Here is a 142,994-nt window from a genome sequence, read left to right as displayed (position 1 = left end):
CTTGTGTGCATCAGCACTGCACATGGGCCAGCTCCACACGGGTCAAGGAAGCCCGGGGTTTGAACCGCGGACCTCCTGTGTGGTAGATGGACGCCCTACCCATTGGACCAAGTCCGCTTCCCCAAGCCAGCCCTCTGCATCTTGCAACTGAAGGTCCATGGCCTCCATCTGGCCTCTTTCCCACCTTCTCTGTCTCCAGACACTGGGGACAACTTAAGGTCACTCTCAGGATTCAGCAACACTCCAGTGGCATCGACAGTGGAAGTAAGAAGCCCTTAGTTCACACTTTTGTGCCTGGTCCCCCTGCTAATTTGTCCTTTGAGGCAGTGCTATTGGCCAAAATCGGCCCCCAGGAGCAGGACAAGGTGAGACAGGCCTTCCGATGCTGACAGCCCTCCCTGTCCCACCTTCCACTGCCAGGGCCATGGGCAGGGGCCAAAGCCACAAGCCCACTGTTCATGCTTTGGCTCCTTGTGTCTCCACCACTTCCTGTCTCTCCAGACCTCCCACACTCATTCCCCTGAGACGAGCTCAATGGACAGAGGCCCCTGCCTGGCTTGGGCCAAGATGTTGCTGGAGCAGCAGGAAGGAATGTGTTGCTGAGGAAGCAGGCCCCCCCCCCCAAAAAAAAAGAAGACATGCATGTTTGCGTGTGTGTGAGTATATGTACAAGAGACATGACCTTGTGCAACAGCATGGAAAGGAAGGCAGACGTGAGGGTGCCAGCCCCTGGCAGCTCCCCAGCCACACGCCCCTCCTTGTCTGTGGGTGTGGCTGCACATAAAGACGGGGAGCAAGAGACGAGAGCCATCGTGTACCCTGCTCTTAAATCCGACCAGGGCAGGTGAGGGAGCTGCCAGCTACTGGCCAGCCCCTGGGAGGGCGGGGGGGGCCCCTCCAGTTCCTCTCCAGTGGAGCCATGGCCAGTGGAGGGGCCATGGCCAGACCTCAGCAGGCCCCGCGGCTCCTTCTGGCCATCCTGGTGACCCTGGTGGCCTTTTCCTATGAAGCAAGGAAAAAATCCTTTATCATGGTCTATGAAGTGTCTGCAGTGGACACCTACGCGGCAGATACTATAGAGTTTACGATCAACAAGTTCAACAAGGAAAGTAACGACGAATACAATTTTCGGGTCGTCCGAGTCCTGAAGCTCCTGAAGCAGGTCAGTGCACAGCTTTCCCCCTCATTCCTCACAGTGTCCACAGCAGGGGACCGTTGGCACCCTCAGGGAAACCCCACCCAAGTGGACTCCAATTTCATTCTGTTTAAAGTGGGCATTTGGAGAGAAACACAAAGTCACCAGTGTGGATCGAGTTGTCGCTTCAATGACACCCAAGATCAGGGGTCAGCAAATTACAACCCAAATCTACCTGCTGCCTTCTCTTCTTTCATAAGCATCCGACCACTGGCATCCATGTACATATTGTCACAGCTGTGCTCGCGCTAAAGGCAGAGTTGAGTAATTGCAACAGAAACTGTGTGACCTGCAAAGACTAAAATACCATCTGGCCTTTTGCAGAAAAAGTTGACTGGCTGTTTCAGCTTGCTAGGGCTACCATAACAGGGGACCACAACAAGGGGGACTTAAAATAACAGAAATGTATTAGCTCACAGTTCTGGAGACCAGAAGTCTAAGCTGTCAGCAGGGCCACATTTCCTCTGAAGTCTGTAGGTTTTGGAGGTGGCTGGCAATCCATGGCATTCTCTATCCATAAGACTGACCCCTGCCCAAAATAACTAATGTCATTTGTATTCTCCAAGGGGTAGCCTTGCCCATTGAGAAAGGACCATATTTCTGTGGTTTCCGGTGACTTCTCAAGTGACAAAAGACAGGGAGTCAGAGGGGAAGGGGAGAGAGGAGCCCACTGACCCATACAGGACTTGGGTCTCTTGCCCTTAAGTAAAGAAGTAAAGGAACCCTGTAACTGAAAGCTACAGAAAAGGGAGAGAAGTCCATTTTAAACTCCATGTCACTTGCTTCCCATAGGTCACGGATCATATGGAGTTTATAATGGATCTTGAAATGCGGCGGACCAAGTGTCTCAAGAAAGAGTCCCACAACTGTCCCTTTCAGGAAGGGAATCTTTACAAGGTATTGGACGAAAGCACATTAACTTAGAAACAACTCATTTTTTCATTGGGGTTTTCTGTGGTTGTAGGATGAGGTGGGGGAGAATCACCTGGGATTTTTTAAAGCTTGGCTTAAAAGGAATGCACAGATAAATACACCTTACTCTCAAAGAGGAAAAGTAAAGGAGAGAGTGAAGTGAAGTAAGGTCCTTCTCCACAACATAGTTCCTTTGTTGCTGGAAGGATGTCACTGAATGGAGTGGCTGAGCCACGGAGGGATGCTCTAGGGCAAAAGGAAATGGCTATTAATACTATTTCATCAGCCAGCAGGAAGGCACTGTTGTGCCAGGATGAATCTCTCGAATGTGCACTCAACCTGTATGGGCAATGAGAAAGAAGAGGTAAGAAAGTGAGATCAGAAATAACTCAGCTGGGGTGGGGAGGCAAACCTGCAGCATGTGAGCTGCTGGGGAGTCCCCACCTGTAGGCTAGTCCCCGTCATGCCTCATACCCACCCAAGTGTCACCACACCTGAAGGAGGCTGAGTGGCCCATCGTCCCACCAGTGCAGATGTCAGGGTAGGTCCAACATATGGAGTGGGCCTGTGGAAGAACGCAAGCCCTAGCAGCCCTGCTAATCAATTCACTCTAGTCAAGTGATTTGTGCCTAGCTTCATGTAATCCCTGTGAGCATTCTCTTTTGCTTACAATGTGCCCTGGTTTGGTTTATATATTATATGGTCATCCTGGTCATAAGAGCCTGGATGTTCCCAACACAGAAATGTGGTCATCCATAGGCTCCCTGCTCACTTTCTACATGGATAATTCTTCAAACTATGGAAGGTGGACATTTTGATTCCTCCCTAGAGAAGATTCTGAAATCTCTGGAAAAAAATAATTGAAGGTCACAGTAAAGTAAAATTAAAGGAATTTTATTGATGAGGGAGACTGATTGGTGGAGTTAGAGATCTGTTTTTATTTCAAGAGAAATGTAAATGTTTAGGCTTCCCACCCCCCACTCTGAGGTTTCAAATGAAAAACAGGGCAACAAAATCAGAAAAATAAATGTTAGTCACTAATATTCAAAATATGTTTAAAATATTTATTTTTAACTATGAGAGAAAAGGGCAGTGAGAATAAAAAGGGAAATCTCAAGGGAGAATAGAGATGAGGATAAAAGAGAAAGAATGCAATAAATGGGTGGATGGATGAAAAGAAAGAAAGGAGGAAGGGAGGGAGGGAAGAAGGAAGGAGGAAAGAATTTGATAACAGGAAGGTGGATGGAAGGAAGGATAAATGGATGAATGAATATAAAAATGGAAATGGAGAATTGGATGAATGATGGGTGGATGGGTAGATGGAAGGATGAATGGAAGGAAGGTGGATGAGTGGATGGATGAATTTATAGAAGGTGGATGGGATGGGTGGATGGGTGGAGCTACTAGAGACAGATTAAGAAAAGGTGTGAAGTAAAGTACATGAGTAACGACAAAGAGGGAGAAAAGAATTAATAGCTCCCATGGTGAACATGGGCACTTAATTCATATTTTCCAAATCTGACTACAAACAGAAAGTTCTGTGGTAACAGAAATCAAAATAAAATCAAGTCTGATCTGGACTGAAAGGATGGCAAGATGTTGGTGATGTTTCCCCATCCTCTTGTATGATAGCCTCTAGTTTCCCCTTTTAAATTTTCACCACTCATGTTGCTCTTCTTTAAATATTGAGGTTTTTTTTCTTTTGTTTTGTTTTTAGCAAATCAGGTGCAGTTTCACAGTGTTTACTATTCCTTGGTTTGAAAAATACAAAATTCTGAAGAAAAACTGCACCGATGTCTAGATTTCCTGGAACAAACATCTATAGTCACTGTACTTGAGAATGTCGTTCAATAAACAATAATTTTCAATATAGACAATAAATATTTGTCAACCCATTCTCTTAATACTCTTGATGTGTGTGACTCCACCCTTTTTTCTTTTCAAATACATTAGCTCATAGCAATAAAATTGAAAGATCTTCTGGGCCAGGGCAGTTTTATAGTCCTAATGGGGTGACATGAATAATTCTTGGACTTATAGCCTATACCTCCATAATAGCAGAATGTCAGCCCTGTCCTCATATCAAGTAGTATTCTTTAGATACTAAAATAAAATGAAAAGGTAGAGAAAGAAATTAAAGAAGAAGGAAGAAACACAAAGTAACTGAACAGCCAAGAAATATTTGCAAGAATGCTATATGGTGGCACCTCTGAGAAGCCTAATAAAGAGTAGTATCCCCTTCCTTGCTTCAAGTGGGAAACCAACGGAAATAATACAGAGAATTAAGTAAGATGAAGGCCTTTGTTATATATAAAGATTAGGCTGGGAGAGGTGGCTTTTTTTGTAGGCAAGTGTGCTTTCTAATACTGAAGCCCCAAATTAGACTTCCACCCACACGCACATTCTCTGGATCAGAGAAGGTCCTTGGAGGGATTCAGTTACAGGAGGAGCCAAGGAAAATATTTGCCCCCTGCAGGTAAAAGAAGGACCTGGAATAAAATGCCCAGTTTATTCTTCCCAAATACATTAATCAGATTAATTCCTCCAGGAGAGGAAAGTTTGAGTCTGGGGGGAGGCCAGGAATGGCATATTAAAGGGGCTTCCCAAAGATGTACTTACCAAATCCAATGGATGTGTCATGATGATGGGAACGAGTGTTGTTGGGGGGGGAGAGGGGGGGTGGGGGGGTGGGGTTGAATGGGACCTCACATATATATTTTTAATGTAATATTATTACAAAGTCAATAAAAAAAAATTAAAGGGGCTTCCTCCCCCTTTCAATTAGAGGGGGAGTGGACATCATCATACCAGAATCCTCAGGACTGGGGAATAAAATATGGACTTAAGTGGACTTACTGGTATTCTACTACAGACTTATTGTGATTCTAGCAATGGAAGAAATTATATCATTGATGTGGAGACAGTGGCCACTGGACTTGCTGAAGGCAGGGGGAGGAGAAAAGAGGTGTAATGTGGGAGCATTTTCAGAACTTGGAATTATCCTGAATGATATTGCAAAAACAGATACAGGACATTATATATCCTGCCATAACCTACAGAATAGAGCAGGAGAGAGTATAAACTACAGTGTAAACTATAATCCATGCTCTTTGGCAAGGCTCGAAAATGTGTTCATCAATTGCATTGAATATACCACACTAATAAAAGAAGTTATTAATGTGGGGAAAGTGGGAGGTGTGAGGAGTAAGGGTATATGGGAATCCCTTATATTTTTTTATGTAACATTTTATGTATATTTTTAAAGTATAGTTTTTTAAAATAAATAAAAGAAAGGGACTTCCTTTCCATGGATGGAAACATCAGTAGTGGAAAATAAGCATTCCCTCACCCCAACAGCTTGATGCAGGGTCAGAAACAATGTCACCAGGCTCATCTCTCCACTCTACTCCTCCGTGTGGTCTCAAGGTGGCTGGCAGCAATTCTCTGGGTCACATCTACCTTCATTCATATTCAGTAAGAGAGAAGTTCTCATCCTCAAGAACTCAGGCAAAAGTCCTGGGATTTAAACCCACCAGGAAACGCTAGGGACCCTGTAACACACACATAGCATTCATCTACCAGAGGGGAGAGGGTGCTGGACTATTTGTCCACCAGCTCTAATCAGTTACTGGTTGAGGGTGACTCCTAGACAGTATTAATTCCCTGGAAACTCTTGCCTGGCGTGGCTCAAGGGCAGAACATGCAGCCAGAGAAAGCCCCTAACGAAAAGAGATGCAGGTGCTGGCCTTTGTAAGTCAAGTCGCGCCCAGAAAGCATAACACCTGGAAGGACATGGGCATAGCACCAGCAGGATATTCCTTGCCCTCGTGAATTGTAAACTGAGATGCCTCGTGGTCACACCAAAACTCCATCGGTTGGATATAGCAGGGAGACAGCTTTGAAGGAACAATTTTTTTTTGGCTTCTATTCTCCCCTTTAGGGTTCTGCAGTACTCAGGACCCTGTTTCAAGTGGGGTCCCGGTGGGATTCCAGCAATTATCTGGTCATATTCCTCATCTTTAACCGATAAAATAACAGCACCAGCTTCTTGGCAGTAAAAGTTTAATGATAATGCATGAAAATGGCTTTACACAGTGCCCAGTCCAAAGCAGGTGCTCAAATAAATGTCAACTATGAGTAGGAATACTGTCAATAGCATAATTAGTAATGTAATATTAATCAGTATTCAACCCTTTCTGGCATTTTGGCTACTTTGTTCCTAGGGGAGAAATAAAAGGAAAGTAGGTTATTTGTACCTATTAATTTCTTGAATTTATCAGCCCAATGGCTTTCTTTTAAGTTTTCATTTTGAATAATTATACTTTCACAGTTGCAAAGGAGATACAACTGTATCCTTCATCCAGTTTCTCCCAATGGTTACATCTCTTGTAAATATAGAAAAATACAACCAAGAGATTGACTTTGGTACAATATGCATATATATCCTATATCATTTTATCACATGTGCAGATTCATGCAACTACCCTGCAATCAAGATACAGAACTATTCCATCCTACAAAAATCTCCATCATGCTATCCCTTTATATTTGCATGCATCCCCCAACCCACCCCCATCATCTCTAACCTTCAGTTATCACTAATTTGTTCCCCATCTGAATAAGTTTTTCCTTTTTATTGCTCAGTAATAAGCCATGGTATGCAGGTACCATAGTTTACCTTTTTGTAGGACATGTTTTTTTGAGTTTTTTTCTATTACAAATAAAGCTGCTGTGAACAATCTTGTATAGATGTTAGGGTGAACACAAGTTTGTATTTCTCTGGGACAAATACTGAGGCATACAATTGCTGGATCATATGGTAAAGCATATATCTGGTTTATTTTTGAAACTGCCAAACTATTTTGCAGAGTTGCTGTATCATTATGTAATGTCCTTCCCTGTCCCCAGTAATTCTCTTTGTTCTACTTTATCTGATATTAATATATCCACTCCTGCTTTCTTTTGATCAATGTTTGTACAGTATATCTTTTTTATATTTGAAGTTTCTTGTAGACAGCATATAGTCAGATCATTTTCTATTCACTCTGCCTATCTTTATCTTGTAATTGGCTATTCAGACCATTTACAATCTAATTGTTGATATGTTGGGACATAAGGCTGCCATTTTAATATTGTTTTCTGTTTGCTCTGGTTTTCCTTTGTTCTTTTTCTTTATTCTTCTTTCCCATGGGTTACTTGAACATGTTTTTAGAATTTGATTTTTATTTATTGGGAGTGTTTTTAAATATATCTCTTTGAGTAGCTGTTTTATTGGTTGCTCTTGGTATTATATTACGTACACATAAATTATCAGTCTACTGGTGCCAATAGTTTACTAGTTTGAAGTATAGAAATCTTACCTCCACTTTTTTTTTTTTAAAGATTTATTTATTTATTTAATTTCCCCCCCTCCCCTGGTTGTCTGTTCTTGGTGTCTATTTGCTGCGTCTTGTTTCTTTGTCCGCTTCTGTTGTCGTCAGCGGTACGGGAAGTGTGGGCGGCGCCATTCCTGGGCAGGCTGCACTTTCTTTTCACGCTGGGCGGCTTTCCTCACTGGCGCACTCCTTGCGCGTGGGGCTCCCCCACGCGGGGGACACCCTTGCGTGGCTGGCACGGCACTCCTTGCGCGTATCAGCACTGCGCATGGCCAGCTCCACACGGGTCAAGGAGGCCCGGGGTTTGAACCACGGACCTCCCATATGGTAGACGGACGCCCTAACCACTGGGCCAAAGTCCGTTTCCCCTTACCTCCACTTTTATCTGCTCACTTTTATAAGTGTCTTAAATACTTCTTTTACATACATTGAGAAGCACGCTGGACAGTGACAATGCTATAATGTTGCTCCAACCATCAAACATAATTTAGAAACCCAAGAGAAGGAAATCCCATTGAATTTAGACAGTATAATGGATTAATTTTGTCCCTTAAAAAGGTATGTTAAAGTGCTAACCCCTGGCACCAGTGCATGTGGCTATATTTGGAAATAGGTTCTTTGCAGATGCAATCAAGTTGAGATGGTGAATTAAGATGGGCCCTAATCCAATATGACTAGTGTCCTTATAAGAAGAGGAGGAGAGAAACAAGGAGAAGATGACTATGTGATGATGGAGGCAGAGACTGAAATTATGAAGCTACAAACCATGGAATGCTAAGGATTTCTAGTCACCACCAGAAGCTAGGAAGAGGCAAAGAATGATTCCTCACCTTGAGCATGACCATGTCAACACCTTGACTTTGGAGTTCTAGCTTCCAGACCTACGAGAGAATATATTTGTTGTTTTAAGCCATCAGGTTCATGGTACTTTGTTATGGCAGCCCTGGGAAACTACCCATATTTTTAGTTTTTCTGTACTTTCTTCATGTCTGATGTTCCAAGATTCCTTCTTTTATCATTTCATTTCTATTTAGAGAAATTCCTTTATCTGTTTTCTTCTTGAAGGACTGCTGGAGACAAATTCTCCTAGTTTCCTTTCCTCTAAGAATATCATGCTTTTCCCTTCATTCCTGAAGGACATTTTTGCTAGATATATGATTCTGGGTTGACAGGGCTTTCTTTTCAGCATTGAAAAATGTTGTGTTACCTCTGGCTCCATGATCTGTAATGAGATATATCTTGTCATTCAAGTAGTTGTTCTCCTTTAGGTAAGGTGTCATTTCTTTCTCACTGCTTTCAAGATACTTTGTCCTTAGTTTTCAAGAGTTTCATTATGCTATATCTTGATATGGATTTCTTTGGGTATATCTTATCTGGGATTTACTCAGTTTCTTGGATCTGGAGGTTTATGTCTTTTGCCAGACTTGAGAAATTTTTAGCCATAATTTTTTTCAAATGCTTTCTCAGTCCCACCCTCTTTTCTTCTCTTCTTCAGGGACTCTGATAGTATGACTATTGGATCTTTTGTCATACTCACAGACATCTCTGAGCATCTCTTTCTTTTTAATCAGTCTACCCTCTCTGTGTTGTTTAGATTGGGTAATTTCTATTGTTCTGTCTTCCAGCTCACTGATTCTTTTCTCTGTTTTCTCCTTCTGCTGGTGAGTCCATCCATTGAGTTTTTTAGTTCAGGTATTGTATTTTACAATTCTAAAATTTCCATGTTTCTTCTGTACATCTTCTATTTCTTTGTCTCAACAATTTATTGTTTTGCTGAGACTTTCGTTTTTTTTCATTTGTTTTAAGTATGTTTGTATTGCTCATTGAAGTATTTTTATGATGGCTGCTTTAAAATCCTGGTCAAATGATTTTAACATCTGTGTCATCTTCATGTTAGCATGTATTGATTATCTGTTTTTAATCATGTTGAGATTTTCCTAGTTCTTGGTCTGATAAGTAATTTTCTATTAAAATCTAGGCATTTTTTTATTATGTTATGACTCTGGATCTTATTTATATCTTCTGTTTTTAGCAGGCCTCCTCTGACTCTGCTCCAGTGGGAGAAGAGGGGTCCCACTTCATTACTGCCTGGTGAGGGTGGAAACCCAGGTTTTCCACTCAGCCTCCATGACACAGGTGAGTGGGGAAGAGTTCAGGTTCCTCTCTATGCCTCAGCTTATAGCACCTTGACTGGGAGGAGCAGGCATGAGTCATCACCGTTTCCCATATGGCCCTACTGGTACCACAGGGGACCCTGTTATCTTTGGGTGGGGCAAAAGTCCCCAGCTCTCTACCAGGCCTCTTCAGATACCACTTGAAGGGAGAATAATTGGAAATCCAGTCTCTCTCCATGAGGGGTTCTTAACCTTTTTTGTTCCACGGATCCCTTTGCCAGTCAGGTGAAATGAATACTACTGTAATTTATTGCATACATTCATAAGAGAGGGAAATGCTAGATTTCAGTTAGAGGTAGGAAAGTAAAGATAATTTTTTTCAATTCAAGCTCATGGGGTGCAACTCATTCTGGAACATGCCTGCAATCCACACTTTAGATTATGTATACTTATCTCTTTTCTTGTTTGCTAATAAACTCTTTATTCCCTTTAAAAAAATCAAGCTCATGGACCCCCTGAAATCTTTCCACAGACCCCTTGGGATCTGTTAAGAACCCCTGCTCTACATAGTCTCCACTAACACCACAGGAAGGAGAGGTCCTTGTTACCACCAGTGGGGATGAAAGTCCTAGTCCCCTACTTGGCCTTTTCTGACCCCATCCCAGCAGGGTTTGGGGTACTTCATTACAGCCTGGAGCTGAATGTCTAGCCTCCCTATTCATCCTTGCCAGGGCGGGGGTGGGAGGGAGTTGTGGTTTTTGTCTAGAGTTAAGCCATTATTTTCCAAAGGTTCATTGTCTTGCTGGGCTGCCTCTTTCCTGGTCTTTTGGCTAGAGAGAATAGACTTTAGGGGAAGGTGGGGTTGTTTTTTTTTTTTTTGCCTGTGTCTGGTGGTGTGGTCTGGGATATATGATGCAAACTGATAACTCAGCATATTCATTTCCCATCATTTCTGTAACGAATTACCACAAACTTGGAGGCTTAAGCCAATAGAAATTTATTTTCAAACAATTCTGGACTCCTGAAGTAAAAAGTCAAAGTTTCAGGAGGTCTTCACTCCCTCCAGAGATTCTAAGGAGAATCTTTTCCTTTTGCCTTCCAGCTTCCAGCAGCTTCTGGGCTTGCCAGACTTGTGGCTGCATCACTCCAACCTTTGCCTCCGTCTTCACATGGCTTCTCTGTGTGTCTATGACCAATCTCCCTCTGCCTCTCATAAGCACACATGTGATTGCATTTAGGGTCTACCTTGATAATCTAGGATAAGTTCTTCCTCTCAAGATCCTTAAATTAATCATATTTTTTGTCAGATAAATATTCACTCTTTTACCATATAAGGTAATACTCATGGGTTCCAGGGATAAAGAATAATTTATCTTTGGGGGACCATTTTATCAGTCTTTCACACCCAGGGAACTCACCACCAGGTCCAATCCTTGGATTTTGAGATTCCTAGCCAATCTGCCTTCTTCTCTCTACCTTTCAGAGTCTCATTATGTTTGCTTTATATACAATGTCCAGAGATTTTGACTGTAGGAATCAAACTAGGAATAGGAAAATGGATGTCTGTTCCATCTTTCTGGAAGCAAAAGTCTCAGACCAGTGAGTTTTAAGGCACCACTTTCTGCCTTTTCTTGGATACCAATCAGGGCCCTGGCAGGGGACAGAAGTCACCAACTGGGTAATTGTGGTGGGTTTAAAGCTGTATGTACTCCAGAAAAACATGTTCTTAAATTTAATCCATTTCCATGGGTGTGAACCCATTGTAAATTAGACCTTTTGATCAGGCTACTTAAGGCATAACCCACCTCATTCAGGATGGAACTTAATCCTATTATTAGAGTCATTTATAAATAGGATAAATATGAGAGAGAGAAAGGCGTGGAAGTAAGAAGCTGAAGTCAACAAAACCTGAAAGAGAAGGGAGAGAACACTAGATGCCACCATGTGCCTTGCCATGAGACTGAGGAACCAAGGATCACCAACAGCTGTTCATTGGGGAAAAAGTATCACTTGATGATGCATGGATGTGTACATTTTTTTTTTTTTTGGCCTCAAAATTGTAAGTTAATAAATTCCCATTAAGTCAACCCATTTCATGGTATTTGTTGCAGCCTCCTAGGAGGCAAAAACAGTAACTGAGAGTAAATAAAGGGACAATTTACAGGGTATGGGCACAGTATAGGGAAACTACAAGGGAGAGTGCAGTACAAGGGGCTAGCAACATTGAGGAGCTCTTATCACTACTGGACTCAAAAGGGAAAGGGAGGGGAGGTTAACAGAGCCCAGAGAGAGAAAACCTCACCAAGAGGGCCACCAGACAGGAGCTTTTCTAAGGGCCTCTGCCAACTGCCAATGACCCAGCAAGGAAGAAGCTGGGAGAAGGACTACCCCAGCCCAGTGGTATGTTGGTAAGTGTTTAACAAACAGCTTTCCAAAATTTGAATTAATTAATTAACCAAAAAGGAGGAGGGACTAACTTGCAGCCTTTGCTGGTTCCCATGGTATAAAGTCTCCCAACAGCCAACGTGGTATCACTGGATGTAGAGGGAAGAAATGCCCACAGTCGGCTAGGTCCACTCCTTGCCCCCCATCCTCCCATCTCTTGTTGCTGCCTCTACTGCCCAAGCCCAGCCAGAAACCAGAGCAACAAGGAAACCTGTTGCAGTGGGCTGTGCATGCACAGCAGCTCCAGGGGCCCAACATAGATGGTGCAGGTCAGAGAGAGTCTCTGAAGAGGCAAATGAAAACAACCAGCCCCTCTTGTATGCTGATTTTAGATCCTGAGGTTCTCTGGGGGCAAGGGACATCTATACCTTCATCTCATGGTGGGGAATCTGTGATAAGGCTCACAGTCAGGGCCCATCAGCACTCAACAAACTGAAGGAGTCATTCTACCAAAGCTCATTAGACAGGCACACACATGTTCATTCTTTTTATATAGCATATTTCCCATTTTAACCATTTTAAAATGTACACTTCAACGGCAGGTATTAATTCCATTGACAATGCTGGGCTACCATCACTACCCTTGCTGACCAAGACTTTTTCATTACCCAAAAAGAAACTTTTTACCCATTAAGACATTAACTCCCCAATATCCCTTCACCATGTCCCTGGTAACCTGCGATCTACTTTCTGTCTGTATGAATTAGTGTGTTCTAGATATTTCATATAAATGGAATCATACAACGTGTGTCCTTTTTGTCTGGCTTATTTCACTCACCATGTCTTCAGATTTCATCCATGTTGTCACCTGTATCAGCACCGCACTCTTTTTTATGGCTGAATAATACTCCATTGTATGGATATGCCACATTTTGTTTATCCATTTACCAGTTGATGTATATGTTTATTCTTCATAGCAAAAAGCTGGAAACTACCCAAAAGCCTATTATGAGTAGAACAGATAAATAAATTGTGGTATAATTACATGAGGGAATTCTACATAATGATAAACATGAACCACAACCTCACACAACATGAATGTCAGATTCATTGAGTGAATGAAGCAAGAAACACAAGAACATATACTGTAAGATTCCATTTCTAACTTCAACAAATAGGCCACACTAAGATAGGATGTTAGGCTCCAGAGAGAGGTGACCTTCAGAGGGGGAGGAGTGAGGGAGTGGGCCCGAAATGGGTGGGTGACATTCCCTTTCCTGGTCTGAGGGCTGTTGCTCCATTGTGAAAAGTCTTTGAGCTGTACAATCTGCATCTGTGCACTTTCCCACATGCATGTTCAATTTCGACCAAAAGAGCTGGTGGCAAAGCGAACTGAAATGGACAAAGGAAGAGGCGCATCTGGAGGAACATCTTGCTCTATGGTTGGCTCCAGTCTGTTGTCTTCTGTCACAGGACAGGAGGTGGGAGGTCCTGAGGTCAGTATCAGAGGTCTCCAAATGAGGTTGCATCCACCCCTAAAGCTCCAACCTTCCCAAAAGTCTTAAGCATCTTATATCATCAGTGGCCTACTGAGGAGCTGCTGATCCCTTTTCAGCTAAGGCAATTTGAAAATAGACTTGTGATGGTTTGAATTTTATGAATCCCAGGAAAGATTATGCATTTGAACTAATCCATTCCTGTGGGTGTAAGATCTTTTGAGTGCATTCAGTTTGGTTAAGGGACCTTGATAGATCACTTGCTTGGATCAATTTTGACTGGATTACTTCAGTGAGGCATGTCTCAGTTGACTCAAGGAGACTAGGCCCAGGGAAAGATTCCTGATCACCCACAGCTGAGCTCCTGGAGAAAGTCAGAGAAGACTGGCAGACCCACCATCTTGCCTCACCACGTGGCAGGATACCAGGATCACCAGTAGCTGACTTGATGATGCCTTGATTTGGACATTTCATGGCCTTGGAACATAACCTTTTATCCCATATAAACCCCCTTTATAAAAGCCAGCCATTTCTGGTAATTTTGCATTGGTAGCTTTGGCTAAGACAAGGCTGTTTTAATCATTCCCTTCCATTGCTGAGCTTATCATATCAGGGCCTAGTGTATGCAGTAGGGGAAAGTCAGGGTAGAAGAAAAAACAATTAATTCAGTGGCTAACCCTTAGGAATTTCAGCCAGGTTTGAAGCAGCAGAGACCTGAGAGTGTCCCCCATGTGGGACTTTTTAGTGGGAAACTGCTTTTAACAACAGCTTCCAGTTTCATGGTTCAGAGCTGGGGCTTTACTACTGCATGAAGACTGGGTTCGAATCCCCACCCCACCAATTACTAGGGACAGAGGAGTTGGGTCAATTATTTAACTTCCTTAGGCTTCAGACTCTTCTGTAAAATGGAAGCAAAAGCAGCCATTTCACAAGGTTGTCGGGATGATCAGAGGAGATACTAAGGGCAGCAGACTCAGGGCCTAACACATAGAAGCAGTCGGGGCCCCTTACCTGTCCCAAGCATTTGCAACCAGAGAGAGTTGGAAGAGATTAGCAGAACTGTTGCTTCCAGCTTTCCTCTCCTTTGTTCAAGAGCTTCACACTTGCTTTAGTTCCCCTGGCTGCCAAAGCAAATACTATAGGACGGATTGGCTTAAACAACAGGAATTTATTGGCTCATGGTTTTGAGTCTAGGAAAAGTCCAAATTCAAGTCATCAGCAAGGTGATGCTTTCTCCCAGAAGACTATGATGTCCTGGGGCCGGCTTTTGGGGATCTTTGGTCCTTGGCTTTTCTGTCACCTGGCAACACACATGGCGGCCTCCCCTGGCCTCTCCCTTCTCTTCCAGGTTTTGTTTAATTTCAGCTCCTGTCTGCTCCGCCCGTGGCTTTCTCCTTCCATGTCCAAATTTCATTCTACTTATAAAGGACTCCAGGAATAGATTAAGGCCCATTCCAATTCCTTTGTGCCAGACCTTAACTGAGCCACCTCATCAGAAGGTCTTATTTACAATGAGTTCATGCCCAGAGGAACGGAGCCAAGTTTAAGAACATGTTTTTCTGAGGTACATAGCTCCAGACCACCACACCACCTTTTAGCTATTTTGCCTCCCTCCTCCCTTTTCCCTTAGGCCTCTTAGGCAAATTCAAGGTTTATGCTTACGCATTAACTCTTCTCACTTAGAAATCCTCTCTCAAGTTGTCCTTATGGCAGCATTAGAGGTGCTGATCCCTGGGAAGGAGACCAGTGGTCAAGTGTAACCAGGTGCCCTCAGCCCACGCCCTCGCTTCTGGTCTAAAGCTCACCGCCCCCACTTGGCTGTGAGCCGCACACAGGCAGGGGCCCTGGGCCGCTCCACCAGCCATGAGCACACGGGAGGCTCAAGACTCACTGCACAGAAGACACAGACCAGCAGGTCTGCTCCACAGTGCTCAGAAGGGCCCCCTCACGGGGTCGGCCATGTGGGCATCTGGGAACTTGACTGATAAACAGCTCCCTACACTGATATAAAACCTCCCCTGACTGAAAATGGGGTTCCCTGTGCAAAGACTATATGCAAAGTGTAGTGTATGCTCAGCACCTGCTTTCCTTCTGGGAGTCTGGGATTTGGGGACATGCCTGGCAGAGGGCGCCTACACGACCCACCTCCAATTTAAAAAAACCCAGGTGCTGCATCCCTAGCCAGGTTGCCTGGAAGAGAACAATTCACACATGTTGTTACTATTAGATGCTGGTGTCCAGGGTGACTCCCCGAGGAGAGGGCTCAAGGAGGTTTGTTTCTGATTTCCTCTAGGCTTTGTCCTTGTCTCTTTGCTGATCTTGTTTTGTGTCCTTCTGCTGTAATTAATCTTTAGCTGGGAGTGGATGCTAGGGTGAGTCCTATGAGTTGTCCTAGCAAATCACTGGACCTGGGGGTGGTCTTGGCAAACCCCAGCATGCTCACAAACCCTCAGTGTTGCATACATGTGACCAAGGATCAGGGATGTGCCTGAATCCAGGAAAGCCCTCAAGAAAAGGGCTGACGCACAAAAAAATCACAGAGTCCCCTCAAGAGTCAACAGTGAACAATCCTCTGCTCAAATTCCATCAACCCCTAAAGACTTTTGGGCAAGAGATACAGAATGTGTGTGTAGTTCTTAGCTACCCTGCACCTCTAGGCCTAGTTGAAATATCAGGTACACAGGCTCATAAGCATAGTCATCAGTATCAAGGGCCCACCATTGGACCATCCTTCTTCACTGGTCTTTGCCCTTGCACTTGGGGGGTTGTTGCTGTTCCAATGGGGAATGTGACAGAGCTTCCCTGGCTAGGAAACCAGCACTCCCTCAGTTGTTGTTTGTAACTCTACCTACTATGACAATACCCAACGAGTATCAGAACATTTTTACATACCCTATATACATGCCCTGAGGAACTCCCTCCCAACCACTTGTCCCCCATCAATAACACCCCACACCAGTGTTCCTCCCCTGCCATAGTTGAACCCCTCTGTTGTGACTCTAGCAATGGAAGAAATTGTATCATCGGTGTGGAGAAAGTGGCCACATCCCTGAGGGCAGGGAGAAGGAAGAAGAGATGTGGGGCATTTTCAGGACTTGGAGTTGTCCTAAATGATATTGCAGGAACAGATGCTGGACATTATATATCCTGCCATAACCCACTGAATGGACCGGGGAGAGTGTAAACTACAATGTAAACTATAATCTGTACGGTGTAGCAGTGCTCCAAAATTATTCACCAAATGTAATGAATGTGCCACAATGATGAAAGAAGTTGATGTAGGAGGAATGAGGGGTTGGGGTGTTGGGGTATATGGGAACCTCTTACATTTTTTAATGTAACATTTTTTGTAACCTATGTATTTTTTTAAAAAAAAGACAATTAAAAAATTAAAAAAATAATATCAATATCATGACATTAAAAAAAAAGAGAATGTGTGTGTGTATGGAGATTCTAATGAGAGAGCTACGATCTTTTTAGAATTTTATAAGAGAAAACGCACAACAAGCTGCCCGAAGGCTGCAGTTGAGGGTCTTTCCACTAACTCACTTAGACCTCCAGACAGGTATGGTTCCAGAGCTGGTAATAGTTCATCCAGGGCACAGTGTAGATCATAAAATCACAAATCAAATTCTGTGGAAAGAGAAAGAACAGACAATTGTCTTTTGGCCATATCTTTTTTGAAGCCAACAAAACTGTGCTGCCCTCCAGGCCCGGCTCCGGAAACTCTGGAGCCATTGTGCGGCTGTGTGCGCCGATCACGTGGGTGGAGCAGGGTGGGGGGTCCAGCCCATAGCAAGGGTCCCCTAGGTTTCTCCTGCCCAGCAGGATCCCGGAATGCAGGCTGGGCAGGACAGCTAAGGGGCAGCAGCATTGCCTGCCCAAGGCTCCTGCACAGACACCCCAGGCAGAGGTGGAGACACTCCTGGCTTCCAGCTTTTGGGTCGTGGCGAAAGAGGGGGACCGGGAAAAGTAAGAGGGGGCAGGCGGACAAGGAAATCAGGGAGCAAAGTGTCCATTCCTCAGACACCTGGAGAGTGAGCTCGGAGGACCCCAAAGAAAAGTAAAACTACTTCAACCTAAGAGACAGGGGAGGGAGATCGGGTGGGAGAGGGGGTTCCATGCTGGGGTGCCACAGGGGGTCCGGTCACTCAGAGGCTCGTCTGTCCTTCAGATGGTGGAGGGCTAGACCAGGACTGCCCACCTCAAGAGCCTGTTTTCTGCCCCAGAGGTGCTGCGAAGGTGCCAGGCAGCCCGGGAACTGTGCCCTAACCCCACCCCCGTCCAAGAGGCCACAAAAGCTGTTCGGATTCAATGAATGGTTTATCGTTTGTTTTTCGTTTCTAATTTGCCCGTTTCATCATGAGTTCATCCTCTACTAATTTTCACCACCTACCTTTTTTAGCTTGTTCTGGCTTTGAAGGGGACAGGAATGAGTGTCATTGCTGTCTCTCTTGCATTTAGTCCGGCTAATCTTCACCGTGACCAGGTACTCCACTCCTGTCGTCAGCTACTGAGAAGCATTTGTAGTTAGTTTTGACTCCAATTGCCCAATTCCTGACCCTCCCCAGGAAAAGTTCAGACAGTGAACTTTTCCCCCATCAAAGGCGCGGCACCCTCCCCCTCCTGCCTGGGGAGCACAGTGAAGGCCAAGCCCCCTCAACAGGCCCAGGCGTGGGCTCCAAGCGGGGTTGGCTGCTGCAGGCACAAGTCGCTGCCCACCTGTTTCCTTTCCATCCCCAGGACCAGAGGTGGTGCCAAGCCTAGTTGCCTGGCAACCACAAGCCACTCCCAAGTCTGCACACCTGGTCCTCATAATGCACGAAGACAGGGACCCACCCTCAGCCCTTCCAATCCATTCCTTCTCCTCTTCTCTCCCTAATCTCCTTCACAACCAACAGCACAGCTAAAAACAGGAGCTTTGGAATCTCATTGATTTGCAGCCTGGGTTCCCCATTCATTAACTCTGAAAGCTTGAGCTAGCTGCCCAACAACCTCAGCGACATTTACAAAGGTCCAATAGTCATTGTGCCAGCTCATGGAGTTATGATAGGGGTGCAATGAAAGCACACATAAAAGCAATTTAGCAGAGTGTGTGAAGCATTGTTAGAGCACATGAATGTTAGCTGTCAATGCCATTACTATCACTCAGAACTGGCTAAGGAGTTGGAATAATGGCAGAATAGGAGTCAGAAGAATAGTGCTCAAGTTCTAAGTTTATTCCCTGCCAATGCAGTCATCACCTTGGAAAAGTCCCTCTACCTCAATGAGCCTCAGTTTCCTGGTCTAGTGAATGGGGTCAATAATGCAAATGAAGGAAGAAGGTACAGTCAAGCTGCTTGCCAAGGGCTCCCCCTTCAAAGTGATTTCTCTTTTTTGACTCGTCCAAGCCTGAGGCTTGGGTATAAAGAATATGAAAGCCCTTTGAGGACAGAAAGGTCCCACACCCACCAGTGAGATCCAAACAAGGAGTTGTGTCCTTATTGTTCCCTGTTGGAAACTGAACTGGATTCCTTTAGCATATGTGTGGATTAGAGAGTTCTGAGCTGGTGAGGTGAGAAGTTCCTAGAAGCGTCTTGCCTTCTTGTCCAAAAGTGACTGGCCCAACCAAAGGAGATGGGTTAGGACTCTGGGGAGGTGGCAGAGGGAGTGAGCATTGATGCGCTCCACAGAGGAAGGTGCCTTCCGAAGACTTCAACACAGGGCAACAAGGATTTTGAGGCTGAGGGTAGCTGAGATCCTGGTGTCAGCATCAGCAAGAAGGACCCCATGGGGCAGGCACTCCTGTGCTGAGTGTGCTCTTTAATCAGGAAACATTCCGTGCTATGTGGCATCTCAGAGATCATGTGTCCAGCACTACCACACCAAGCATTTTATTTATCTCCAAAGCACCCTGGATGAAACTTAACACTGGTCATAAATTTAACTAATATTTTACATTCCAGTGTGCTTTCTTCTTCACTGTTAGACGTGATTGTTAAATATTAATAGGATCAATCATAATAACAGCCACGTATGTTGGCTCTGTGCTTCACTCTTACTCTGCCCACTTTGCAGATGAGGAAACCGAGGCTTAGAGAGGCTGGAGGACTCTCGACCAAGATTCCACAGTTTGGAGAAGAGGGAGTGATGTGCTGCTTGTCTAGCCCTCCATGAGGTATTAAGACAGTCACAATCATGCTGAAATGGGGGTGGGATGCCCAGAGACCCTTGCCCAAGATTGTCTAGCTACCAAGGTGCAGACCCACTCTGTCCACTCCTCAATTTGAATTACATCAAAGTTTGTTCCTAAACAATTCTTTTACAGTTAACTGTTAATGTTAACAGATTGATGTCACAAGACAGGCCTCCTAGAATTCCCAGACTTATCCTTGGGAAGACTAATCAGAGGGAACAAGCCTTCAAGAGAACTGTTAGGATAGATGGCCGCCCCTTTGTGGCCACTTCGGGCACTGTTCCTGGTCATGATGTTGAACAAGCCTGCCATCTTGTGGCCAGAGTGGATAACTGAGACAGGCACAGGGCATGTCTGCATGATGTGCTGAGGAGTCCACGGTCTTTGTCACGCTATCAGGACCTGCCCCACCCGCCTTCCGATTTCTCCTGCTCCAGTTTTCCTTCTCTCTGGCTGGAGCATTTTTTTACCTAGTCAATATTTTTTTGGAAAATCCAGTAAATCAAACAAAGATGTGTTATCACCTCTGACCTAATTTACATAATTTACTATTTGAACTTAGCAGAAGAGGAAGGGGGCAGACAGGAGAACCAATTAAAGTAGTTTCCAAGTAACTTTTCTTTCCTCTATCACCCCACAATTAATGCATTTCAGAGAAAACTTATACATACAAAGATAAAAGTGGAGGTGATCTCCTTGAAATCTATTCCTCACTCTCCCCACACCCCCAAAAAACCCTGTGTAATTCCAGGTTTCCAAAGAACACAGAAAATCCATCCTTAGATTTTACAAAACTGAAAATTGAAAGAAGTATTTTTTAAGGAGAACCTATGGAGAATTAGCAATGCTTGTGTTTTGCCAAATAAGACCATTAAAGAAGAAAAAACGATCCTCATTTGCTGTCACTGTGCTTCCTTGAAAGGAAGGAGGGCATAATTTCAGAATGAGAGACAGTTCTTCTCAAGGAAGAACAGTGGACAGCCTCCTTGGACATTTTTGCTTCAGATTAGTAGCTGCTAAGCTAGGGTTTCTCTCCAGTCTTTGGACTAGCATCTAGGAAGTGTGGCTAAACCACCTCTCAGGCCTGAATATGCTTGCTCCAAGTTGAGCTGCTCCCTACTTGGTGTTACCATTGACTGGCACTATCTGGTAGCCATATCTGAAGAAATGAGGCACAAACCTGCATCTGAGATCGAAGCAGCTTGTTGATTCGAAATGCGTAGGTATCATTGCTGGCGTTGTTGTAGGCTTGAATGAAGTAGCCGAGGGTCGAGTTCATGTTCTTCTTGCTCATGGGCTTCTCCTGGAAGCCTTGCCACCTTTGCAAGTGGCCCAGTCTGGCCACCAGCACCAGAACAACCAGCAGCAGCAGAGGGTTCCTCATGCAGCCAAACCTCATCTCTGCAGCCTCGCAAACTTGTCCAACTGCACGTTCTAGCACAGAAGGCACCAGGCAACAGCTCACTCACCTGGGGGGCAGCCTTTGCCAATACCGGGTTTCCTAGGAGACCAACCTGCAAAAAAAAAAACAAACTTTAAACCTGACCCTTCTCCTTCCCAGGCTCCCCCTGCCCCCCAAAACATACACACACACATACCTCTGACCCAGACACTAGCTAGCAAAATCTGCCTGCATTGAAGTCAAACCCACCCTCCACTCGTTTCCCACACATTCAAACCCCCATTTGGTTCTTTGGTGATCTGGACAAGCAGAATTTCTCAGTCTCCACCAAGGGGTACAAGACCCCTTCCCCACCTTCATACTTAAGAGGGAAGACAGCCTCCCAGTTAGACCATTCCAGCTCCAGCTGGCTTCGGGGACTGAGGCCCATCATTTGTGGAACTCAGGGAAGGCTTGTGGAGAAGGTAATATTTGAACTGGGATAAAAGGAAAGAAGACATAGCAGAGAGGTGATACATCTATCTGGAATTCCAACTGTCTCATTAAACCATCAACTGTTTCTTGTGCTTCCCCATACTCACCTGCCTCCTACTGGCCACAGATTTCTGTCTGCTGGATCCTGCTGTACCTGCACACTCTAGCGCTTGCTCTTGCCATACTGGTGTGACCCCAGCAGAGCTTTGTGAGGTAACCCCAGCCTCCCTGTGAGGGAGGAATAAGGGGTGAGGCTTACTTAAACAGAGATTAATTCTGCAGCCACCTGGAGGTTAGGGGTCACCTACACCCAGAAATTTATGAGAACTCCCTACTTTTGAAAAATTACTAAGGTGGGAGCCTGGAGGGGCTTCTGCTCTAGAGAAAGAACACTATGGGGATATATTAGCCAAAGGGGTGCTGATGCAAAGTACCAGAAATCTGTTGACTTTTATAAAAGGTATTTATTTGGAGTAAAAGCTCCATTACAAGTCCCTGAAGAGTCCGACTCAAGGTTCCATAAGAGATATTTTCTCACCAAAGTCTGTTGCCACGTGTTGAAGCAAGATGGTTGCCAATCTCTGTGAGGTTCAGCCTTCCTCTTCCTCTTAAGGCTCCATGGACCCAACTTCTTCCAATCTCAGCTGTAGACTGGATGGGCCATTTCTTTCCAGGCTTTCTCAGCTACTCAGGGCTCTGGTCTCTTCAGCTGCAAACTATCAGACAAATGGCTCAGCCTTCCCCAGCTTTAGCTGTTAGAGCCTTCTCCTTTCTGTCACATGGCAGGACCAAAATGATCACGTTCTCTCCTCTTCTGTGTATCTTCTTCTTCTGTGTGTGTGTCTGTTTCTACAGCCTATCAAGGGAGCAGGTTCTCAACCCTGAGTCAAACCCTACTGACATGGTCGTATCAAAGGCCTAACGATTTAATCAAGTAAACATAAAACCCTTGAATTTCATACAATCAAAGGGTATCATGCCCAGAGGAACAGACCAGTTTACAAACATAATATCTTTATTGGAATTCATAAATAATATCAAACTGCTATAGGTTGGAATTCATAAATAATATCAAACTGAGTGGAGTCTGTAACTTAGCTAATAATTGTATTATGCAAATATCGACTTCCTAATTTTGACCATGGTGGTGTGGTTATGTAAGATGTTGACATTTAGGGAAGAAGACTGAAGGGTATATGGAAACATTTGGTGCTATTTTTGTCACTTTTCTGTGAGTCTGAAGTTATTTCAAATTAAAGTGTATAAATGTCCGAAAAGAAATACTATATTGGTCAGTGAGAGGCAGCGTGGTATGCTGGGGGAAGCTTGGCCTTTCAAATCTAATAGTCCTGGTTCAAATACCAGCTCTGCTGCTCACTTCCTGGGTGACTTGGTGAGTTATTTAATCTCCCCAAGCCTTGATTTTCTCATCTACAATATATGAATAGAAACAAATGCTCATTTTTGGGTTGCAGTGGAAGATCTGTGGTCCCACCTTCTTCCAATCTCATCTGTAGACTGTGCTAAGTCTCATCTCTCTCCCAGGCTCCTTTCTCTCTGGGCTCAGCTGCTCTGGTCTCTCCACAAGGCCAGCTGTAAACTATCAGGCTCTCTCTCTTCCCAGGACCTCTGCCACGTGTATGGAGCCATCTCCATTCCTCTGTGTTCTTTTCCTGTGTGTTTACTTCCTGGGGCTCCAACATTAAAACTCCAATGCTCTCTTCTGCTGTACTGTTTTCTCCGTGAGTCCCTACCCGCCAGGGGGCAAGGACCCAATGTCCTATTGACATGGCCAAATCAATGCCTTGATCATAACTTACTCAATTAAAAATGAAACCTCTGAACTTAATAAAATCAAAGGGGAACACACTGAGAGGCGCAGACCAGTTTACAAACATAACCCAATATCTATTTTTGGAATTCATAAATAATACCACACTGCTATACTGGGCTTGATCATATTCATGAATAAGGGTACATATGGAATGGGTCGTGTCCACAGAATTAAGAGAAAATGGGGGCCTGGCTATGTCTATGCATTAAGAAGAAACTTCATCCTGATCATGTCCTGGACTAGCAAAATGTAGAGGGAAAATAGAAGCCCTACATATCCAGGAAGAGGAAGGAAATTGGAGACATGGCCACAGGCATGGCAAGGGAAACAGGGTCCTTAGTTATGACCCTTTGATAGAGGAAAATAGAGTCCCTGGTCGTGTTAATGAAATGGGGAGGAAATCAGGACGCAGTTATATCCATGAAATGAGGGGGAGTAGGGTCCCAGTAAAGTAATGGAATAACAAAAAAATACAGCCTCTGGTCTTGTCTGGTAATAAAGGAAAATAGGAAATCAGGTCATGTCCATGGAGTGGGGTGGGGGAGGAGTTGGGTTAAAACAGGGAGTCTGTCCCTGTCCCTGTCCATGGAATTAGGGGAAAGTAGGAGTCTCTAGATATTCCCATTGAAGGGGGAAAATAGTGGCCCTGGTCTTATTCTTGGAACAAGGAGGAAATAAATGATCCATTTATTTCCATGGAAAAATGGAAACAAACAAGTGGTTATAGCCACAGAATAAGAGGAATAAGCCTGACCATGGAATGGGGGTAAATTAGGCATGCTAATTATAAAGAGAAAATAGAGCCCTGGTTAGACCAAGGAATAATAGGGAATATAGGGGCCTGGTTATATCCACAGAATAAGGGAGGGAGAGAAGGAGAAATTACAAAGGGCATGAGGAAACTTTGGGTGAGTGATAAAAGTGTTCATTCTGTGGGTTGTGGTTTCATGTGTGCATCTATGTCAAAACTCATCAAATCATAATAAAGCTGTGTGAATGGTAGAATGCATGAACAAACAATGGGGGTGTGGCCTTAAGCACAGTGCCTCCTGTGAATGGATCCTTAGCCTGGGGGTTCACTTCCACTCATATGCCCATTTCCCACCCAGTGTCTGGAGCATTTTTGAGGAAGGGGCTGCACTCCCACCTCTCTCACCAAGCTGTGGGGTTTCCCAGGACCGAAGGTGCTCCAACAGAAGGGAGCCAGCTAGGGCATTTCTTCAAACAGCCCATGCAGAGCGCCACCTGGATGGCAAAGGAACCCCAAGGAACCTACCAGAACCCAGGACTGAAGGGGAGTCAGACATGGCCAGGTGGAGGAGGATGACTCCTCTGAGAACCGGAGGTGCAGGGTCTCCACGGAACCCACAGGCTCCAGGTTAGCCACCTCTTGTCCTCACCGAGGTCTCCATGCCAGGAAACAGCATATGAATCTGGAGAGATAGTTCTGGTACCCCTACCCTGTTCCTCTTCCTCACCTGGTTTTGGCAAGGACAGACAGGCTGAAGGAGGAGAAAAGGGTAAGAAGGGACCATTGTTACTGGATTTTATTTAGGTTCTTGGCTATGCTACAGGAAAGAATTTTAAGAGATACCAGGTGAGTTAGGCCAGTAATTTCTTCAGGTAGGGAGAAAAGAGAAATGGGAGAAAATAACAGAGCAGGGGTCCCAGGTAGAGAGGAAGGGGCTGAAAGTAACAAAGAGGGCTGGTTTACAGGCTACAATTTCCCATTATAGGTTATAAATGCCCAGGTTTTACTTGTGTAATGATCCTAGCAGGGGAGAAGGCAGCTGGAGTCCAGGTCTAGAGGCAAGAATGAACTTAGGCCTGGCACTGCTTTTTGAACTATTAATTATCCCACCCCTTTGCTCATAGCAGAGGAGGAGTTCCAGGTGTTCATTGTTTTGATTGCTTATTTCTCCCATCAATTTCCCAGGAGGGCCCAATGATAAAGTCCTTGGGGAATATGCAGGGCTTCTCCTGGCTTCTGGAGGAAGTTTTCTTCTGAGTGGCAGAATCTTGGGGAGGATCTTCCAGCAGCCATCTTGGGGTTATTGCTGTCCATGTGGACTTCTTTGCCAGGTTCCATATTCATCTATTAATTCCCTATCTTACTAGCTGGCTTCACCATGACCTGCCCGCATCTGGCCCCCATGAGCTGCAAGAGGGGAGGCAAGTTTTGGGGTCATGTGATGACCATACCTGCCTGAGCTTTTCAATGCTCCCAAATGTGCAGGACTTTTGACTAAGAGTAACAAAAAAAGCACACAAAAAATGAATGAAGGGGCAAGCCAAGATTTCACCCCAGAGTGGGAAGGAAATTGTTCAGGAAACAAATATAAGGAAGAATGAAAAAAGAATGAGACAGCTTTTTGTTGCTAATTAACCTAGAGGGTTCATTCAGGAAGGTGGGTGGGCTCTTAAAACCTCACTGAGCACACCCAGAGGCACAGGCCAGTTGCTTCCATGTCCACTTGTTCCTTAGGGTGCCACTAACTTAGGGTTTCTTACGTAATGGGTGAAGTGAGTTTTGGTCCTGGTCCCATGAAACCTGGCAAGGCCTTCGGCATAGACAGGAAGGCCAGTCTTCTCTGATTTGGCCAGATTCCATGGAACATTCCTGCCATGCATACATTCAAATTGCCTGAGGTTCCTGGGGGTCATGTCGGTTGCCACAAGGCAGGGTGGTGGATGGTGGCTGATTGAGTCATGCACCCCAGAAGAAGCATGTTCTAATCTTGTGTGGGTATGATCCCATCATAAATAAGACCTTTTGGAGATGTTATTTGTGGGTAGGGTGTGGCCCACTGAATCAGGATGGGTCTTGATCCTATTGCTGGAGACCTTATAAAGAGAAGACCACAGGGAAGAGCCAGAAGCAAGAAGTCAACAGAACCCAGAAAAGAGAGGACATCGCCATGTGACGGGAAAGCCAAAGAACCCAAGGATGGTCGGCCAGCCAGAACGCTACTGACCCCAGGAGGAAGCAAGCCTTCCAGTCTCGAAAACCATGAGCCAATAAATTCCCATTGTTTAAGCCAACCCACTATGTGGTGGTTGTTATACCAGCTGGGAAACTATGACACCAAAGGTGGCTAGGAGTAACCAGTGTAGTTAACTGAAACCTGAAACCAAATTCACAGGAAGCTGGACACTCTACCAGGAACATGTGGTTTATCTTAGGCTTTTTTTTTTTAACAAATCAATTTTATTGATACATAGTAATAAAGCATAAATCCATCCAAAGTGTACAATCACATAGTATAATCAGATAGTTGTGTGTGCATCAATTCAATCGTTATTAGAGCAGTTTCATTATTCCAATAATAATAAACAAAAAACAAAACTCATCACCTCTCAATCTCTCTATGCTTCCCCTGCTGTACATAGCTGCTATTCTGTTTCAGCTTCTATAATTTATTTGTATTTATATTTTGTAAAAACAGTCTTATGTGTGGAATATTCTCTATATTCATATTTCACATGAGGTTTTACTATGCTATACAGTCCTATGTTATTTTTTTTTACCTTTCCTTCTAGTAATATGCATGTCCTTAGACTTTCCCTTTCAACCATTACCATACCTATGTAGGTATGACTAGCTCTGCTAGTCACAAACACTATGATGTGCTCTCAAGATTTCCATTCATTTCCAAAGATTTACAAACATCCTTTTTACCAATTCTGCACAGATTAACCCTCAGGTTTCCATTCTCAGGCCTCATTCTATTTTCTGGTGACTTACATTCTAAATATTAACTCTGTTAGTTTACACCGTATATTTAGTTCATAGTAGCACAATCATACAGTGTTTGTCTCTTTGTGTCTGGCTTGCTTCACTCAACATAATGTCCTCCAAATTCATCCATGTTGTCATATGCTTCACAATTTCATTTCTTCTTACAACTGCATAATATTCCATTATGTATATACACCACAGTTTGTTTATCCATTAATCAGTTGATGGATGCCCGGATTGTTTCCATCTTTTGGCAATCATAAATAATGCTCTTATGACCATCGGTGTGCAGATGTCTGTTTCTGTCACTGCTCTCAGTTCTTTGGGGTATAACCCAGTAGTGGTATTACAGGGTCACATGGCAAGTCTACATTCAACTTCTTTAGGAACTGCCAAACAGTCCTTCACAGTAGCCATACCATTGTTTGTTCCCACCAATGGTGAATAAGCTTTCCTTTCTATCCACATTCTCCCCAACACTTGCAGTTTTCCAACTATTTTATATTGGCCATTATATAGGTGTGAAATAATACCTCATTGTAGTTTTGATGTGCATTTCTGAAATTGCTAGTGATATTGAAGATTTTTTCATGTGTTTTTTCTGCATTTGGATTTCTTTGGACAAATGTCTATTAAAGGCTTTGTCCATTTTTCAATTGGGTAGTTTGGTCTTTTTATTGTTGAGTTGTATTTCTTTATATATCATGATGTTAAATGCTTATTGGATATGTGATTGTCAGATATTTTCTCCCATTGAGTTGTCTACCTTTTCACCTTTTTGACAAAAGCCTTTTGGGGTGTGAAAGTGTTTAATTTTGAGGAGGTCCCGTTTATCTACTTTTTCTTTTGTTGCTCATGCTTTGGGTGTAAAGTTTAAGAAACTACTACAGGGGAGCCAATGTGGCTTGAGTAGTTGAGTTCCTGCTTCCCACATGGAAGATCCTGGGTCCAACTCCAGGTGCCTTCTAAAAACAAAACAAAACAAACAACAAACAAAACAAATGAAAAAACTAACTCAAGGGAACTTATGTGGCTGACTTCCCACATGCAAGGCTCCCAGTTCAATCCCTGGCCCCGGTAGGAAGGAAGGGAGGTATGGAGGGAGAAAGAAGGCCTACCACAATATCTTGAAGATGTTTTCCTACATTTTCTCTTTGGAGTTTTATGGTTGTCATTTTTATATTTAGGTCCTTGATCCATTTTGAGTTAATTTTTTTATAAGATGTGAGACAAGGGTCCTCTTTTTCTCTTTTGGATATGGATATCCAGTTCTCCCCAGAACTATTTGTTCAAAGAACTGTTTGGGCCCACTGGGGAAGGCTTGACAGCTTTGTCAAAAATCACTTGACTGTAATGGGACTAATATTTCTGAGTTCTCAGTTCAATTCCATTGGTCAATCTGTCTGTCTTCATGCCAGTACCTTGCTGTTTGTACCACTATAACCAAGTAATATGCTTTAAAGTCAGGAAGTAAGAGTCCTCAAATTTGTTCTTTTTTAGGACATTTTTGGCTATTCAGGGCCCCTTACCCTTCCAAATAAATTTGATAATTGGCTTTTCCATTTCTGTAAAAAAAAGGTTGTTGGGATTTTTACTGGTATTGAATTGTATCTGTAAATCTGTATATTGGTCTGCCAAAGGTGTGCTGATGCAAAGTACCAGACGTCTGTTGGTTTTTTGAAGGGTATTTATTTGGGGTAAAAGCTTGCAGTCCCAAGGTCATGGAAAGCCCAACTCAAGGTACCATAAGAGGTACTTTCTCATCAAAGTCAGCTGCCACATATTGAAGCAAGATGGTGGGTGATCTCTGCCTGGTCTCTCAGGGCTTCCTATATCAGTCTCTGCCATATGGCATTTTTCTTTCTGGGCCTCCTCAGCTGCTCAGCTGCTCTGTTCTTTTCAACTGCAAACTATCAAGTGAATGGCTCATCTCTCCTTGGGGTCCCAGGATCAAACATGACAGAGCTCTCTCTCTTCCCATGTGTCTTCTTGAGTGAGTGTCCATTTATATCAGCCCACAAAGTAAGCAGGGACTCAGCCTGAGTCATTCCCTACTGACATGGTCGAATCAAAAGCCCTAACTTATTTTTATCAACTAAATATAAACCCTTTGAATTTAATATAATCAAAGGCTGTCACACCCAGAGGAATAGGTTAGTTTACAGACATAATTTTTCTCTTTTTTGGGATTCATAAATAATTTCAAACTGCCACAATCAGTTTGGGTAGAATTGATGTCTTAACAGTGTTTAGTCTTCCCGTCCATGAACTCTGAATATCCTTCCATTTATTTAAGTCCTCTTCAGTTTCTTTTAGCAATGTTTTGTATTCTGAATACAGGTCTTTTATATCCTTGGTTAAGTTTATTCCTAAATATTTGATTCTTTTAGCTACTATTATAAGTGGAATTTTTTTTTCTGATTTCCACTTCATAATGCTCATCAGTAGTGTATAAAACGCTATTGATTTTTACATTTAAATCTTGTATTCTGCCAGCTTGCTAAAATCATCTGTTAGTTCCTAGTAGCATTTTTATGGTTTTCAGAATTTTCTAGATATAGGATCACTTCATCAGCAAATAGTGAAAGTTTTACTTCTTCTTTTCCTATTTGGGTGCCTTTTGTACTTTATCTACCCTAACTGCTGTAGCTAGAACTTCTAGCACAGTATTGAATAACAGTGATGACAGCAGGCATCCTTGTCTTGTTCCTGATCTCAGCAGGAGAGCTTTCCGTCTTTCATCATTATGTACAATGCTAGTTGTAGGTTTTTCATAAATGCACTTTCCCATATTGAGAAAGCTTCCTTCTATTCCTATCTTTTGGAGTGTTTTTTATCAAGAAAGGATACATATTTTGTCTAACACCTTTTCTGCATCAATCAAGATGATCATGTGATTTTTCTTCTTCAATTTATTAATGTGATTTATTATGCTGATTGATTTTTCTTTCGTGTTGACCCACCCTTGCATACCTGGGATAAAACCCACTTGATTGTGGTATATAATTCTTTTAATGCGTTTGTACCCAGTTTGCAATTATTTTGTTGAGAATTTTTGCATCTATATTCATTAGACATGTTGGTCTGTAATTTTCTTTTTTCATAGTATTTGTATCTTGTTTTTGTATTGGGGTGATGCTGGCTTCATGGAATGAGTATGGTAGCTTTCTTTCCTGTTCAATTTTTTGGAAGAGCTTGAGAAAGATTGGCATTAGATCGTTTTGATGATTGGTAGAGTTCACCTGTGAAACCATCTGGTCCTGGGCTTTTCACGTTTGAGAGGTTTCTGATGACTGTTTCAATCTCTTCACTTGTGATTGGTTTATTGAGCCTACTATTTTTTCTAGGGTCAGTAGGTGGTTCGTGTGTTTTTTGAAATTTGTCCATCTAGTCTACATTGTCTATTTTTTCAGCATACACTCGTTAATAGTATCCTCTTATGATGTCTCTTATTTCTGTGGGATTAGTGGTAATGTCGGCCGCCAAACACACTGTTTCTGATTTTATTTATTTGCATCTTCTCTCTTTTTTTCTTTGTCAGTCAGCTGTTTGTCGATTTTATTGATCTTCTCAAAGAACCAACTTTTGCTTTTTTTTATTCTATTTTTTGTTTTGTTCTCACTTTCATTTATTTCTGCTCTGATCTTTCCTATTTCTTTTCTTCATCTTGGTTTGGGTTTATTTTGCTAATCTTTTTCTAGTTCCTCCAGGTGTGCTGTTAGAGCTTCCATTTTAGCTCTTTCTTCTTTTTTTATGTGTGCATTGAGGGCTATAAACTTCCCTCTCAGCACTGCCTTTGAGGTGTCCCCTAGGTTTTGATATGTTGTGTTTTCATTTTCATTTGTCTCAAAACATTTACTAATTCTCTGTCGTCCACTTATTATTTAAGAGTGCGTTGTTTAATCTCCATATATAGCTGAATTTTTCCCATTTTCTGTCCATTACTGATTTCCAGCTTCATTCCTTTATGATCATAGAAAGTGTTTTGTATAATTTCAATGTTTTTAAATTTATTTAGTTCTGTCTTGTGCCCCAACATATGGTCTATTCTGGAGAAGGATCCATAAGCACTTGAAAAGAGTGTATAAACTGCTGTTTTGGGGTGTGATGCTCTATAAATCTGTTAGATCTAGTTTAGTTATCATATTATTTAAGCTCTCTGTTTCTTTATTTATCCTCTGTCCAGATGTGCTATCCTATACTGACAGTAGTGTGTTGAAGTCTCCAACTATTATTGTAGAGACATCGATCTCTCCCTTCAGTTTTGCCAGTGTATGTCTCATGTATCTTGAGGCATCAATGTTAAGTGCATAAATATTTTGTATAGTTATTTCTTCTTGGTAAATTGCCCCTTTTATTAAAATATAATGACCATCTTCATCCCTTATAGCAGTTTTGCATTTAAAATCTATTTGTCTGATATTAGTATCACTACTTCAGCTTTTTTTTTTTTTTTTTTGGTTATTATTTGTGTGGAATATCTTTTTCTAACCTTTCACTTTCAACCTGGTTGTAGCCTTATGTCTGAGGTGGGTATCCTGTAGACAGCATATAGATGGCTCATATTTTTTATCCATTTTATCAGTCTGTATCTTTTGATTGGGGAATTCAAGCCATTAGCATTCAATGTTATTACTGAAAAGGCACCACTTATTACATTCATTTTGTCCTTTGGCTTTCTGTTGTCATATCGTACCATTGTCTGTCTTTTTGCCCTTTAATTTACCCTTCCTAATAATCTTCATTTCTCTACTCTTCTCTAAGTCTCTTGCCCTTTCTTTTCTTTCTTTTTTTTTTTTTTTTTTTTCCTTTCAGGCTGCAGAACACCCTTTAGCATCTCTTGTAATTCTGATCTTTGGTTGCTTACTCTCTCCCTTTTTTTTTTGTCTGTGAAGACTTTAAACTCACCCTCACTTTTGAAGGACAGTTTTGCTGGATACAGAATTCTTGGTTGGCAGTCTTTCTTTTTCAAGTACCTTAAATACATCATACCATTTTCTTCTTGCCTCCATGGTTTCTGATGAGAGGTTGGCACTTAACCTTATCTAGGTTTTCTTGTATGTGAAGTTTTGCTTTTCTCTTACTTCTTTCAGAATCCTCTCTTTATCTATGATATTTGTCATTTTGAATAGGAGGTGTCTTGAAGTAGGTCTATTCAGATTTGTTCTGTTTGGAGTGCATTGTCCTTGGATATTGACATTATGTCTTTCATAAGGGTTTGGAAGTTTTTGGTCATTATTTCCTCAAATATTCTTTCTGCCCCTTTTCCATTCTCCTCTCCTTCTGGGACACCAATAACATGTATACTTGTACATTACACTTTGTCATTCATTTCCCTGAGACCCTGTTCCATTTTTTCTATTCTTTTCTCTTTCTGTATTCCTGTCTTTTCCAGTTCAGATGTTCTGTCCTCAAAATCACCAATTCTGTCTTCAAGCAATTCATATCTGCTGTTATGTGCTTCTAATTTATTTTTTTAGGCGGTATTGGGGATTGAACCCAGGGCCTTGTACAAGGGAAGCAGGTGCTTAACCAGTGAGCTACATCTACGCCCCAATGAGAGTTGGTTTTATTGTTTTTTGTTTTGTTTTGTTTTAAGGTGGTACCAGTGGTCAAACTCAGGATCTTGTACATGGGAAGCAGGTGCTCAACAATTTGAGTTATATCCACTCCTCTCTAATGCATTTTTAATCTCATCTATCCTGTCTTTCAGTCCCAGAAACTCTGTTACTTTTCTTTGCAGACTTTCAAACTGTTCTTTTTGTTCACTCAATGTCTTTTTAATATCCTTGTAGCAGTTTGATATGGTTATGAATTCCAAAAATAGATCCTGGATTATGTTTGTAATCTGGTCTGTACCCAGGTATGATTAAGTTATGATTAACTTTGATTGGGCCGCATCATTAGGTGTGGCAAAGGACAGATTTGAGGGTTTTTTTTGTTGTGTTTTTTTTAAGATTTATTTATTTAATTAATTCCCCCCCCCCCCCAGTTGTCTGTTCTCTGTGTCTATTTGCTGCATCTTGTTTCTTTTGTCCACTTCTGTTCTCTTCAGCGGCACGGGAAGTGTGGGCGGCGCCATTCCTGGGCAGGCTGCACTTTCTTTCGCGCTGGGCGGCTCTCCTTACGGGCGCACTCCTTGCGCATGGAGCTCCCCTACGCAGGGGACACCCCTGCGTGGCATGGCACTCCTTGCACACAGCAGCACTGAGCATGGGCCAGCACCACACGGGTCAAGGAGGTCTGGGGTTTGAACCGCGGACCTCCCATGTGGTAGACGGACGCCCTAACCACTGGGCCAAGTCCGTTTCCCCCAAGTTGAGGGTTTTTGATGTTGGGTTTTTGATGTTTGAGTTTGATGCTAAAACCTTAAGCTGGAGCCCCAGGAAGTAAGTTCACAGGGGAAAGAGAAGCCATACCCAGGAAGAGACGATCCCTGAGCCCAGTAAGAAGCAAGCCCTGGGAAGGAAAGAACCTTGAAACCAGAGAGAAGCAAGGCCCTGGAAAGGAGGAACCCAGGAAGCCTGAACCCTCACAGTTGTTGGCAGCCATCTTACTCCAACATGTGAAAATAGGCTTTGGTGAGGGAAGAAACATATGCTTTATGGCCTGGTATCTGTAAGCTCCTATACCAAATAAATACCCTTTATAAAAACCAACCAATTTCTGGTATTTTGCATCAGCACCCCTTTGGCTGACTAGTACAATCCTTTATCTCTTTAGTCATGTTTTCCTTCAATTCTTTGAATTGATTAGGGAGATTTCTGTGGTTATCATTGACTAGTTGTCCTAAATCTTGTATCTTGCCAGGATATTTGGTTTGTTTCTTTGGCTGGGCCATCTCTTCCTGTTTCTTATTATGGCTTGTAACTTTTTGCTGAAATCTAGGAATCTAAATACATTGATGAATTTTCTCTGATGGTCAATTTCTCTCTTGCCTAGTGTTGTTTTTGTTTTTCCACAGCTCTTCTTTTATTTTTTTGGTTCCACTTATTCTAAATCTTTAAAATTGCCCAGCTTAAGTTATCAAAATCAGGCCAGGTACTCACTAATGAGGTGCAGATTTTCTCCCAGAGTAAAGAGCTACCTAAACACAATTTTTCTCCTTGCAATTTCTTGGCTGGCCAGCAGATGGTACTCATGAGTGAACCATTCCACCCGAATGTTTCTTTCAAACTCTGCTTTCCTGTGTTTTTGGTCTGGCCAGAGTCAAGATTCAAAACAGGTTCTGTTCGGCAAATTCACTGAAGAGAACCCCTCCAAATGACACTCCCTCTTACCTTGTAACAGCTGAGAGGGAGGAAGACATCTGTTCCCCTCTCAGTTGACTGCAGTGAGCCAGAGGTTTTATCCTGGCTTAATGTCTTGAAGGTGGGGGATGGGAGCCCTTCCTAGCCACCACGGTGGTTTAGTAACTCTTGTTTGTGGTTTTGGGTTCTTCATCTCTCTGTCCCTTGCCCTCTGGGTAGTTGCATAACACTTTCCTGGTCTGCTAATCCCCAAAGCAGTTCCCTCAGACAGTTTTTGGCTCTTTCTCCATTGTTTTTGTGAGACAGTCTTAGCTTTTAAATGCTGAATATGTATCCTAAGACACTGTTTGCTTTGAAAAGCAAATCAAGGTGTTTACAGGGGACTAAGAAAAATGGAAAACATTTTATTTTGTTTTCAGAACACTGTAGAAGTAAATTACTAGATGAATATATTTCTACATGTAACTTTGGTCTTTCTATACACACTAAATGTATACACTGAATAAGTGTGAACAAATATTATTTGAACACCAGTTTAAGAGCCAAACTAACCCATTGGAGATCCCCAGGGGCCTCTGTTTGTTTTGGAGGATGGGATACAATCTGCACTGCAGTTATTTAAATGAAAATCCTTTCCCAAGAGCCCCAGCCACCCTGCCCTGCCATCTCATCAGAGAGTAAGGTGACAACACCACGCTGACCTAGCCAAAGCAGCAAGTGGGCAAGATGCATCTTAGATCAGCACACAGGCTATGTGGAGTGGGAGTCCAAGAACAGCCCTCTCTAAGTTGCACAACTTCATGGGTTTTCCTGTTACCAACAAGGCTTGGGATTCCATTGCTAGCACTGATTCCCAGTGGCAAAAAGGAGAAAGCAAACAAAAAAGGGTATTTTCTGTGTTGTTACTTTCAGCAGCAAGGCTCTGCTAATACTGAGTTATGGAATCAAAAGGTGTGGGAGTTGGCTGGCTCCAGTTTTTTGATCCAAATCTTTGAACATTATCCTGGTCCTACCCTTGTCATTGTCCCCTACCCTGGGATGCACATCTCCATCTCTTCTGTCCTGGTTCATTTTTTGTGGACCCCAGAAAAGATCATGTTCTTTTTTTTCTTTTTGGATTTTTTTGAAGACACATAGATCACAAAAAAAGGTTACATTAAAAAATATAAGAGGTTCCCATATACCCCACACTGCTCTGCTCCCCACTCCTCCCACATCAACAACCTCTTCATCATTGTGGCACATTCACTACATTTGGTGGATACATTCTGGAGCACTGCTGCACCGCATTGATTATAGTTAACATTGTAGTTTACACTCTCCCCCAGTCCATTCAGTGGGCTATGGCAGGATATATAATGTCCAACATCTGTCCCTGCAGTATCATTTAGGACAACTCCAAGTCCTGAAAATGCCCCCACATCACATCTCTTCTTCCCTCCCTCTGCGCTCAACAACTACCATGGCCACTTTCTCCACACCAATGCTACAATTACTTCCATTACTAGTCACAATAGTTCTATAGTAGAATACCAGTAAATCCACTCTAATCCATATTTTATTCCTCCATCCTGTGGACCCTGGGATGGTGATGTCCACGCCACCTCTATATCGAGAGAGGGCTTAGATCCCACGTGGCTGATGGATGTGATTCTCCTGCTTATAGATGTAGGCACTCTCAGTTCATATTCTTAAACTAATCCATTCCTGTAGGTGGTGGGCCCTTTGATTGCATTAGATTCAGTTAAGGTAAATTTGATTAGATTACTTTTAATTAGACTACTTTAGGGTCTTTGATTGGACCATGCAGTGAGGCATGACCCAGGTTAGGTCTCTGCCATCCTCTAGAGTCATATAAACCAAGAACTGACTGCAGAAACACACAGAAAGACCCCTGACATTTTATCCCATTGTGTGAGAGAGGACTAGAGAAGCCCTGAGAGGCTGAGAGTGGCTAGAGGCTGGAATCAGTGGAGCACAGAGGTGCAGAAAGAGGCCCCCCAGAGGCAAGGACCACAGAGCAGCTCAGAGCTAAAGAGATGAGCTCTGCCATGTACTTGATCACCCACAGCTGAGCTTGGGGATAAAGTGGCCTGGAGAAGAAGGACTCAGATGTAGAGCCACCATTTTGCCTTGCCATGCAGCAGGAGTACAGATCCAGCAGCCAGGCTTTGGGTGAGAAAGCATCTCTGATGAGCCTTGATTTGGACATTTTCACAGCTTCAGAAATGTAAAATTTTCCCTGTAATAAATTCCCTTTACAAAAAACAACCCATTTCTGATGTTTTGCATTGGCAGCCTTAGCACATGAAATTGCCCTATCTGCAGACTTGCTTCTCAGAAGCTCTTTCTGCCCTCTTTGTCCTGGTTCTCTGCCCTGAAACTCTCCACTCCTTCCAACTTTCATTCATGCTCAGTCCCCCACTGCACCCCTAGAAGGGCAGATAACTCCTACTCATCTTTCAGAACTCAGCTTCAAATGTCACCTCCACAGGGAAGCCCTCCCTGACCACTCAAACTTAGTCAGGGCACCCCCTGGGTAACTGGATAGAGCATCCTCTGTCCAACAAGCTCCAAAACCCGGACACCCAGGCCCATTATTCCTGGTGGCATTTGGGGTGTCTGGGTTACTGAGTAGCACAGGGAGCATCAGCAGACCATGTAAGTAGCCTTTCTTTAAAATTGAGATAAAATTTGCCATTTTAATCATTTCAAAGCATACTCGTCACCAGCATTAAATACATTCACAGTGTTATATAACACCACTACCATCTAATTCCAGAGCATTTTCATAACCCCTAAGGGGAACCCCATACCCATTTGCAGTCACTACCCATTCCCCCTTTCCCCAGCCTTTGGCAATTCTAATCTGCTTCCTGTCACTCTAGACTTGCCTGTTCTGGACATTCCATAGAAATGGAAGTGGAAGATGTCTTTTTCACTGGCGCTTGTCCAGTTGCTTTACCTTCTGAGCCTCTATTTCCTCATTTGGAAAATCAATATAATAATAGCAAATATCTCACAGATGACTGTGAAAACTAAATGGTAAAACACACAGGTCCAGGGGCCATGGTGGGGAAGCAAGTACCGCTGCCCTTTGGCCTCCTGCTATTTCTGGGAAGCTCCTCATCTCCTCCTTTCATGTCCACTATCATTGACGTCGATTCTAATTGACTTTCACTAGCAGAAAAGGCATTGGGCAGTACAGCTTCCCATCAGCCTACATCTGATATTCTATGCTTTCTCTTCTCTGTGGGGAATAAGATGTCTTTTTAAACAACAAGACTGATCTCAGTTGTTTTCTTCTCTCTACCCTCTTACAACTGGAGGGATAGGAAAGGTTGTACAATCTGATAAGTCTTCTTTTTCCCCTACATTGGCTACTGGCCTGGATGTAACTCAGGCAGGAAGAAAATTCTCTTTGAGACCCACCATGTGGAACTTCTTGAGCAGTCTCCCAAGTGTGGCTGTAGGGGAGCTTGCCAAAGCTGCCCCCAGCCACCCTCATTGCAGCCCTGAGCCCTGAGCTGCTGCAGGAGGACTTGGCTGACCTCACCTAGAAATGTACTCTGTCCTGGGGAGGAGGAGGCCAGCAGCAGGCATACAGAATGTCAACAACAGCACGGCACTGCAGACAGCTCAGAGTTGGCATCCTCCTAAAATGCCCAGTGTCCATTTTCTCTTTCCCAACTCAGAAACCTAAAAAATGGAGAGGTTCGGAAAGTTGGAAAGGATCAGAGCAGTTCAAAGGGTCCTCAGAAGATCCTCACCTGGGGAATTGAGAGATGGAGTGTTTGTCCCAGACAAATGTCCTCTTCCAGCTTTTGGGCTCAGAATTTTACACAACACAATATTGGTCTGTGGGCTCCCAAACAGGTTACTACATTTACATAGCTGCCAAGTCCAATTAGAAAGCCAATAAAAGACACACGGTTTGGCAGGGCGCTTTTTTTTCCTTCCAGCAATGAGCAGATGTCTGTCCTACCAAAGCAATGAACTGCAAAACCTCAAGAGGACAAAAAGGTTGTACAGAACTTCGAGACTTCAAGTTCAAGTGCCCATTTTTCTAACTGGTTGTTCGTTTTCCACTGATTTGCACCATTTCTTTACCCTTAATTATTCTTTGTGAATATATGTGGTGCAAATATCTTTTTTCTGGGTTGTGGCTTGTCTGTTCATTTTATTTATGATATTTGATGGAAAAAAATTCGTAATCTTAATGTAGAGAATGTATTGATTTTTTTCTTATATGGTTTGCATTATTGATATCTTATTTAAGAAATCAAGGTCATAGAGCTACTTTCCTGTGGTTTCTTCTAAAATTTCTAAAAGTTTTAAAGTTTGGCATTTCACATTTATGTCTATAATTCTTCCAGACTTTTCTGCATGGTGGGTTAGTCAACGTTTGGTTCAGAATTTTTGCATCTATGTGAGTGATGCTGGTTATGATTTTCCTTTCTCTTTCCTTTTTCTGATTTGGGCTTTGAGATTATACAGGACTCATACAATAAGCTGGGATGCACTCAAGACAGGAAATGTTGCTTTAGTTTGCTAAATTGCCAAAAGCAGATACCATAAAATGCATTGGCAGGAAGCAGACTTGGCCCAATGGATAGGGCGTCTGCCTACCACATGGGAGGTCCACAGTTCAAACCCCGGGCCTCCTTGACCCGTGTGGAGCTGGCCCATGAGCAGTGCTGATGCGAACAAGGAGTGCCGTGCCACAGAGGGGTGTCCCCTGCATGGGGGAGCCCCACGCACAAGGAGTGTGCCCTGTAAGGAGAGCCGCCCCGCGGGAAAGAAAGTGTAGCCTGCCCAAGAATGATGCCGCACACATAGAGAGCTGATGCAAAAAAAAAACAAGAACAAAAACACAGATTCCTGGTGCCGCTGATAAGGATAGAAGCGGTCACAGAAAAACACACAGTGAATGGACACAGAGAGCAGACAACTGGGGGGGGGGGGGGGGGAAGAAATAATAAATAAAATGCATTGGCTTTAAAAATGGGAATTTATTAGCTTTCAAGCTTACAGTTCTGAGGCTGTGAAAATGTCCTAACCAAGGCATCATTAGGCAATGCTTTCTTCCCAAAGACCAGCTGACAGCAATTGTGGACTCCTCTGTCACATGGCAAGGCACATAACTGCACCTGCTGATCTCTCCCTTCTCTTGCAGATTTCGTTGCTTTCAGGTTCGGGTTTCCATGGCTTTCTCTTCTTCTCTCTCCATATTCATCTCATTTATAAAGGACTCCAGTAAAAGGATTAAGACCCACCCTGGGCCATACCTTAACTGAAGTAACCTCATCAAAAGACCCTACTTACAATAAGTTTACACCCAGAAGAATGGATTAGCTTTAAGAACATGAGTTTCTGGAATGCATACAGTTCCATACAACTACAGACATTATACAGGATTGTCTACAAGCAGGTATTTACAACAGGGTAGGTATGATGGACTCATGGGGCAAAGTGCTGTCCCTTGAAGCCACTGGCAGCCATGCTAGCACTCCCAGCCTGCAAAGGTGAGAGGAGAGATCTAGAAGGAGAGTTGGGTAGTGTCAACTGACCACTTTGTAGAGAGACCAGCCAACCCCTGGTATCTTTACAGGGAAAAATGAAGGCAATAAATATTCTGACTTCACTATTGGGAGTTGAATCATGTCTCCTCCAAAAGACATGTTCGAGTCTTAATCTGAGTTCCTGTGAGTGTGAACTCATTTATACATAGGACCTTTGAAGATATGATCAGTTAAAAGTATAGACTCATTTTGAATGGAAGCTTCAAAGATCCCATTTAGATGAAGCCAAATGGAACCAAGGTGGGCCTCCATCCATGTGACTACAGTCCTTGGAAGCAAAAGGAATTCAGATGCAGTGAGTCACTAGAAGACAGAAGTCAGTGGAAACCAGAGGAGCAGACACAAAGTGAGAGAGATGGCCATGTGATGGAGGATTGCTGGGATGCTACAGACACTGGAAGGAAAGTTCTGCTAAGACTTTGATGTTGAACTTCTAGCTCCACAAACTATGAGATGACAAATGCCTGTTGCTTAAGCCAACCCACTGCACAGTATTTGTCTTAGCAGCCCTGCCAAACCAAGATACTTGCCATCCACCTCCCACCTCCAGCCTGGGCACCCTATTGGCAGAGGGCAAAGAGCCTCACCTAAGGAGTATCCAAGGGCAGGAAGCAGGAGAGGGAAGGGTAACAAGTGGAACTGGAGGGGCAAACAGAAGCGACCCAGCTCGAGGAGCTTTCCTCTGTTTTAATTTTCTGGAAGAGTTGCTCATTTTTCACTGTTATGCTCATTTGGGGAGGGGGAGAGGAAATTCTATGATTTGGTTTTATTTCATTTTCATTATGCAGATACCCTCCCTGTATATGTTCCATGCCAGTCACTACAAGGCAGAGTGGGGAGGTGATGACTCAGTGCCTTCAGGGCACTGGACCAGCACCATGCCCTAAAAAAGGGTGGCCCAGTGACAGGAAAACTCCTCCTGCTTTTCAGGGCAGACCTGCAAGGTGCTAATGATACCAAATTTGATGCATCCCAAATATGTCACAACATGAAAGTGTTTTGTGAAATTTGGTGTCTTGAACTGGTAGCTATTAACAAATAATTATGAAGACTTTGTGGCAACATAGAAAACTCATGTTTCAAAAACAAACAGTAAAAAACTATAAACAAATATACACCCAAATGATACCTTCACATTTGTAGATTTGATGAATAAAATTTGCTAGGAGCACATAAAAATAAGAAATAAGAACAGCTTCACTGGGTTGGGAAAATTATGGGTGAAATTTTTCTTTCCTAAAATTTCCTTTATGCTATCTTTAACAATAATATGAAAGGAAATCAAGTGTCAGTGAACCATTTTTCCCTTTAAAAAAGTGAGCCGCTATCTCAGAACCATAATTTTGAGAACTATATGGAGTACAGGTAAGAAAAGTTTTAAACTATATTATATAAATAAAAGTTGTGCCATCCTTATATTTATGCCCATTTTTAAAAGCATCAAGTTACTCAAAACTTGGTTGTATAACTTCACATCAACTAATGAAAAGAATAACATTAACTAGTGGCATCGACATGTATTTTCTCATTAGTATTTATTTTAACTCGATTGATCATTTTCTGTGTTTCCTCTAACAGATTTATGTATTTTTAATTTTACCTTTCCTAAATTTTTTATCTAAATTTTAGAAAATAATTTTTAAGGAAATATTAAATATTAGCAAAACTTCATTTGAGAATATTTGTAGCAAATTTGATATGGTATAAGATAAATTAACACCCTCTCCCCAGCATACACAAACTCATATTTTCTGGAGAAAACACTTTTTTTTGGCTTTTACAATGGAAATTTACTAGGTCGAAATCTTACAGTTCTAAGGCTATGAAAATATTCAAATCAAAGATGTTGTCTCTCCAAAGGCTGGCTGCTAGCAGATGCTAGCCTCCTTCCACATGGCAAGGCACTTGTAAGCATCTGCTTCTCTTCTGGATCTGGGTGCTTCAGCTTCTGGCTGCTCAGTCTGTGGCCTCCTTTCTCCAGGGTTCCTCTCTGAGCTCCTGGGATCCTTCTCTCCAACTCTGTGCCTTTTTCTCTGTGTGTCTCTGCTTTCAGTCCTCTGTTTATAGAGACCCAACCTCGATCACGCCTCACTGAAGCAATCCAATCAAAAGCTCCCCTACTGAATCCAGTCCAATCAAAGGGTCCCACCCCCACAGGAATGGATTAGCTCAAAGAACATGATCTTTTCTGGAATCCACAAAAAGCATCAAACTGTCACAGGTGCTCTTGATGAATTGACTCTTTTATCATTGTGAAATGAACCTTTATGACTGGTAATGTATTTTTGCTCTGAAATTCATTGTTGCTGATATTAATATAGCCATTCCAGACTTTATTTGATCAGTGTTAGTGCAGTCTTTTAACCTACTTTTTTTCTTTATATTTGAAGGATATTTCTTGTACTCAGTATATAGTTTGGTCTTGCTTTTATATCCAATTTAACAATTTCCTTTAATTGGGGTATTTAGACCATTTCTATTTAATGTTATTACTTATATAGTTAGGTTTGAGTCTACTAACTTTCTAGTTTTTTCATTTAAAAATTTTATTGAAGTATATCATTTATACATGAACCTACATAAACAATTAGTGTATAGTAAAAACAGTGAACTTACAAAACAAACATGCATATCATCATACAGGGCTCTCTTACATCTCCCAACAACTAACACCTTGCATTGTTATGAAACACTTGTTACAAACTATGAAAAAGCATCATCAAAATATTACTACTAACTATAGCCAATATATTACATTTGGTGTATTTTCCCCCAACCCAACTGATTATAAACACCCTGTATTAGTATTATATATTTGTTAGAGTTCATGAGAGAACATTTTCATATTTGTTCTATTAGCCACAGTCCATCTTCTACCACAGGATTCACTGTTATGCACAAACTCATATTTTTAAAAAAAATTTTTTTAAATTCTTAATAAAAACACATATTCCTGGGCACTGGATGTGGCTCAAGCAGTTGGGCACCCATCTACTACCTGGGAGGTCCCAGGTTCAGTTGCCAGTGCTTTCTAAAGAAAATGAGCAAGACAGCAAGCTGATGCAATGGGCTGGTATGGCGAGCTGATGTAACAAGATGGCATAATGAGATGATGCAATAAAAAGACACAACAAGGAAACACAATGAGAGACACAAGAAGCAGGGAGCGGAGGTGGCTCAAGCAACTGGGCACATCTTTCCCACGTGGAGTTCCCAGATTCAGTTCCTGGTGACTCCTAAAAAGAAGACACAACAAACAGATACAGAGAGCCAATAGCTGGGGGTGGGAAGAAAATAAATCTTTTAAAAAATAACATGTATTCCTCTGAACTTTGCCACTCAATGCTGCTGGATTTGCAAGCCCATGAGGAAAATTAAAAGAACCACTATGAATCAAATAATTAAATTCTATCCTTAAAACTACAAAAAGGGCAGAAGCCCAACCTCATCAACAAAAGTGGAGAACATTTGTTTTCATTCGGGACTTTAATGATTTTGCCTAAAGCTCTTTCAGGAATCCACCACTTTCTTCCCTGCACACTGAGCCTGATTTGGTCTTTGTCAGTGCTTTTAAGACAATCTTAGGGATACAGACCAAGAATCCAGGTGGAGATGTCCTGGGAGAAGGTCAGCCAAAGATGTGGGCAGGGTTTCTTAGGATGTTGTAGGACCATGGCAAAATGAGAGCAGACCAGGGATGTGGGCCTGGTTCACTGTAACCTCACTGGGTTGATATGCAATATCTGCAAATCCTTCAACACTTTCCCACCAAGAGGTGGAATCTAATTCGCCTTGCCATGAATATGCATGGGTCCTGGTGATGGTGATTCATTCAGTAAAGCAGAAGTGATGGCTCACAATTTCAAAGGCTAGTCTTAAAGGGTGATACAGCTCTGTCTGGTTCACTTTCCTTCCACCCTTTCCCCAAACCAACCATGCACTGCCATGTAAGAGACCACACAGAGACAGAAACAGATACTGAGTTCTTCCAGCTGTTTGAATTTTCATAGCCACCAAACATATCAGTGAAGAAGTCTTTGAATTCATTCTAGCTCCATCTGACTGAAAGAATTGTTCAGCTCAGCCCAGCCAACCTCTTGAACCATAAATGATAATGTTAAAAAAATTTATTTTTACACCACTAAGCTGGAAACTGGAATACTGATGATGCAGAGTCATCAATAGGTGAGAATGCCAATTCATGAATTTACAATGAATGATTGTCCAAGTGAACCAGAATATGCCTATAGGTCTTCACTTGCATCTTCACCTGTCTTAGCTTGCATCTTCATAGGGGCAGACCTTGAGATAAGGATTCCAGGGAAAGCAGTTTATTGGGAGGTGAGCCCAGGCAATACCAGTAGGGTTGTGGGGGCAGGGAAGGGAAGGCAGCCAGTAAAGGATGTGGAACAAGCAAGTTTCCACTGTGGGCAACTGGAGCTCAATCCCAATTGGGACCTCTGGGAAAGAATGTAGACTATGCTTCAGAGTTGTAATACCAGAGAGAAAAGAAATCTGGGTGTTTGTCCTCCAGGTTCCTAACAGTCATTGATGGTCAGCTGCTCCCAGGAGGTGAAGAGGCATTACTTCCCCGTTGATGAAGTTAATGAATCCCCCTGCCTCCAGTATTCACACAGAGGCCAATGCGAACCCCCAGGGGAACTGCAGGTGCTGGTAGCTGGCACCAGCATGCATGGCACTATCAAGGGCTAATCACAGAAGTTTCCTACTGACTGTGGAACCAGGGATGGGTCGGGGGATAGATGGCAGAGGCATCCCCGCCCTAAGTGAGCTCAATAAATGGTAGCTGCTTCTGGACCACTGAGTCATGGGCACTGTGGGAGATACTTGTACCTGCTCTGGCCAGTCAGGACACCAGCCCTCGGCAGTCCCAGAGGTGCACTGCCTTAGCACTCTCTGCACACTCCCCCATGACTGACTCCAGGCAGAACCCTCTCCTTGCTGCACCTTCCCCCTTCTATGCACAGATGCTTCTACATACGTCATCTCCTGACCCTGCCTCTCTTAGAGCCTATACTCAAATGGCTTCAGCCCTACCTTTGTGGATCACCTCTTGGGGTAGAGTGAGTAAACACTGGATATTCTAATCTCTTGGGTGCTGATTTGGTCTGAGTGCCTGTGTGTCCACCCTCATCTGCTCACCAGAAAAGGTCAGCAGGTTCTGATTGGTTCCACCTTGTTTAGGGCACAGGGTGCTCCTTTCCTGCTCCATCTTTTCAGAAAGTGTCTGTTATGAGTTGAATCGTGTCCCCCAAAAAGACTTGGTCCAGCCCTAATTTCTGGTCCTGTGACTGTTCCTTATTTGGAAATAAAAGTCTTTGAAGATGTTGATTAGTCAAGATGTCAAACTGGATTAGGTTGGGTCCTAATCCAATGGGACTGGTGTCCTTATAAGAAGAGAAAAATTTGGACACACAGGCAGGAGAGAAAGCCACTTGAAAACAAAGGCAGAGATTAATGTGCTGCAGCTTGCTGCCAGCCAAGGAACACCAGGAATGGCCAATGAACACCAGAAGTTAGAAAAGGCAAGGGAGACTGCTGCCCTACAGGTTTCAGAGGGAGTGTGGCTGTGCCAGCACCTTGATTTCAGAGTTCTAGCCTCCAGAATGGACACAATACGTGTCTGTTGTCCTAGGCAACCTTGTTTGCAGCACTTTGTTATAGCAGCCCTCAGAAACTAGATAGTGTCTTAAGCCTCTTTTCCACTTTACTGACAAATGTCTGAGGATGCTGATAGGCAAGATGTTGTAGGAAACTGGCTTATCTGTTTGTTATTGTAAATGTTACACCCGTTAAATGGAGCAGTTGTTAGATGTTGCAGTTGTTCCCTGTTATTGTAAATGATGTTGCAGTTCAGATAGCAAACAGCTGTTTGGTAGTTTCCCAATAAATGTGATGGGACAACTAGGGTTGGGGCTCTCAGTTCCAGAAGCTGTGAGTCCCCTGGTCCCGGGTTTGTCTCCCCTCTTGTGTCTCTACCTTTATGTCTGCATTGCCTTCCCTCTGAGCCAACCTATTGTGAGCTGAATGTAGCAGCAAGATACGTTGTAGGCCAGCACTGTCCACTAGAACTTTATGTAAGGGTAGAAATATCATATTTGTGCAGTCCAAAATGGTAGCCACAAGCCACATATAGCAATTGAGCACTTGATGCAACCCAATGTGGGTTAAAATATCACTGATGAGGAATGGGATTTGTTACACTGTGAACATTAATTAATTTAAGTGTAAATCTCGATGGCTACGTGTGGAAAGTGGCCACCACACTGGACAGCATAGGTTTAGGCTCTGGGTCCTCTGCATCTACTCTAGGATGGCTTCTCCCCCAAGGCACTTTCACTCCCTCCTGACATGGGCACTTCCTTTTCCTCCTGCTCGCAGGATTCCTCATCTGTCTCTCCAGCCAGTCCTTATTCTGTTTGATTTTTGTCTCTCTGTCCTGCCCTGCCCACTCCACTCACCTGGCCTCTAGGAGAAGCAAGCACAGTCCTCCATAGAGCAATGAAATCTTGGATACATCTCCCCCACTTTGGTATGGACTGGGGGGAAGATGAGAGTGGCCTCAGGTTTCCTGTGAGAAAGAACAGAGAGAGGAAAATATCCAGAAATAACCAAAAATTCCAAGATACAACCCTGCCACTTGAAATTGTGAGTCTAGCTTAGATGGGCCTGTCCATTCTAGCTCCTTTTAAGCTGACAACAGATTTGAGTGGTGGGGCATTATGTACAATTCCTAGAATCTGGGAGAGGAGATCCTGGTACAAAGCTAGCAGCCTAGGGGTCAGTATTTTCCTGAAGTTCCCCGAGAATTTCTGAGGTGAGCCAGGTTTAGTAACTGCACTCATCTACACACCAAAGCATTCAGTAGCTTTTTAGTTGGCCTGTCCACTTTATTCCCACAGATTGCTCAGCTTTTCAAATGCTTATGTCCTGTTTTTCTTTTTTTTTTTAATTTAATTTTTCACTTTACTTTTGCGTTTATTGCCACCTCCAATTTTCTGCTTCCTTCCCCCATGCTGCTCCCAAAGCACATACCTCAAAATTAGGTTTTTGAAGTTCTAATAATACAAGCGGTAATAGTAAATAAGCTCCGCATGAAGATCTGAGATTTCCTCCTGTATGTAGTGTCTTGTGATGTATTGCTTTTTTTTTAACATGTTTTTTTTAAAAAGATTTATTATTTATTTATTTATCCCGCCCTTACCGTTTGCTTTCCTGTCTGCTCTCTGTGTCCATTCGCCGCGTGTTCCTCTCTGTCTGCTTGTCTCCCTTTGTTGGGTCATCTTGCTGTGACAGCTCTATGAGCGTGCGGGCCGTCTGCTCTTCACAGGTGTGGGCCAGCTTGCCTTCACACGGAGGATCTGGGTTCGCTTCACAGGGCCTCCCATACGGCAGACGGGAGCCCAATCAATTGAGTCACATCCGCTTCCCGGAATGTACTGCTAAGTAAAATAAAATGGCTGCCTGCATTGCTCAGGGCAGGGAGGGACCCCTCTCTCAGAAAGGATTTTCCAGAAGACACAAACAATTGACCAGCAGGGACTTTCTAAGAAAATGAAAACAATGCAATGCACCCTATAGAAATGCAGATAGATAAGCAACACTTGGTGATAAACCAATTTCTGTCCAGTACGGTTAGCTTATCAGATGGATAAGCTTACCATACTAACCACTGCTCCCCCACCTCCCAAGTAAAATAGAAACTTACCATCAGTCAATCCAGACATTTCCTCCCTTGCTTCCCCATTTGCCCTAGATCAGCTCCCTTTTTCCACTCCCTGGGTGGAGTGCCTTTCCCTGTGCGGTTGGATGCTTTTGGGTGCTGCCTGATTCATGAATCATAAATTACTCAAATCCCACAATTAATATCATTTTTTATAATATATTTTAAAAATTTTTTAAAGATACTTAGATCACACAAAATGTCACACAAAAAATGCAAGGGATTCCCATATGCCCCACTCCCCACACCTCCCACCACAATATCTTGACTAATTTTTTTTAACGGTATGCTCTCTGCAACACAGGCTTTATCTTTCTTTCTAGGAGTTTTGGTCCTTCTTGCCTTGCTCTTTAAAGACAGGCTTCACTTTCTTAGATAAAGTTTGTGTGCCAGTGCCCAAACTATTAATAAATAGTTTGAAATTGTCAAAAATTCTCATTTGGCAGAGATTTTCATATTTGCTCTCCACCTCTGCTTTAGCATTGCCAAATGTAAACCGTCTAGACATAGAATTAAAAAATAACTCCCTCAGGACCAAGTCTGGAAATCCCTGGCACAGGATTGCAGCAATCTACGGATACTTCCCCTAGGATATTAGAACTTCTCCTCGAAGGCAAGAATTTTGTCCCAGAAGACCTACCTCTTATGGGCAGCATTATGTAAAGGATAAGGGAACTCAGTGTGGCACACAGAATTCAATCAATATAAAGAGTGGATTATACATAGTAAATGACAATTTATAACCAAGGAAGAGAGGACTGAAAGTTGAAGTTTGAGGAGACTTAAAAATAACTCTGAATTTCTGCTGGGGGAAGATGATAAATGCTTAAATATCTTGGAAATAAAAACTGACTCTTTCTGCCAGCTGTTGCCTTTTTGGTGGGCGGATGGGAGCATCACATGGCTGATGGAAGTACTTTCGGTGCCTGCATTAAAAACTGAGATTCTTTGGGGGGGGGGGGGACTTGCATCTCGGTTGGGAGTTCCTATCGGTATCCCCTGATCCTTCTGCCAAGTCTATTGTCAGTCGGCCAGAACCAGTATAATGCTTCACGTTTCAGGTGGTCTTTACTGGAAACTACGGCTCATTTTCCAGAGAAGAGAGTGGTGAAGCCACTACCAGAGGAAATGTAACGTCCAACTCGCAGCACACCCCAAGCACTAAAGTCCACCTAGGCCCAGGATTCCCTCAGCAGGTCACACCCTCCTCCCCAAACCCGAGAGCGGGGTCTGAGAACTTGGATCACCCTGCCCATCTCTGTGGCCTTCTGGGAATTGTAGTTGACCCCTCACGGATCCAGGTCGCCGCGGTAGCGCTACGGACTACAACTCCCGGCAGACCGTGCGAGCAGCGCCTGCGCACCCGGGTAGCGAAGAGGAAGGGTGGCAGTGTGGGGGCGCGTCGCGAGCGGGTTGAGGGAGCTGTGGTGGCGACGGTGGCGGTGGCGACATGGACAACGCCGGGAAGGAGCGTGAGGCGGTGCAGCTGATGGCGGACGCCGAGAAGCGAGTCAAGGCCTCTCACTCTTTCCTCCGAGGGCTGTTTGGGTGAGCCCCAGTTTGCGCAAGCCGCGAGGGGTGACCGTCGCCCTTCCCCTCTGGTCTCCTCCACGCGCGGTCCAGGACCCCCTCGCACTTCAGATACCCCTAGCCTCCATTCGCCCCAAGAGACCCCCTAGACCCTTTCTGAGTCTCCCGGGGCCCTCAGACCCTTACAAGCGCCCCAGGGCTTCCTCGAAGCTTTCTAGGGGCTCTAAGCCTCCATGTACCCCACCGCGAGACTCCTAGGGCCCTTCCGACCCCACTGGGATCCCCAACATCCCCTGTCCCACACCCCCACCCCTCCGGGCCATCGCTGCCCGCGCGTTGGGGTGGGGATCCCTCGGCCCGCTCTGCTACCGGCCCGAGACCGCTGTGCTCCTTGGGCCCGGGGGCTGCAGGAGGCCAGTCCGGGAACCTAGGCGGGCGCCAGGGCGCGCCGGTGGGGGTATCCGGTTCGCTACAGAGGCGGGCTACATTGAGGGGAGAGGGGTCGTGTGCCTGTTGGCCTTGGCACCGAATTGTCACTTAACTAAATATTGGTTGAATAGACGGATGCATTTTCTCAGTATAGTATTTTTCCTTCATTAGAAATTGATTTAATAGCCAGGTCCTGTTGGATGAAGGACAACGCAGCTTATGCTTAAGTCACCTTCTTCCTCGTTGATCTCCTGTAATACTTCTGTAGTCTACTAGGGAAGGTTTAAATTCCGGACCTCTCAAATAAAGCAGAGCCCGCACTGACAGCACTGGGAAGAATTCTGGGCTGTTGAACATCTGAATGATTCAGCTATTTAGGATGAGAGAGGATGAAATTCCATGTGTTTTTCACTCCCTTCCCTTTGAAAGTGAACGTCTCTGTTGACACCAAGAGCAGATTATTTATTCCTGAGAAGAACCAACCATTGAGTTTTTAGACTCAGTTTTATTTCTGTACAAATCCAATTTGGAATCTTATTTCCAAAAGTACATGTGAGGGACTCCTGACTAGTGCCACCTTCATTCTTTTGGCCATAACTTTCCAGTTATTGCTTTACCTCCAGGAGATGCTTGAGTGCACATTTATGCCACGTTCAGTAGTGTGGGATGCAAAGATAGGTAAAGATAGGAGTCCCTGTCCCCAAGTACCCCTCAGTGGGAGGGCATTTAGTCCAGCTGGTTTCTTAGATGTCTCACCTGATAGGTACTTTAAAAACATAAAAGTGAATTAAAATTTTGTTTCCTCTTTAAATGTTATGACAATGCATAGAGAACACTGCCTAAACACTTAATGCTGACACCAAACATAGCTCCTTTCTCTGATTCATAAAACGTTTAAAATTTATTCAGATAAAATTTAATGTCATAGCACCTCATGCCAGGAGGTGATCTTAATGTCACAACATATTTCAGATTAGGATGTGCTTCTCTGGGAGGGAATCTACACTTGGTAAAGGAGAAAAGCTCAGCCTGACGACACTTGATGCCTGTCTCAGGCTGGCACTCCTTTTTGTGAAGAGATGTTTTGTTATTTTTGTGAAACTAGGCCAAATCTTGAGCCAATAATACTAAAAAGGTTTTTGAAAAGCCCTTTTGTTTTAAAGAAACATCTTTTTCTCCACGGACTGTTGATCCTCTGTTTCATAGAGAGGCTGTCCAGGAAGACTTTGATCTTCAGTATTCACGTTAAGTTTGCACTAAAGGTATCACATCATGTATCTAACCTAGATACAAGTTGGGGGTATTAGCTTTGACTTAGGGCATATGGCTTGGCCTCTCTAAGTTTCCTTTGTTGTAAAATGGGAATAATATTAGTATATCTCACAGTTGTGAGGATTCAGTTAGTTTATATATGTAAAATGTTTAGAATTGTACCTGTTGGGGATGATGACTATGAAAATATTCATTATAATAGTTATCAAAATTGCCAGTCTCACTTATTTATCAAAGAAGCAACTGAGTGCCAGACAGATTAAGTGGCTTTTCCAGAATTTCAGAGCCAGAGACCTTTAGGACTAGATAGTTGGTCTTTTATATAAAATAAAACATGTGAAAAAGCTTTGTAACTAGTTAAAATACTATATACATGTTAAACTATGAGGACAGTGTTACTTCCCTTCCATCAATACTTGGCTCCAGGAAATCCTCAGGGAAGAAAAATACTCAATTGATTATTCATGAGAAGAGGGTCAACCACTAAACCTTTGTGTGAGACTCAAGTCCCATGCCTTGTGTGAGTTTAGATAGTATTATACACATGTTTGAAATAAAAAGCCAGCCTAGTTTCTCCATAAATTACTATAGGAAAACAGAAATGTTCCTTGATTCAGGTAGTTAGAATCCTGAAATACATCTGGCATCATCACTCGCCTGCCATCTTTCCCATCTAGGTTACCTCCACTCCCCATTCTCTAGCTGTAAAATTTTCCCATCTTCATTACTAATGATCTATACATTATCTTTTACTCAAACCTCAGTGCATTTCATCTCTATATCAGACTTCTTTATTAAGCAAAACCACACATTTCCTCCTAAAATATGGACACTGAATTTTACTCACGTTCACATTCAAGAACTGACCAGATTGTACTTTATAGGGGACAGGGGATACTCTTTCAAGGATGTGGTCATCATTAAAAGATGTTCAGCATATTGCAGATATTTCTCAGTATCTGAACTGGAGAGTAAAGCTTATCGTGATTTCATCCACTGCTTCCTTCAGTGTTTATCTACCACCTACGCTGGTTTTGTGGCAGTAATGTATTCTTAGTTCTAGTCTATATAGCTCCTTTTTTGTTGCTTTCCGTAAAGTCAGATGAAAGTATGCCATCGCTTATTCATGAGAAGGTGCCAGCCACATATTTCTTGTGCACATGGGCCCTTGTCTGCTTGGTGTGTGAGGTGCCAGGGATCTTCCCGCATTGGTACCTGCAGAAAAAGAGCTTAAGTGGGGAGCAAGCACTACAAGGAACCAACAAGGAACCACTGTGAGCTACTAGTTGGATAAATAGTGATATATCTTTGTATTTGTGGAATTAAATTAAAACTTAGGCTATCTGAAGTATAATAAAACTACTCCTAAAGAGGAGTGTTGTCAAGTACTTTGTGGCCATAAATAATTTATAGAATTTTGTAGTTAATTTCGAATTCTAATTTAGATCTTGATAAACTGCTAGTAGATTTTAAACTGGCTTGGGAATGACATTAGATAGGTTTGAATTGCAAAGGGTTCTCTGACTAGCCTCTCTGTCCTGTCACTAGGAAACCACAGGTTGCAGATCACCTAAAAATGTGCCTCTAAGAAAGTAGCTGCTTGAGAATGGCAGTGAAAGTATGTTTAATGATTAATCCTATCATCCCTTGAAGGCTCATAAGAAAGCCTTAAGTCTGACAGTCTCAGTGTAAATTTAAAGAAGGCCCTAGTGGGTTACCTTGTAATAATTTTGAATCTATGATTTATTAGCTCTGACAATCTGGAATATTCCTTAGGCTGTTAATTGTTTATCAGCATTCTTCACTCAGCTGAGCTTCACTTTGACAAAGATGAAGTGTTTAATTTTTGCCAAAATACAGTGGGGCCATGGGAGATAGTGTTTGTTAAGCATTTAGGTATTCTCCAGCTACACTTGATATTCAAATGCAGATTGAATATTTTAAAAATCATTATGCTCATAGATTACTTACAGAGAAGGTGCTATACTAAAATATGTCTAATATAGTAATAGAAAAAACAGAATGGTGTATGTAGTGTATATTATTTGTGTGTATTATATAATATATTTAATAAGTATAATATGTATGTTAAGACTAAATATGGACTCCAGTTTCTCTCTTTTACTAGTTTGATGACCCTGGCCAAGTAAATCATACTTGGACTCCTGGTTTTTAGCTTTGAAATGGGCAGAGCAACAAAAGCTACTTTTCAGGATTGTTGTAAGGATTGAATGAAATGTCAGAATGCTTATTAAGCTGCACAGCACTTTATTGCCATTAATTATAATGATTTAGTTTTCTAATTTGAGTGTCAAGTTAGTTTGTGTATCAAATGATACATTAGTACCAGATTGATTTTTTCCTGTTAAAAGTTTTGCAGCATTCACATATAACCTCTCATTCTTAGCCCTGTAAGATGTAGTGTTGTTAGAAGAGGTTGAGGACCCTGTGGTCGTGCTTGGCTCTAGAATGGAAGGTCCTTGAGAGCTTATTGACTGTGGCCCAACATCTCACCCAGCTTGTGGTGAGTAGGCACTTGGTGATTACTGCTGGAGAGAATGAATGTGTTATGCTAGTACAAATGCTGACCATTTTTTCTTCTACTCTTGTCTAGTTTTCAAGAGCAAATCCATAGAAACTCAAGGGGAGTTCACATCACTTTCTTCCATATTTTACTTCAATATTTATTATTAAAGCAGTAGAAAAATGTATGGATTACAGGTAGATTTCCGTTGAGAAGTAAAATTCTTCCTGTCTTCCCTTTCCTAAATTTCACTCCCCAGAAGTGATCATTTTTAACTCTTTCTTTTTAGTTCTTCTGATGGTTATCATCGTAATCTAAATATTTTAGAACACTTCTCCTTTTTGATTTATTACTTTTGGACAGTATCCAGTCTATTTCCTAAAAATGATAAGGAATTTAGTATAACTTATATGGCCTTGTCTTTCCCTCTTTATAGATCTTGGTTTACATAGTTACTTCTCAATCTCTAGTAGTTTTAATATGCAAATAACATTTAAACTTGCATTTCTCTGTCTTTCCATAGTTTAAATAATTTATAAATCAGATTTCCAGAAAATAAAATATAATAATTCTTTGTTAATCAAAATAATTAAAGCCTTTGGTTTTTTGAATAGCTCCTTCTTTCTGTGAGTTATACAGTGGCCATGAATATATTGTCCAACTGAGATATTTTTGAGATGCTGTAAAAATGAATGTGAGCCAGGAGTGTCCAGGAAGCCAGGACACAGGCTGTAGAAAACTTTATTTTTATGCTTTCACATTGTGTTTATTTGATTAGATGATACCTTTGAAGAATTTTCAGTGAGTGATACTTAAGAGTTCACAGTAAGGGAACTTAGAAGTAGAAATTCAGAATGTTTAAATTTTTCATTTCTATATTTGGAGCTTATGGTAAGTAATGATTAATTAAAATCTAACAAATTAATAGATCAGTACTTTTTTTGGACTAAAATATATATTTTTCATAGTAATGAAGAATCTGTCAAGTGTGTTTTCATTAAGGATTAGTGTTGTATTTTGAAGACCTTTTCAGTTTTTTTGGAGATAAACAGTGATTTTTCTCCTTAGAGTTATTAACATGTTAATTAGTGGACTTCCTCATTTTGAACTGTCTTTGCATTTCTGAAATAAACTTCTCTGGGTTAGAATATATTGTTTTTCAATGGGCTGTTGGATTCTGTTTTTAAGTATTTTATTTTAAATTCCTTTATTTACAATTTTATGTGTCTAGCCTATCAGGTTGAAATATTAATGTTATATGTGCTTCATAAAAAGACTTTGGAAGTTTTTCTTTTTTTTTTTTTTTTTTTGTGCTTTGATGGTTTAAGTGGAATCTTCTTGTGGTAGAAACCCTTTATGGAGTTTTGGTGACTATTTCCTTGAAAACTTTTTTTGCTCACTCTGGAAATTGAAATGTTTAAATTTTCTATCTATGCTGAGGTCAGTTTTGGTAAATTATGCTTTCTTAGGAAATTATTAATTTCTGTTTTAAATTTTACTTGGAGAAATAATGGGGGAAAAAACAAAAAATTTACATGCAAAAGTGTGCAAAGTAGACTTTCATGACTTAAAAAAATGTTCTGCTTCAGTGGTTATTTTTCCTTGTCACTTTATATATATGTAATTTATTTTTATTTATTTATTTTTTGCAGTTCTAGGGTCTGGGGATTGAAGCCAGGACCTTGTATGTGGGAAGCCAGGGCTCAACCTCTGAGCCACATGAGCTCTGTTTTGCTTAGTTTTTATGTTTTGTTTTTGTTTTTTTTAGAAGACACAGGGAACTCAATCTAGGGCCTCCCGTGTAGGAAGCAGGTTCTCGATTGCTTGAGCCACATCCTGTTCCAGGTGTTTTTTTCTTGATTCATTAGGTTATTTTTCCCCAACTAACCAATGAATTTTGATTCATTCTACTAATTTTGCTTTTTGCCTCATTACTTTCTGTTTTTACCTCTATCTCTTTTTTGCTTTCTTTTGATTTACTTTTTCTCCCATGCTTTTTTTAAGCTTTGGCAATTAATTTACTTATTTTCATGGATCCATATATTTAGGATTATGAATTTTCCTCCAAAACTGCTTTAATTGTATACTTTAGATTCTAATATTGCAGTTTGGGAAGTCTGCTCACAGAACTCACAGAGAGGGGAAGTCTGCTCACAGAACACACACAACTCAGCGAATAGCAAAGCCTTTATTCTCACACAGTTTTATTACAGTGAAAGATACAGTAAAATCAGCATTGGGAAGAGATACAAAGGCCTGGTCCAGGAGGCACCAGGCCCAAGCTACCAATTGTCCCCTCCCAGTGGAGTCACACAGGCAGCAGTTACTTTTCTCAGCAACTCTGGTGACCACATCCATGAAGTACTGTCAGTCAGGGATGTTCACTTGAGTCTTGGCACCCAGGGATTTTACTGGGGCTTGACCATTATAACCATGGCTGATTTCCTGCCTGACTGTTCTTAGTATCATGCCCCTCCAGAGGTCAAGGTGATGTGGCAAGACCCGAGGCCCCAGGTACACAAGGGCATTCCAAAGGCTTAGAGGTTACCTCCCAGGATCTAGGGGCAAGGACCAGACTTTCTTTGGGCAAGGTTAATCCTTTATGGCACAGATACGTAGTGTTTTCATTTTAGTTTTTTTCTCCTTTGGCCCAAGAGTTCTTTATCTCATTTAATGCTTTAAGCCCAAATTCTACCTTGTCTGGTAACTGGGTAGCCATCCCTGCTTTCTTATTGTTTGCATTTGCCTGCTTGAATACTGCTTTATATGAGAAAACCATGCATTCTTTCTGTTGCCATATGACTTGTGCTTCCATCTCTGGGCAGAGTCTACCTCCCCTTGCCACTGAGTCAGTCTTGGCCATGTGCCTGACTTTCAGTTATAAGAGTATGAGTGGAAGTAATACATGAATGATGATCTGAGCAGAAACTGCAGGGGCCATCTCTGCCTTTGCCTTTTTCTCTCTGTCAAAAGAGTACATCCCAGATATGGGTTGCTTCTTCAGCAGCCTGCATTATAGAATAAAGAAAGATGACACATGGAGAAGAGCCACAGTCGACCTGCAGTGAACAAGTAAAATGAGTGAGAGAGAGAAAGAAGCCTGTGGGAGATTTGGGGTTATTTGTTGTAACAGATCTAACAAAGGCTGATTGATATATTTGGTAGATCTTTCACCACCATTTTATTTTAACCCTTTCTGAAAAGCTTTATTTTAGTGTCTCTTGCTGAGCGCAAGTTGGGTTTTCTTTTGTGAGCAAATCTGAAAATCTTTTTCAGCCTATTTACATTCTGGGAATGACTGGTATATGCCTGGTTCTTAATTCTGTCATACTATTGTATGTTATATTTACTGTGTATTATGTGTACTATTGTATGTTGTATTTACTGTGTATTATGTTCTATATGCTGCATTTCTTCATGTGATCTCTTTGCTTTTTATTTATGAAGGTTTATATTTTTGTTCTACTGGGTATCATTATTCTCCTTATCTTTATTAATACCCTTAGCTCATTTCACCTTACATAGACATCTCTTACCTTATGTGTCTGCTTTGGAAAATACCTATTTCCATGTTCCAGTCAGTGAGTGTGTTCTCTTCCCTTTCTCTGTTGTTCTTTTTTGTATGTTTTTTAAGTTATTTCTGCTTTGTCGGAAATTGGGTACTTCCCTTTTATTCTTCCACCCTTGTCCCTACCTTTATTTTCATCTTAGAAAATAAGAAATAGAAAAAGAAAACATAAGCAGTGCCACCACCTGTTTTCTTCCTTCTGCTTCCCTAGTAATCTCTGAGCTGAAAGTCAGTACCGTATTGAGTTGTTACTTGTTTAAAGTGCTTCTATCTATCAGTGCTCCTTTGTGGATGGCATAAGTGGTTATATAATCCTTGGTTCATGTTTGTTTGTTTGTTTTTAACCTTGAGTTTCTTGAAAAATGTTGCTCCACTGTTATCTAGCTTTGCATTTTTCTGTTGAAATCTGATGCTAACCTGGTTTTCTTATTTTTAGAACTTTTTGCCTGGAACCCTAAAGGTATTTCTTTACCTATAAAATATAATACTCTAGGATGAGCTTCAGAATTGGCCACTCTGGGTCAAGTTTCCTGGTACATAGTATGCCCCTTCAATATTTAGATTCAAGTCATTTGTTTCTAGAAAATTTTCTGAAATTGTGGTTTTAAATATTAGTTCTATTCCATGGATTTCCCCTCTCCTCACCTTCCGGGTCTCCAATTACATGGATATTGGCTTTTCTTCTGATGGCTGGTTGCCTTTTCTGTTTATTTAGAATGTCTTGGAGTTTTCTTACCAGCAAAAGCATATGTTTCTTTGACAGGTGATGTGGGGATTGGGCAGCTTGAAGCAGCTTTCTCGGTTTGAATCTTCTCTTGTTGGTACAGCTAATGGCAGGTTCTTTATTGAATGCTGTGTTGCAGGGACGGGTACTGACTTCTGGTGACCTCTAATTCTCTGAGACACCTTTGTTTCCATGAGATTCCTAATTTCATATATTCTTAGTAACATTTATGTAATTAAGTATCTTTTTTAATTCCCCTCCCCCTTGCAGCTTGCTTGCTGTGCATTCTTCTTTGTGTCTGTATTTATTTTTATTTATTCCCCTTTCCCCCCCCCCACCCCTGGCTTGCTTGTTGTCTGCTGTGTCCATTCCCTGTGAGCTCTTCTGTGTTTTTTTTTAACTTGTCTCCCTTTTTTGTTTTTGTTGCGTCACCGTGCTGAGTCGTCTCTCTGTGGTGCTTGTGGGCCGTTGGCACTCCGCAGTGCTTGCGGGCTGGCATCTCTCTGTGGCGTGCCAGCAAGCCTGCCTTCACAAGGAGGCCCTGAGACACGAACCCAGGGCCTCCCATATGGTAAATGGGAGCCCAACTGATTGAGCCACAGCCACTTCCCCTAATCTAAGTATCTTTTAAAAACTAAATAAAAATTTTAAAATGTACTCTGTCAGAATATGTTTAGCACTTATTAAATTTAATCCTAAGCAGTTTAAAAAAAAAAGTTCTTGATTTCTTTCCACCACTTGCTTTCTTTCTGTTTGTTGCCAAGCCTACGTAGGGAAGCGTTCCCCTTAGTTACTTGCCTCCATCTCTCAGAAGCTAGGTCTTCTGGAGGCTTCCCTCTCTGGTCAAGCCCCTTTCTTTCATTTCCTTAATTGCCATGGTCTGATCCTCCAGACTTACCTGTTCTCAGTATGTCCCCACTTAGAGTAGGACCCTGTCTTACTGGGATGTTGCTCTCTTTTGTCCAGACAGGTCCTTCTGACTTCCCATCCCAGCTTGGGCCTTGGTGCTGGCTCTGCTAGCTTTGGATATTTATTTCGCCAATTAGATCTAAATTGAAGTTTGTTGTACTCTGTCTCCTAGTTTTGCTGTGGGCATGGATTATGAGCACTTGTATTTGCTCTTTGTTGATCTGTATGGCTTTTGTAGGATGTGTAGAAAAATTCTTATTTAGGCAGCCACCACTCACTATCCCTTAGGAACCAGAAATCTCATTAATATTTTTAAAAGATTCAAATTCAGTTTAAAGTTGGAATATTTATAAAGATTGAAATTCTCTTTTAAAAATATTCTTGTGTTTGATACTTATTTAAGTAATTAGTGTTTAGCCTATAATTATTGTTCTTAGTTTTCTTACATATTTAGATATCTTAGTTTTGTTTTATTAATGGATCCAATCTGTACATATTTTCCCTCTGTAAAAAAGTCTTGAGACATTGGGACTTACTATTAAAATAAAACCCAACTCGTTTTCTTTGGGATACCTGTTCTCATAAACTTCATTTCTGGAAGTTATGCTTAAGCATAATTTTCTTACACAGTCCTCAAAAAATGCCTCAGATGGTTTCCTGTCTCTGAAAATCTATGATTGTTTTTCTTAAATCAGAAATAAAGTGAAAAGTTCTCAGAAAATCTTGTCATCGACCAAGTGATGGACAGGTTTTGCTAATCCAAGAGTTGGAGGCTGAGCACAGCGTGTGTGAGGGATAAAGGAGACTTCATGGTGCAACTGATGTGGGGCCCTCTATCCCCCCACGAGAAGAAACAAGTGAGAATCGAGCTTGGGCACAGCAGCCTGCTCTGCTCTGCTCCTAGTAAAAGGCAGCAAATAAAAGGCAGCATTCCTCGAGAAACAAGCTTGGGCACAGCAGCCTGTTCTGTTCTGCTCTGCTCTGCTCTAGTAACATGCAGTGAATAAAAGGCAGCCTTCCTTTGTAGGTAGTCAGACTCCAAAATCTATGTCCTTTCCACTACACACTGGGCTTTCTTGTTACTGGTTTGTGAAATAAACAAGGGAATTTCCAAATGCTGCCTCATTCTAGTGGTTACAGTTAAATTGGGTGTAAGAATCAAAGGAGCATTTGACAGGTCTCTCTCTCCTGCCTTTCTCAACAGTGTTCCCTCTGGGGCCTCTCCATCTCCACAAAGCAGGTTGCTTTACTTCTTCTGCATAACAGAAAAAAGTTGTATGTTTATAAATATATTAAACTTAAATATAAAATAACCTTGGAAGGGTTAAGTTTCTTTAGGAAAGCCCCAAGTTTTTAGAATCTGTGGAGATTACAGAAATCATCAGATGAAAATATATTGCTTATAGATGGTAAGAAATGAATATCACAGAATAGTTTTCTGTGGCAGAGTCAGATTTAGAAGTTTCTCACCATTTTTGGATCATTTTTGGATGCTTTCTGTGTTTGCTTCTTGTCCTGTAACATGAGTTGTTTCTTCTCTGCAGACCTTCAGCATCACGGTGGTCACTGAGGCCTGTGTGCCAGGCCCTATGCTGGTTGCCCCCCACACAGACACACAACTCCCCCCTCTGGCATTAGTCCATTGGGCAGGGTGGCATTGCTAGGGAATTGGTGAGCAGAGGGTCTATTCTAGCTGGTGGGTGACCACTAAATACAATCCCTGTTTTCAGTTCTGTGGCATGGCTTAATGTCTCTGTTCTGATAATGGAGCTGAATTTTGTCTCTCTTGTTCAGTCTTCACACCATCACAGCACTGTCATATTATTTTTTAATGATATTTCTACTCTCATATCTTGTGATCTTAGAGGCAGCACTTACCACTTTTCCTTTTGGAGTTCTTTTTTTTTTTTTTAAGATTTTCTTTCTTTCTTTCCCCCCCCCCCCCGTTGTCTGTTCTCTGTGTCTATTTGCTGCGTCTTCTTTGTCTGCTTCTGTTGTTGTCAGTGGCACGGGAATCTGTGTTTCTTTTTGTTGTTGTTGTTGTTGCGGCATCTTGTTGTGTCAGCTCTCTGTGTGTGCGGCACCATTCCTGGGCAGGCTGCACTTTTTTTCACGCTGGGCGGCTCTCCTTACGGGGCACACGCCTTGCGCGTGGGGCTCCCCTATGCGGGGGGCACCCCTGCGTGGCATGGCAGTCCTTGTGCACATCAGCACTGCACATGGGCCAGCTCCACGCAGGTAAAGGAGGCCCAGGGTTTGAACCGCGGACCTCTGATGTGGTAGATGGACGCCCTAACCACTGGGCCAAGTCCGCCACCCCTCCTTTTCGGATTCTACTTCAATGTCTTCTTCCTCCATCCCACTGTTTGTTTAGTATGTAATATAATGCTAGTGTTTTGTAACACCAGTGTTTTCAAGATGGGGGATAAAATCAAGACTTGTGATTAAAAGGTAATAATGCGCTATAATTTCCTGTGTTACTTTTTCCCCCAAAACATCTAAATGACAGCGAAGAGAGGCCAAAGAGAGCCTAGGACTTGCCAGCTAGACTCCTGCCCCCATCCTGCTGTGTACAGGCTCTGTCCAGGTCTTACATCCCACAGCTCCTGGCCACATTTCCTCAGTGGAACATGAGGGGTTGGGTACTCTCTCTCCTACCTTGTCTAACCCTGAAGTTTAATGTTCTTTCCTCAGCATTCTGCTGTCCTCAAAGGCAAGAACTTTTCCTTAGTGTTTTCTGGTACATATCATCTCAATAAATGTTTCCTGAGTCAATGTGGTCAGTAAGAAGGGGGAGTCTGCCTTCCTCTGGAATCAAGGGCATAGGGCTTGGTGGTGGTGGTGATGGCAGTCTGCAGACTGCTCATTGTTCTCGTTCACGATGGAGGAAGCATTTTCTTTAATGGCAGAAGACAGAATACTACCAAAAAATCACTCATTTGGCTGCATTTAGCTTTCTAAGTGTAGGTTCAGTGCTGAGTATTTACATTGTATCACTTTAGCATGTTCTCAAGGAAGTTTATTTGTGTTTTCAAGGATGTGTCTTCCTCTCTATGGGGGCTCTGGATAACAATCAGTTGAATCATTTGAATGTGAATTCTGAATATTTGTCCTTAAAACTAATAAAAATTAAATTTCTTAGATCTAAAACAGTTGACATTTGGAGTAATTTCAGAAGTACATTCTTTCATGACATTTTAAAGTTCTGTTCTGTTTATGACAAGTGAGTTCCTCTAGAGCAAGGGTTCTTAACCTTTTTTGTTCCACGAACTTCTTTGCCAATAAGGTGAAAACCATGGACTCCTTACTAAGTCCACACTATACTATGTATTATTTAGTAAATATATCACATCTTTACCAACACATCCCTGCAAGAATAATGTTTTTATGAATTTCAATTCAAGCTCACAGACTCCTTGTTAAGAACTCCTGCTCTAGAGTGTTTACTAATAACACTGCTTCTGGTGATTTAGGAGAGGTGAGGGTCTGTCTAGCAGGCTCATTCAGTATCTTATAAAGATCACTGAACTGGAAAGCCAGCTATCAGCTTTACCACTGATCTCGGCCAGGTAACCTTAGGCCACACCACTTAATTCTAGATAAAGTTTTCTGTTCTGTAAAATGAAGATACCACCTCATCTTCCATGGTTGTAATAATAAAAACATGTGGAAATACCTAGCATAACACCTGGCATAATGTAGGAGTTCTATTATTCTCAGCTGAATCTAGCTCTGGAAATAATCAGATAAAGTACATTTTAATTAAGCTAGTTTTATTTGGAAACCTTTAATAAGGAAGATTGCACTATAATTACAGCTTAGGGTTCTTGGTATGCTTTAGAAAAACAAGTCACAAGAAAGCCAAGTTTTTTTTAGCTCCAAGGAGCTGTGGTGAAGATTGAAAATTTTTTCATGTTAGAAATACTCCGTTGGGGAAATCTTTTAGCTAATTGTGTGTGTATTTAATATGTAGGTTTGAAGTGGTGAAAAAGGCACCTGGAGGTATGTTGCAGTTTGAGATTATTTTAGGGATCTCAAAAAGGGAAAGATTAGATTTATGAACTATTCTGTTCCTCTGAATGTGATGCCCTTTGATTGCATTAAATTCAGCTTAGGTACCTTTGATTCGATTACTTTTTAAGATCGGTTAAGGACTTCTGATTGGATTTTCTCAGTGGGCCGTGACTCAAATCAAGTCTCTACCCCTTTGCTGGGTCTCTCAAGACAGGAAAAAAGGGAGCTGACATATTTGATTTTGCCATGTGGGAGAGAGAAGATTGTTTAAGCACAAAGTCCCCAATAGCTGGGCCCATGGAGCAGCCCAAGAGGAGACTGGCCCTGCTATATATGCCTGACAGCTTATAACTGAACTTGGGAAGATAGCAGAACACCCAAGACTGATATAGGAGGCCCAGAAAGAAACAAGCCCTATGCCAGGACAAAGAGGACTACAGGATGGCTTAAGCACAAAACCCCAAAAAGATTGGCTCCACAGAGCAACTAAAGAGGAAAGGGTGAGCCTGAGGGGGGACGGCTGAAACCTGGGCAGAGATTGGTGGCCATCTTGCTTTACCACGTGGCAACATGTCAGGGTCAACAGTAGCTGACTTTGGTGAGAAAGCATATCTGTTGATACCTTGTTTTGGCCTTCTTGTAGCCTTGGAACTGTTAGGTTTTACCCCAAATAAATCTTTATACAAGCCAACAGATTTCTGGTACTTTGTATCAGTAGCCCTTTGGCAAACTAAGACAAGGTGTGAGAGAAGGCTTTGCTGACACTTCATGTTTGGTGTAGCTTGTTGCCATCTAATCACTTGCTGTGTGACATAGCCCCCAGAAAGGTTTTAATAGGGTTTTGGGGATTTTTTGGTTTTTTTTGTTTTCAATAAAAACTTTAGTAAGGTACAATTCGCATACATAAGATTTGTCCATTTGAAGTATACAGTTGGTTTTTAGTATAGTCACAGAGTTGTGAATCACCATACTGATATTAGAATACTTCCATCACTCCAAAAAGAAACTCTATACCCTTTAGCAGTCACTCCCTCCATTTTCCCCTAATACCCCCAACCTGAGGCAAGCATAAATCCACTTTCTGTCTATAGATTTGCCTACTCTAGACCATTCAAATAAAGGGAATCAATCATACATTATTGTTTTTTTGTGCCTGGCTTCTTTCACTTAGCATAAAGTTTTCAAGGTTCATCCATGTGGTAGGACGTATTGGTACTTCATTCCTTTTTACTGTTGGACAATATGCTATTTTATGAATATATCACATTTTGTTTATACAACTCTTGATGGAAACTTGAGTTGTTTCCACTTCTGGACTGTTATGAGTAATGCTACTGTGAACATTTGTGTTCAAGTTTTTGTGTAGATACATGTTTTCTTTTCTTGAGTATATACTTAAGATTGAAATCACAGGATTATATGGTGATTCTGTGTTTGACTTTTTGAGTAGCTGCCAGACTGTTTTCCACAGCTCCTGTACCATTTTATATTCCCACTGTCAGTATTTGAGGATTCCAGATTCTTGACATTCTTGCCAACACTTGTTATTTTCTGGTTTTTTGTTGTTGTTGTTTTTAATTTAATTGTTATTATAGCCATCTTTTCGGATATAAAATTGTATCTAACTGTGGCTTCGATTTGCATTTCCTTGACGACTAATGATGTTGAGCATCTGTTCCAGTGCTTAGTGGCCATTTGTCTATCTTCTTTGGAGAAATGTCTAGCAGGTCCTTTGACCTTTTTTTAAGATTTATTTAATTTATTTATTCCCTGCCATTTGCGCTGTCTGCTCTGTGTCCATTCGCTGAGCATTCTTCTGTGTCTGCTTGTCTCCCTTTGTTGTATCATTTTGCTGCGCCAGCTTTCTGTGACGCAGGTCAGCTTGCCTTCACCAGGAGGCCCTGGGAAATGAACCTGGAGCCCAGTCTCTTCAGTCACATCCACTTTCCGCTTTGCCTATTTTTTAGTGGGTTGTTTGCCTTTTTGTTAATGAGTTGTAAGAGTTCTTTATGTATTCTAAACACAAGTTCTTTATCAGACATATAATGTACAAACATTCCTAAGGCTTTTATTCCTTCAACCTAATTATTATAGCCATCCTAATTAAATACCTATTCTGGGTTCAAACCCTGCAGTGGATTGTATCTTTTGATCTTCATAATAACCAAAGATATAGATAATATTATCCTCAACTGTTGATTTATGGATGTGACTGTGGCTGAAACAAGTAGTCTAGGGAAATTGTTAGTTGGAGGACAGTTGGAAGATAATATAGGGAATGTGTAAAATGATTTTGGCAATAGATGAGGATTGTGGTCAGTAATATACATATGGGGGTGTGGGTGTGGCTCAAGCAGTTGAGCATCTGTGATGTGATTAAGCATTTTTTCTTTTTTTTTTCCATTAAGGAGAACTTGACTGTGGGTCATTAAATTAATGTCTGTTCATCTGTGTATCTTTCTGAACACTAGAGGAACAACTGAGTTAGCAGTTGGAATTAGATGAGATAAAGTACCTAGACAGACCTTTTAGGAGTAATGCTTCTGTAACTTGATGAGCTGCCTTTTTCTGTTATTTCACATTTTTAAATTTGAAATAAATTTATTTAAATATATATATATAATCCTCACTTTACATGAGCAAAAATCGAGGCCCAAAGAAGTTAAAGACCCAGTCCAGGTCAAACAGCTGGCAATGACTGCCCAGGATCTGAGTCAGACTTGGCATAACCCTGAATACCCAGCCAACCTCCACTCAGCTCTGGGGCCTGCTCTGGCCCAGAGCTGTCTGGCCTTGTACTGGAGTTTGGGGTTTATTTGATTTGCTGACATGTGTGTGCACCTGTTCTTGTCCATGTTGTGCCCAGTCTCCAGTGGGCAACCTTGACCTCTACTGTCTTTTAGTCCTTATGTATTTACTCCACTATGAGTTTTTATCATGTTTACTGCAGTCAGTCTATTATGTCTTGTTTTCCTTGGCTTATTGTATGCTTATAAATATAAATATGATGAATGGAGATAAATGCCTTTCATTGTGGAGCTTAGCTTAGAAAAACAAGGCTGAATTGGAAAGCTACTCCAGAAATTACAGAGAATTATTTTAGCTGTTGTGCAAGAAGAAATTTCTAAACAGTTAAAAAGCTATGCCTCAGTGGAATCTGCTGTCTGATGAAGAACTTTCCAGAAGTTCTTGTATTCAAGAAGCACTGGAGTGCCATTGTCAGGATGTTGTAAAATGTATTTCCACACAGGATGAGGGATTGGACCACATGATCTTTGAGGGTCTCCTTCCACATCAGAGAAGGACTTGTCCCTGAAAGAACTGACAGATAATACAACCATAGAACAGCAGGACACTTTCTCATTATGCTCCTTAGGAGGTGGAGCTCTGGCTTCAAGTTTTATGTCTGAATAAACATGGTACTAAACTCTTGAGATTTAACAGGTTAAAGAACCTTCAAAATTTAATCTTTGAAAAAGGTACTTCCAGTTTCTCAGATGACATAATACCTCCAGTTTTCATATATGGAGAACAGTATAGTTCTCTGATTAAGGGTAAAGGTTCTGGCATCAGCCTCATCTGTATTTATATCTCAGGTCTGTGGTTCCTTGACAAGAGCATCTCTTTTAAACACACATTAAGATTCTGTAAAGGTTGCCTGGCATGTAGTAAGTATTCATTTTAAATGTTCATTATTTGAGGAAGGGCGCTTTAGGGAGGTGCATGGTTGTTATCATAAAATTTAACCTCATTTAAAAAATTTTTTCAGAGGAAATACAAGATTAGAAGAGGCTTGTGAAATGTATACCAGAGCTGCAAATATGTTCAAGATGGCTAAAAATTGGAGTGGTATGTATAAAGTTTTTGCTCATTTGCTTTTCAGTTGGAAATGTCTATTTGCATTCCCGATAGATTGTAAGCCTGTAAGCATATCTAAAACCACTTTGTTGGCCCCTAGACAAGTGTCAGTGCTGAGAAATTGTGAGGCTGCCATGGGCTACAACTAAAAAGCTTGATGCAAGTGGCTAGACTTGCAAACCTGATTTAAGTTTACAGGGACTGTTATGTTTTAGTTTCTGTAGACTAAATACAGAAGACACTTGGTAATTAAAAAGATTTAACTTGACTTGGAGTAAGGAAGAGTAATGTTTGCGTCTTCCTAATTTTAATGCTCAGGTAGTTCCAGTGCCATCAGGAATGAAAGTTGTAGTCAAACTCACTGCAAACTAGTAATATAAATACACTAATACCTGGTTTCCATTTACCTGAACATTGGTTGAGGATGTCTGGCCATTCCCTGTTCCGACATCAGAGCTCTGTGATCACTGATTGTGATTCCATTGAGAATTGTGACAATAGTGAAGTTATTTATATAAACCCCAGCACACTCACCACTATATGTTTTTTTTCAATAGAGCAGTTGTAGAATATAGAACAATAATGCAGGTACTACAGAGTTCTGTATACCCCCCACCCACACATACATAACACATTTTGCCCTGTTATAACCATTTTGTATGGTATCTTTGATACAATTGATGAAACAGCATTATAATTATAATTGTGATGGAGAGTTCTTTGGGTTTTTTAGTATTTTTATTTTTATTATGTTAATATATATGCAACTGAAAATTTACCATTTATCCACTTCCAATTATACAATTCAGTGGCATTAATTATATTCACACTGTTCTGCCTCCATCATCACCATCCATTATGAAAACTTTCCATCACCCCAAACAAAAACTCCATACCAATATACCAATTAAGAATTTAGTCTCCATTCTCCACCCCCACCCCAGCCCCTGGTAAAACCTGTATTGTAGTTTCTGATTTTATAAATTTGAATATTCCAGTTATTTCCTATAAGAGTTCATACAATATTTGTCCTTTTGAGTCTGGATTATTTTAGTCAACATTGTGTCCTCAAGGTTATGCTGTAACACTCATTAGAAATTCTTTCCTTTTTATTGCTGAATAATAAATCTCCTGTGTGTGTGTGTCTGTACCACATTTTGTTTCTCCATTCCTCTTCCATGTTTTTGCAGTTGTGAATAATGCCACTATAAACATCAGTGTACAAATATCTGTTCAAATCCCTGCTTTCAGTTCTTTAGGGTATATATCTAGAAGTGGGATTGCCAGGTTATGTGGTAGTTTTATATTTAGGTTTCTGAGGAACCGTCATTCTGGTTCCCATCTTACATTCTCACCAACAATGAGTGTACAAGGTTCTTATGGCTCCATATCCTCTCCAACCATTTATTTTCCATTTTTAAAAAATAGTATCCATTCTACTGGGTGGGAGATGTTATTCCTTCATTGTAGTATTGATTTGCATTTCCCTAATGGTTAATGATATTGAGCATCTTTCATGTGCTTGTTGGGCATTTGTATATCTTCTCTGGAGAAATTGTATATTCAAGTCTTTTGCCCATTACTCAGTTGGGTTGTCTTTTTGTGGTTTGGTTGTCAGAGTTCTTTATATGTTCTGGATATTAAACCCTTACTGGATACGTGGTTTCCAAACATTTTTTCTCATTCTGCTGATTGTCTTTTTACTTTGTTGGTAGTTTTTTTGATGCATAAAAATTTTTAATTTTGATGAAGTCCTGTTTATCTAATTTTTCTATTTGTTGCTCATGCTCTTCATTTGTAAAATCTAAGAAACAATTGCCTAATACAAAGTCCTGAAGATGCTTCCATGTGTTTTCTTCTAGGAATTTTATAGTTTTGGTTCTTATATTTAGATCTTTCATTATTTTGAGATAATTTCTGTATATTTTGTGAGGTAAGAGGTCTGCCTTCATTCTTTTGCATATGGATATCCAGTTTTCACAACACCCTTTGTTGAAAAGACTATTCTTACCTCATTGAGTGGATTTGACACCCTTGGCAGAAGTCATTGGCCATAGATGGGAGGGTTTATTTCTGACCTCCCAATCAACTATTTGTCCTTGTGCTAATACCATGCTATTTTGATTATTGTAGCTTTGTATTAAGTTTTTGTTTGTTGTTTGTTTTTGTTTGTTTTTGTAAATGACCGCTTTATTACTTACACAACAAAAAGGGTTCAAAGGAGCAGGGAAAGAGATCCATTCTGTTGGATCTTCTGGGGCCACAGGTTGGTAGACGGAAGCTCCATAAACCCCACTTTGCATCAGAGAAGAGAGACAAGTCTATGCTGTTTGAGCATAGTATTTATCCATTCTAGGGAGAGAGGGCCTCACCACTAAGAATTCCTGTCTTGATTAATATCTGGAACAACGTGTTCCCCATTTCTGTGTTTAAGGCCTTACCCAGGTCCTGCTCCTTTTTTCTTTTTGTCTGTAATAGGTTTTAAATAGTATGGGTCCTCCAAATTTCTTCTTTTTCAAGATGTTTTTGGCTGTGCAAGCAGGGTGCTTACCCTTCCATGTGAATTTGGTGACTTCCATTTCTGCAGAGAAAGCTGTTGAAATTTTGATTGGGATTGTGTTGCATCTGTAAATTACTTTGGGTACAATTGACATCTGAACAACAGTCTTCCTATCCATGAGCAAGGGATGTCTTACCACTTATTTAAGTCTTTAATTTCTTTTAGCAATGTTTTGAGTTGTTTTTTTTTTTTAAGATCCCCCCCCCCGCTGTCTCTGTCCTTTCACTGTGTGATCTTCTGTATCCATTTCTCTTTTTTCGTCTTCTCATCTTTCTCCTTTAGGATTCAGAGGGATTTGATCCTGGGGAACTCTGATGTTGACAGAGATTCCCTGTCAGTTGGGCCACCTCAGTTCCTAGTCTCTGCTGCACTTCACTTTGACTCTCCCTTTCATCTCTCCTTTTGTTGCATCATCATTTTGCTGTGTGATTCACTTGCACAGGCAATGGCTCACCGTGTGGGCACTGGCTCACCACGCAGGCACTATTGTGGGCACTTGGCTCACCACACTGGCACTTGCCTGGGCACTCGGCTCACAGTGTGGGCACTGGCTTACTGCACAAGCACACTTTCTCTTCTTCTTTTTCACCAGGAGGTCCCAGGGATTGAACCTGGGTCCTCCTGTATGATAGGCGGAGGCCTTATCACTTGAGCCACATCTGCTTCTCTGAGTTTTCCATGTACAAGTCCTTCCCATCTTTGGTTAAATCTATTCCTAGATATTTCATTCTTTTAGTTGCTGTTGTAAATGAAATTGTTTTCTTGATTATCTCTTCAGATTATTCATTACTAGTATATAGAAATGCCGCTGATTTTTGTGTGTTTATATTATACCCCACAACTTTGCCGAGTTCATTTATTATCTCCAGTAGCTTTATTGTGGACTTTACAGGATTTTCTAAACATAGAATCACGTCATCTACAGCTTCTTCCTTTCCAATTTGTATGTCATTTATTTATTTTCCTTGCCTAATTGCTCTGGCCAGAACTTCTAGTACCATGTTAAGTAACTGGTGAAAGTAGATGTCCTTGTCTTATTCCTGATTTTAGGGTAAGCTTTCAGTCTTTCACCATTAACTATAATGTTGACTGTGGTTTTGACATAAGACATGTATACGTTTATCCCTAGTTTTTGTCAGGAAGGGGTGCTGGATATTGTCAAATGCCTTCTCTTCATCACTTGAGATGATCATGTGTTTTTCTTCCTTCATTCTATGTATTACAGTAATTGATATGTTGAATCATCCTTGCATATCTGAGATAAATCCCAGTTGATCATAGTATACTTCTTTTAATGTGCTCTTGGATTTTGTTTTTGTTTTTATTTTCCTCAAGATATTTCCTTATTTTCCTTGTGATTTCTTTTTTTTTTTTTTTTTTTTTTTTTAAGATTTATTTATTTCTCTCCCCTTCCCCTCTCACCCCACCCTGGTTTTCTGTTCTCGGTGTCTATTTGCTGCGGCTTCTCTGTCCGCTTCTGTTGTTGTCAGCGGCACAGGAATCTGTGTTTCTTTTTGTTGCGTCATCTTGTTGTGTCAGCTCTCTGTGTGTATGGCACCATTCCTGGGAAGGCTGCACTTTCTTTCGCGCTGGGCGGCTCTCCTTACGGGGTGCACTCCTTGCGCATGGGGCTCCCCTACACGGGGGACACCCCTGTGTGGCATGGCACTCCTTGCATGCATCAGCACTGCTCACGGGCCAGCTCTACACGGGTCAAGGAGGCCAGGGGTTTGAACCGCAGACCTCCAATGTGGTAGACCGACGCCCAAACCACTAGGCCAAGTCCGCCGCCATGATTTCTTTTTTGATCCCTTGTTTGAGTGTGTTGTTTAATTTCCACGTATTTATGAATTTTCCTATTTTTTCTTTTCTTGCTTCATGCCATTGTAGTTGGAAAAGAAACAGTATATTATTTCAATACTTTTAAATCTATTGAGATTTGTTTTGTGACCTAACATATGGTCTATCCAGGAGAATTACCCATGTGCAGTAGAAAAGAGTATGTATTCTGCTGTTGTTGGCTGAAAGTGTTCTGTATATGTCTGTTAGTTCTAGTTGTTTTATAATATTATTCAAGCCTTCTGTTTCCTTATTAATTTTCTGTCTAGATGTTCTATCCATTTTTTAAAGTTATGTATTGAAGTTTCCTACTCGTAATGTACTGTGTATTTCTTCCTTCAAATTTGTCAATACTTGCTTAATTTATTTTGGGACTGTGCTGCTAGGTGCATATATATTTATAATTGTTATATCTTGTTGAAATCACCCCTTTGTCAATATATGGTGTCTTTTTTGTTCCTTGTAAAAAAATTTTTACTTAAAAGTCTATTCTATCTTTTTGTGTGATCTATTTATCTTTTTTTAAAAAGAATAAAAAATAATAAATTTTTTAAAAAGGCTATTCTATCTGATTTTAGTGTCGTTTCTCTCTCTCTCTCAGTTACTGTGTTTGCATGGAATTTTTTTTTCTCCATCCTTTCACTTTTATCCTATTTGTGTCTTTGAATTTAAGGTGAGTCTCTTCTAAACATCCTATGGTTCAGTCATGCTTTTTAAATATATTCTCCCAATTTCTGTCATATACTAGACAATTTAATCAATTTACATTTAAAGTAACTAGCAATAATGTAGGACTTTCTTTAACTCTTTCGCTATTTGGTCTTTTAAGTCTTACATCTTTTTTATCCCTCAATTCTTCCATTATTTCCTACTTGAATATTTTATTTTTTGTAGTAAATTTTGAGCCCCTTTTCATTTTCTTCTCTGTGTATTTTTCAGATATTTTCTGTGTTTACCATGCGCCTTGATTTAACTTCCTAAATCTGTCTGTGACATTCACATTTGATTTGATAATGGCATAAGTTCAATAGCATATATAAACTATGTTGCCACACCCCTCTATCCTCCACCTTTCTGCAATACTTCTTACAAATTATATCTTCATACATTTTATATCCAAAACCATAGATTTATCATTACTTTTTATGGATTTGCATTCTAGAATCTGTTGGAAGTAAAAAGTGGAGTTATATACTAAAAATACAATAAAATAGTGCTGGCATTTATATTTACACATGTCATTGCCCTCAACAGAGATATTTATTTGTTCGTGCAACTTCGATCTCTTATCTGTTGTGTTTTCCTTTCAACCTCTCTTTATCATAACTTGTAGGGCTGCTCTAGAGGTGACAAAATCCCTCAGCTTTTATTTATCTGGGAATGTCTTCATCTGTCCCTTATAAATAATCTTGACAGATATAAAATTCTTGGTTGGCAATTATTTTCTTTCAGCTCTTCAGATATTTCATCCTACTGCCTTGTTGCCCCCATGGTTTGTGATGAGAAATCAGCATTTAAACTTACTAGGGCTCCCTTGTACATAACATATTGCTTTTCTCTAATAGTTTTCGGATCTCTCTCCTTGTCCTTGGCATTCATCAGTTTGACTGCAGTGTGTCTGAGCATGATTCTCTTCAAGTTTATCCTGTTCAGGGGTCATTGCCTTCTTGAATGTGCATATTCATGTTTTTCATTAAAATTGTGAAAATTTCTGCCATTATTTCTTTGACTGTTCCTTCTGCCCCTTTCTCCTGCTTCTGAGATTCCCATAATGTGTATATTGCTACACTTGATTTTGTCCCACTGGTCTGTTAGACACAGTTTACTTTTCTTCATTCTTTTTACATTCTCCTCAGCTGTACAGTTTCAGTTGTCTTATCTTCTAGCTCACTATTTTCTTCTTCTGCCAGCTCCAATCTGCTGTTGAAACCCTCTAGGGAATGTTTCATTTCAATTATTGAGGTCTTCAACTCCAGTATTTCTGTTTTGGTTCCTTTTTATCTCATTCTCTTGATTGAGAGTGTTATGTTAAAGTGTTTGTCTGGTATATCCATAGTCTCCTTTTCTTCTTTGATGATTTCTGAAGTTTTATCTTGTCCATTCTGGTTAGTCCAGACCTTACTAATTTTTGTCTGAATTTGCCATATTTGCAGAGGCCTTTATACTCTCCAGCCTACCCTGCCTGACTCATTTTTCTGAGACACTCTGCCATGTTGCTTTCCCTGAACTCATAGTCTCATGATGAAGTGGGTTCATCTGGGTGTACACTCCCCATGTTGACATTTAAACTCTTTCTATACTGGCCTGATGGCCCCTTCAGCCTTCGATTTCACTGCCTTTCTCATCAGGCAGGATATGTACCTAGTGTGGCTGCCAGTCCCTGCCTTGCTCACCTCTGAGCAGGAGTTCCTTGTTGGTGCCACTCCTTTGCTAGGGATTCCTTTCTACATCTAAAATCTACAGGGCCGTGGTCACTGTGGCATGTCTCAGCAGAATCCTGGGCAGCTTCCAAGCCCATTAGTGATTCTGCAGGAAAGAGGATGGATTTTCACACTAAGTGGGTAAGGACAGATTAATCTCATGTAAATTTCACTCAGGTTTACACAGATTTATGAGAAAATTTTGGATTTTAACACTTTTTTGGGTTTAGAAATTGAGGATCTAATTTTTACTCTTTGAGAAACTTTCTCTATTAATTTCTTTACTTCATTCCCACTCTGTGTAGAGCACTATCTCTATTTTACTTTAAACTATTATTTTCTTCGCTTCAGCAATGACAACTTTTAAGATGGAAAGGAGAGTGAGTTAAGATCCTTGGTCTCCGTCTATTATCTTCCTTTACTTATTTGTGGTTTGAAGCCCCAGTCTGGGTTTATTATATGCTTTCAGAATAGAATTGAGTGGCCCAGGACTTTGCTATTGGTATTTAACAGCCAGGCCAGAAAATGGAGGCTTAGTGCCCAGGGCGCTAGGAAAGCACCTCCCTCAGGAAGAGATGGAGAAGCTTTTATTGCTGTTTTATTTTATTTTAGTTATTTTCCTATGTTGTACACTTACTCTTATTTAGTTTTGCCTTGTACTGGAATGTCACTTTGATGGGAATGCCTTAAGCACTTAAAGCAGGGACTGCTATGTGGGGATGTCTGCTCCTCTGTTTTTATTTATAGTTTCTTCTTTTTCAGCGGCAGGAAATGCATTTTGCCAGGCAGCCAAGCTCCATATGCAGCTACAGAGCAAACATGACTCTGCCACTAGCTTTGTGGATGCTGGGAATGCATACAAAAAGGCAGACCCTCAAGGTAAGATGCACTGTGTACTGTGGCAAACTGGTCCATGTGTCCACTCGTCAGGTATATGCTAGGATGGACCTCAGTGTCCTCCACACATTAAGCTGATGGACTCTTGAGTCCTGTAGAAAGGAATTATTGCACTTGGGAATACAAGAAATTTTAACAATCTCAGGGATTTTTGTTCTTTAATTATTTGGGGCTTTTATGAGGAGGAAATATGTTGCTGTATCCTGGCAGCACCGTTGCATAGACTCCATATATGTTGAATTTTAGAGAACTTTTGGAAATAGACTTCTTAACATCATAATTCTATGAAATGTATGTATTGGTCACAAAAGGAAACTAATATTTTCTTACTCCTCAATATCTAGTGAGTATTATGATCCAGGTAACAGAAGATTGCTTATTTACAAATATTCATCTTTCTTTTAAAAAGTGTTTTTCAAAGTATTTGTTTTAAGAAAAAAAAAAGGTGAAATTGGGTATTTCAAGTGATAATATCTTGTATATGTTACTTCTTTTTTCACTTAGTAGGTGTTACCCTTAGCAGTTAAGAGTATTAACTTCTTTCCTAACCACCCATGTAAGTTAATAGCTTTTGAGTCTCCCTTCTTTATTTTAGCAGTTCCTTTTAGCACAGAAATTCCCACTTTTATGAATATATCATGAAGAAATAAGAATCTTTCAAGGGCTTTTGTGTAAAGATTGATCAATCACAGTTTATTTCCAAAAATGAAAAACTAGAGGCAGCCTAAAGGAACAGTCAGAATAGAATGGTAAGATTATAATACATCAGTATTTTAAAATATCATGCATGCATTAAATCTTAAGTGACCTGGTAAATGTTCACATAATAACTGTTTCAAGAATCACATGCAATGAATCTTGTTTGGTCCGAATTTCAGAAAAAGGTTTGGGTACATAGAAATGTCCTCAGAAAAACTGGAAATTAAATTCCTCAATATGCTGACAGTGGATTTGAACGGGTTCATAGAAAGCTTATTTTTCTCTATATTCTTTTGCATTTCTGAAAGTGTAACAGTGACTCTACAGTTCTTACATAGTTTATTTAAGAAACTAGGAAAAATTGCTCTTAAAAATCATTCTAATGTTAATCTTACCTTTTCTAAATCTTCAACTAGGCTGTTTCATTTTGCTGACTCTTTTAAACCAAAAGCTATAAATAAACTTGGAGCTGTGAACCATATGCCAGCATAGTAAACAAAACCATTTTATGACAGAAATGTGTTCATTAACTGCATTAGAAAATGAATGTAATTTATTAGCATTATCATTTATTGGGATTTTTTTCCTTTCATGGCTATGTTAATAAAACAAAAGTTATCATCTTTTGAACATTCTACATAATGTTGAAGAGTTGTCTGAACAGGCATTTCAAAGTCTTTATTTGGGCTACCATCAATAATAGGCTCTACTCAAGTGACCTTTCTTATAAAGTGGCACTGTCTACTAAAAAAAAGTTATATTGTATTAGTGAAGAATTCAGTTACATGTTTTAGCAGATATATTAGTGTTGATGACACCACCTTTGGTTTTGTTTTCTTTATGAAACAGCCCCTCACCTGGAGTGAGCCCTTACTTTAAGGTTAAGTGCCGATTCATTATCATTCCCAGCTACAGCTCCCTAAGTTACAACGTAGCTGCTGCAGACAAAGCCACGCTAAGAAGCTGAAATTGGGCATGATTTATGTTTGCTTTCTACTAACTAACCTGCCCAACTTCTACCCCAAAATTGAACCCCATTCGCGTTCTAATAACAGTCAAGAAGACAGTCTCACCTGAACCCTGTTTGACTGAATGGATTTTTCATTGTTTTTCTTAAATGCCTTCGCTTCAGAGGCTATCAACTGCTTAAATGCAGCCATCGACATTTACACAGACATGGTAAGACATTGCATTGCTTGAGCGGCTGTGGGGTGGAGTCCTTGAGATGGCAGAGTTGTTTTTTCATTCATCCCCAAACTGATTGGCTTTCAAATAGGTTTTAAAAAAAAAATGAATGACTCGCCTTTGTTCTGCCCCCAGGGAAGGTTTACAATTGCGGCCAAGCACCACATTACTATTGCTGAGATCTATGAGACTGAACTTGTTGACATCGAGAAGGTAAGCAGTTGGTGTGATTTCTCATAAACTTGAAGTGTGCCTGCCTGGTAAATGGACTCAGAGAGCCCTCTCTTCAGGCAGAGTGAGAGTGCAATGTGACCATGGATGACTGCACATGAGGGCCTCAGGGGGGTTTTCCTAGAGTAAGTTTTGTTCTTTTCCTCTAATGTCTAAGACATGACTGTTGGTTTAGATTTACCAAACACCACCAGTTGTTTCCACTTCTTTCTGATTCATGTCAAACATCAAGATTACCAAAAGTACCTTCAGCTCCATCACCAAGGACTCTGAAATCCTGGGAAGAAAGCTTAAGAACGGTAAAGCAAGAGGTCCTGACCTTGAGAAGAAGGGAGGGAATGCCAACTCTGGCACCTTTGTGTTTTGCCATGGGTCTGACTTTCTAAGCTGTGGTTTATGGTAGCAAAAGAGGGGAATGAGGCAACATTTACTGAGCACCTACCATTTCCCAGGTTTTGTACTTAATGACAGTCCATGAATTTTCCTGCATTTCATGTTTAAAACTCTGAGGCCCTTTAGAAGTATGGGGATCAGGGATCAGGAAGATTGCGTTGCCTGGGATCACTCAGGTTGGAACCAGTGGGGCTGACTGCAGAGCTGGCCCCAGCGCTTGGGCTTTCTTCTCTTTCACCTTGTCTCAAGAAGGAGTTGCCAGCAGGGGTGGCATGTACATTTGTTACATTTCATTGTCTCTCTCAACTCATATTTGAGACAAATGTTCATATAAAACTGTACTCCTGAGTAGTATGGATGACAACAGGTATGAATCAGAAAAGGAAACAACAGTAGAAATGACTGAGAATTGTTGTGAGTTCCAAATGCTCACCATGCTCATGAGAGATTAAAATGCCATCTTTTCAGAATTGGTCATGTCATTCCCTGTTTCTCCAGCAGTGTGGGACACAGTTGATCATTCTCTCCTCTTCCTTGTTTCACCCTTCCCTCTGCACCTGGGATGCTACACCCACCTGGTTTCTTCTCACCTCACTGATCACTCTCCTGGCTCCTTTGTTGGTTCCTCTAGTGTGGGGAAGCCCTGAGCTTGGGTCCTTGATCCTCTTTTGCTCTACACTCCCTCAGCATCACAGCTTTAAATGTCATCTATGTGACTTTCAAGTCTAGCTGCAACCCCAGGCTCTCTCCAAACTCCAGATTCCGCTGTCTGCTGACCTGCTGCCATCTCCACTTGCATCCCTGGTTCAGCTCAGACACAGCCTAGGACTGAACCCTGGTCTCCCCTCCTGCCAGGCTTCCCCTCCAGGCCCTCAGGCACCCTTGCCGCCTCTCTTTCTCCACATCTAACCTGTCAGCAATTTCTGTGGGCCCTCAAAAGGGCCCAAATTTCAACTCTTCTCACTGCCTCTCAGCTCACACTTGATCTACTGCTCTCTACCCCAAAAGCAGCAGAGCAGCTGAAATGAACCTTGTAAACAGTATATCAGCTGTTTCTCTTCTCCTTACAGCCTGGCATTGGTTCCCTGCTTCACTCAGGAGCAGCCAGAGCCTTGCATATGGCCTGCAAGGCCCCATCGATCTACTCCTACCTTCCCCTTTGGGCCTCTCATCTTACTCTTCTTCCCTTTTCTACCCTGTTCCAGCCACCCTGGCCTCTTTGCTGCTTGTCACACTTGCCAGATGAGCTCTGGCCTGCAAAGTTCTTCCCTGGATGGCCACATGACTAACTCCCCACATCTCTCAAGTTTATGTGCTTAGCTTCCCCATGTTCTTCAAGTTCCTGCTTAGTTATCACCTTTCTCATGAGGCCTACCGTGACCACATGAAGCCTATCTCCACCCCCTGAGGAACACATTCAGCTCTTTTTTTTCTTTCAGCAGTGCACGTTCATCACCTTCGTCATGCTCTATGATGTGCTTTCTTATTGTTCCTATTCATTTTCTCTCCTTTGCTAGGATGGGAGGCCCAAGACAGCAGAGAACTCTGCCTCTGGTTTCCTGATGTATCCAAGAGCTCAGAAGTCTGGGACATAGTAGGGTTTTAGTAAATATTTGTTGATTAAACAAATGACAGCTCTGGCCTTGCAGTGTGCCTACCACAGCAGAGGGATTCTTTCCATCTTGGTGCTAAGGTTGGACTGACGTTAATGTTCGCCCCTCTGACTTCATGGTTTTGTTTTTTGTTTGTTTTATTTTATTTTTATTTTATTTTATATTTTAATTTTATTTTTTTGAGGTACCAGGGGCCAGGGATTAAACCCAGAACCTTGCATGTAGGAAATCAGTGCTCAACCACTGAGCCATATTGGCTCCCCTGAGTTGGTTTTCTCATTTGTTTGCTGACCCTGGGACCTCCCTAGTGGGAAGCAGTCACTCAACTGCTTGAGCTATATCCATTCCCCTATTTTATTTTTAATATAATAAACTATTTTGAATGAGGTTTTAGGTTTTTAGAAAAGTTGCATTAAAAGTATACGGGATTCTCATATACCCCACTGCTCCCTCTCCCCCTCCCACATCTTCCCCTATTAACATCTTATAATTGTGTGGTACATTGGTTACAATTGATGAGTAACTACTGGAGCATTGCTACTGCTACTAGCTAAGGCTCTAGTTAACATGTGGTTCACACTTAATTCCAGTGCCCTAAAAATGCCATATGTTCCACTTATTATTCCCTCCCCCCCCAAAACCTCTGGTAACCACTATCTTTATATCAATGTTACATGTTCTTCCATTACTACGATATTATTGTTTACTTTGTCCATAGTTGCATTATCACCTTATGTTTGTTCATTCCTCAACCTTGAGGATTTTGGGATGGTGATGCCTGCTCTGCCTTAGATCGAGAGAAGGCTTCGATCTTACGGGGAAGATGGAAGAAACTGTTCTGCTTGTGGTTATAGATATTCTCTGTTTTTGGGGATGGGGGTTGTCCATCATTATCATTTCGTTAGTTGTTCCGGGCAAGTCTGATGACTTGAGAGTAGGTGTTGGCCACAACTCTTCTGAGATTCAGGGTTCAACTGGCATTTGAACAGACTGAAGATTTAAGTCTCTAAAGACATGTATTTAATGGGTATAGTGCTTAATATAGGCTCAAATAAATGGGGTAGAAGAATCATGTGTAGGGAAATTACAAATGTGCACCCCTCTGACTTCAATTTGACCACCACCTTTTGGTTGTACAGCACAAAATTCGCTCAGACTTCTAACATAGAATTCATTTGGCTATTTTTGTCTTAATTGTTAGGTCTTAGCTTCTTGATTAAATTAGGGACCCTGTGCATTGCCAGTGAGCAGCATATCAGCCTTTTCTTTAGAGAGGCTTTTTCTCTAGATCCTGGAGAATGATAGTGAAGCTCCAGAACCTGAGCCTTTCTCTACTCCCTGGCGCAGAATTGGTGATGAATGGGAAGGAGAAGGGGCTGAAGGAACTGGCACGGCTGAACTATTATATGCTCAGGTTTCTGGATAAGCATCTTTATTTAGAGTGGCTGAGTGTCAGGGATAAAGCAGTTATGAGCAGACCATCTTTGCCAGCTGAGGCTTCCTGGGCTAGCATCTCTTTCCACTGTGTGGTCAGAAAAGCACTCTGGGAATCAGGCCTGGGGCACTGTGGCAGTACAGTTACTAGATGTGGCGATTTGAACCTGTTCATGAATTCCAAAAATAGATATTGGATTATGTTTGTAAACTGGTCTGTCCCTTCAGGCATATTAGATTATATTGGATTCAGAGGTTTCACTTTTACTTGATTGATTAATAATTAAGGCTTTGATTGGGCCACTTCAGTAGGATGTTGCATCCATGCCCCCTTGGTGGGTGAGGACTCACAGAGAAAAGATATGGCAGAAAACAGAGTTTGGAGGTTTAATGCTGGGGCCTGGGAAATAAGCTCAGTGGGGAGCAGAGAGAAGGCTCAATTAGTCATGGCATGGGCCCTGGAGAGAGAGATGAGCTCTTTGCCTGATAGTCTACAGCTTGCCTTGTGGAGAAAGCAGAGCAGCTGAGCCCAAAGTAAAACAAGCCCTGGAAAGAAAGGAACCCAGGAAGCCTGAACCCTTGCAGATGTTGGCAACTATCTTGTTCTAACACATGGCAGTAGACTTTGGTGAGGGAAATAACTTATGCATTATGGCCTGGTAACCCATATAAGCTTCTACCCCAAATAAATACCCTTTATAAAAACCAACTGATTTTTAGTATTTTGCATCAGCATCCCTTTTGCTGATATATACACTAGGAGATGATCTCAGCCCTGTCCCTCCCTTCATCCTCAGTGTTGGGGAACAAGGGATACATGATCATTAAAATGGGTGGGAAAGGAATAAAATGTTCTATGGCATATACTTTTTTCCTTCTTTCATCATTGTGAGGGTCCTTTTAAAGGTTTTTTAAGAATATCACTGAACACATACAGACTTAACATGAAGTATTCCTTGATGTTTGGGATCCTATGTTATTTAGAAATGTCTTTTCCCTGGTGAGACTCACTGGATATGGTCAGTTATGTGTGAAGTTTAAGTTTTAAAAATCAGTGACACCAAGATACCTATATCTCATTCATTACAAATGAGTTTCTTCCTTTTTAATACTAACCATTGTCCTCAGATTCATTCATATTTGAGCTAGTAGACAATGAAGCATGAAGTTCCATAAGCTCAGAGATTACTTCTTTTACCTTATAAAGTAAAACATGGAACCAAATGCTAAGTGGGGTCCTCTTTAGATGGCCTTTTCAATGATCCAGACGAACTCTGACTCATTTCTGTTTTCAGCCACTGAAAAACATGATTTAACACTGTCTTGTTACAAAGAAAGATAAGTGCATATGGCAAGTTCATGATACAGCCTGCAGGGGTATCATGCAGAAATGATCCCATTTTGAGACTGTTTCACCTACAAAGCAGATTCTTAAGCTTGGACCCTGAAAATGATATTTGTTATGAAACAAATAGACCTAAAACATAATCATTCAAACACAGTGGAAGTATTTCTTTTTCATAAAACTGTCCAAAGTGAATGATCAGGGTCTCCTCTGCAGTCCATGGCCATTTCACTATTGGCTCCACCACCTTTGATGTGTGGCTTTGGAGGCTTCTGCTGTCTCTGAAACTGCTGTGGCCACCTGCAGGAGGGGAAGGGGGTCGTCTGTCAGCTCCATGTGCCAGTAACAACCACCTAAGTGATTCAGTAGCATTGTCTCCATTGTCATTTCATTTGCTGTTTTCTTGTCCCCATGTCCCTCCCTTAACTCCTTGGTGACTCCCTTCAAATCACTGAAATGATGAGCTTGGTTGGAAAGGCAGCATCTGATTTTCACATAGCAAGAGTTCCCTTGTTCCCATTGGAGTGTTTAATGGGAAACCTTTGTTATTTAAGACTGGGGTCTGCAAACCCACCACCTGTTTCTATGTATCCACAAGCTAAAGTAGATTTTACATTTTTTAATCATTGGAGGAAGCAAAAGAATATTATTTTGTAATGTGTAAAACATATATGAAATTGAAATTTCATTGTTTGTAAATACAATTTTATTGAGACACAGCCATGCTCCTTCATTTATATATTGTCTGTCTATGGCTGCTTTTGTGCTACGAAGCTAAGTAGTTGCTACAGAGACCATATAGCAAGTGGCCCTTTGCAGAAAAAGTTTTTTGACCCCTAGTTTATTCATATTGCCTCTTGTCATTTGGGGTTAAAGGCTTTTCTAATCCTATGAGGACCTTATCGCTGGACTTTGTTTCCTTTCACATCTGCTACATCTGCCTATAAACCCCCTAATTCTTCCCAGAGTTCATCTCTCTCCTAAAACCTTGCTGAAAATAGTGCAAACTAATTAATATCTGGCTCTGCCTAGCTACTCTCCATAGATCTTCTGCCTTCTAAGTCATACCATGCTTGATTTCACTGAGTTTTCTTTCTGCCACTGCCTGACAAGGGTTTCTAGCTTTCCAGCCAATTCCTTTCCACCTGGCTCTTCATTCATTGCCACCATTTTAGATGGAAGGCAGCACTCTCCTTCTGGATGGCACTTACAGTCTTAGTGAGGGTAGTGTGTGCTGCTGGAGCAAGCCATTCCTCTTCCTCATATAACAGGTCAGTGCATTGGGGCCATGGTAGGCACGCAGGCTGGGGTCATAGTCCACCCTTTATGGTCAAGACCAACACAAGTTGTGCCCTCTTTAGCTGTGATTTCCAGTATCACTCTAGATTTGGTCATTGCCATTATAGCTCATGGGAAGGGAAAGACCTGGGGAAGGACTCAGAGTCAGTTTTATGCGCTGTCAGTTTCCCGGCTGCTATGGCAAATCCATGTAATGTGTTGGATTAAATAATGAGAATTTCTTGACTCACAGTTTTGAAGCTAGGAGAAGTCCAAAACTGAGGCATCAGCAAGTCTTTCTACCTGAGGACTGTGGCATTCTAGGCTGGCTGCCAGTGACCCGTGATCCTTGGCTTTTCTGCCACATGGTTATATCTTTTCCTTCTCCAGGGTCTGTTGACTTTCAGCTCCTTTCCCTGTGTTCTTTTCCATAAGACCTTCAGTAATAGGATTAAGACCCAACCTGACTCAGTTGGTCACACCTTACCAAAAAAAAATTTTCAAAAGGTCCTATTTACAGTGTGTTCACACTCACAGGAATGGATTAAGACTTAAGTTCCTGTTTTCCTGGGGTGTTAACTGTAAGCTACCACATGGGCCAAGCCCAGAAGTGGCCCCCAGCATGTGTTTACATTCCATTGGAAAGAACTAGTCCCCTGGCTACCCCTAACTACACTGGAGGCTGGGAAGAATGGTGTAGCTGGGCAGCCATAGGCTTAACCTCCATCCCGCTCTGGGGGAGCGGAAGAGCAGGTGTCGATGCGCAGAGAGCATTCTGCCACCAGGCAGCGCTGCTGGTCCCCCTAAATAAAGTAGGTAAGTTGCAAAAGATGTGATGTTGGAATAGGTCTACTTAAAAATAGTATGCAAGTGTGATTTTAAAAATAAACTCTAAGAAATAATTTGTGAATAAAAATGTATGTTTTCAGGCTATTGCACATTATGAACAATCGGCTGATTATTACAAGGGAGAAGAATCCAACAGGCAAGTTTTTTTCCTAATACAATTAACTGGGTTTTCTTGCATGTGATAAAAACTAAATCTTCATGACGCTCTGTTTGACCGTACCAGATGAAGGTCTATTGGACACAGGCGCACATCATTCATTCACTCATTTATATTTTATTTACAAGCACTGGCATCTTTTCTTTTTCCCCAGCAGATTGTTATTAACTGTACCTCTGGTTCTTGATTTCAGCTCTGCTAACAAGTGTCTGCTGAAGGTGGCGGCATATGCTGCCCAGCTTGAGCAGTACCAGAAAGCCATCGAGATCTATGAGCAGGTGAGGTTGCCATTGTCTGTTCACCTTCAAATTGGGGCCATTCTGAGCCTTTCTTTTTCTAATCTAACTTACAATTTATTTTTATTTTTCTTATTGAGATATAATTCACATACCAGGAAATTCACCCTTTAAGAAGTACAATTCAGTGGGTATTGGTATAGTCCAAAGTTATAAAACTATCAACATTGTCTAATTCTAGAACATTTCCATCACTCCAAAAGGAAACTGCATGGCCATTAATTCCCCACTCTCCCCTCACCCCAGCCCCTGGTAACCACCAGTCCACGTTCTGTCTTTCTGGGTTTACCCAGAGTGCTGGTCCTTTCATGTAAATGGAATCATACAATAAGTGACTTCTTGTGACTGTCTTCTTGTACCTAGCATAATGTTTTCAGGATTCATCCATGTTGAAGCATGTATCATACCTTTTTATAGTTGAAGAATATTCCATTGTATGGATATATCACATTCTATATATCCATTCATCAGTTAATGGGCATTTGGGTTGTTTCCACTTTGTAGCTATTGTGAAAAATGCTGCTATGAACATTCATGTATATATTTGAACAACCTGCTACGTTGTGTGATAACTCTGTTTGTAACTTTTTGAGGAACTGCCAAACTGTTTTTCAAAATTGCTGTACCATTTCCTGTTCCCATCAGAAATTTACAAGGTTTCCAATTTCTCCGCATTCTCACCAACACTTATTTTTTGTTTTCAGTGATGTTTGTTTTTTGTTTTTTAATTATAACGATTTTAGTCAGTATGAATTGGTATCTCATTGTAGTTTTGATTTGCGTTTCCTAAAAGACTAGTGATGTTGAACATCTTTTCATGTGTTTCTTGGCCATTTGTATTATCTTTGGGGAAATGTCTATTCAAGTCCTATTTTGTGATTGGTTATCTTTTTGTGGTTGAGACATTTGGTGTAGAATTCATTGATTTTTTTTTTCCTCTCATTTTTTGTTTCATTTTTATTTATCTATCTTTATTATTTTCTACCTTTTAATTTATTTGGATTAATTTTGCTCTTCTTTTTCCAGGTAATTGAAGGGGAGCTTAGGTGATTGATTGTAGACTTTTTCTCTTTTTTTAATGTATGCATTTTAGTGTTCCACATTTCCCTCTTGGCACTGCTTTACTATGTCAAACAAATTTTATTTTGTGCTTATATTTTCAGTTTAGTTCCATGTATTTTTTTGTGTATCTGAGATTTCCTCGTTGACTCATGAATTAAAGTATTTTGGAGATTTTCCTCTTTTCTTTTTACTACTGATTTCTAGTTTGATTCCATTATGGTTAGAGAACACACTCTATATGATTTTAGTTCTTAGAAATTTTTTGAGGTTTGTTCTATGGCCCAGGATATAGTCTTTATCTTGGCATGTTTTTTGTGGACATTTGAAAAGAATGTATATTCTGTTGCTCTAGGGTGGAGTATTCTGTAAATGTTAACTATTGGTGTTATTGAGATGTTGAGAGAAGAGTATTGAAGTTTCACTGTAATTGTGGAATTCTCTATTTCTCATTTCAATTCTGTCAGTTTTTGCTTCATACATTTTGCAGCTCTGTTGTTTGGTGCATACACATTTAGAATTCCTTTATCTTCTTGGTAGATTGAACCTTTTATCATGATACAAAGTTCATTTCTGTCTGTGGTAATTTTCTTTGCTCTAAAGTCTACTTTTTCTGATATTAATAAAGTCACTTCTAGTTTCCTTTGATTAATGTTTGCATGACACATCTTTTTTCCATCCTTTTATTTTCAGTCTGCCTATATCATAATATTTGAAGTTTCTTGTAGACAGAATATAGTTGAGTCATAATTTTTAATCCACTCTCCCAATCTCTCTTTTTTAATTGGTATGTTTAGACCATGTCTACATAATGCAATTGTTGCTTTGTTGGGGCTTAAGTCTACCATTTTATTATTATTTTTTAATGTTTTTGTTGTTTTTTATTTCTATTTTCTTTTTTCTGACTTCCTGTGGGTACATAAACATGTTAGAATTCCATTTTGATTTATCTGTAAGATTTTTTAGTGCATTTTTTGAATAGCCTTATTAGTGGTTGCTTTAGGTTATATTATTATGCTTATTACCACAGTGTGGTGATAGTGTCATTTTCTGTCCTTTTTCTCTCCCTTGTTCATGACATAATTTCTTTTAAATATTTGCTTTGCATACATTTAGAACCACATCAGTCAGTGCTAGGATTTTTATTTCACTCATTAAACATAATTTAGGAAACTAAAGAGAAGAAGGAAAACCTATTGTATTTACACATTTTTTGTTTACCATGTCCTTTCTTCATTCCTGATGTTCCAAGATCCCTTTTTTCTTTTTCTTTTTTTTCAATCATTTCCTTTCTGAGAAGTTCCCTTAGCCATTCTTTTAGGATAGATCTGTTAGTGACAAAGTCTTTTGCTTTTCCTTCATCTGAGAATGTCTTGAATTCCCTTTTACTCCTGAAGTATATTTATTTTCACTGGATATACAGTTCTGGATTCACTATTCTTTACTTTCATCATATGAAAAATCTAGTGCCACTTCTGGCATCCATGGCTTCTGATAAGAAATCTGCTGTCATTCTAATTGTTTTTCCCTTTTGGATTAGGTGTCCTTACTCCCTGGCTACTCTCTTCAGTTTTCAGAAGTTGAATTATAATATGATGTTTTAGTTTCCTGGCTGTTAAAACAAGTACCATACAGTGGGTTGGCTTAAACAATGAGAATTTATTGGCTCATGGTTTGAAGGCTAGGAGAAGTCCAAAATGCAAGTGCCGGAAAGCAGTGCTTTCCTTCCAAAGACTGAGACATTCTGAGTCTGGCTGCCAGCATTCCTTGATCCTTGACTTTTGTGTTACATGGCAATGCACATGGTTGTGTCTTTTCCTTTTTCTTCCAGGTTCTGTTGATTTTCAGCTTCTGGCTCCTCCTCTTGACTTCTCTCTCTCTCTCTTACTTTTGCTGCACTTATAAAGGACTCCAGTAATCCAAATTAAGGCCCAACTTGATTCAGATGGGCCACATCCTAATTGAATTATCTTAAAGAGATCTTATCTACAATGGGTTTACTCCCACCCAAATGCAGACCAAGACCAAGAACATATCAAAACTGGGGTCCATAATTCAATCTACCATTACTGTATTTATTCCATAACAACATCCCAAAAGCCTTGAGTCATTCCAGCAGCAATGCTAAGTACAGAGACTTAGCAAAATCAGCTGTGCCTGTGGTCTCTCTTGGGGCACAATTCCCCTCTGTGGTCCTGTAAAATCTAGAAAACAAATTATCTGCTTCCAGTATAGAATGGTGGGGGCAAGCATAAGATAGACTCTACCATTCCAGAAGGGAGAACTTGGAAGGAAAACAGGGTTCACAGGCCCCAAAGAAGTCCAGAACCCAGCATGGCAATCTCCATTAGATTTCAAGGTTTAAGAGTCATCCGTGGATGGATTTTTTGTCCTTTGGGTCTTATGGAACAACAACCCCACCCCTTATACATGTGAGTACTTGCACAGTAGCCATGCTCTCCCTGAACCCTGGGGTGAAGACCCCAACCTCTCTGAGTATTAGAGAGGTAACCAGACTGAGGATGCTAGAGTACAGGTCCTACCCACTCTGATTGGTGGCTAGGCTCTCTACAAATGCCAGGGCACATGCCCTATCTCTGCAATCACTGGGGTGGCAGCACCATCCTGAACAATGGGCATAGGTCTCGCCCCTTCCATTCACCATGACAAATGGCCTTCCCCCTCCAAGCATGGGACAGTCGTGCCCTTTCCACTCACCTGGATGGGCCAACTCTCTTGGCCCAAGGAAATAGTCTAGTCCTTTGCTTCTGAGGATCTGCTCTTAAAGTAAATTCTTCCTTCCATTTGTCTCTTCTCTGTCTCTTCAGTCCAGTTTGGGAGTGGTTCTGCTCATGCAAATTTCCCAGAAGCCTTGTAGGGTTTGAGTGCAGTTCCAGGGGTTCCCAGCCATCAGACAATAGAACTTCCCAAAGATTCTTCCTGGATAACTGCATTTCCAATCTTGAATTCCACTGAGGTGACGGATGGACTCCATGTTCAGCCTTACTTTCTTTAGCAAAGGATTGTTCACTTAAACCCTCACATAGAACATTGTTCTCTGGGAGTCACCAAATGCTCAGGGAGGTCCCTGGTAGACATCCGACCCTAGTCTCAGAGCACACTATCTAGATAGGCTGAGAATTTTCAGAGTCATTAATTGCTGGTTCCTTTGTGCTTAGGAGTTTTTTAATTCTCAGCTTATTCCTTTCCTTTCACATTTTATGAGCTGCAAAGAGAAACTAGGCTGCATCTTCCAAACTTGACTTGGAAATCTCCTTACCTAAATATCTAAGTTCATCACTTACTAGTTCCACTTTCAATCCAACATCAGAACACAATTTTGCCAAGTTCTCTGCCACTTTATGACATGGATCTCCTTTCTTCCAATTCCCAGTAACACCTTCATTATTTCCTTCTAAGGTTTCTCATCGCAAGTACCTTTAACATCCATATTTCTACTAACAGTCTCTTCAAGGCTGTCTTGGCTTTTTTCTGTCAAGTGTCTCACAGTTCTTCCATCCTCTACTCATTACCCAGTTACAAAGCCGTTTTCACATTTTTAGGTATTTATAATAGCAGCACCCCCATTTTCCTGTACCAAAAGCCATCTGCTAAAACAAATGCCTATACTGTGGGTTGTATGGTGGTTAGGCTAATATGTCAACTTGGCCAAGTAGCCGTGCCCAATTGTTTGGTCAAGCAAGCACTGGGCTAATTGTAATACAGAGGCATTTCATGGGCTTTAATCAACAGTGAGTTGATTGCATAGATGGCTGATTACATCTAGTCAACTAAGGAGCTTGCCCTTAGCAATGAGTGGCATTTCATCCAATCAGGTGAAAGCCTTAAAGGGGAAATGATTTCAGCATTAAGAGAGAGAATTGCCATCTGCACTTCAGAAAGTCAGCATCTCCTGGGAACTCATCAGGGACCTTCTTCAGAGGCCCTGGTTTGCATTCTGCCCTGCAGAATTTGGACTTCTGCATCCCCATGGTTGCATGAGACAATTTTACAAAATCTCACACTATTTACAGATATCTCCTGTTCTGTTTCTCTAGAGTATCCTGACAAATACAGGTTGACTCAAGCAACAGGAATTGTTTTGAGGCTTAAAGTCCAAAATCGAGGCATTAGGAGGTGATGCTTTCTCCCAGAAGACTGTGGCGTTCTGGAGCTGACTTCTGGCAATCTGTGGTTCCTTGGTTCTTGGCTTTTGTGTCACTTGGTGGCCTCTTCTTTTTCCTCTGGGTTCTTTTGACTTCCAGCTTCTGGCTTCCCTTTCCACGTGACTTTCACTCTATTTATAAAGAACTGCAGGAATCCAGATTAAAGCCCTGCCTGATTCAGTTGGCCCATACTTTACCTGAAGTAACATCTTGAAGAGACCTTATTTACAATGTCTCCACACTCACCAGAATGTGACCTGAGACCAAGAACATGTCCAAACAGTGGTCCATAGTTTAATCCAGCATATATATCTTGGCATGGACTTGTTTGGCCTTATCCTATTTGGATTTCACTAAACTTCTTGAATCCATAGGTTTCTTGCCATATTTGGAGAGTTTTCAGACATTATTTCTTCCAGTATTTTTTCAGCCTCACCCTTTTTGTTTCTTCTCTCCTTGTAGGAATCAAATGACATGAACGTTAGATCTTTTTTTATAGTACTATAGGTCCCTAATCTGCTGTTCCTGTTTTTTTTTTTTTCTTCCCAGTCTGTTCTCTCTGTTGTTCAGATGGGATAATTTCTGTTGTGCTGTTTTTCACTTCATGATTCTTTCTTCTCTCCATTTTTCATTTGTTATTGTATATTTCATTTCTAAAATTTCTGTTTGATTCTTCTCTATATCTTATATACCTTAGCTGTGACTTTCTTTGCTGATGGTTTCTACTCTTTCATTTGCTTCTAGTGTTTTGTAATTGCCTATTAAAGCATTTTTGATATTTCCTTTAAAATCTTTGTCAGGGGAGCAGATGTGGCTCAAGGGGGTGAGCGCCTGCCTCCCACGTGGGAGATACTGGGTTTGATCCTCAGTGCTTCCTAAAAACAAAAAAAAGCAAACAACAAACAAGCAAAGCAAAAACAACTCAGGGGAGCCAACATGGTTCAATGGTTGAGTGCCAGCTTCCCACATACAAGGTCCCAGGTTCAATCCCCGGCCCTGGTACCTCAAAAAAAAATAATCATCAGATATTTCCAACATTTCTGACATCTCTTGATTGTCTTTTTTTCATTCATTTTGAGATCTTCCTTGTTTGGGATTTGACTGGTAATTTTCAATTGAAACCTAGACAATTTTGGTAGCATGTTACGAAACTCTGAATCTTACTTAAACCCTTTCATTTAGCTGATTGTTCTGTTTTGTTTTGGTTTTTGATATTGCTCCAGTAGGGGAAGGCTCCCCCTTGGCCTCACTGACACCTGCGGGGAAAGGCATTCCTTACTTCTGGGCCAGGATGGGTGTTCAATTCCCCTGTGGTCTCCACTGACACCACTGTGGGGTTGTCTCTGCCAGCCACTGGGCAATGGTGAAAGTCCTCTGCTCCTGCCCCAGTGGGAGGTGGAGAGGTGCCTCATTACTGCTGAGTCTGGGTGAAATCCAGGCTCTGTGAGTGGTCTTTCCTAACTCTGGCAGGGGTAGAGGGTGGAGCTCATTACTGGACAGTGAGGATGAGGCTAGGCTCCCTCCCTTTCTTAAACCACCTTGGTGAGGGTGTTGGGCTCTTTGTAACAGCCTCCCAAGGGTGTCTTTTTGGCCTTTGCTAGTGTGGATGGAGATGGGGCCATTCTTTTTCTGTGGTGTTTGGCCAGAATAGAGTGGTGCTTGTTGGCGTTTCTGGATTGTGCTGGCTTCTTTAGCATCACATCAGGGATACATGAAGCTGAAAGAAAACCCATAGACTTATTACCATGCCTTTCCCTCGGTTTTGATGTCCCTATCTGGTCTGCCCCTTTTCTCTACCTTACAGAGTCTTCTTATGCTTTTTTATATATAAAATATTCAGGGTTTTTAGTTGTACTTAGTGGCAGAAAAAGAAAGTAAACATTTCAAATTTATCTCTGTTTTCTGTGCCTAGGTTGGGGCAAACACTATGGATAATCCTTTGTTGAAGTACAGTGCAAAGGATTACTTCTTTAAAGCAGCCCTCTGCCATTTTATAGTAGATGAGTTAAACGCCAAGGTAAGGAGTTCTTCAGGACTGCTTTTCTAATACATTTTACTTGTGAGAATAGTACTCAGTTACTCTGCTTTCTGGATATCATTTTATGTGGGTGTCAATTGCAGTACTAAAATAGGTATATTAAAAATAATAGTCTATGATATGTATCCTGGCTGTAATCTATAACAACTGTTAAAGCTGTGCTCTTAAAATTCTCTGGTAGCCAAGTTTGCTTTAGTAGTTTTGCTTTAAAGAAATTGGTGGGCTAAAAGAAAACAGAAGTAGAATACCCTGTTTTTTAAAACTCTGAAGTCAGAAATTCTTTATTTCCTTCCAAAATAAACCACATCTCTTGGAATTAAATGTTGACTTGAGTAAGAAGACTTTCTCCAAGTCACCCTTCAGTTGTTTACAAAAGACATGGCTTTGATTAGCTTGAGAATACTCGCCTGTAAGTTATGTAGAAATTTTTTTTGAACTAGCCGTGACTGACTTAAAATTCTTGGCAACTTGCTTATTCACTGGCCTCCTCACCAGGCACCTTCTGCCCAGATAGTCAGTTCTCCCCTTGTTGGCCAGAGTGTTGTTTTGGCATCCTGGTGCCTCCCTTCCCTTCTCCATACCCTTCATGGTCTCCCCATTGTACTTGGAGTAAATGACCTCCTTGGCCTGACCTGACCTGGCAGTTGCTCTGCTTCCTTTCGCTCATGTGTGCAGTCACCTGAGCCACCTCTCTGTTTCTCCAGCACACCTAGTTCATTTTTTCATCTCAGCCTTTGCACCTTCACCTTCTAGTTTCCTCAGATTTTCCTGTGTCTTCGTTCCCTCATTTTGGTCAAGTTTCTGCTCAGATTCCATCGTCTCCAACAGGCTTCCTTTCACCCACCCTACTCCTGCACACTCACTGGTTCTTGGGAAAGAGAAAATGCTCAAGTGTTTCCCATTCAGAAGCTGTCATTCATACACACAGTCTCCCCTGCAGTATCCTGTCTTGTTTTCTCCCAGCCCTTGTCAACCTGACATTGAGCTGTGTACGTGTGTGTTTGTTCATCCCCTATGCATTTAGAGTGCAAGGTCTATGAGGGCAGGGCTTGCCTGCTTGGTTACTAAGATACCCCTAGAAAGTGCCTGGAATGTAGTTGGAGCCCAGAACATACTTGCTTAATAAATTAATGAATGCTCTAAAAAAAAAACAATGCTTAAGGGCATGTTTTTCTGAACCTCCCCTCTTAGGCATGTGTTAAGAGGGTGGAGTGCAATCAGATCCTCTCTCTGCATTGTCCCCTTAGACATCCCCCCCCCCCCCCCATGTATCTCCTGGAGTTGGGCAGAGGTTTTTTTGGTTGTTGTTTTGGGGTTTTTTTTTCTGGTTGGTTTGTTTTTTGCTTAAGAGGTTTGGACAGTATCTACTTAGTATACAGACCTTAGCTCTAAATGTTTTCCTGATCAAATGTAGACCATTTAGAACCATACTTGGCAAGAGAATTGGTGTCTTTTGACATAGACCATTAGCATGTGACCAAGGTATTGCATGATAGTCTTGAGTTCTAAGTAAGGGACTATATATATCACAGTTTAGACCACAGCTGAGCACTAGAACAAGGATGTTTCCTGCTTGATGGCATTCACTCTGAATGAGGCAAGTTGTTTTTCCAGCTACTCTCTCCTCATGGGGGTCTTGGGGTGGAATGAAGATTGGGAAGAAGTTGGAAAACAAAAGCTAGGAGATAAGAGGCATACACTTGGGCAGCTTTAATGTTGTCAAGGTCTTTCTAGAGTTGGAAGAGCAGAATTAAAGCCGCTAAGAGAAAAATATTCTTCCTGCCAATCTCTAGGAGTGATATAAATGTAATTTATTTGGAATCTGGACAGTGTAGGAATTCCTTTTCTGTTTTTGGATGAAACAGGACACCTGGTCTGGAAGTGTTTATGAATTAGATTTGGTTTCCATTGTCTTCTCTACTGCTACTTTACAGAGGAAAATTGGTTTAGCAATGATTTCTTAGTTGAAATCTAATATTTAAAATAAATAGGTTTCATGTGTTGATTTGTTGAGTTTAACAGCATGCTTCTTAAACACTTAAATAGGATTCAGGTAAATATTTTTGAAGTTATTAAAATATTGAAACTTGTTTTCCACTTCAGAAAGTCTAACATTAACAACTGTTTGTTTTTTTCTCTTTCAGCTTGCTCTTGAGAAATATGAAGAAATGTTTCCAGCATTTACTGATTCAAGAGAATGTAAATTATTAAAAGTAAGTCATAATAGAACTTTGAAGTTAAAAAAGCCTTTGCTGTCAAATGACAACATCCAGCTGGGATGGGTATTAAGAGAAATTTTAATTCTATGAAGACCACTAATTGAGGGGACCTCATATTTTCTTTTTAATTACATGGACCTTTAGTTGCCATTAGAGATAGGGATATAAGCATTGTGTTCTGGCACAGGCAGTTTAAAAACATTGATAAAAAAGCTGGGTCTCTGGCTTGGGTTAATTCTTGACCTGTATTTGAATATTTCCCCAAGTTATTTGGCAATATCGTTTTGTTTTGTTTTTTTCTCTCCCCTTCCCCCGCCCCAGTTGTCTGTGTCCACCTGCTGCATATTCTTGTTTTTGTCCGCTTCTGTTGTTGTCAGCAGCACGGGAATCTCTGTTTCTTTTTGTTGTGTCATCTTGCTGCGTCAACTCTCCGTGTGGGCAGCGCCATTCCTGGGTAGGCTGCACCTTCTTTCATGCTGAGCGGCTCTTCTTACGGGGCACACTCCTTGCACGTGGGGCTCCCCCACGCGGGGGACACCCCTGTGTGGCACGGCACTCCTTGTGCGCATCAGCACTGCTCATGGGCCAGCTCCACATGGGTCAAGGAAGCCCAGGGTATGAACCGCGGACCTCCCATGTGGTAGGTGGACGCCGTATCCACTGGGTCAAGTCCGCGTCCCAGCAATATCGCTTAATGTGATACCAAGGCAGCTGTTTGTGGATTAAAAGTATCAGTTAACAGATGAGACTTCAGCCTACCAAACTAATTTTTCCATATTTTTATTCTACCAGAAACTACTAGAAGCTCATGAAGAGCAGAACAGTGAAGCTTATACTGAAGCAGTAAGTTGTTTCTTTGGGATATAATACATTCTTTGAAGGTTTATGTTACTGAAACTTATTTTCCTTTTCATTGGGCAAATTATGAACATTTACTTTAACATTATTCCAGCATAAAAAGTTGTATTTTCCAAATGTCATTTTTTTGATATATTCCACAAACCTTTAAAATTAGTCCCATTAGCCATTAAAGTATTCTGAAATCCCAGTTGCATTTAGCACTATTTCTTGGCTTAAGCACAAAACTGTAATTTAACTGTGAGGCTAGTTCAATAGTAAAATATCACACAATGTCATAATTTGTTATTTTAATGTTTTCTTTGGAAAATCTGATCTATAAATAACTGTAAAGTAAAATTAGTTAAAATACAAGTTTACATATAAAAATTAAACAGTGGGATTTTGCTGTGTTCTTAGCATAAAAGATTTCTGTCTTTACACTGTCTTTTTTTGTTTTCCCATGTTTAGCCACCTTACATTTAGAATCAAGCATATTTCTCAGTTTCCTCCATTAATACATTAATCTCTGAAGAGATATCTTTGAAGAGAGTGGAAAGGAATGTTTTACTATTTTACTTTTGCTACCAAACCATGTTCAAATTGAAGTTTCAATTTTTGGTAGTACCTTGAAATGCATTAAGAAAATTCTGCTTCTGCCCTCTTAATTTTGCTATTAAGTTTTTCCATGTTAAATGAATATTAGAGCTCTATTAATTTTCCATGTTCCCTTCTAATTCCTATATAGAAATTCCATGATCTCATCTAATTTCCTTTGTCACATTAAATGCACTCTTCCAGTTATGAAGTTGTTAAGAATTGTTGCCTTGAGCATGTTAGCATACAGAATCACATAAAAAGCACAGGAATTTGTCAGCACCATTAGAATATTCACAAGATAATGAAAAATAAATTCTTTTTAATGAGTAAGATTATAAAGGAAATGAACCATGAAGAAAGTTGGTTGGATTATCTCTATAAATGTTAAACATGTTGGGACACTATTGTTGTTTTTATTATATTTCTGTGGAATAATTCCTGTTCCTCTTCCCTTAAACTAGGTAAAGGAATTTGACTCAATATCTCGCTTGGATCAGTGGCTTACTACCATGTTGCTTCGGATCAAAAAGTCCATCCAAGGGGATGGAGAAGGAGATGGAGACCTAAAATGAAATGTTCATATTTTTGTGGCATGCAGCTAACTCCTCTTTATTTTTGACTTAGGGCCAAGTGATCTTGATGGGATGCCCATTTCATGGCTTACTTTTGTTGCGTATAAACCAGACGACCTCTGTATTGTTAAACACACCGTGTTGGTGTTATGGTTAAATGAATGAGTGGGAGGTGCCTCTTCATGTATGTATAATGGGCTAATTCATACTTGTCAGAATCCCCAGAGTTTTCTCAAACACTTCCTAATCTGTCTCTATTATTTTGATATTGACAGAGCCTGTTTTCAATCTTGCCATATGTTTTTATGTCCTTTTTCTTGGGCTTGAGTACCCAACCCAGTTCCAGTACATGCATTGCATATTCTCTGTACATTAGCATCTGGATGTATTCTTTAAATGTGCGTATTTAGTTTGGAATGATTCTTAGGAATGAGTAGAAGTTTCTCCATTAGAAATTATGTTTTAATTATCCTGTGACTACTTTGATGGTGCTAGTGCAAAGTCCCCATGCTTTTATATGGTTGTATGTGCTAACATGTAAATGGTAACATTTCAGAACAGCCTGGATCTGCTGGCATCACTGACATTGTGTGGGGGGAGCTTCCTGGCAGAGCTTGCTTTTATACCTGGAAGAATGTTGAGATGAATTTGACAGCTTCTTTATGAACACATATTCCTAAAATTTAGGAATCCCTTTCTTTTATATTTACATAAAGGTATTTTAATTGGCACTTACTTATTTTTGATTTTCATGTATTTTCCCACACTGAGGTAGTGTCTAATGTGCCAGAGTCATTTAAATTTTGGCCAGGTGAGTGGATGACCTAAGCTGAAGCTTGAGAGTGAATGTAGTTAATTTTGCCCATTTATTGAACATGCTGGGTGAGGTGGGGTAGGTCTGGCTCAGGGGGTTACCATGTGCCTCATTGGGCAAGAACCTCCAACTTCTAAGGAGACATGCTTTTTCTCTTAGCTGATAGAATTATTTTAGTTTGTGTGTTTGAACTCTGTCCTGATAGCTTTAGTTTAAATAATATATGCTCTCTTGATTCATTAACTTGATATCCTACCCACTGTGTTATGTGCAGATACTGTACTTTAGATATGGTCATTTTTTCTGAATTACCTCTGTACATATTTTCATGCTTAAATATGTTGTGCTTAGTATGCATTTGTTATGAGATATAATCCATGGTTCTTTGAAAATTATGCTGCTGTCATTAATGACAGATAATGAAATTCCCCATTTTATGTCAGATAATAAGTGACAGTATTTGAATGGTGTTTTTATTTTTGGATGGTGATCAGTGAGATTATTGGTAGGATTTTGTTGGGCAGAGGTTGAATGGGTGTGCCCAGGCCAAAGGCAGGAGCAAGGGAAAAGGTTTGGGGAATAGTGGAAGAAAGGAGGGAACAGGAAATGAAGTTGAAAAGGGCTGATTTGAGGCCAGATTGTGGCGGTGAGGATATGTGTGTGTGCAGGGCAGCTGGTGAAGCCAAAAACTCGGTGATGTCATAGCATCAGGTAGGGGTAGAGGGAATAAACCAGAGACATGGATATTCTGGCTGTGGGACCTGGAGCCCGGTAAGGGTATCTTTGGGATTCCTTCCTTACTAAAGGTCTAAGATTCTTAAATGAAAGCTGATTATCACTTAAGGGAAACTCTGGGGTATAGCCCAGTGGGTACTTGTATTAGTCAGGGTTCCCTAGGGAAACAGTCAACAGGAGATATCTATAAATAGTATGAGGTTTTATAAGAGTCTCTCATGTGACCGTCAGGATGTACAAGTCCAGGTTCTGCAGGTAGGCTGCAAACCAGGGGCTCTGGTGAAGTCCAGTGAAGGTCCTTGGTGAGTTTCCGAGAGACATTGGCTGTCCAAAGATGAGCTGGGTAAGTCTCTCTGAATGCTGAAGTCCTTCCCCTTTTAACGCATTCACCTGATTGGATAAAGCGTCACTCGTTGACAGCAGTCTCCCTGGTTGATGTAGATGTAATCAGCCTTCTATGTAGTAAACTCAGTGATGACTAAAACCCCATAAATGTCCTTGTATTACAATTAGCCCAATGCTTCCTTGACAAAACAACTGGGCACAATTACCTGGCCAAGTTGACACATTAGTCTGACCATTACAGTACCGCTTCCCTTCCTCTTAGGATCCGTTAGGAAAAGTCATCAGAGAGAAAAGTATGTTCTTGTTGCTGTTCCTAATATAATCTAAAACCAGCCAAATGCACTTTTGTGAAAATGACACATGGAAAGTGGTTTTGTAATAATAGCTTGTTATCCTCTGGCTTTAAGTATGTTCCATTTGGAGAGCATTAACAGTAGCCAGCCAGTATGCTTGTTTCATAGATAATTTACAAAGTTTATTTCTAATTGTTAAAGAGTCTTCTCATCTCACCACTTAAAAACCAAATGATCCCTTTTTAGACAGTTCTGTTTAGCTTTCACCGTATTCTAAAAGACCTCTCTCTAAAGAGGTAAGACTTTTAAATATATTACTTGTAAAATTTTATCCTGTCCATTACCCTTTCTGTTTGTATTGAAATAAACCCTGGGATTAGTGCCTGCATAAGGAATTAATATATATTTTTAATGATTGACATGAAAAGAATAAAAATAATTACAATGACTCGAACAGACCTGCCAAAAGGGAAAAGGGGGATGAGAGGGAAAAGGGCAGGGAGCAGTATGCCAACATATTTCCTTTGAATGTGTATTGACACAGGTTTTGTTCAAGATGCATATGAGCTAGGTTTTCAGAATTTATAGGACATTATTTATGAACAAAATGTAATGGTTAGGTTACAGATAGCATATTGTAGCAAGTCTGAAGTTGGTTCATAAGTTAAAATTTCTTACAGAAAAGCTTTGCTTTTTGTGGTAACATTTTTATAGTTCATATCCCTTGAGTTCCTTTTTTATTTAACAATATAAAAACAGTATTTTTGCAGTTGTGACCTTGTGTGGTGGTGTCACTATAACAAAGTATATGCAATAGCCTTTGTGCAGTTTGTCCTCCGGTATCATGCATTTTAAACTGTCTGAATGCAAACCTTTGTGACTTTCTTTTGAGGATTTGGCAGCCTAGCATGTCACCTGTAACCTACCCACCTGTGGTATGAACTGCGATTATAGCAGGTTTCCTGCCTTGTGAAATACCAAGATCACTGCTTGGTGTTCACCTCCCTAACTATCCATGTAACACAATAAATGTTTCTTAGCAGAAAGAGTATGTATGTTTTATGTGAACCTGTAACTAAATAAAGTGGACATTATGAGTAATATCTGTACTAGTCTTTCCTAGCTAAATTTACACAACTCCGAGGAACTTCCTTCCCTTTAAGTTGTTCCTTAAGTTTAAGGCAATGTGCATTAATTTTCTGGGCTGTTTGAATACCCATTCAAAAAACAGCTTGACCATATTAAAACTTCAATCTCTTGATAGAAAGCTAGCGCCCTATAATCCTGTACTGCAGGTATTTGGAGCTTACGAAGAAACCGTAGTAACAGTCTTTGATGGAGTCCACTAAATATGCATAACCGCTTTGTTAACCTCACATTCTCACCCCTTCCTGCTGCTCCATTAGGGAACCTTGCTTATATAGGGTCTACAGTCACTTGCAATGTTAAGGCGTGGTTCCTGAATGACTGTTAGATGATGGGCAGGTCAGAAACTCTGAAGCCTGGCACCCCTACCCCCAAGACATTTTGCAGGTTTGTGTAGGGAGGAGGGGGAAGCCTACTGGCCACCTAGTCCTGAAGTTCTGAGAGAGGAAGAGGACCCCAGTGTGGGGGTAGTGCAGGTCACTTTCTCTTGTTACAGAACAGTGATTTAGGGTCCTACAAGTACATTCATGGTGACTTAAAACAGTACAAAGCGAATCTTTTAAAATGAGTAGTAGACTAGGCTATCATATTAGGAATTCTCTAGAGAAGCTGTTGATTACTGAGTTAGTTTATCATTCAGATTTCTCTTCTTGGGATAGTTTCCTAACAGAAATAATGTACCATGGTGGTTTAGACATGATCTTGCCAGCTCTGATAAAAACCCTTTACACATTGGCAGAGTTAAGTGGGTGGCTCAGTTATAAAAGCATAGCTAGGTGATCCTCTGACTCGTGTTCATAACCTGCTCAGTTCCCTCCAGGCCCTAATGGCCCTTCTTAAATCACACCTGTCCTGTCTAGTTCATAGATGCAAATGGTGCCCAACCAAAATGATGTTGGTACTTCCAGGGGACATGAATGAACACTAAGTGGGCAAGCATTCATTTGATTTCAGAAAGAGTTGGAACTCTCTGGTGTGACAACGTTTACCTATTACCAGGTTAGAATTAAATTATAATTTACATTTAAATTAGTTTGGATAATGACCTGCAGCAAAACTACATTTCTGCTAAAATCACGTGGCCATTTTTTTCAAATTGTACAGTAAAAATTTTGGCTAAAACCAAAGGCAGCAGAACTCTTTGTGGAGTTTGGGTTGGGCCAAGAGTATTTCACACAAATGGCTGAAAGTCACCAAGTAGGCTCTTAAACATCCTTTACTGATGCTCTGCTTGCAGTGTACCACCACATGGGGCATCCTAGATGATGCTCTGGGATCACTGCATGCAGTGTGTGACCTCACTTGAAAGCCAGGTAGCTATTTTGGAAAAAGAAATCTTTTTCTTAATAGATCTCCTTTCTTAATAGAGAATTTTCTGCAGGATTTGTGGATTTTTTTTTTATCAGGGGCAGCCATGCATATAAAGGGGTCTGATACATAATACAACATGAAGAAACTGGCAAGGTACCATTAACATTGATATACTCACTAGTATCAAGCTGTACACATTTTTTCTATGTAAGATGTCAGTTTTATTCATCATGGGTCCTTCATGTCTGAAAAATAAATGTGGAATCCATCCATATAGTTAAGAGGAACACATTTTTAAATATATTCATCTTAGGACAATACTAAATAAAGGCTTACAGATCCTGATTTTTAAATTTATTCATTTGTATAACTAAGCAAATTATGCTTCTCTCAATTAAGAATTTTATTTCTCCAGAGCCTAAATCCTAATGGAAACAAACTCAGAACTGCAAAGCTATTTTTAAGAAGCAAACATTTATTAACACATTTGACAGTTTTTTGTATAACTTCTAAAGAAAGAAATTCAAGAAAAAATTATTTTAGTAGGTAACAAAATAATCTATTTAAATTCCTCCTCATCAAGATAACTTTATTTCATGAAATAGTACATCAGCCAGACAGGTTCATTCTTCTTTTATCAAAAGTAAAATACAACGGTTGTGTGACAGTTACTATTTTCTGTTCTGAAAACAACTTACAGGATATAATGACATTTTCATAATTGAATCTGAAAGTAATTTGGGACTACTGTCTTCCAGAGCAGGTGTAAAACATGTTATCAGCACCTGAAACAGCATGTAGTGGCTTTAATATTTACTTTAACATGTCACAAGTTAAAACAAAATATGCTTAGGAAAAATGTCTCCCCTCATTGGTTTCTGGCATAGTACAGCTATGCCTTCATTCTGAATGGATAAAAGACCTTCCTCTTAAAAAGAAACTGCTTTCACAGCAAAGTTAATAAATTAGAAAGTAGGAAACAAAAGCAACTAGTGAGCAAAAGAACTCTAGTCCTTCAAGGTTCTCTTTTTAAATTAAAGTTTAAGGGTTACAAGCAAATCAGAGCACTTCACAAGCATGTGTCAAAATACCAATGTTACAGAAACCAAGAATTAAGCTTAGCAAATACAGCAGAATTATCTTTTCACTGTGAATTCATTTAAGCAAAATTAAGTTCAGCAAGAGACAGCTAAAGGGACATCTGAGACAAAAGTTATTAGTTCTTCACATTCATTCTTAAGGTGCAAAGACCAATGGTCCCTTCTGTCTTGTTTCACACATGCCACTGAGGAAATGTGGCAATTGTCTCAGTCTTTATATATGGACATGAGAAAGTTAAGATTCTGAAAATTACAAAATTAAGTCAGAAAAACCTAGCAAAAATACTAATACTCTGTGCTCCAGACCTGCCATAATCACCTCATTTTGCTACTCATGAATTAAACTACACGGCTTTCAAATGTTCCTAAACCCTCTTGCTTAATTTTTCACACCTCTTTGCAAAAAATACACCCTTGCTGCTAGAATCTTTGGTAGGACAGCCTTTACCTAATGAGATTTTTAGGAATGAAACCAAATTGCCACATCTTATTTCAAAGTTTGATTTGATAGCAACTCTCCTAAGCTGCATATAGACTGTGAGTAGAGGTTATACTGAGCTTTTTTGAAATCTTCAATTTGCCATTTCTTTTTTAGTGCCTAAAACTAATAGAAAAAAGGAATGCAGTAACCTCTCTCTTCAGTCCCATTTGAAGGTCTTTGGAGCAGATCTGATTTGACTCAACGTGACGGAAAAACCTGCAAACACATGACTCCAGTTTCCTTTCAGCTGGGACTCAGACTTGGCAAAAAAGAAATCGAACAAACAGAAAAACCTTAAAAGTATCAGAAATAAATCCACATGGAAGGTTAAGGCAGGGTGAGAGACCAAGGAAACTGTTAACAGCAAGCTGGACCAGTGTTCTGTACTCTATAGTGAAATCAAGCAGTTGTCCAAACTTCATAGACATCAATATAAGCATGAGAATGAAAAATGAATACAACCCACTCCAGAATTAGGTGCAGTTAACTGACTCATTTGTTGATAAAAGGGTAGCTGAGATCATGCACATCAGGATTTTTAAGGGAAAGCTTTAAAAATTCTTTGATAAAGACGTGCAAGTTAACAGAAATTCAGGAAAAGCTGTGGAAACTATTCTTGTCCACATCTTTGCCCACAGATAATTCCTGTTCCTAGTCACTGGCATTACCTTGAATATGGCTATAACACACTCAAAAGACTTGCAGGATGGGATGGAATCTGGTTGGCACATAACTTCCACCTCTTATTCCATGTTGGTCAGAGAGTGAAGTTGGGGTGTCGGGTCTGTCTGTGGTGTCAGTTCACTGAGGTCACCAAGGGTAGTGGCGAGCAGAGTGTCCTGGGGCCCCACAGAGTCATCCGGCTTGCAGGCCCCACTTGCAGAACTGTTCTCTCGCACAGTTGTTATGCTACCTTGAACTGGGGCCAGGCTGTGAAAGTGGCCATTTTCTGCAAAGGACAGCAATTTATCTGGAAGTCTAGGTGATGCATACTCTTCATCAGGCTGTTCAGTCTTGTGGCCCTCTTCATTCTTAGGTGAGCCATCTACAATAACAAGGAAAGACTTCCATGGAGTATTCTTATCATGTATCTACAAATCAAACACAAACAAAAGTCACTCAGTGTGTCAAGGTCATCTTCTCATTCACAGAGACCTATTAACAAGGGCATTTTTTAAACAATAGTAACTTAAATTTGATTTCTACTACTGCACAACCCCTTTCCTTCCCTAATCATTAGATGTTCTCCTTTAACCACCATCACTTAGATAGTATTTACCATGGATTGGGCTTTCCTTGCGACTTGGTTCTTAACTCTCCCTGCAGAGAAAACCTGAGGTGAAAAAGCCTGTTGTCTTCTATAACCACCTTATGGAATGATGGCAGACTCCTTTCTGACTGTTTATGTCTACCCATATCTAAGACTTCCAAAATAAAGCTGACTGCTGCTTACTGAGGTGTGCCGCCGGAGAGTGGACTTGTCTGTGAAGGTCCGCCCACATGCGTTACACATAAATGGCTTCTCGCCTGTATGGATGCGATGGTGGCGCTGGAGGGCATTGAGCTGGGTGAACTGCTTACCACACTGGTCACAACAGTAGGGACGTTCCCCTGAGACAGGAAGAGAAGAAAATTATCTCTTTAGCCTACATAGTTAATTCTGAAAACATCTGGGAATAATGCTATTTGCAAACACTGGCAAAGCTTCCATATTCCACTCTGAGGATGGCTATCGTGAGTATCACTCAAGGGCCAGCGGACAGAGGTTCAAATCTGCTACCCTCTAAGACCAAGAGTCTATGGCCTACTGGAAAGAGGACCAAAAAATACCACTTCTTCCAAAGTAAGGGCATAATTCTTAAAAATTCCAGGTCCCATAATAACTGAGTCTGCATGTGTGTCTGTATACGCTAATGTCTAAATTGTTATCCTTAATTCCAACCTGAAAATGTAAAAAGGTTCACATGATCACTCCATTCAAAATCCCTACCACCTATAAACTGTCCTCCTTAATAAAAATTCCAAGAAGCAAGGGGATTTGGTTGTCTTCCATTGCACACATGAATGATCCTATTTTTCAATTTCTCAGAACCAGAAATTAGAACTTCAAAAGTAATTTTTTTTTTTAAATGCTGTTATACAAAATTTGGCCAAAGTTCTCACCTGAAGTTTAATTCCAAATAATTTTCTAATAAATTTAAAACCTTTGGTATGATTTTTTCCCTGGCAACCTGAACTCCCTTCTCTGGTGATATTCCAGTCTTACCTGTGTGGACTTTAATATGCTGGTAAAGAGAGTTCCGCTGGGCAAAAGTCCTGAAACAAACTTCACATTTAAAGGGTTTGGATCCGGTATGGATTCTATTGTGATGTTTTAAATATTCCTTAGAAGCAAAACTCTTGCCACATGTTTCACACATAAAAGGTCTTTCACCTACATGAAAAAACAACATAAAAAGTTAGAAACAATACAGGCACCAAAAACAAGGGAAGAACAGGTTCACACTCCTAAAACACCCTACACGGATTCCTCCAAAGTGCCCTGGTGGACGGTAGATTACAGCTTCTGGGTAAAACTATCATAAAATCCATATTCCTATAAGCTGTTTGCTATTTGCTTAAAGTCAGTATAAAATCTCCTCGGAAATCTCAAGAAACAAAGATGCCATTGGAGTAAAAGAGGTCTTGTTAGTCAGCTTTGCCATTTTGGAAATTTAATCATTCCAAACAAGAAAATCATCTTACTTCTGTTCGGAGGAACTGCTGGATTATCTACAAAGAAGCTCTTCGGTGGATGTTTATGAGAATAAAAACCCCTCTTGAAAGGAGAGGCAGTTTACAAATGTCTATATATGTTTATCTCTTCTAGAGTAGCAACCAGTCAGCTTGACTGGATTGTAAGACAAGAAGAAATTTTAATAGCATCTCACTTTTTGTAGTGTGAGCCCTTCAGTCCCACAAATCAGTCTCATTTAATTTTCAGATATGCCACTGATATCAGAAACATCAAAATAATCAAATCTGAATGCATTAATATTCTCAGCAAATGACCAATTCTGTTATAAACTTCACTGTGACCTCTGCTTACCCCAACCCTCAAGCTTCCAGGAAACATCATCTCTGCTCATTTTGCAGTCAAGTAATTCAGGTCAACAGATACCTGATTTATCTCCACTGCATTGGAACTTAATGTTCATATGCTTAGGAGTAAAAACAAAGAAGCAAGCAAAGGAGGAGGAACTGAATTAGAATAATCATTGGAGTACTCAACAGTGTGGTAACAGGAGGTTCTGGACCTCAGGGTTACTGTGTTCACTCAGAATAGAGCCAACTTAATTTTTCCCTCACATAATAAAATCATACCACAAGAATTTTGGAAAAGAGAAATGAGATAATCCCACCACCTTAATACATCATATAACTATTTTCGAGACGTACCTGAAGATTTTTTAATATAATTGGGATAACTGTATGCATAATTGTACATTTTTCAATTTCATATCCTACAAAGGTGTTTTCTTACAGTTCAAAATCATTACTCCAAATGGCCGGGTTATAAACCAAGAGGGGCAGATTTACCCAGAATTTACAGAACCACTTCAAGCTTGGACAATTAAGTTGTTTCCAACTCTTTGTAATTAAAAATAACAAGAAGATAAATAATAGCATGTAGCTTTTCCCATATTTTTGAAAATTTCTTTAGGACAGATTCCTAAAAGGAACTTTTGGCTAATCTGTAGGAACTCTTTCAGGCCTCTTGATACATAAGACCTACAAAATAACTTTCCATAGGGTCTCTAATTCATACTGCCCCTAATTACTTGCCAGGAGCCCACTGGCAGGCACTGGGCACAGGGGGCATGGTTTTTGTTTTCCTCATTTAATAGATGGAAAAGCTGCATCATAGTTTTAACCTGCACCACTTCTGTAGATGCCAATTTGTAAATTAATAAATTGCAGTTTCCTACAGCTAGGAAAGACATTCAATCACAACAGCATGAGTATTTACCTGTGTGACACCTTTTATGATAAATCAGCATGTGGTTCTGAGTGAATCTTGCACCACATTCATCACAGACAAAAGGTTTTTCCCCTGTATGAATTCTGAAAGTACAACATTCAGATGGTAACTTAGGATGTATTTCAAACCTTGCTTTGCAATACAATTTCCACTCTAGCCAGCAACAATAGTTTACTCTGGAGAACTAATGAGAAGGACTGACGTGAAAGATGAAGAGGCCCACAATACAGAGCAAAGTCCAGTTCTGCACAAGGCCAGCATGGCAAGCTTCCCCTGGCCCAATGACCTGTGGACCTGCACCTGCTCATATGCCTTACTGTTTCTGCTGTGAGACATTTGCAGGTGGAGACCACGCCGTCACATATCTCATAAAAGATGAAAGCACCATCTAATGTCTGCAAAGCTTTCTTGTTCAGAATCATCAGCCACACAAACACCTTATGAACTACAGCTGACAAAATACCATATGATCAAAATTCCGACTATTTGCTAATACTTCGTAACCAATCTAGAGAGAACTGCCCTCAAACGCTGAAGAAAATTTGTTTCTGAGAATTACATTTAATTTCATAACTATTGTAAAGTAGCAGCCATCCAGGATTCACTGAACACTTCCTAAGTCAATTATTTTAAGTTTAGTATATGTAATAGAAGACAGTGGACATCTTGCTACCACCCCAAAGACCAACTCAGGTTTGAGGGCAAATCTAGACTAGAGTATTTGAAAACTGCTTTTCTGAATTTCAGACACAAATACTATGAAGTGTCATGACACGTACTTAAAACCAGACCACCACTCTCCTACAGTTCCAAAACAAATCAACAAATAGAAAACACTGTCTGTACTAATTCTGGAGGTTAGACTCACACTTTCTGGCACACTTTCAAGCCTTGAGAACTGAAAGACGAGAAATGGTTCCTGAAGCCTAAAATATGATGTCATTGAGGTCTTTAATGGGCTTGGGGGACCCAGATGGTCACAGAACTCGAGTTCTAAGGGAAGAGTGAGGAAAAGTGAAATCAAGGTAATCAGCCAACTCTTCCTCAAGTGTGGACGGCACTGTATGCTCCACGGGCTACTCCTGTCTCAAGACAAGACCCCTAGGGTCTGAGGGTTTCCATGCCCTCTGCAGATGCAGAGATGCTCTATGCTATCTGCAGGATTTTGCTCTACTCCCACATGAAGAAGGTGGAAGGGGTGTCCCCTGAGGCCTGAGGCCCGCAGGAACACTGCAATGTTTCTGAAAAGCTCAAGAACCACCTCTCACAGCCTCTTTACCCAGAAAGAGAATTCAAAGATGTCTCAAAATCAGCCTTCCAACCTCTGGAGGGGAACAAGTTAAGATGTGAAAAAATCTAGACCACACTGGCCTGAATCCTAGCACAACCTCCATTTACCAACCCGTTTCAGGAAAAGAAAATCCCAGTAAGCAGATAAGGCACCTTCTGAAAAGAACCAAATGTTGCATGGGTCTCCACCAACCCCCAGCCCACTCCAGTGAGCCAACAGCCAGCCATACCTCATGTGGGTCTTGAGGGCTGAGGGCTGAGAGAACCGGGCCTCGCACTCGGTGCAGCCGTATGGCTTGTCCCCAGTGTGCGTGCGCTCGTGGAGCCGCAACGCCGTCTTGGAGCTCAGGCCCTTGCCGCACTGCTGGCACTGGTGCCGCTCCCCGCCCCCCTCGTGCACCTGCAGCACATGCCGCTTCACGTCCTTCTTCCTCTTGAACTTCTTCCCGCACAGCTCACATGGGAAGTGACGCTCACTGCTGTGCACATGGCGCTGGTGGCCCTTGAGGTTGCAGCGGTTGGCGAAGGTCTGGCCACAGGTGTCACAGCGGTAGACCACCTCGGCAGCCACACCATGGCGGTGCTGGATGTGCTTCAGGAAGCTCTTCTCATATAAAAACGCTTTCTCGCAAGTCGTGCACTGGAAGTTGCTCTTCTTCTTATCCCCCTCCTCGTCCTCCTCTTCGTCTTCTTCCTCCTCCTCCCCTGCCTTTTGCAGCACTTTGTCCAACCCAATACCGGCAGTGCCTTCCTCATTTTTGGGATTTGCATTTTTCGTAACTGGCTCCACCTCTGTTCCTGCATTGTCTGGGCCTGCATCTTGGGGACACTTGTATTCCCCCACATCAACCTCAGCACTCTTCTGCTGCTCTCGGAGTCTTCTTGTATATTTCTTTTTAGGGATTTCCACAAACACCTTTCTTCCAGCCAGCCTTCCACTGGCTCGCCTGATTTTAGGGTAGAGAGGCTTAACTACATCTTTTTTCTTGTCAGGTTTCTCCTTGGACTTCCTCGGCAGAGTTGGCAACATGCCATTGCTGATTCTCTCTACTGGGTAATCTGAAGGATCCAAAAGGCCATTGGAATGAGGCCCATCCGTGGCTGGGCTGGCCCTTAAGTCAGGAACAATGCTGACTTGGGAGCCACTGTTTCCTTCTGCCTCCTGAGACTCTGAGAAATTCTGCAATTCCAAAAGGACCGATTCTAACATTTGTTTCTTTAATTGGAAACAAGTCTCCGATAGGTCCAAACATTTTAGCTTTTCGGCCATTTCCAACATTCGTTGCACCCGGTCTTCTTCCACCTGTACCTTGGCTGTATAGACAAACTCAAGAAAAGAAGCAAAGTCGACAACTTGCACTTCATTTAAGTAGACGTTAGTCCTGGTGCCATCCACAGTTTTCTCATTAAGGAACATTTCCTTGAAGAACTTGCTCGTGGCTGCCAGCACAGCTTTATGGGCCACAAATTCTTCCCGGACTCCCTGATATTCCACGCTGACAGTCACATCACACAGGTGACCAAGAAGGCGGAGCTGATGCATTTCATTCAAAAGGTTCAATGGTGAGGATTTGGATTCCAGCAGAACAGCACCACTTTCCATCTTTCTGCTTTCTAGAAACAGCTTTGAAAGAAACACAAGAATTAATGTATGAGCAACACCTGAAGTAAAAGGACTAAAAATTATGAGGATTATTTCAGTTCTTCAGAGAATACAAATTAACAACCTGACATTCCTCATGAAAAAATTCAAATTTCATTTCACTTCCTAGGACAGCTTTCTGAAGAGAAACCCTGGATACACATTTATAAGATAATGTTTGCATGATCAAATAGAATATTACTAAGATTTCCCCCAAATGATATACACAAATGTTAAGTGAATTATGATTAACGAAATACATTAAAGCAGTAATTTGCTTATCAAAGTAATTTTTCTAGTATGCTTCAGACATAGATCCCCAAAACTGTTAACAGACTTGACGGCAACAATATGTGGTTCTCTGGTCTGAAAACCAGATATTCCCAATAAAACACTTGTCCACCACTGTCTAGCAGCAAACCTTAGAGAATCTCCTGAAAACTACAAGCCAAATGCATAACTTTCCATGAGAAAAACTTCCTAGAAAAGTAGTCCACAATCAATAGCCATTTCCAACACCATTTAGCCAACACCAATAGCCATTTCCAACACATTTCCAATCACTTCATAATTGAATTATTACTCTACTGAAAGAATCCAAGTTCACAGAAGAATGACTGCCTATGTATAGTGCTCATGACACTGCCTGTGACTTGCCGGCAAGGTATTACTAGCTTCCCGGGAACCAGGTGCTTTTATGAACCCTACTTCACAGATGAAGAACTATAAGGAGCTCAGTAATTGGTGAAGCTGGGGCTTGACCCTGGGTCTGGTGTAACCCTCTGGACTCACACACTGAAACCACTCAATGCACTCCTCACCTTGGCCTTGTAAAATGCCAAGAGCTGCCTTTAAAACCATTCATCTTTCAACAGCAGCTGGCACTGCAGATTTCATCTGCCACCCCTTAAAAGTCTCCTCTATTTGGCTTCTGTGATACCATACCATCTTAGGCCGTTTCTTCTGCTCTGCTAGCTTCACCCTCTCCTCATACTCCCTAAATATCTGTCTGGCTTTCTCCCCAAGGTTCAAGCCCAATATTCTGCTCTGAGATCTGCCTTCCTCTTACAAGTTGACTTTTGACTCCTAAACCTCCACCCTGCCATAGTACCCACTTTCCTTTTAACCCCGTTCAGCCATATTTTAGATGTCCCCTCAAACTTAACATGCTAGAGCAGAACTTAACATGGTCTTCTCTGAAAAGCAAGTCCTACCAGCAAGTGGTACCTAGGGCTACAGCTGGCTTCCCACCCCACCCCACCCCCAATATGATAAATAAGGGAAATGTGACTGTCTTCAGAGCCATAACTGCGAAAAACACAAGAGGCAGGAAGACTCTGCAGTAAGCTGTGCAAACGCATTGACAAAAGCTAAATAAAGGATTTATTTTTTTGGGGGGTGGGAGGAAGTAATGGAAGGGGTGGTAGGCCAAAGGGGTGTCAATGTTGCCAGCCCCACCACTGGAAGAAATGGCTGCAACGCCTCTTGGCCTGAGGCCCATACTCACCACCAGCCTTCTGACTTCCCCAACCTCTGCTGACAGCGCACCTCGATCAGATGTAGTGGGACGGGGATCTCTCGGGGCAAATCAATAAACCAGTTTCTGAGTCCAATGTCCTATATTGTTAGACTATAAGGAGAGAATGCATTAATCATTGCGACAAGAATACTTCCGGCCTGGCTGACAATTCTATTTCTCATTGTAATTTATTGGCATTCAGGGTTTTCTGGCAGCCTTGCATATGAATTAAGGACAGCTATTTCCTAGGAGCCAGGGCTCCTCCTACTCTCACAGTTCTGGTCCTTGGGATATAGCAAGGCCGGAGCCAGAGGCCCTCTCCCAGAGACCCCATTCTTCCCCAAACCCTTCCAAAGGTCATTCCATAAACTCTTTTTAATGAGACTGTAGGTGCCCGGTTTCTCGGGCTTAAAACCTTATCATCCCTGCCCTACGTGCAACCCGGTCCCAAGCACGCATATGCCCAGGCGGCGGGGGCTCCTCGGCACCCTCCCATTGCTCTCTGGGTCGGAGTCTGCCTCCCACCAAGTGAGACCTGCGCCGCTACTCTGCACGCTCTGCCACCCTCACTTCCCCACCCGACACTTCCCGAACAAAATACAGCAGACAAAACCAGAAAGGCAGGGCTCACTCACTCTTGCAGTAGCCAAGTCCCACTCTTCAGTTTGACGTCGGCGGCCTTGGAAACCCGTCTCCTGCCTCTCCGAGGGAGGCATCCACGGTGCACCCGCGTGGACTAAGCCCACGGGACCCGCCCCGCTCCTCCGGCAAGGCCTTTGGGCAGGCCTGGCTCCTCTGGGAAGGACCCGCTCCTCCGGGAAGGCCTCTAGGCAGGCCACGCTCCTCCGGGAAGGCCTCTGGGCAGGCCACGCTCCTCCGGCAAGGCCTCTGGGCAGGCCCGGATCCTCTGGGAAGGACCCACTCCTCCAGGAAGGCCTCCGGGCAGGCCCGGCTCCTCCGGGAAGGAATCCGGGCAGGGCCCGCTCCTCGGGAAAGGCACCGCGCGGCCGATCCACCGCTTCCCAGATGCGAGCGCCCACGGCCCCGCAGCCGAGGAAAGCAGGAAGGTGGTCCTAGCCCTCACCTCACTGCGGGGCCGCTGCGCTGACCCTGGACCAGGTCAGGGAGCTGCGAGTCCCGCTGGGGCTGCAGCGCGGCCCACGGACGGACGCAGCCGATTGGCCGCCTCAACCTCCGCCTCGCCCGGGTCGGTCCCGCCCCTGCGCGGGCGAGGGAGCGGCTGCGCGCGCGCCCTATGCGGGAACCGCTCTGGGACTTTACGTGAGACGCCATACTTGAGGGCCGCGGCGACGGGCAGGCCGCGCCGATGACGTCATCGCCGTAGCCAAAGGACGCCTGCGCAGAAGACAGTGACGCTGGTACTGAGGCCGTGGAGGATGCGTTGGCCCCCGCAGTGCGCAGTCCCGAAGGGTCAGTGAGGTTTTGGCGCGTGCCGTTTTCCACGTGCTCTCTCCCGGCCGCTAACCTCGCGGCACTGGCCGCTGGCGGTCCCCTGCGCGCCGCCTGACTTACCAGAATCTACTGCCGAGATGGGGCGGGCTTAAGGCCCAGACCCTAAGCATTGGGCCACCATCGTTGGACAGGGGTGCTTCGCCCCCACAAATGCAAAGTGGTGGGCACGGCCCCAACAAAGAACCTTTCGCACGTTCTGCTGAAAGCTCATCAGGCGAAACGCTGGGTATGCGCGCCCCAAGCTTCTTGCGCGCAGAGGAAGATTTCTCGCTCTTCTTTCATCCCTGCGTCTAAGCGTTTGACCTTGGCACATTTGAGAACCGAAACCACACCTTCCCGTTGTCAGTACACGGCGTTGTACCAGGAGCCTCCTGGCCAGGCAAAGTATTTGTTCAGTTCAGGAAATTCCAGAAAGATCTAACAACTCTGTCGACACAATTTTAAGCCCTGAGATTTGTTGAATCCCTCAGCTCAAAACCTTGCTGTTTCCACCCATCCTTACCCAATTCTAATCCCTCCTCTCATTTTGAAACACCTCCCTGTATTAGATGTATAGTTCTTTGTAGATTGTATCATGTCTTTCTCTTCCTGTTAGCAGAAAGCTCTGGGTTCTGGGCTTCTAAGTTCTTGGCTATGTTGCATAAAAGAATTTAAGGATACACAATAGGATAGCAATGGAGTAAAGAGCTCATTAAACAAAACTAGGAATGAGATAAGGATACAATGGGAGACATGAGTTGCAGGCCTGCTGCTGGCTAAGATACCCATGTGGAGCCGCAGGTTAAGCCTTTTTTGAGACTTCCTCCTCCTTCATTAGCTGTTTGTTCTGATGTGGTTGCTTTAAGATCCCAGCTGGTTAGCTCTCAAGGGACCAATCTGGAGTTATCTGGTGCTTCCCCGTAAGTGGGAAAAGTTCCAAATGGGACACTTTTGGCAGGGGTCTCAGTGGGTCTTTCTGGCTTTGTTTTTTAGTAGCAGCTTTCCGCTCAAAGGGCTTTCAATTCTTTCACAGCCATATTCACAGCTGGGTCCCTGCTGTTTTCTCTTTTTCCCTATACTATCTTAGTATGTGAAATACTAACTTAAATACGGGGGTGATAAGTCAGTCTTGTGGGTTTCTTCTGATTTTTTTTTAAAGATTTATTTTTATTTATTTAATTCCCCTCCCCTCCCCCCAGTTGTCTGTTTTCTGTGTCTTTTTGCTGCGTCTTGTTTCTTTGTCCGCTTCTGTTGTTGTCAGCGGCACGGGAAGTGTGGGCAGCGCCATTCCTCGGCAGGCTGCTCCCTCCTTCGCGCTGGGCAGCTCTCCTTATGGGTGCACTCCTTGCGCGTGGGGCTCCCCTATGCGGGGGACACCCCTGTGTAGCACGGCACTCCTTGCGCGCATCAGCACTGCGCATGGGCCAGCACCACACGGGTCAAGGAGGCCCGGGGCTTGAACCGCGGACCTCCCATGTGGTAGACGTCCCATGTGGTAGACGGACGCCCTAACCACTGGGCCAAAGTCCGTTTCCCTCTTATGATTTTAAGCTCAGGAAATACTTCCCTTTCTAAAAGTTTAAAAATATTCAATCCTAGTTTTTTCTACCTTTATTATGGTTTGATTTAAAAAAAAATACTTAGCACTTGAATTCCTCTGGGATATATTCTAATATATTGTGAGGTAAAAGGTGATTTTTCTACCAAATTATTAACCAATCATGCCCAAATAGCTTAATAAATATTCCTTCAGTTCTTCAATGATTTTAATTCTTCTCAAGTGTTAGAAATCCACCCTCTTCCCAGGCACCAGATGCTCTCTGTGCTACTCTGTTCATTGGTTGAAACATGTTGCTCTTTACATATATGTATCCCATACTTTTTTTTTTCCTTTTAGAAGATAGCGGATATTGAACCCAGGACCTTGTACTTGCAAAGCAGGTGCTCAACCACTGAGCTCCATGCACTCTGCTTTCACATACTGTTTGTTGTTGTTTTTCCATGCTGTTTTAAAATCTGGTGGGTTTGCTCTATTCTCATAACTCATACCAGTGATTATCACCTACTTATTCTTCCAGGATAGGATTTGTTGGAGAAAAGTGGCATTCACTGGGACACGGAGACTGATTGACCACAGGCAGAAAAGAATTTATTGAGAAGCTCTCCCAAATGAGAAGGTCTGAAGAACAGACTTCAGCCCCCCCACCAGCATGGTGAGGGTCTGAAGAGAGACTTCAGCCCACTCCTGGAAGGAGGGATTTGAATTTATACAGAACTTTCCTAGGCAGGGAAGTGATAGTTGGTGGGAGGGGTTTGAGGGTCCAAGTAAAGTGCCGGGACCAATAGGAAGCCCTAGAGGTGAAAATTTTCCTTGATAATGATTAGAGAATAGTGGGTTAGGGAGTTTATGGTTTATCTGTAGGGATTAAAGGGTTTCTTTATCTCCCTGCAATATGTAAATAGAGAAGTTTTCCTCTCCCTCTGATATGCAGGTAGAAGTAGTAAAGATCTCCATCTCCCTCTGATATGCAGATGGTGAAGATCTCTCCTTCCGCTCCTGTCTCTATGGGGTTTCTTTGTTTAACCTGTGGGAAAGTGCCCTGCAGTGCCCTCAGACACAGAGGAGGGAGTTTGCCTTTTTCCCAATGCATATCAGGGGAAACTGAGCTACAGCTTGTTAATTATTGCAAACCTCTAAATTCCTCTTTGTTTGTTTATATATATATATTTATATAGGGGGACCTGGGTATTGGGATATGGTACTGGGCAGGATGAGAGGGTGAGGGGATTTGGGGCATCAGCTCGATTCTGGCTATTTCCTGCTGTCAAGGGGCAGGGAAAAGAAGTTCCCTTCCATCCTGAACAGTGGGCTGTGGTTTCAGGTCACGCTGGGTTTGGTATTGTTCATGAAGCAGAAAGACGCCATTTATGTATCCCTGGATTGTTGACTGTGTGATTTGATGTATGAATTAGACAAGACACTGTAAGAGACAAGGACCAAAAAGAAGCAGCAGCAATACTATTAATAATGGTGCTATACCAAGGTGGAAGGGAAAATGGACGTTAAATGTGTGGAACCAAAGTAAATGGGGGGTAAGAGAGGAGTTTCTTGAGAGTACACAAGGATGGATATAAAACATGTAATATTACACCATAACATATAGGAGATGACAGACTGATAATGTAAACCATAATGTAAAACATAGGATAACTAAAAATGTAAAGAACTGTGTATCCTAAAGTATGCACCATAATGTAAACACAGATGTCACCTTGTTAGAAAGCTAATGTCTCAGACTCTGTACATCACTTTAAGTAAATATGATATGAATAGGGCGTAAGAGTATCACTGTGGAAGGGAAAAGGTTTTCTGGTGGATGTGTGGGAGTGCTGTATATTATATATATACATTGCTGTGGTCTAGGACTCCTGTGAAGAAAAGCTGAATAATTGGGGGGGGGGGGGGGGGGGGGGAGAAAAAAAAAGAAAAAAATAGGATGTGGAATTTTTTCAAGTCAACATTCTTTATCTAAGTTCTTTATCTAACTTTATCCAAGTTCGTTCTTTATCTAACTTTATCCAAGTTCTTTATCTATCCTTTAAACTCATCGCTATATGCCATTCCCTAGTAAGGGACCATGACATTATATTGGGCTTCAAATTTCGGGGAGTTCTGGATCACAGAGTGTTTCAACAATGGCAATGGAGGGATACTGGTATGGGATACCAATGACAGGTGATATATGACTGACAGGGAGCGGTACAGAACATATGTCCAGGGTGCATGGCAATGTTTGGATATACTCATAGTGGCAACAATTAAAAACCACAGTAGGGGGGGTACTGGGTTCCTGGCCAGTGGTGCTCTGTCGTGGTCCCTAGGGGAGCAGCGACAGTCTCCCAGGTACAGTGTGGGGGCCGGGAGGGAGTGAGGGTTCAACAGTGAGCCCCTGATACTAATGACTATGCTTGTGAGCTGATAAACCCAAAATAATAACAAGGCCTAGAGCAACTTTGTGCCTGGGAATTTCCTTCTGTCAGCCTTCATGTTACTCAAATGTGGCCAGTCTCGAAGCCAAACTCAGCATGTAAATGCAATGCCTTCCCCCCAGCGTGGGACATGACACCCGGGGATGAGCCTCCCTGGCAACGAGGGACCACTATCAACTACCAACTGATGATGCAACTGGAAAATGACCTTATACGGAAGGTTCAATGCGGATCAGCAGAATATCCATGTCTACATAAAATACCATGACTTTAAAATGCTGTTTGACCTAAAGTAAGGGGGAAATGGAAAGGAGAAATGAGTTTATATGGCTACGAGTTTCTAAAAAAGAGTCTGGAGGCTGGCAGAAGGTTTGCCCTCATGCACAACTGAGCAGAGTCAGAGAGACAGATAAAGCAGATACAACCCCCAGATATTGGTTCCTTTGAGGGCTAAAGAGACCCATGGGAGTTATGGTCATGGCCGATGGGGTTAACTACCAGGGCAGATGGCCCCTCTTTGGAAATGGTGTTTATGTGTGATGAATCTGGACTCAGATGGGATCTCCCTTCATAAGACTTTCATGCTAATGTGCTGGAGGTGCAGTTAATGTTGGGGTTTAAGATATATTTAGGGGATTTGAATCTCTGGACTGACAATGTGATAGCCAGATCCTGAGCCTCAACAGACTCCAGCACCTACAATCTGATTTATTGGACTTACCACACTCAGCTAAGATGGAGGTGAAGAAGGACAACCACCACACCATGGAGCCTAGAGTGATTACAACTGAAAATGGGAGGATTGCATCCAGCATCCAGGTGGAATCTGAGCCTCCTCTTGACATAAAGGTGCAATGGACACAACCAATCCAGTGTCCACATAGAAGAGGTGGCATTGGATTGGGAAAAGTGGACATAATGGACAAAGGGTATGGGGAAAGGCAGGAAGAGATGAGAGGTGGAGGCGTCTTCGGGACATGGAGCTGCCCTGGATGGTGCTTCAGAGGTAATCACCGGACATTGTAAATCCTCACAGGGCCTACATGATGGAATAGAGGAGAGTATGGGCCATGATGTGAACCAATGTATATGAGGTGCAGAGGTGCCCAAAGATGTACTTACCAAATCCAATGGATGTGTCATGATGATGGGAACGAGTGTTGTTGGGGGGGGGGAGAGGGGGGGTGGGAGGGTGGGGTTGAATGGGACCTCACATATATATTTTTAATGTAATATTATTACAAAGTCAATAAAAAATTAAAAAATTAAAAAAAAAAAGATAACTAAAAATTAAAAAAAAAAAAATAATGGTGCTATAGTGGTAAAAGGATTGATTTTTAAGGGTGAAGAAAAATAAAAAAGGAATAAGGATAACCATGACTAATTTTTATTGTTACTATTTTGGGTTTTCTGAACAATTTCTGTGTTTTCTTTCAGGACTTTTAAGATTTTTTTTCTACCTGACCAGTTCTGTTAATGTAAAAAAACAAATTTCACTTATGATTGCACAGGTGCTTAGTACATCCTGTTGGATTAGGGACAGGGGTGGGGTTTGGCGTCATCTCTTGTCTGTTATTGGGGCAGCAGAGACCTAAAATTCCCAACTCTTTTTGATATGGCTGGGTGAAGAGGGAGAGCAGGAAGGTATTGTGGGATTCGGTTATTGTTTCTCTTTTGATGTTGAGATGTTTTGGCTTCTGGCTTGGCGGCTGGCACTATATTTTTGCAGCAGGAGAAGATCATGTACATGATCATGGGTAACATTTTGGATGGCTGTCTAGATAAATTGAGTTATTGCATGGAAGATGTGTGGACCCGCTGATAGTAGGAGAATGAGAGTTATAATTGTGGTAAGGATAGGAATTAACGAGGAAATTAAGGATTGGCTGTGAAGTTATTGCTTCCAGGAATCTAAGGAAAAGGAACAATAAGATTATACGTTCAGGGAAGCAGACTTGGCCCAATGGATAGGGCATCCGTCTACCACATGGGAGGTCCATGGTTCAAACCCTGGGCCTCCTTGACCTGTGTGGAGCTGACCCACGTGCAGTGCTGATGCACTCAAGGAGTGCTGTGCCAGGCAGGAGTGTCCCTGCGTAGGGGAGCCCCACGCGCAAGGAGCGTGCCCCGTAAGCAGAGCCACCCAGCGCGAAAGAAAGTTCAGCCTGCCCAAGAATGGTGCCGCACACTCGGAGCACTGACACACAGGATGATGCAACAGGCGGCAGTTGCCAGTGGTTAGGGTGTCCGTCTACCACATGGGGGGTCCATGGTTCAAACCCCGGGCCTCCTTGACCCGTGTAGAGCTGGCCCATGCACCTAAGAATGGCACCGCCCACACGGAGAGCTGACACAACAAGATGACGCAACAAAAAGAAAACACAGATTCCTGTGCCGCTGACAACAACAGAAGCAGACAAAGAAGATGCAGCAAACAGACAAAGAGAACAGACAACTGGGGAGGGGGGAGGGGAGAGAAATAAATAAATAAATAAATCTTAAAAAAAAAAATGACACACACACAAAAACACATATTCCCGTGCCGCTGATAACAACAGAAGTGGACAAAGAAGAGCACGTAGCAAGTGGACACAGAGAGCAGACACTGGGGGTTGGGTTGAGGGGTGAAGGGGAAAGAGAAAAAAATAAAAGATTATACATTTAGCATTAAACAATGGCTTGAATGGTTGACAGTGAAATTACATGATTTGAAAGGTTTATACACACAGAGTTTTAGCTGGAATAGGAGACTTTAGATTATTAGCTGTGATTTTATAAGTGTTTTTGAGTGATTTTTTTATGGATTTAAGATTCCCAACCAGCAGAGCTGGTCACCAGTACGGTGATAAATGAAAGAAGGAAGAAGAAAGTTTTTGAAGGTGTTTTGTGAAAGAACAGGATTGATGGGGAACGGGCAGATAGAAAGATGAGAGAAGGCCTGAGTGTAGAGAATCTTGACTGTCTGCCACTGGTACAGAGTTTTAGACAGCCCAGAGGCGAGGCTTTGGGGGTGCCGAACTTGAATTCCCCATTTTAGGTGGCTGGGTGAGACTAAGGACCACTAGAATGGGGAGATTCTGAGTGAGACAGGCATCCCCAAATCAGACAGGTATCTCTAAAGAAATGGGAAACCGCTCTTAGAGCCAGACGTCTCTGGAACCAAGGGGTTCCTTCCCAGGAGGACACGGGCACACCACCCGCTGTGGCCCTCGGTGGGGGGGGGGGGGCGGGCAGAGGAAATGGTGAGGATCCTGACCTAGCTCTAGGTTTTCCCAGTGGGTTGTCCTGGACAACGGAAAAGGAGAGAAAGAGAAACGGCGGCATCCTCCAGCAGGGAAATCCTTAACTCACCCAGCTGAGGTTCGATGTCCGATGTTGGATGGGTGTTCAGCCATGGCAGAGAGATTTCTCACTAGTCACTCAGTCTCAACATGATCCAAATCCCAGGCTTTTGGCATCATATGTTGGAGAAAAACGGCGTTCACTGGGACACAGAGACTGATTGACCACAGGCAGAAAAAGAATTTATTGAGAAGCTCTCCCAAAGGAGAAGGTCTGAAGAACAGACTTCAGGCCCCCCACCAGCATGGTGAGGGTCTGAAGAGAGACTGCAGCCCACTCCTGGAAGGGGGGATTTGAATTTATACAGAACTTTCCTAGGCAGGGAAGTGATAGTTGGTGGGAGGGGTTTGAGGGTCCAAGTAAAGTGCCGGGACCAACAGGAAGCCCTAGAGGTGAAAATTTTCCTTGATAATGATTAGAAAATAGTGGGTTAGGGAGTTTATGGTTTATCTGTAGGGATTAAAGGGTTTCTTTATCTCCCTGCAATATGTAAATAGAGAAGTTTTCCTCTCCCTCTGATATGCAGGTAGAGGTAGTAAAGATCTTCATCTCCCTCTGATATGCAGATGGTGAAGATCTCTTCCTTCTGCTCCTGTCTCTATGGGGTTTCTTTATTTAACCTGTGGGAAAGTGCCCTGCAATGCCCTCAGACACAGAGGAGGGAGTTTGCCTTTTTCCCAATGCATATCAGGGGAAACTGAGCTACAGCTTGTTAATTATTGCAAACCTCTAACAGGATTAGAATAACTTTGATTACTTTAAAAAACTACAGTGACATAATGGTGTCAATAAATTTAAATCTATTAATCCACCTTGGGAAAAATTAACATCTTTATGATATTTAGTTTTTATATCCAGAAGTATAGAGGTTTATATCCATTCATTTACTTACGCAATTTTTTTCTCAACAGTTTTATACTTTACCTCATGTAAATATCACACATTTGGCATTAAGATTCTATTATTATTAAAGAGGACTTATACTTTCATTCCTTAACCTAATTGTTTTTGCTGTGATATAGAAATGCTATTGATTGCTGTATTTTGTCTTGGGTCTCTATTGGACTCCTTTATTAATTCTCATGGTTGATTTCACATCCTTGCACCTTTTAGATATGTATATATAGCTGTGCAGAGACTATTGCTCATCCCATATCATGCCTCTCACTTCTGCTTCCCTAATTCTGTGCTAGCCAGAACCACCACTGTCTTAATATCCCACTGATTTCCAGCTTCTGGCTCCTCCTTGTGACTCCCTCTCTCTAGGACCCATCTGATTCAGGTCACACCATAACTAAAAATAAAATCTTCAAAAGGTCCTGTATATAATGGGTTCACACCCACAAGAATGGGATTAAGATTAAGGACATGTTGGGTTTTTTTCCCTCTGGGGTACTGCCAAAGAAGACCTCTACCTGACAATGTTAAACAGGCACAAACAACTTGACAGCTACTGTGGTGGGGGGGAGAGAGTAGAACACAACTTCAAAGGGTTGGTTGAGTTTTATAGACTGGGTAAAGGCAGAGGGAAAATACTAGCACGCTATCTGGGGAAAGAGGAGAGAGAGATGGCGAGGGCAAGGCAAATAACTTGGAATAACCTGTCTCTGAAGTTATGTGTGTGTTTGTTTCCCCCTGCATGCCAAGTGGGGTTTTTTGCAGTCCTGCAGCTACAAGATTATTTTAAGATAGTTAGAGTGAGGGAGGGAAAGGGTAAGGATGTGCAAGCAGCACAGCTAGCAACTTGGACAATATAAAAATAATCTTGGATAGTACATTACTCAGTCTGCCACAATCCACCCTCTGGACTCCCAAATACATAGTCTTCCCACATACTTAAAAGCCTTAAGCCATTTTGGAGCAACTCCAAAGTCCAAGTCCGAAACCTGGTTAAAGTCAGTTATGGGAGTGATTAAACCTGGGACAAAATTCCTCTCTGACGGTGCTGTGAAACCTAAACAAGTTATCTGCTTCCAAAATACAGTGGTGGGGCAGGTGTATCAGTCACGGTTCTCTTGGGAAAGAGAATTGGCAGGAGATTATGTGCGTAATATAAATATGAGATTTATTATACAAATTGGCTCACACAACTGTGAGATGGGCAAGTCTCAATTCCGTTGGGCAGCCTCAAGCTGAGAACTCTGGTGAAGGTTTTTGATGGATTCCCCAGGAGAAGCTGGCTGGCTGAAGTAGAGATAGACATTCCCCTTCTGCCTGCTGAACTCACTGGATCTCCCTTTAAGGCCTTCAACTGACTGGATGAGACTTCTCTCATTGTTGAAGGCAGTCTCCTTAGTTGATTGTGGATATAATCAGTTAGATGCAATAAACTTACTGATGATTTAAATCCACAAATTATCCTCTCAGGAACAATCAAGCCAAACAACTGGACACCATAGCCTAGCCAACTTATGACATCAATTTAATCAACATAACAGGCATAGGATTGAGTTAGACATTCCCACACAGAAGGGAGAAATTAGGAGGAAAACAGGGGTCGTGGGTCCCAAACAAGTCCAAAACTCAACAGGGCAAACTCCATTAGATCTAAAAATTTGAGAGTCACCTAGGGATGGATGCTGTGTCCTCTGGACCTGCTGGAGTGGTACCCCCACTCTTTCCAAGTGCTAGTGCAGCAGCCATGATGTCCCCGAATGCTGGGGCCTAGGCCTCATCCTCTTGGAGCACTGAAGTATAGTCTAACTCTTCCTGAAACCTGGGGTATAGGCCCCACCATCTCTGAGTACTGGGGTGGTGGCATTCTTCCTGAACATTGGGGTGCAAGGCCCACCCTTGACTTGAAGAGCAGAATCGTGGAAGCCAAGATCTGGACTGAAAAGATCTCCTCAGGCCAAGAGAGCAGGGTTACCCACATGTGTGGAAAGTAGCGGGGAGAGGTCCACTCCTGTGCCTAGAGAGGGAAAGCCATGTGACCTGGTGCTGGTGGGCCTTGCTCCCTGATGTCCAGGAGGATGAAGTGGAACAGGCCCCAAATGTTTTGCACCCAGGTGGCTCTCAGGGTCTGGGTACAAGGGCGTCTCCCCTTGCCCTCCTGTGGTTCTCTCCTCAAGTTCCCAGGCCCCTTTCCAAATCCTTGCTTCCAAGTGTTCTCTAGAAAGTTCCCAGGCCCCTTTCCAAATCCTTGCTTCCAAGTGTTCTCTAGATGGTTCATTGTGCACATCCAGCTTTGGCTTTGTGCCCAATTCTTTGCTTGTCCTCAAAGCCCTTCTAGGAATCCTGGGCTCTGGCCTGGCAGGCCCAGACCAGCGCACCTCATTTATCTAAGGTCAACGAAATATTTATTCCTTATGGCTGCCATAATTCATGATAGAATAGCCATGTTGTGCTTTTTAACTTTGTTTGCTTTAAAAATACCTGTGGAGGAAAGACAGCTGCTTATACCCAAGACTGCCACATGCCCGGGGCTCTGGGTTTAAATCGCCCAGTCTTAACATCAAGGAAATCAAAGACCTGGGTAGGAAGCCAGGAGGATATGACCAGAAATGCTACAGTTTACATTCAGTAGTCTTCTCCACTGTATTATTTATATTACCACAAAATTGAAAATAACCAATGTCTACTTTAGGGTAAAGGTTAATTAACCCAGGCAATAAAGGACTACACAGCCATTAAAAATGTTAACAAAGAGGGAAGCGGACTTGGCCCATTAAAAATGTTAACAAAGAGGTTAGGGCGGCCATCTACCACATGGGAGGTCCACGGTTCAAACCCCGGGCCTCCTTGACCTGTGTGCACCTGGCCCATGCGCAGTGCTGATGCACGCAAGGAATGCCGTGCCACGGAGGGGTGTCCCCCACGTAGGGGAGTCCCATACGCACACACTCCGTAAAGAGAGCCGCCCAACGTGAAAGAAAGTGCAGCCTGCCCAGGAATGGTGCCACACACTCGGAGAGCTGACACAACAAGATGACGCAACAAAAAGAAACATAGATTCCCATGCCGCTGACAACAACAGAAGCGGACAAAGAAAAGAACATGCAGCAAATAGCCACAGAGAACAGACAACGGGATGGGGAGGTTGGGGGGGTAAGGGGAGAGAAATAAAATAAAAAATAAATCTTTAAAAAAAATGTTAACAAGGAAACTTTATTGACAGTAAAATATTCATGACATGGTGTTAAATGAAAACACAGGTACATAGAACCATACACAAATCTAAGCCAAACATTCCAGATAATATCTAGATAAATGCACATGTAGAAATGGAAATACACAGGGTTTTCCTTTTCTTTTTATGCTTTTCATCTCTTGAAAATTACATTCTAGGGGAGCAGATGTGGCTCAAGCCGTTGAGCATCTGCCCCTTACATGGGCAGTCCCACGTTTGGTTTCTGGTGCCCCCTAAAACAACAACAACCTTAAAAAAACAAAAAACACACACAAGCAAACAAATGAAAAAATCAACTCAGAGGAGCAGATATGGTTCAGTGATTGAGTGCCGGTCTCCCACATACGAGGTCCCGGGTTCAATACCCAGTCCTGGTACCTCAAAAAAAAAAAAATTGCGTTCTAATTGTATACTTAAAGGTGGTTGAAATGGGTAATTTTGTTTTATCCATGTTTCCAAGATAAAAATGTTACCAAAAGAAAGTGATTGCAAAAAAGTTTTTTGTCCTATCAATATAGATATAAATACTGATTTCTACATCCAGAGTCTCTGAACTGGACAGGTGCACCATGCCACCAGCCTCCGACTTGGTGAATGCAGTCCACATTAGAGACTCATGGAATGTTCCAGGGCAGAGGCAGCGCAGAGACGTCTTCCCCCAGCCTCAGCGGGCAGCAGCGCCCCCTAGAGGAGGAAACATGCATTGCTGGGCCCTCCCCCAGAGGTGCTGACTCAGCAGGTCTGGGCAGGGGGTCCTGGGACTCATATGTATCTCTAAGGAGCCGCTGCTGCTGCTGGCCGGGGAGCCTCCCTGCTTTAAGAACCGAGGCTCTCAGTCTAATCCTGACAAATGCAAGGTTTAGCCACCCACCCAAAGTCACACAGGAGGAGTGGTCTCAGGTGCCCATCCCCCACCTCCTGGGCCCCTGCTTGCTTTACATCATCGCCAGCACACCCAAAGCTCCCTCCTGCGGACGAGTGATGTAGCCCCCGATTCCATGCGTGTGTCTCTGCCGGCAAACCTCCTGCCTCCTGGTCTAATTAGGGAAATGGAACTGTCTGACAGTTGCCAGGAAAAAGAACAAATGAGCAAAACTTCAATGTTGTTGTAAATATAAAGGTCTCCACAACATCAAGGGTTTGAGCATTCTGCACAGGGTTCCTGGGGGACCAACTACATCAGGGTTTGAGACCCCAAAAGTAGACTGATCTTTGAAGGCTGCTGGGCTTTCGTAACAAGCCTCCTAATCCAAAAGCTTCCTCCATCCCCCCATCCCCGCACCAAGCAGGAAACGTTTAGCTCCCAGGCGACACTGTCACAGCATTTCAAGTATCCGCTGGTAGTAAAGTGGTTTCCATGGACATTCCTCTGGGAAAGATGTTCACTGACCATCTTAGTTTGCCAGGCCACTGTGACAAATACCACGCAATGGGTTGCTGACACACTATTTATGATCTCAAAGTTTTGAAGGGTATGAATCTCACTTTTTTTTTTTTTTTTTTTTTTGCTTTCTCCAAAAGGTCTGTAGCCTTCTGGTGCTAGATGGCCATAATCCCCAAAGTGGTTTGACGCATTGGAAGAATTGTAACAAAAATAAGCAAAACAAAACAAAACACATTGTGTTTTGTGCTTAAAGCAGATGAAGTGCCATGCTATTCACCTGGCTGGTATTATTCACTACTTACCAAACCTTGTGGGAGGGAGGGGCAGTGCTATTAGCCCCATTTTACAGATGAGGAAACTAAGGCACAGGGAGGTTAAGGAACCTACTCAAGATCACACAGCAAACAAGCACAAGGCTCTAGCTCTGCCCAAGCCAGACCACTCCAAACTAGAGCAGAATGAGAAGAGCTCAAGAAGAAAATAAAAAAGGAACTAAAAGAGGATGCAGTTCAATAACAAAGCTCCCCATCATTGGGTTTGCAAGGAGCCAGAAGTGCGCACCAGGGAGCAGTGTGGTTTGTTAGTTAATGGGACATGGGCGAGCAGTGGCAGACTCTTCCCTGCCTGACAGGGCCACCACCATCCCCTAGCATCTCTGCACCCTACTGGTTCCCAGCACCCCAGCCACCCAGCCTGGCTCAGATCCAGCAGGGGCCTTAGCTCCTCAGCACAGGCCATTTGCACATCCTGCTCTGCTCTTCCCTCTTCCCTCTTCCCTCTTCCCTCTTCCCTCAGTGAATTTATGTGAGACCCCATTCAATCATCACCTCTCTAGGGAAGCTATCCTGACCTCCTGAGAAAGTCAAAGCTCCAGACAACTCATAGAGTTCCATTCAAATAGTTACACCAATGATGATGGTGATTTCCTTTTTACTTAAGATTAAAGTATTTCCCCGAACTCCACAGTAAGGTTTAGGAGGGCAGAAACTGTGATTTTTACTCTTTGGGGAACTCTAGCACCTGGCAGTGCATCCTGGTACATCAAAACCTGTTAAATAAATAAATGAGTGAATAAATTAATGAAAGCCTATCACTTGTGCCAGGAAGATCCTGCAGAGGGTTCCCAGGGGGTGGCCAGGCTTCCAGCAGCCTCCAAGGTAATCAGTCCCATTGGAATTTCCAAGACTTCCCAGCTTTCCCTCTCTTCTGAAGAAGCCACAGTGGAGACAGCTACAAGATTCCAAATGAGTATTTGGCTGAATTGCCCATCCCAGATGCACTAAACAAGGAGAAATAAAATACCTGTCACATGCCTTTCCCACATGCCAAACTCATTAAATATGGGATGAAGATGCAGCCTTGGACACAAAGGAAGGGGTTCTCAGCCCGCGTGGAGGAGGAAAGCTCAGGAGCCTTGACATTTTAGGTTCCGCTTGCAGGGGTTCTTAACAAGGGATCCATCAGCTTGAATTGAAATTCAAAAAAACATTCCTGTAGGGACGTGTTGGTGTGGGTGTGATATATTTATTAAATAATACACAGTATAGTGTGGACTTAGTAAGGGATCCGTGGTTTTCACCTGACTGGCAGAGCCCTGGTTAGAGGAACCGCTCCTGGGAATCTAAACCAGCAGGTATCTTCGAGCTACCTAAGCCATGACCACACAGTGTTTCTGCTCTGACCTTGTTTTTCATTTACATTCTGCTATTCTTAACCTTCAGAGCCCTGCAAGGATCTGATTGCCAGCTACAGACTTTCTTCCCAGAAAAAAATGAAAATAACACTGATGCAATTTTGCAGAGTTTCAAAGTAGTGCCAGGCCTCCAGAAGCCCCTCCAGGAGGGCAAAGGGTGGGCAGGGCCTCTGGTCAGCTCATCTTTCAGCAGAAGTTAACTTGTGAGTTATTTTCTACATGCTTAAACTTTAAGAAAATTACGTGCCCAGGATAAGGTTCACTTCTCCTTAATGTTAGCCTCTGCTCACTTCCAGACATTTCCCATTCCAGAGATTACACCAATCCACAGTCACACTGAATCCCATCTCTGCTAGACTCTGGGTGTAGGGACATTTTCTGACATTGTCTCCAGAACACTCCTCATCAGAAGCAAATCTGAGCCCACACAGGGAACAGAAATACCTCTCTTTGCTGTCTGTTGCTGGTCAGTAATGGCAAGATATCATAGCAAGGTTTTGGTTTTGCTGTATACCTCCTAGGTCACTAGAGGCATTTAGGAAATTGGTGAGAGAAGCTCCGTCTGAGCACTAGAGATGCAGGTGTTGGGAAAAGGTCATTTGCCTTTAAAAGAGTGTCTCAAAACTGCAATGTTCCTTCAAGATTTTCCTAAATCATCTTATGGTGTTTAAGCTAAGGATGCATACACTATATGCAGTTTCTTCAGAACATATTCTATTTATCAAAATGCTCATTAGTTAAAAAAATGTTCTCAGTTTTCAGGATGAAACCAAATAAAGTGTCTTCAGGAAAAGCCTAAATATGTTTGCTGATAGAAGATGGGAAACATGCTAATGCAGGGCATCTTATTTTGGGAAGAGTTCAGATTCCAGTAAAAGTTAAAAATACAAATATTTTTTCATGATACACATCACTTTTGGATGGATTTAATCTGGTCATAAATGCTTTTAAGTCAACTTTATTTCAACAGGGAATGTCAAAATCAGTTATGCTCACTTTGTATGAACAATTTAACAAGGTTTAAACAATGCTGCAACCTTTATCACGATCGAGGATCAAATCTAAGTATTTACAATAGCGCACGAAATATTTAGAATGCCTTAGAAATCTAAGTGGGCATAAAAAGCAATATGCCAGGAAAGCAGCAGGTGGCATTTAGGGTTCTGCCTCGTCTTCAGCATTCAAGGAAGAAAGGAGTTTGTCAGTCGCGTCTCACCACATTAATGCTACAGGGATTTACAAATACGAGGAAATTAACGTCAAGGGTATTCAAACAACCTTTGGAAATCAATGATGAGTAAACACCATTAGCCCAAAACAAAACTAGCCAAGTTCACAGACAATTCACCCAAGAGTACAAATGACAGGGACCTCGATGAAAATGAAATATTGCCCAGCTCAAATTCTAAGGCGCCGGGTCCACCGCGGCTGGGTAAGGGGAGGAGGCGGCAAGGCTGAGCGGGACGCTTTCAAATTTGAAAAAATTCTTTCCAGTTCATTTCCGTAGTTTTGCTTTTAAAAATTAGATTAAAACAGTGTAGCCTTCTTTACTTAATATTATATAATGAGCATTTCCCCCATCAGAACTTTAAAAATGTTATTTTAACGAATATTCTAGGCACAGATTATTCAGTCTTCACCCCAGGCACTAATAGTTAACCCACCGCGGCGCCCCGCCCCTTCCCCGGCTCGGAGGCCGGTCGGCGGCCCCAGGGCGCTGATGCTAGTCCCGTTGCACGAAGCCTGGGACCTGCGGTTGGAAGCGCCGAGCCCGCTCCACGTCAGACAGCTCCTGGCAGCGCGGAGTCCCGCCTCCGCCGCAGAGCTGCCCTCCGCCCCCAGTGTCCGCGCTCTGGGCTCCCAGGGCCGCTGCGGACCCTGAGTGGGGGTGGAGGGTGGCCCTGGAGGCGTGCGCGGATTCCAGGACTCTAACACGCTGCTACATTCGGGTATCAACTTCACCATATTTAGGGCCGCTTGGTGATCAATTCGAAAGTTCGAGTTTTGACACATCCCAGGTCTTTACCTGCCTTAAATTTGGGCCAAGTACTAGAACTTTAACGCAAATCACTTTTCACTAGGTTAGGTGGTGATTTTTTTTTTTTTTTTTTAGTCGTGTATATTTTAGCGAGACCCGATGTGTTTCCATGAGTCATGTACCTGGAGACTTCTCCATTGCTTAGGTCAGTCTCCAGTTGGGTGTGAGAAGGGGACCATCCCTCCCAGACGCCAGTGGCCTGAAGGACCGTGGCTTCTGGCTCCAAAGGCACACTCCTAATTGTTTAATGAGCTCTTTTTTGAAAGAAAAAAAAAAAAACAAAAATCAAAACAAAACAAAAAAACCCACGATATGCACAATGTGTTTTAAAAATTTTTTAAATCAGAGGCTAAGGAGGACATACAACAGTAAATGCCTTGTCCCCACATTAAAACCCTGGAACCTAGTCCCCCTAAGCAGTCACTGTTAAATTTTTGTCAATCCTCCCAGAAAGTCTGTGCATACATCGTAAGACTAGATGGAATGTCCTCATTTATTTATTTAAACACATAAATCAATTCCCTCATCTGTGAAACGAGGTTGAAAATAGTGCAAACATCTTGAACAGTTCTTGGGATCTGGTAACTAATCCTCCACAAAGAATTTAAACTTGACTTTGAATCTTGAAGATTCTTTCCTATTACATTAGATCAACCTCTTGTTTTCCAAGGCCGCACAATATTCCGTTCTGTGGAAATCCCATAAATTGTTTAAATGACCTCTCCTTGATGGACATTTAGGATGCTGCCACTATTATCACAAAGAATGCTATGATAAGCCATCTTGTATAGCCATCATGGCCTGTGTACAGTCTGTTGCATCTATAAAATACTTACAAGTAGAAATGGACTACAGGGCTTGCACCAGTCAATACCCCAACAACCAAGCAGGAATGCTCCTTTTTCTGTACCCTGGCCAAGAAGGGGTATTGGGAAAGGTTTAGTTTGTTAGGACTATAAGAAATAAAGTGGCTCCTCATATCAGGTGGGTGACTTTGCAAGTTGCAGAAAGACCAATCAAATGATCTTACATGTTAGAAGAAGATTGTTACTTCCACAACCAGGAGATCAGAGAAGGTGTGGTGGTTTGAAGCTTTATGGACCCCAGAAAAGCATGTTCTTAAAACTAATCCATTCCTGTGGGATGGGTAATATCCCATTAAAATGGGTAATATCCTACTTACCCATTGTGAGTAGGATATTTTGATGCGGGTACTTCAGTTTAAGTGTTTGAGTTTGTTAAAGACTGCCAGTGCAAAATAACAGATATGAGTTGACTTTTATAATGGGAATTTATTAGTGTAAAACCTTACAGTTCCAAGGCTGTGAAAATGCCCAAATCAAGGCATCATCAGAGATGCTGGCTCACCAAAGGTTGGCTGCTGGCAGATCCTGGACTCCTGCTATGTGGCAAGGTAAACTGGTAGGACTCTGCCTTCACCTCCAGGCTCACTTTCTCTCCGAGCTCAGATGTGGGTGATCAAGCATATGACTCATCTCTCTCTGGGCCTTGTCTCTTCAGCATCAGGCTCCTCTGCTGATTCTAGCCTCAGTCCTCTTGCTCAGCCTCTCAGGATTTCTCTGTGTTTCTGTGGCTGTAGGTGATTCTGGAGTTCAGGATTAAAAATGGCATCTCTCTTTCTTTGTGTTCCATTTATATGAGACTCTATTTAAAGGATTAGGATCTACCCTGGGTCCCACAAACAAATCAAGAGCCTTAACTGAAGCAATCTAATCAAAAGTGATCTAATCAACTTACTGGTATTCTACAATAGACTTATTGTGATTTCTAGCAATGGAAGAAATTATATCATTGATGTGGAGGCAGTGGCCACTGGAGGTTCTGAGGGCAGGGAGAGGGAAAAACAAGAATAATATGGGGGTATTTTCAGGACTTGAAAATTGTCCTGAATGACATTGCAATGACAGACACAGGTCATTATATACCTTACCATAACCTACAGAATTGGGTGAGAGAGAGTGTAAACTTCAATGTAAACCGTAATCCATGCTTGGTGGCAATGCTCCAAAATGTGTTCATCAATTGTAATGAATGTACCACACTAATGAGGAATGTTGTTGATTGTGGGAAAGAATGTGGGGTGTGGGGAGCAAGGCATATGGGAGTCCCCTGTATTTTTTATGTGGCATTTGTGTAATCTAAGTATCTTTAAAAAAATAAAAATTATTTTTAAAAAAGAAGTGATATAATCAAAAGGTCCCTTGACTAAATCTAACCAAAATGTCCCACATAAAATAGGTTTCATACACAAAGGAATGGGTTAACTTAAGAACATAATTTTCTGGAGCTCACAAAAGACTCAAACCAAGATATAAGGTATGACCCACTTCACTCAGAATGGGTCTTCATCCTCTTATTGGAGTCCTTCATAAAAGAATGAAATTTACACAAAGAGAAAAAGCCATGGAAGCAAGAAGCTAAAGGAAATGAAACCCAGAAGGGAAGACAGAGACCAGCAGATGCTATCATGTGCCTTGCCACATGACAGAGGAGCCAAAGATGGCTGGCAGCCAGGTTTTAGCAAGAAAGCATCCCTTTGATGATGCCTTGATTTGGACCTTCTCACAACGTCAAACTGTAAGCAATAAATTCCCATTGTTTAAAACCAAACCATTTCATGGTAACTGTTTAAGCAGCCTAGGAAACTAAAAACAGTAGTGCCCATGGGCTTTGGGGTTGGAGTGACCCAATGGTGTGCCAAAGTCAGCAAGAACCTCATTTCCCTCTTCCCTTGGCCATCCAGGTGTGTCTGCTTGCCCAGATCCCTGAACCAGTGGCTGTTGGGCATGGGCAGCAGGATTACTCCAGAGATGAACAGAGGGTCCTTTCCCTGAAAACCAAATGGCTGCTACATAGTGGGAGAGTGGCCAAGTGAATTCTAGGGAAACTGCCAACACATCCATTGCCTTTGTAATTTATATCAACGCTACATTTCTTGATCTTGATAACTGCACTTAAAGAGGTTACTTAATTGAATATCCTTGTTCTCAGGAAATGTCCATGGCAGTATTAAGTGTTTAAGGAGTGTGATGTATACCACTATAGCAGTTTGAAATTACTTATGAACCCCAAAAGAGAGATTATGTTTGTAAACTGGTCTGTTTCTCTGGGTGTGACCCCCTTTGATTGTATTAGAGTCACCTGAGATGTCTTTGATTAAATTACCTATTAAGAGTAGGGTTTTGATTCGACCATGTCAATAGGGCATAACTCAGGGTTGAGTCCCTGCCCCGTTGGTGGACTGATAAAAATGGACACTTACTCAAGAAGACACACAAGAAGAGAGAGAGCGCCATAGACATGGAAGAGGAGAGAACTTTGATTCTGCAGTCCTGGGAAGAGAGGTGAGCCATTTGCCTGATAGTTGGCAGCTGAAGAGAACAGAGCAGCTGAGCAGCTGATAAGGCCTGGAAAGAAATGAGCCCTATACCAGACTGATAAAGGAAGCCCCGAGAGAAGAGCCCTATGTCTGCCTACAGCTGGGATCAGAAGAAGCTGAGCCCATGAAGACTTAAGAGGAAGAAGGAAGGAGAGACCAGGCAGAGATTGCCTGTCATCTTTCTTCAAACATGTGACAACCGACTTTGGTGAGAAAGCAGCCTTGAGTTGGACTCTTTAGGGCCTTGTAACTGTAAGCTTTTACCCCAAATAAATACCTTTTATAAAAGCCAGCAGATTTCTGGTACTTTGCATCAGGACTCCTTTGACTAACTAATACAACCACCTATGCTCAAGGGGTCAGGGCCCTATAGACATGGTCGAATCAAAACCCTAATCTTAACAGGCAATTTAATCAAAGACATCTCAGGTGAATCTAATACAATCAAAGGGGATCACACCCAGAGGAACAGACAAGTTTCAGAAAATTTATTGATAAATAGGCAGATAAACAGATACATGGATAGATAGACTGATAGATTTATGGATAGATAGAATGATGTAGAAAATGTGGCAAAATGTTAAAATTGGTGGATCTGGGTTCCTGGGGGGATATGGATATGTTGGAGTTTTCTGTATGGGGTTTGTATTATTCTTGTAACCCTCCTGTAAGTTTGAAAGTATTTCAAAATAAAAAGTTTTTTTAAAAAATGCTATTAAATATTTTTGTAGAAATGGAAAAGGCAATCCTCAAATTCAGGTAGAATTTCAAGAGGCCCTAAATAAATAAAAAAATCTTGAAAAAGGAGAATTAAATCAGAGGATTCATACCTCCAATTTCAAAAGATACTACAAATCCACCGTTATTAAAATAGTGTGGTACTGGCACATAGACTAATGTGATATAGCATTGCAAATATAGAGAGAAGCTCTCACACCTATGGCCAATTTATTTTCTACAATGGTTCTAAGTCCAGTTGATGGCTCAAGCATGGTTTCTTCAACAAATGGGTTGGAAAATTGGATTTCCATGCACAAAGAATGAAATTAGGCCATAAAAATTATTAACTCAAAATAGATAAATGACCTAAATATAAGAACTAAAACCATCAAATGCTTAGAAGAAATATAGGAGAAAATCTTCGGGCAGTTTCCCTGGAATCCACATTGCTTTTGGCAATGAATTCTTAAATATGACACCAAATTCATGAGCAAGAAAAGAATAAGTAATTTGCAAATCTGATAAAGTTTTCACAGCCAGAATATAAAAAGAATTCCTACAACTCAAGAACAAAGACAATTCAACTTAAAAAATGGCAAAGGAATTGAATAGACATTTCTCCAAAGAGGCACGATGGCCAATAAGCACATGCAAATATGCTCAAATGACATTAGTCATTAGGGACATGCTAAGCAATGTGATGACATTTCATATCCACATGGCTGACTATAATTTTTTTTTAATTACAAGTGTTGGCAAGGATGTGGAGAAACTTAAACCCTTGTGTATTGTTGGTGGGAATGTAAAACGCAGCAGCTGCTGTGGAGAGTAGTTTGGTGGTTCCTCAAAAATTAAACATAGGAGTACATATGACTTGACTATTCCATTCTTAGGTATATATCCTGAAGTACTGAAAGCAGAGACTAAAACTGATAAATGTACACTAATGTTCATAGTAGCACTTTACAATAACCAAAAGGTAGAAAAAACCCAAGTGTCCATCAGCAGAAGAATGGATAAAATATATTGTGGTATATACATATGACGAAATATTAATCAATCATAAGAAGGAATGAAGTTTTGATGTGTACTACATTATAAATGAACCTAGGAAACATTATACTGAGTGAAATAAGCCAGACACAAAATGAACAAATATTGCCTGGTGCAACTGTGGTAGTTTAAGTCTTTTGTGGACCCTAGAAAATTATGTTCTTAAATTGGTTCATTCCTGTCGTTGTGAACCTATTGTGATCCTTTGGTTAGATTAGATTTAGTGAAGGGCCATCTGATTAGAGTACTTCAGTAAGGCATAGCCCAGGGTGGGTTTAATCCTCTTACTGGAATGCTTTATAAATGGAATTAATATACAGAGAAAAAGGCCTCAGAGATGAAAAGAAATATTCGAAGGCTGAGGGTAAAAGCCCCAAAAACCAGAAGCTGAAATCAACAGAATATAGATGCTGAGAGGAAGCCACTAAAGCCAAAGCTGAAAGCAAGGAGGCTCAGAGAAGAGGGGAGAGACTAGTGGATGCTGCCATGTGCCTCACCATAAGAGAAAGGAATCCAGGACCACCATGGAGCGTCACCTGATGCCTTGATTTGGACACTTTCACAGCCTCAGAAGTAAGCTTATAAGCTAATAACTCCCCATTGTAAATGCCAACCCCATTCTAGTATATTGCCTTTGCAGCCTTTGGCAATCACTTTTATGAAATATCTTGTATCTGTAAATTCATAGAGATGAAAGTGGATTATAGAACAGGGGAGGGGGGAGGAACAGAGGGATGTTACAGCTTAATGGGTCACGGAGTTTGCATTTTGGGTGATGGAAAAGTTTTGGTAATCAATGGTGACGATGGTTGCACAATATTGTAAATGTAATGCCACTGAACTGTACATTTAAAAATGATTAAACTTACAAATTTCATTTTATATGTAAAGGTTACTAGAAGAAGAAGAAAAAAAAAAGGAACACTTTGCCTGGTAGTAAGACTGGGATGACTAGCTTTGGCCACTCTCTGACCAAGTAAGATAATTGAAACTTGAGAGAGGAAGTCTTTTCTTCAAGGCCTGCTGTCCAAGGAGATGGAGCTTTAACTCTAGCCAATCAGAAATAGGCATGTTGGGAAATGGCTTTCCACTAGAAACAGCCTAAATAGGTCAACTTAGCCTAGATATCCAATAAGAAAGTTTTCTGCACCTGCTTCTCGGTTAGTCCTATTATAAACTTTCTTTTTCCGCACCCTGGGAGGGGTTTCTTTGCCACTCTTGGTTTGGCAATGCTTGATCCACGCATTGTATGTTCCCCAAATAACTTCAACAGAATTTAAAAATGGCCTCAGTTTATCTTTGACAGGCATCTCAGGAATGAGGCAAACAAGTTAAGGGAGAAAAACTGTACTCAAACTTGCCTTCCTTTGAAACTGTCACTTATCAACCCCCTTGAACTGCCACCTTGTAACGCACATTTTAGGGTTGTCCATCCCTTACTGGTTCGTAGAATTTTCTACAAACCTTTATTTACTACCTTTCCATCCAAAGGCCCACCTCCTCATGTTTATTCATAGGAGGCTTGCTGCCTCAGAGATAAGTTACTGTTTCTTCTCCCCCTTGCAGTACCAGCTAAAGCTGGCTCTGACCGGTTCTTGTTACTGAGCATGGTAGGTCTCCATTTTAAAGCCAAGTATAATTTGCAACTGAGCATGTTCTACTTAATCCTGCTTTTTCCAGATTGGAATGGCCCGAATCGCCATCACTCCATTCTTAACCGTGCCCCAAAGCTGGCTTTCCCTGAACTGGATTGGCCATGTCATCTCACCCCATCCTTAGTTACTCCCTTAAGCCTGTCTTCGCAGAAGGTATAACCCCCCAGCACCCGTTTTGTTTAGGGAGGCTGATCTGAGGCATGCGTCTATCTCCTTGCTGGTGGATCATGCAATAAACTCTTTTCTCAAAACCCTGGTGACTCAGTATTGGCTTCTGTGCGCATGAGGCAAACAAACCCACCTTGGAGCATGGGACTCCACAGACCTCTGGGCACCGACTGTGGCTCCCATTGACCTTCCCAAGCTCCCCGGGAGGCTCTCAAATGCAGAGTCCTGCAGGCTGGGAGGTGGTGTCTGTGCTGCACAGACCTTAAGGAGAAGCCTGTGGGGAGGGCACAGATGTGCCCCGGGCAGCCCGCAGCCTTCTGAGGACAGTTTCAGGCAGAAAGGAAACGGCTGGTGGGAGGCCCGTAGATGGGAAGATGGAGGCGTGTGAAACAGAAGGTTTTCACAGGGGGACTTGAGGAGCCACGGTCCACTGCCGGTCAGCATCAGGGCACCCCATGCGGGCCAGGTGGACAGCACGGGGGTGTGGGGTGTGTGATCGTCCCCGTTGTCCCATGCCCCACAGGCGTGGGCATGACCTGGCGGTCACGTGAACAGCCAAGCCTGCCCTCTCAAGCACCCCAAGGTGAAGAGACCTGCAAAGCCTAGGCCACACCCACAGGCGCAGCCGGGAAAGCACGTGCAGGGCCCCTGCAATGCCTTTGCCGCAGACAGGAAGGACACGTGCAGAGCCCAGGCCACGCCCCCAGGCAAGCCGGAAGAGGGGAAGGCCATGTGAGGAGCCCTGGCCACACCTCCTACCCGGGTGGCAAGGCCACGTGCGGAGCCCGGGCCACACCTGGTCCACCCCAGGAGGGGAGCCACGTGCAGAGCCCCCCAGGCGGGTAAGGCCGCGTGTTTCTCCTCTTCCCTGGCGGACGCCACAGACAAGCGCTTTGCGGAGGGGCTCTGAGCAGGTATGGTCTGGCCAGGGAGGGTGCCAGAAGGCCCCTAGCATTTTTTCCAGCAGGCTTCCCGCCTGGCGGAGACCCTTAGCCCTTTCCCGTCCGTGAGCTGCCTGCCCCTCAGCTCCCACCCGAGCTCCTGGGCTTGTTGCTCTTCCAGGACAGAGACCCCACCGACCGGAAGTGGATGGGGAGGACGTGCAGGGTCCACGGGGGTTTGAGCGGGTGCTGGGGTGGGCGGAGTTGGGGCTGGGGAAAGGAGAGCCATAATGGGGCCCAAGCCTACCCGCACCCCCACCGCAGTCATTCCTGAGATCACGGGCCAGGCAGGCACAGCTAGCTTTTCACCATGTTGGGCATGAAGAGTCCAAAATTTAAAAGTCCCCTCCATCCCTTGGCAAGGTAGTTGATAATCTACCTTCATCCCTGCCGCGGAACCCTGAGCTCAGCTCTGTCCGTAATGATTAAGCCTGCAGCATCAACAGGTGGAAAGGGAATAAGGGTTATCGATACGGTTTAGAAAATTGACTGTGAACAAATCAAGGGAGTTTATTGGGCTTTCTGATACGGTTTCTCATTTGGCAACCTTTTGAAAGTTTCCAATTCTCAAATTAACAGTTTAAAAAAGTGCCATGAGGAAGGATCTTCAGTACTGCTGTGTGTCTGTTATTCTTATTCTTGGTCTGAGTCGCCAGATTTTATGGTGTGGAGGAAAGAGAAGGCCTTCCAGCTTCTCTTTTTCGCCCTTTCCCTTAAGTTCACCTCTTCTTCCAGATCCCAGAGGCTGTGCGTCAGCTCGGGAGGTGAGGTGGAGCCTGCGAGGCGGTAACGGCGAGGTATGTTGGTTTCTTTCTGTGCCTTCGGCTTGGTTTGCTGGCCGCCGTTTTAAAGCAGCCAGAACATGGTGGGAGAGAGCAGAGAGGAGCTGTGGGTTGTTCTGGGGAAGGGGTAGTGAGGCCCCAACACTGAGGCACAAGACTCGGGTACCAGGGAAGAGTGACTTGGAGGATTCCGGCTGAAGAGAAATGGGGGCAGGGGGAGAGTGAGAAATGGACAGGGAGCAGAGGTGAGGCCTTGTGGCCGGTATTAACGCAGATTTAGAATCCAGGGAACTCCAGAAGCTTCTGCATCTTGCCTGTTGAAGTGTAGAGGCACAGAGTTCCTCTTCACGTTTGTTGATCACAAACTGCGAAGCAGCCTCTGTCCTAAGAACACTGCCTGCACCTTGTGCCCTGGGACCTGGGTGGTCTTAGCCCCTGATACCGATGAGGAAACAGGCTAGGAGTTGCTGAGCAGCAGCTGAAATTTGAGCCCATGTCATGTTTTCCTAATACTCAGTTTGTAACCCTTAGATGGTTTCCCATCCAGCGAAAAGGAGGGATATTCCTCAGAAGCCTCTAGTTCTCAGGCCTCAGAGAGCAAAAGAATCACCTAGACAGCTTGTTAGCTCAGGCTCCTGCCCCCCTCCCCCCTGTCCATTTCTGGTTCTGTAGGTCTGCAGTGGGGGTCTGAGAATCTGTGTCTCTAGCAAGAATAGGGTGCTGCTGCTGGGGTGGTAGGGAGAGCCTGTGTTCTAATAAAGAGTCCCATCTTTGAAGATTGCTGTTCTCATGGTTCTTCCCTGGCTTGGCTGTCATGTAGCTTCTGACATCCGAGACCACTGAGTCCACTATCCAAGATAATGTCTTCATCGTTGCATTTCAAGAAGTACCATGACCAGGCGTGCAGAGCCACTGAAGAGTTTGTTGACGTTTACTTTGCTACCATGGATGGGAACAGGGACCAGATATCCCTGCTCTACATTGAGGAGGCCACGCTGATGTGGAACGGAAAGCCCATCTTGGGGCAGAAGGCCCTGAACGAGTTCTTCACCTCGCTGCCTGCCAGCTCATTCCACGTCAGTGCGGTCGACTGCCAGCCTGTGAGGCATCCTGAGATGAACGACCAGGTCCAGATCCGGGTCCTTGTTGTAGTCTGTGGGACAGTGAAGTTCGAGGGCAAACCACAACGCAATTTCCACCAGACCTTCATCTTGAAGCAGCTCCCCTCGTCCGAGAACACAAAGTGGAAGATTGCACACGGTTGCTTCCGGTTCCAGGACTGGGGGCAGTAGGGTAGAAGCGTGCTGCCCGGGCTGGTCACCACCTGGAGACCCGTGCCTACCTCTTGTCACAGAGCTGCTGCAGTTCTGAGGTACAGCCTGTCCATTGAGCAGCCTGCGGTTTATTATAGTTCCCTGTTTATGACCTCTTTTTTTCCTGGCCCTACCAAAAGCCCTGGTTCTGAAATGCTGAAAAATAAAATTGCAGTAGAGATGTTGCCCTGTTCTTTGTATTTGGGATTAGGGGTTGGAGGGAAGGGAAACTAAATGGGCCATAGGTTTTATTTGCAAACACACACATCCCTTTCTTAGAAAGTGAAATAGTTCATCTTCAGCCTTAGGAGATTCAGGGGTAAAAGCCCTATCCCTTCAGTTCCCATTTGACCCTGTTAGAAGATGGAACTTTATCACCCCACAGGGACTTAGTTCACCTGGTTCACCTGCTGCCATGGCCTGGGAGATGATGCCTAAGCAGTAAAGGTAAAGAGGCCAGGAGGCAGCAGGCTGGCTCTAACCAGGGGTGGTTTGGCCAACAGATATCTCGACACATTTTAAATTAGGGCAGTGTTTCTCCAGAGCTGTTTCAACTCCACTTTATTGCCTTATACAAAGATGAAGCAGGTAAGCCGATTCCCAAATGTTCCCTGGGGGTTTCAAGGAAAGAGGTTCTTTCGGACCCTCCTGGGCGGAGTTCATGATGGGCAGGGGACAGTCTCCTTTGGAGGTTAGGGAGGTGGGGTGTGGGGGGCTGCACTTCATTTCCTGTGCACAGCAGGTATTAGGGCTCCATTACTGCCTGGCAGCAGAATCCAGTCAGTAAGAGGCTGGACTTTCCCCTCGGAGCCTGCAGGCCACTGGTGTCCCCTCCCTCCTCGGTTCCAGTTTTTCTCAATGACCTGCCTCGGAACCAGCAATGCTGCTTCCTGCAGCACATTGAGTGTGGTGGTGATTTATATTTAAGTAAACAAAAATGAAATGAAAAACTCTGCTTCTCAGGCCCAGGAGGTCCATTTCAAGTGCTCGGTAGCCACCCTTGGCTGCTGTGCTGGATGGCACAGACTGGGAACCTATCCTTAGCCACTGAGAAGTCTGTTCTAGTGACTTGGTGCCACCGCAATGGATGGTTGCAACCTCACCACATTGCCTCTTCCCCCTCCTCCTCCTCTTCCAGAGACAGTTTAGAGTTTACTGATTGGCAGCTTCAAGTGGGCTCAGAGTAGTGTGGCCACCTTATCCTGGTTTTCTTGGAACTTTTTTTTTAACATGGAAGTCTGCATCCTGGCAACCCTCCCAGTCTTGGGCAAACAGACATTGGGTCCCCATAGCTAAGGGCAATAAGCACAGATGATGGTTTCTTTTCCCCAAAGATTTATTTTATTCCCCCACCCCCTGGTTGTTTGCATTCATTGTGTGTTGTCTGTGTCCATTTGCTCTGTTCTTCTGTGTCTGCTTGTCTTCTCTTTAGGAGCACCGAGAATGGAACCTGAGACCTCCCATGTGGGATAGCGCCACTCAATTGCTTGAGGCACCTCCTTTTCCTGCTTTGTTGTGTCTCTGCGTATTCTCTTTGTGTCTCCTTATTGCGTCATCTTGTTGCATCAGCTCGCTGCACTAGCCCCCGCTGCACTAGCCCATCACTCCAGCTTGCTGTCTTTCTCGTCTTCTCTAGGAGGTACCGGGAGCCAAACTTGGGACCTCCCATGTGGTAGGTAGGTGCCCAAATGCTTGAGTCACATCCACTTCCCCAGGTGATTTTTTTTGTCTTTTGTTTTTTAAAAAAGATTTATTTGGCATTGGTATGGAGAAAGTGGCCATGGTGGCCGTTGGGGGTAGGGAGGGGGAGGAAGACATGTGATGTGGGGGCATTTTTGGGACTTGGAGTTGTCCTGGGTGGTGCTGCAGGGACAGTTACCGGACATTGTATGTCCTCCCATGGCCCACTGGGTGGGTGGGAGAGTGTGGGCTATGGTGTGGACCATTGACCATGAGGTGCAGCAGTGCTCAGAGATGTATTCACCACATGCAATGAATGTCTTAAGATTGAGGAGGTTGTTATGGGGGGAGGAGTGGGGTGAGGGGGGTGGGAGGTATATGGGGACCTCGTATTTTTTGAATGTAACATTAAAAAAATACAAAAAATACAAAAGATTTATTTATTGCCCCCCCCCCATTGTTTTGTACTTGCTGTCTGCTCTTTGTGCCATTAGCTATGTTCTTATATGTTTGCTTGTCTTCTCTTTAGGTGGCACTGGGAACTGTTCTTGGGACCTTCCAGAGTGGGAGAGAGGTGCTCAGTCACTTGTGCCACCTCAGCTCCCTGGTCTGCTGCGTCTCTTATTGTCTCTCCTCTGTGTCTCTTTTTCTTGTGTCATCTTGCTGTGCCAGCACTCCACATGGGCCAGCTCTTCACTCAGGCCTGCTTGCTGTGTGGGCCAGCTTGCCTTCACCAGGAGGCCCTGAGAATTGAACCCTGGTCCACCCATGTGGTAGGCAAGAGCCCAGTTACTTGAGCCACATCCACATCCCCCCATGTTTTGAATGAGCTCTGTGAATGGGATGGGGTCCCCACTGTCTGTCTCTGTAGGGAGCCATCACCCTGATGACACCACGTGACTCTCCTGCTCACTTTTGGTAATACAGACCTGCCTTCACTTAAATTCCCCCAAGAATGTCAAGTGTTCATTAGCAGACTCTGTGTCTTGTCCCTTCCCTTAGCTGGGCCAGCTGCCATCTCGGAGGGAGCCCTTCTCCCCACCCCCACCTGTATCCACTTCCATCCCCCCTGAATTTCTCAATCATGAGCCTTTGGAGTTGAAGCGTGGTGGTGAGAGAAATTTTTCTCTCTGAACATAGGACTTTTTCCCTCTCCTGGGGTACCTGAGCAGGCTTTTGGAGAACCCCAACACTGATGAGGTCTCTAGGCCTCAGAGAATGGATCCCCTACTCTTGGGTCTCTTGCTCCCCTCAGGATCTCCGAGGACCGCCTCCACCTTCCTTTCCACTGAGGTCTGTGGCTTCTTTCAGGGGCCAATCTCCCAGGACCTAGTCCCACCTCCAGGCCAAGTTCTCCCACTCGGGCCCCCTTAGGCCTACCTGGCCTGTACCTGCTCCCTGAGTCCAGGCTGATGCCAGTGCAGCAGCCACTGTCCCTCCTCCTGCCCTGTCCCCTCAGGCCTGTCAGCTCTCCAGCTGGTCTCCCCAGCACAGCTGCCACACTTGTCCTCAGCCCAGTCCTTCCACAGGATGCCAGTTGGCAGCCAGCCTTGAGGACCCTCCTTCCTGTGTCCAGGGGGTTCTTACAGATACCAGGCTGCTACTGTCAAGCTATACAAGTCCTGTTGAAGCCCCTCTTTGTCATATAATAAATATTAGATTTTTTTATGGGAATAGGCTTGTTGTGACTAAGGGGCTTGGTAAGTTCAAATTCATAGCGCAGGTCACAAGTTGGGGACTTGATGGTGACGTTGAATTTCTCAGGCAAGTGGCAAGCTGGGAACTCCGATGAAGGTGATGTTGAGTTCAACCGGAGAGGCTGGCTGGCTGAAAGAGTCTTCCTTCTGACTGCTGAAATCATTGATTCTCCCTTGATGCCTTTAACTGATTGGATAAGACATCTCTCATTGCTGAAGGCAGTCTTCTTTGTTGACTGTAGATATAATCAGGCATAGATGCAAAGGCCATTGTCCTCTGTTCCAACACTTTTTCCCAGTTTTATATCACTGATGGTTATGTTTGGTGGTATGCAAAAGATCCCAGACAACAGTGGCTTAAGTAAGATGAAAGATTACTTCTTGCTCCCCTAAGAGAAGCTCAGAAGGAGGTAATCCAGGGTTAGTGAGGGGACTCCAAGAGGTTGACAGGGACCTCAGGTTCTTTTGCTTACCATTCCTCTATCTTTGCATGTGGCCAAATGGGCTTCCTGGCCCAAAAGAGCTGCTACCCTACCAACCCTTACACCTGCTTTCCAAACAAGTGGATGGAGGAAAGAAAGAGGGAAAGGCTGCCCCTGTTTCTAGGAGACTTCCCAGAAGTGTTTAGGTTCTTCCAGGGACCCTATCCAAGTCACATGACTACCCTTGCTAAAATAAGGGAAGGAAAGCTGGTCTTTCATGTGAATGCTTTTGCAACTAAAAACCTGCTTTCTGTTGTTGATGAAGGATATTGGGAGGCCTCTAGAGGTGTGTCCTAGGGCCTTTCAGAATATCATTTATAATTTTTACTTTCCAAATGTGTGTCCCCAGGGGCCTGTTGTATTGAAGCTTCTCAGGCCAGTGTGATTCAGACCTCAGGGCATTCTTATAAATTCTCTGATGGAGACTACATGCTCCCTCTAGGCTTGAGGTGAGGCAAGGAGGTAGGAAGGGGCAGCTTTGAGATCTAAAGTCCAGCAGCAGCTCTCTCATAATCAATCTCTATTTTAGTTTGCTAACTACTGCCCAAGCAAAATATAATGGGCCGAGGAAAGTGGTTGTGGCTCAACCTACCATATGGAGGGTCCAGGGTTCGATTCCAAGGGCCTCCTGACCCGTGTGGTGAGCTGGCCCCTACACAGTACTGTCATGCGCAAGGAGTGCTGTGCCTTGCAGGGGTGTCCCCCATGTAGGGGTGCTCCATGCGCAAGGAGTGTACCCCGCAAGGAGAGCACCCTGCAGGGAGAGCCACCCCATGTGAAAAATGCTGCCCACCCACGAGTGGCACCACACACACACAGAGCTGAAGCAGGAAGATGATGCAACAAAAAAGCAATACAGTTTCCCAGTGCTGCATGACAAGAATGCAAGCGGACACAGAACACACAGTGAATGGACAGAGCAGACCAGGGGAAGAGGAGAGAAATAAATAGAATAAATCTTTAAAAAAAAAAGTGGGTCATTTTTATAATGGGACTTTATTAGGGTAAAATCTTAAAATTCTGAGAGTGTGAAAATGTCCAAATCAAGTCATTATCAGAAATATGGTCTCACCGATGGACAGCTGCTGGCAGATCCTGGACTCCTGCTACTTGGCAAGGCAAAATGTCTGCTGGCTCAGCTTCTGGCTGCTCTGCTGATTCCAGGCTCTGGCCCTTGTTAGCCTCT

The 142,994-nt window shown here is 42.4% G+C and overlaps 5 protein-coding genes and 1 long non-coding RNA gene across 10 annotated transcripts; 4 read left to right on the top strand and 2 right to left on the bottom strand.

The window, feature by feature from the left end:
• Nucleotides 1–919: 919 nt before the first annotated feature.
• Nucleotides 920–3,908, top strand: CST11 (cystatin 11). Its single transcript, XM_004477029.2, has 3 exons — nt 920–1,162; nt 1,988–2,092; nt 3,825–3,908. The coding sequence occupies exons 1-3, from the start codon at nt 920–922 to the stop codon at nt 3,906–3,908; spliced, it is 432 nt and encodes a 143-aa protein (XP_004477086.2).
• Nucleotides 3,909–15,138: 11,230 nt separating this feature from the next.
• CSTL1 (cystatin like 1) lies at nt 15,139–21,157 on the bottom strand. 2 transcript variants are annotated; one of them, XM_058287399.1, is made up of 4 exons: nt 20,833–21,157; nt 17,874–17,987; nt 17,027–17,110; nt 15,139–15,208 (listed from the first exon to the last, which is right to left on the bottom strand). In XM_058287399.1, the coding sequence occupies exons 1-3, from the start codon at nt 21,049–21,051 to the stop codon at nt 17,027–17,029; spliced, it is 417 nt and encodes a 138-aa protein (XP_058143382.1). In that variant the 5' UTR covers nt 21,052–21,157; the 3' UTR covers nt 15,139–15,208. The 2 variants fall into 2 exon arrangements, with proteins under 2 accessions (XP_058143382.1, XP_004477089.1); XM_004477032.2 differs by lacking the exon at nt 15,139–15,208 and having other exon boundaries at nt 16,948–17,110.
• Nucleotides 21,158–48,627: 27,470 nt separating this feature from the next.
• Nucleotides 48,628–98,480, top strand: NAPB (NSF attachment protein beta). Of its 2 annotated transcripts, XM_004477026.5 has the most exons (11): nt 48,628–49,225; nt 66,417–66,496; nt 74,087–74,203; nt 76,053–76,099; nt 76,241–76,318; nt 83,329–83,384; nt 83,599–83,683; nt 90,839–90,943; nt 93,109–93,177; nt 93,976–94,026; nt 95,082–98,480. In XM_004477026.5, the coding sequence occupies exons 1-11, from the start codon at nt 49,128–49,130 to the stop codon at nt 95,190–95,192; spliced, it is 897 nt and encodes a 298-aa protein (XP_004477083.1). In that variant the 5' UTR covers nt 48,628–49,127; the 3' UTR covers nt 95,193–98,480. The 2 variants fall into 2 exon arrangements, with proteins under 2 accessions (XP_004477083.1, XP_023439995.1); XM_023584227.2 differs by lacking the exon at nt 90,839–90,943 and having other exon boundaries at nt 49,012–49,225.
• On the bottom strand, nt 93,410–111,733 carry GZF1 (GDNF inducible zinc finger protein 1). 3 transcript variants are annotated; one of them, XR_009183165.2, is made up of 9 exons: nt 110,525–111,733; nt 109,878–110,000; nt 106,959–108,352; nt 105,427–105,521; nt 103,684–103,851; nt 102,871–103,028; nt 102,086–102,508; nt 100,015–100,081; nt 93,410–93,894 (listed from the first exon to the last, which is right to left on the bottom strand). XR_009183165.2 is itself a non-coding variant. In XM_058286777.2 (7 exons), the coding sequence occupies exons 3-7, from the start codon at nt 108,329–108,331 to the stop codon at nt 102,161–102,163; spliced, it is 2,142 nt and encodes a 713-aa protein (XP_058142760.1). In that variant the 5' UTR covers nt 108,332–108,352; nt 109,878–110,000; nt 110,525–111,733; the 3' UTR covers nt 100,294–102,160. The 3 variants fall into 3 exon arrangements, 2 of the variants coding, with proteins under 2 accessions (XP_058142760.1, XP_058142761.1); XM_058286777.2 differs by lacking the exons at nt 93,410–93,894; nt 100,015–100,081 and having other exon boundaries at nt 100,294–102,508; XM_058286778.2 differs by lacking the exons at nt 93,410–93,894; nt 100,015–100,081 and having other exon boundaries at nt 100,294–102,462.
• A 23,960-nt stretch (nt 111,734–135,693) lies between these two features.
• LOC131275748 (uncharacterized) lies at nt 135,694–137,494 on the top strand. The gene is made up of 3 exons (XR_009183164.1): nt 135,694–135,827; nt 136,590–136,651; nt 137,457–137,494. It is a non-coding gene; the product is annotated as an uncharacterized lncRNA (long non-coding RNA).
• An 86-nt stretch (nt 137,495–137,580) lies between these two features.
• Nucleotides 137,581–137,928, top strand: LOC101434877 (NTF2-related export protein 2-like). The gene has a single exon (XM_012519015.3). The coding sequence runs from the start codon at nt 137,581–137,583 to the stop codon at nt 137,926–137,928; it is 348 nt and encodes a 115-aa protein (XP_012374469.3).
• The last annotated feature ends 5,066 nt before the right edge of the window (nt 137,929–142,994 follow it).

The sequence above is a fragment of the Dasypus novemcinctus genome, chromosome 24, assembly GCF_030445035.2.
Source record: "Dasypus novemcinctus isolate mDasNov1 chromosome 24, mDasNov1.1.hap2, whole genome shotgun sequence".
Taxonomy (NCBI): Eukaryota; Metazoa; Chordata; class Mammalia; order Cingulata; family Dasypodidae; genus Dasypus; species Dasypus novemcinctus.
This window is presented reverse-complemented; position numbering and strand designations above follow the sequence as displayed.

Bases quoted from the DNA above. Each gene is read 5' to 3' on its own strand.
- CST11 (XM_004477029.2), top strand. From the start codon at position 920: ATGGCCAGTGGAGGGGCCATGGCCAGACCTCAGCAGGCCCCGCGGCTC. The intron at 1,163-1,987 runs GTCAGTGCACAG...TGCTTCCCATAG, and splicing joins TCCTGAAGCTCCTGAAGCAG to GTCACGGATCATATGGAGTT. The intron at 2,093-3,824 runs GTATTGGACGAA...TTTTGTTTTTAG, and splicing joins AGGAAGGGAATCTTTACAAG to CAAATCAGGTGCAGTTTCAC.
- CSTL1 (XM_058287399.1), bottom strand. From the start codon at position 21,051: ATGAGGTTTGGCTGCATGAGGAACCCTCTGCTGCTGCTGGTTGTTCTG. The intron at 17,988-20,832 runs GTTTGTGCCTCA...GCTTCTCAGTAG, and splicing joins TGCTTCGATCTCAGATGCAG to CTGACGACAGGAGTGGAGTA. The intron at 17,111-17,873 runs GTAGGTGGTGAA...CTCTTTCCACAG, and splicing joins GCCAGAACAAGCTAAAAAAG to AATTTGATTTGTGATTTTAT.
- NAPB (XM_004477026.5), top strand. From the start codon at position 49,128: ATGGACAACGCCGGGAAGGAGCGTGAGGCGGTGCAGCTGATGGCGGAC. The intron at 49,226-66,416 runs GTGAGCCCCAGT...AAATTTTTTCAG, and splicing joins TTCCTCCGAGGGCTGTTTGG to AGGAAATACAAGATTAGAAG. The intron at 83,684-90,838 runs GTGAGGTTGCCA...TTCTGTGCCTAG, and splicing joins CCATCGAGATCTATGAGCAG to GTTGGGGCAAACACTATGGA.
- GZF1 (XM_058286777.2), bottom strand. From the start codon at position 108,331: ATGGAAAGTGGTGCTGTTCTGCTGGAATCCAAATCCTCACCATTGAAC. The intron at 103,029-103,683 runs GTAAGACTGGAA...TTCCTGTCTCAG, and splicing joins GCATATTAAAGTCCACACAG to GGGAACGTCCCTACTGTTGT. The intron at 102,509-102,870 runs GTAAGCAGCAGT...TTTGATTTGTAG, and splicing joins CTCTCCGGCGGCACACCTCA to ATACATGATAAGAATACTCC.
- LOC101434877 (XM_012519015.3), top strand. From the start codon at position 137,581: ATGGATGGGAACAGGGACCAGATATCCCTGCTCTACATTGAGGAGGCC.